Raw genomic sequence first — 144,179 nt, 5'->3', positions numbered from 1 at the left:
CAGTGCATGTGTTTGTGCCTGGGTCATTGCAGAAGTACATTGGTACTGAATGGATGATTAGAGTACTGCAAGGAGAGTGCAAGGTGAATTTATAAGTGCTTGGGTTTTATCGGCGTGATTGGATAAGTACCTGGAACTGGCTGGGTGAATGTAGGAGTGCATGGGTAGTGACAAGGAGATGGCTGAACTGCATGAGTAGTGCTCAGAGGATTGTAGCAGTGCATGTGTTAGCGCCTTTGTCATTACAGAAGAACGTGGTGCTGTCTGGGTGATTGGAGGAGTGCATGGGTAGTGACAAGGAGATGGTAGGACTTCATCAGAAGTGCTCAGGGGATTATAGCAGTGCATGTGTTAGTGCCTGGGCCATTGCAGAAGTACATGGGTACTGACTGGATGATTAGAGTACTGCAAGGAGAGTGCATGGTTTATATATAAGTGCTTGGGTTTTGGCGGAGTGATTGGATAAGTACCTGGAACTGTCTGGGTGATTGGAGGAGTGCATGGGTAGTGACAAGGAGATGGCTGGACTACATAAGTAGTGCTTAGGGGATTGTAGCAGTGCATGAGATAGTGCCTGTGTCATTACAGAAGTACGTGGGTATTGACTTGATGATTAGAGTACTGCAAGGAGAGTCCATGGTCAATTTATAAATGCTTGGGTTTTGGCGGTGTGACTGGATAAGTACATTGAACTGGCTGGGTGATTGGAGGAGTGCATTTGTAGTGACAAGGAGATGGCTGGACTGCATCAGTAGTGCTCAGGGGATTGTAGCAGTGCATGTGTTAGTGCGTGGGCCATTGCATAAGTACATGGGTACTGACTAGATGATTAGAGAACTGAAAGGAGAGTGCATGGTGAATTTATAAGTGCTTGGGTTTTGGCCGACTGATTGGATAAGTACATGGTGCTGGCTGTGTGATTGGAGGAGTGCATGGGTAGTGAAAAGGAGATGGCTGGACTGCATTAGTAGTGCTCAGGGGATTGTAGCAGTGCATGTGTTAGCACCTGGGTCATTGCATGATTACATGGGTACTGACTGAATGATTATAGTACTGCAAGGAGAGTGCATGGTGAATTTATAAGTGCTTGGGTTTTGCCAGACTGATTAGATAAGTACATGGTGCTGTCTGGGTGATTGGAGGAGTGCATGGGTAGTGACAAGGAGATGGCTGGACTGCATCAGTAGTGCTCAGAGGATTGTAGCAATGCATGTGTTAGTGCCTGGGCCACTGCATAAGTACATGGGTACTGACTGGATGAATAGAGTACTGCAAGGAGAGTGCATGGTGAATTTATAAGTGCTTGTGTTTTGGTGCAGTGATTAGACAAGGACATGGAACTGGCTGAGTGATTGGAGGAGTTCATGGATAGCGACAAGGCGATGGCTGGACTGCATCAGTAGTGCTCAGAGGATTGTAGCAATGCATGCGTTAGTGCCTGGGCCACTGCATAAGTACATGGCTACTGACTAGATGATTAGAATACTGCAAGGAGAGTGCATGGTGAATTTATAAGTGCTTGGGTTTTGGCGGACTGATTGGATAAGTACATGGTACTGGCTGGGTGATTGGAGGAGCGCATGGGTAGTGAAAAGGAGATGACTGGACTGCATTAGTAGTGCTCAGGGCATTGTAGCAGTGCATGTGTTAGTGTCTGGGCCATTGCATAAGTACATGGGTACTGACTAGATGATTAGAGTTCTGCAAGGAGAGTCCATGCTGAACTTATAAGTGCTTGGGTTTTGGCGGAGTGACTGGATAAGCATATGGAACTGGCTGGGTGATTGGAGGAGCGCATGGACGGTGACATGGAAATGGCAGGACTTCATCAGTAGTGGTCAGAGGATTGTAGCAGTGCATGTGTTAGTGCCTGGGCCATTGCATAAGTACATGGCGACTGACTAGAAGATTAGAGTGCTGCAAGGAGAGTGCATGGTGAGTTTATAAGTGCTTGGGTTTTGGCGGACTGATTGGATAAGTACATGGTGCTGGCTGAGTGATTGGAGGAGTGCATTGGTAGTGAGAAGGAGATGGCTGGACTGCATTAGTAGTGCTCAGGGGATTGTAGCAGTGCATGTGTTAGTGCCTGGGTCATTGCAGAAGTACATGGGTACTGACTGGATGATTAGAGTACTGCAAGGAGAGTGCATGGTGTATATATAAGTGCTTGGGTTTTGGCGGAGTGATTGGATAAGTACCTGGAACTGGCTGGGTGATTGAAGGAGTGCATGGGTAGTGACAAGGAGATGGCTGGACTGCATAAGTAGTGCTTAGGGGATTGTAGCAGTGCATGTGATAGTGCCTGTGTCATTACAGAAGTACGTGGGTACTGACTTGATGATTAGAGTACTACAAGGAGAGTCCATGGTCAATTTATAAATGCTTGGGTTTTGGTGAAGTGACTGGATAAGTACATTGAACGGCCTGGGTGATTGGAGGAGTGCATGGGTAGTGACAAGGAGATGGCTGGACTGCATCAGTAGTGCTCAGGGGATTGTAGAAGTGCATGTGTTAGTGCCTGGGTCATTGCATGAGTATATGGGTACTGACTGAATGAATAGAGTACTGCAAGCAGAGTGCACGGTGATTTTATAAGTGCTTGTGTTTTGGTGCAGTGACTAGATAAGGACATGGATCTGGCTGGGTAATTGAAGGAGTGCATTGGTAGTGACAAGGAGATGGTTGGACTGCATCAGTAGTGCTTAGGGGATTGTAGCATTGGATATGTTAGTGCCTGGGCCATTGCATAAGTACTTGGGTACTGACTGGATGACTGGAGTACTGCAAGGAGAGTGCATGGTGAATTTATAAGTGCTTGTGCTTGGCGCAGTAATTAGATAAGGACAAGTACTGGCTGGGTGATTGGAGGAGTGCATGGGTAGTGACAAGGAGATGGCTGGACTGCATCAGTAGTGCTCAGGGCATTGTAGCAGTGCATGTGTTAGTGCCTGGGCCATTGCATGAGTATATGGGTACTGACTGAATGAATAGAGTACTGCAAGCAGAGTGCACGGTGATTTTATAAGTGCTTGTGTTTTGGTGCAGTGATTAGATAAGGACATGGATCTGGCTGGGTAATTGGAGGAGTGCATTGGTAGTGACAAGGAGATGGCTGTACTGCATCAGTAGGGCTCAGGGGATTGTAGCAGTGCATGTGTTAGTGCCTGGGTCATTGCATGAGTATATGGGTAGTGACTGCATGATTAGAGCACTGCAAGGAGAGTGCATTGTGAATTTATAAGTGCTTGTGTTTTGGCGCAGTGATTAGATAAGGACATGAAACTGGCTAGATAATTGGAGGAGTGCATGGGTAGTGACAAGGAGATGGTTGGACTGCATCAGTAGTGCTCAGGGAATTATAGCAGTGCATGTGTTAGTGCCTGGGTCATTGCATGAGTACATGGGTAAACACTGGATAAAAAGAGTACTGCAAGGTGAGTGCATGGTGAATTTATAAGTGATTGTGTTTTGGTGCAGTGATTAGAAAAGGACATGGAACTGGCTGAGTGATTGGAGGAGTTCATGGATAGTGACAAGGTCATGGATGAACTGCATCAGTAGTGCTCAGGGGATTGTAGCAGTGCACGTGTTATTGCCTGAGCCATTGCATAAGTACATGGGTACTGACTAGATGATTAGAGAACTGCAAGGAGAATGCATGGTGAATTTATAAGTGCTTGGGTTTTGGCTTACTGATTTGATGAGTACATGGTACTGGCTGGGTGATTGGAGGAGTGCATGGGTAGTGAAAAGGAGATGGCTGGACTGCATTTGTACTGTTCAGGGCATTGTAGCAGTGCATGTGTCAGTGTCTGGCCCATTGCATAAGTACATGGGTACTGACTAGATGATTAGAGTACTGCGAGGAGAGTCCATGGTGAACTTATAGGTGCTTGGGTTTTGGCGGAGTGACTGGTTAAGCACATGGAACTGGCTGGGTGATTGGAGGAGTGCATTGATAGTGACAAGGAGATGGCTGGACTGCATTAGTAGTGCTCAGGGGATTGTAGCAGTGCATGTGTTAGTGCCTGGGTCATTGCATAAGTACATGGGTAGTGAATGTATGATGAAAGTACTGCAAGGAGAGTGCTTGATGAATTTATAAGTGCTTGTGTTTTGGCGCAGTGTTTAGATAAGGACATGGAAATGGCTGGGTGATTGGAGAAGTGCATGGGTAGTGAAAGGAGATGGCTGGACTGCATCATTAGTGCTCAGGGAATTGTAGCAGTGGATGTGTTTGTGTCTGGGTCATTGCAAGAGTCCATGGGTAGTGACTGGATGATTAGAGTACTGCAAGGAGAGCGCATGGTGAATGTATAAGTGCTTGTGTTTTTGCGCAGTGATTAGATAATTACATGGAACTGGCTGGGTGATTGGAGGAGTGCATGGGTAGTGACAAGGAGATGGCTGGACTGCATCAGTAGTGCTCAGGGAATTGTAGCAGTGCATGTGTTAGTGCCTGGGTCATTGCAGAAGTACATGGGTACTGATTGGATGATTAGAGTACTGCAAGGAGAGTGCATGGTGAATTTATAAGTGTTTTGGTTTTGGCAGAGTGTTTGGATAAGTACCTGGAAATGGCTGGGTGATTGGAGGAGTGCATGGGTAGTGACAAGGAGATGGCTGGACTGCATCAGTTGTGCTCAGGGGATTGTAGCAGTGCATGTGTTAGTGCCTGGGCCATTGCATAAGTACATGGGTACTGACTAGATGATTAGAGTACTGCAAGGAGAGTGCATGGTGAAATTATAAGTGCTTGCGTTTTGGCGGACTGACTGGATAAGTACATGGTGCTGGCTGTGTGATTGGAGGAGTGCATGGGTAATGAAAGGGAGACGGCTGGACTGCAGGAGTAGTGCTCAGGGGATTGCAGCAGTGCATCTGTTAGTGCCTGGGTCCTTGCATGAGTACATGGGTCGTGACTGTATGATTAGAGTACTGCAAGGAGAGTACTTGGTGAATTTAAAAGTGCTTGTGTTTTCCCGCAGTGATTAGATAAGGACATGGAACTGTCTGGGTGATTGGAGGATTGCATGGGTAGTGACAACGAGATGGCTGGACTGCATCAGTAGTGCTCAGGGCATTGCAACAGTGCATGTGTTAGTGCCTGGGTCATTGCATGAGTACATGGGTACTGACTGAATGATTAGAGTACTGCAAGGAGAGGGCATGGTACATTTATAAGTGCTTGGGTTTTGGCGGACTGATTAGATAAGTACATCGTGCTGGCTGGGTGATTGGAGGAGTGCATGGGTAATGACAAGGAGATGGCTGGACTGCATCAGTAGTGCACAGGGGATTGTAGTAGTGCAGGTGTTAGTGCCTGGGTCATTGCAAGAGTACATGGGTAGTGACTTTATGAATAGAGTACTGCAAGGAGATTGCATGTTAAATTGATAAGGGCTTGTGTTTTGACGCAGTGATTAGATAAGGACATGGAACTGGCTGGGTAATTGGAGGAGTGCATGGGTTGTGACAAGGAGATGGTTGGACTGCATCAGAAGTGCTCAGGGGATTGTAGCAGTGCATGTGTTAGTGCCTGGGTCATTGCATGAGTACATGGGTACTGACTGGATGAATACAGTACTGCAAGGAGAGTGCATGATGAATTTATAAGTGCTTGTGTTTTGGCGCAGTGATTAGATATGGAGATGGAACTGGCTTTGTGATTGGAGGGGTGCATGGGTAGTGAGAAGGAGATGGCTGGACTGCATCAGTACTGCTCAGGGGATTGAAGCAGTACATGTGTTAGTGCCTGGGTCATTGCATTAGTACATTGGTAGTGACTGGATGATTAGAGTATTGCAAGGAGAGTGCATGGTGAATTTAAAAGTGCTTCTCTTTTGGTGCAGTGATTAGATAAGGACATGGAACTGGCTGAGTGATTGGAGGAGTGCATGGTTAGTGACAAGGCGATGGCTGGACTGCACCAGTAGTGCTCAGGGGATTTTAGGAGTGCAGTGCCTGGGTCATTGCATGAGTACATGAGTTGTGACTGGATGATTAGACTACTGCAAATAGAGTGCATGCTGAATTTATAAGTGCTTGTGTTTTGGCGGAGTGATTAGATAAGGACATGGATCTGGCTGAGTGATTGGAGGAGTGCATGGGTAGTGAAAAGTTGATGGCTGGACTGCATCAGTGGTGCTCAGGGGATTGTAGCAGTGCATGTGTTAGTGCCTGGATCATTGCATGAGTACATGTGTAGTGACTGTATGATTAGAGTACTGCAAGGAGAGTGCTGGGTGAATTTATAAGTGCTTGTATTTTGGCGCATTGATTAGATAAGGACATGGAACTGGCTGGGTGATTGCAAGAGTCCATGGGTAGTGACAAGGAGATGGCTGGACTGCTTCAGTAGTGCTCAGGGGATTGTAGCAGTGCATGTGTTAGTGCCTGGGTCATTGCAAGAGTACATGGGTAGTGACTGGATGATTAGAGTACTGCAAGGAGAGTGCATGGTGAATTTATAAGAGTTTGGGTTTTTGCGCATTGATTAGATAATGACATGGAACTGGCTGGGTGATTGGAGTAGTGCATGGGTAGTGACAAGGAGATGGCTGGACTGCATCAGTAGTGCTCAGGGGATTGTAGCAGTGCATGTGTTAGTGCCTATGTCATTACAGAACTACGTGGGTACTGACTGGATGATTAGAGTACTGCAAGGTGAGTCCATGGTGAACTTATAAGTGCTTGGGTTTTGGCGTAGTGACTGGATAAGCACCTGGAACTGGCTTGGTGATTGGAGGAGCGCATGGCTAGTGACATTGAGATGGCTTTACTTCATCATTAGTGCTCAGGGTATTGTAGCAGTGCAGGTGTTAGTGCCTGGGTCATTGCAAGAGTACATGGGTAGTGACTTTATGAATAGAGTACTGCAAGGAGAGTGCATGTTAAATTGATAAGGGCTTGTGTTTTGACGCAGTGATTAGATAAGGACATGGAACTGGCTGGGTAATTGGAGGAGTGCATGGGTTGTGACAAGGAGATGGTTGGACTGCATCAGAAGTGCTCAGGGGATTGTAGCACTGCATGTGTTAGTGCTTGGGCCATTGCATAAGTACATGGGTAATGACTAGATGATTAGAGTACTGCAAGGAAAGTGCATGGTGAATTTATAAGTGCTTGGGTTTTGGCAGACTGATTGGATAAGTACATGGTGCTGGCTGTGTGATTGGAGGAGTACACGGGTAGTGAAAAGGAGATGGCTGGACTGCATTAGTAGTGCTCAGGGGATTGTAGCAGTGCATGTGTTAGTGCCTGGGTCATTGCATACGTACATGGGTACTGACCAGATGATTAGAGTACTGCAAAGGAGAGTGCATGGTGAATTCATAAGTGCTTCGGTTCTGGCAGACTGATTGGCTAAGTACATGGTGCTGGCTGAGTGATTGGAGAAGTGCATGGATAGTGAAAAGGAGATGGCTGGACTGCAAAATTAGTGCTCAGGGGATTGTAGCAGTGCATGTGTTAGTACCTGGGTCATTGCATGAGTACATGGGTAGTGACTGTATCATTAGAGTACTGCAAGGAGAGTGTATGGTGAATTTATAAGTGCTTCTCTTTTGGTGCAGTGATTAGATAAGGACATGGAACTGGCTGGGTGATTGGAGGAGTGCATGAGTAGTGACAAGGAGATGGTTAGACTGCATCAGTAGTGCTCAGCGGATTGTAGCACTGCATGTGTTAGTGCCTGGGTCATTGCATGAGTACATGGGTACTGACTGGATAAATAGAGTACTGCAAGGAGAGTGCATGGTGAATTTATAAGTGCTTCTCTTTTCGTGCAGTGATTAGATAAGGACATGGAACTGGCTGAGTGATTGGAGGAGTGCATGGGTAGTGACAAGGCGATGGCTGGACTGCATCAGTAGTGTTCCGGGGATTGTAGCAGTGCATGTGTTAGTGCCTAGGTCATTGCATGTGTACATGGGTTGTGACTGGATGATTAGAGTACTGCAAGTAGAGTGCATGGTGAATTTAAAAGTGATTGTGTTTTGGCGGAGTGATTAGATAAGGACATGGATCTGGCTGAGTGATTGGAGGATTGCATGGGTAGTGACAAGTTGATGGCTGGACTGCATAAGTAGTGCTCAGGGTATTGTAGCAGTGCATGTGTTAGTGCCTGGGTCATTGCATAAGTACATGGGTTGTGACTAGATGATTAGAGTACTGCAAGGAGAGAGCATGGTGAATTTATAAGTGCTTGGGTTTTGGTGGAGTGATTAGATAAGGACATGAAACTGGCTGGGTAATTGTAGAAGTGCGTGGTTAGTGACAAGGAGATGGTTGGACTGCATCAGTGGGGTCAGGGGAATGTAGCAGTGGATGTGTTAGTTCCTGCACCATTGCATAAGTACTTGGGTACTGACTGGATGAATACAGTACTGCAAGGAGAGTGCACGGTGAATTTATAAGTGCTAGTGTTTTGGCGCAGTGATTAGATAATTACACAGAACTGGCTGGGTGATTGGAGGAGTACATGGGTAGTGAGAAGGAGATGGATGGACTGCATCAGTAGTGCTCAGGGGATTTTAGCAGTACATGTGTTAGTGCCTGGGTCATTGCAGAAGTACGTGGGTAGTGACTGGATGATTAGAGAACTGCAAGGAGAGTGCATGGTGAATTTATAAGTGCTTGTGTTTTGGCGCAGTGATTAGAGAAGGACATGGAACTGGCTGGGTGATTGGAGTAGTGCCTGGGTAGTGACAAGGAGATGGCTGTACTGCATCAGTAGTGCTCAGGGGATTGTAGCAGTGCATGAGTTAGTGCCTGGGTCATTGCAGAAGTACGTGGGTTCTGACTGCATGATTAGAGTACTGCAAGGAGAGTGCTTGGTGAATTTATAAGTGCTTGTGTTTTGGCGCAGTTATCAGATAAGGACATGGAAATGGCTGGTTGACTGTAGGAGAGCGTTGGTAGTGACAATGGGATGGCAGGACTGCATCAGTAGTGCTCAGGGGATTGTAGCAGTGCATGTGTTAGTGCCTGGGTCATTGCATAATTACATAGATACTGACTGGATGATGAGAGTTCTGCAAGGAGAGAACATGGTGAATTTATAAGTGCTTGTGTTTTGGCAGAGTGATTAGATAAGGACATGGAACTGGTTGGGTAATTGGAGGAGTGCATGGGTAGTGACAAGGAGATAGTTGGACTTCATCAGTAGTGCTCAGGGGTTTGTAGCAGTGGATGTGTTAGCACCTGGGCCATTGCATAAGTACTTGTGTACTGACTGGATGATTAGAGTACTGCAAGGAGAGTGCATGGCGAATTTATAAGTGATTGTGTTTTGGCGCAGTGATTAGATAAGGACATGGAACTGGCTGGGTGATTGGAGGAGTGCATGGTTATTAGTGACAAGGAGATTCCTGGACTGCTCCAGTAGTGCTCAGGGGATTGTAGCAGTGCATGTGTTAGTGCCTGGGTCATTACAGAAGTACGTGGGTACTGACTGGATGACTAGAGTACTGCAAGTAGAGTCCATGGTGAATTTATAAGTGCTTGTGTTTTGGCGGGATGTATGACATTACAACGCGTGTCATTACAACGCGTGCAGTTACATCGCATGCGTTAAAACGCATGCGATGTTACAATGCTATGCCATTACAACGCAATTCTTTACCTCGACTTGCACTAGATGGCGTGCTAACATTAGAAAAGTGTAATTTACTATTCCAACTCCAGTCGACGTAATAGTAGGGAAGGTGTTGGGATGGTAAACTACACTATTTGTAATGTTAGCACGCCATATAGCGCAAGTCGATGTAAAGACTTGCGTTGTAATGGCATTGCGTTGTAACATCGCATGCGTTATAACGCATGCGATGTAAAAGCTGCGCGTGGTAAAAACCGCGTTGTAATGGCTGTTCCCCGTTTTGGCGCAGTGACTGGATAAGTACATGAAACTGGCTGGGTGATTGCAGGAGTGCATGGGTAGTGACAAGGAGATCGCTGGACTGCATCAGTAGTGCTCAGGGGATTGTAGCAATGGATGTGTTAGTGCCTGCACCATTGCATAAGTACATGGGTACTGACTGGATGAATAGAGTACTGCAAGGAGAGTGCATGGGGAATTTATAAGTGCTTGTGTTTTGGCGCAGTGATTAGATAATTACATGGAACTGGCTGGGTGATTGGAGGAGTGCATGGGTAGTGACAAGGAGATGGCTGTACTGCATCAGCAGTGCTCAGGGGATTGTAGCAGTGCATGTGTTAGGGCCTGTGTCATTGCATAAGTATATGGGTACTGACTGGATGATTAGAGTACTGCAAGGAGAGTGCATGGTGAATTTATAAGTGCATGGGTTTTGGCGGAGTGATTAGATAAGGACATGGAATGGGCTGGGTAATTGGAGGAGTGCATGGGTATTGACAAGGAGATGGTTGGACTTCATCAGTAGTGCTCAGTGGATTCTAGCAGTGCATGTGTTAGAGCATGGCTCATTGCAAGAGTAAATGGGTAGTGACTGGATTATTAAACTAGTGCAAGGAGAGTGCATGATCAATTTGTAAGTGCTTGTGTTTTTGCACAGTGATTAGATAAGGACATGGAACTGGCTGGGTGATTGTAGGAGTGCATGGGTAGTGACAAGGACATGGCTGGACTGCATCAGTAGTGTTCAGGGAAATTTAGCAGTGCATGTGTTAGTGCCTAGGTCATTACAGAAGTATGTCGGTACTGACTGGATGATTAGAGTACTGCAAGGAGAGTCCATGGTGAATTTACAAGTGCTTGTGTTTTGGCGCAGTGACTGGATAGGTACATGAAACTGGCTGGGTGATTGCAGGAGTGCATGGGTAGTGACAAGGAGATCGCTGGACTGCATCAGTAGTGCTCAGGGGATTGTAGCAGTACATGTGTTAGTGCATGGGTCATTGCATGAGTACATGGGTAGTGACTGGATGATTAGAGTACTGCAAGGAGAGTGCATGGTGAATTTATAAGTGCTTGTGTTTTGACGCAGTGAGTAGAGAAGGACATGGAACTGGCTGGGTGATTGGAGGAGCTGCTGTGTAGTGACAAGGAGTTGGCTGTACTGCATCAGTAGCTCTCAGGGGATTGTAGCAGTGCATGTGTTAGTGCCTGTGTCATTGCATAAGTACATGGGTACTGACTGGATGATTAGAGTACTGCAAGGAGAGTGCATGGTGAATTTATAAGTGCTTGTGTTTTGGTGCAGTGATTAAGAGAAGGACATGCACGTGGCTTGGTGATAGGAGGAGTGCATGGGTAGTGACAAGGAGATGGCTGGACTGCATCAGTAGTGCTCAGGGGATTGTAGCAGTGCATGTGTTAGTGCCTGGGTCATTGCATGAGTACATGGGTAGTGACTGGATGATTGGGGTACTGCAAGAAGAGTGCATGGTCAATTTACAAGATCTTGTGTTTTGGTGCAGAGATTAGATAAGGACATGGAACTGGCTGGGTGATGGGACAAGTACATAAGTAGTGACAAGGAGATGGCTGGACTGCATCAGTAATGCTCAGGGGATTAAAGCAGTGCATGTGTTAGTGCCTTGGTCATTGCATAAGTACATGGATAGTGACTGTATGATTAGAGTACTGCAAGGAGAGTGCTTGGTGAATTTATAAGTGCTTGTGTTTTGGCGAAATGATTAGATAAGGACATGGAACTGGCTGGGAGATTGGAGGAAGGAGTGCATGGGTAGTGACAAGGAGATGGATGGTCTGCATCAGTAGTGCTCATGGGATTGTAGCAGTGCATGTGTTAGTGTCTGGGTCATTGCATGAGTACATGGGTGCTGGCTGGATGATTAGAGTAGTGCAAGGAGAGTGCATGGTGAATTTATGAGTGCTTGTGTTTTGGCGTAATGTTTAGAGAAGAACATGTAACTGGCTGGGTGATTGGAGGAGTGCTTGGGTAGTGACAAGGTGATGGCTGGACTGCATCAGTAGTGCTCAGGGGATTGTAGCAGTGCATGTGTTAGTGCCTGGGTCATTACAGAAGTACGTTGGTACTGACTGGTTGATTAGAGTACTGCAAGGAGAGTACATGGTGAATTTATAAGTTCTTGGGTTTTGGCATAGTGACTGGATAAGTACATGGAACTGACTGGGTGATTGGAGGAGTGCATGGGTAGTGACAAAGAGATGGGTGGACTGCATCAGTAGTGCTCAGAGGATTGTAGCAGTGCATGTGTTAGTGACTGGGTCACTGCATAACTACATGGGTACTGACTGGATGATTAGAGTACGGCAAGGAGAGTGCATGGTGAGTTTAAAAGTGCTTGTGTTTTTGTGCCGTGATTAGATAAGGACATGGAACTGTCTGGGTGATTGGAGGAGTGCATGGGTAGGGACAAGGAGATGGCTGGACTGCATCAGTAGTGCTCATGGGATTGTAGCAGTGCATGTGTTAGTGCCTGGGTCATTGCATAAGTACATGGGTACTGACTGAATGACTAGAGTGCTGCAAGGAGAGTCCATGGTGAATTTATAAGTTCTTGGGTTTTGGGGAATGACTGGATAAGTACGTGGAACTGGCTGGGTGATTGGATGAGTGCATGGGTAGGAACAAGGAGATGGCTGGACTGCATCAGTAGTGCTCATGGGATTGTAGCAGTGCATGTGTTAGAGCCTGGGTCATTGCATAAGTACATGGGTACTGGCTGAATGACTAGAGTGCTGCAAGGAGAGTCCATGGTGAATTTATAAGTTCTTGGGTTTTGGCGGAGTGACTGGATAAGTACGTGGAACTGGCTGGGTGATTGGAGGAGTGCATGGGTAGGAACAAGGAGATGGCTGGACTGCAACAGTAGTGCTCAGGGGATTGTAGCAGTGCATGTGTTAGTGCCTGGGCCATTGCATGAGGACGTGGGTAGTGACAGGATGATTACAGTACTGCAAGCAGAGTGCTTGGTGAATTTATAAGTGCTTGTGTTGTGGCGCATTGATTAGATAAGTACATGGAACTGGCTGGGTGATTGGAGGCAAGTGTAGTGACATGGAGATGGCTGGACTGCATCAGTAGTGCTCAGGGAATTGTAGCAGTACATGTGTTAGTGCCTGGGTCATTGCATGAGTACATGGGTAGTGACTGGATGATTAGAGTACTGCAAGGAGAGTGCATGGTGAATTTATAAGTGCTTCTGTTTTGGCGCAGAGATTAGATAATGACATGGAACTGGCTGGGTGATTGGACGAGTGCATGGGTAGTGACAAGGAGATGGCTGGACTGCATCAGTAGTGCTCAGGGTACTGTAGCAGTACATGTGTTAGTGCCTGGGTCATTGCATCAGTACATGGGTTGTGACTGGATGATTAGAGTACTGCAAGGAGAGAGCATGGTGAATTTATAAGTGCTTAGGTTTTGGCGGAGTGATTAGATAAGGACATGGAACTGGCTGGGTAATTGGAGGAGTGCGTGGGTAGTGACAAAGAGATGGTTGGACTGCATCAGTAGTGCTCAGGGGATTGTAGCAGTGGATCTGTTAGTTGGTGCACCATTGCATAAGTACTTGGGTACTGACTGGATGAATAGAGTACTGCAAGGAGAGTGCATGGTGAATTTATAAGTGCTAGTGTTTTGGCGCAGTGATTAGATAGTTACACGGAACTGGCTGGGTGATTGGAGGACTACATGGGTAGTGACAAGGAGATGGATGGACTGCATCCGTAGTGCTCAGGGGATTTTAGCAGTACATATGTTAGTGCCTGGGTCATTGCATGAGTACATGGGTAGTGACTGGATGATTAGAGTACTGCAAGGAGGGTGCATGGTGAATTTATAAGTGCTTGTGTTTTGGCGCGGTGATTTGAGAAGGACATGGAACTGGCTGGGTGATTGGAGTAGTGCCTGGGTAGTGACAAGGAAATGGCTGTACTGCATCAGTAGTGCTTAGGGGATTGTAGTAGTGCATATGTTAGTGCCTGGGTCATTACAGAAGTATGTGGGTTCTGACTGCATGATTAGAGTATTGCAAGGAGAGTGCTTGGTGAATTTATAAGAGCTTGTGTTTTGGCGCCGTTATCAGATAAGGACATGGAAATGGCTGGTTGACTCTAGGAGTGCGTTGGTAGTGACAAGGGGATGGCAGGACTGCATCAGTAGTGCTCAGGGTATTTTAGCAGTGCATGTGTTAGTGCCTGGGTCATTGCATAATTACATAGATACTGACTGGATGATGAGAGTTCTGCAAGGAGAGAACATGGTGAATTTATAAGTGCTTGTGTTTTGGCAGAGTGATTAGATAAGGACATGGAACTGGTTGGGTAATTGGAGGAGTGCATGGGTAGTGACAAGGAGATAGTTGGACTTCATCAGTAGTGCTCAGGGGTTTGTAGCAGTGGATGTGTTAGCACCTGGGCCATTGCATAAGTACTTGTGTACTGACTGGATGATTAGAGTACTGCAAGGAGAGTGCATGGCGAATTTATAAGTGATTGTGTTTTGGCGCAGTGATTAGATAAGGACATGGAACTGGCTGGGTGATTGGAGGAGTGCATGGTTATTAGTGACAAGGAGATTCCTGGACTGCTCCAGTAGTGCTCAGGGGATTGTAGCAGTGCATGTGTTAGTGCCTGGGTCATTACAGAAGTACGTGGGTACTGACTGGATGACTAGAGTACTGCAAGTAGAGTCCATGGTGAATTTATAAGTGCTTGTGTTTTGGCGGGATGTATGACATTACAACGCGTGTCATTACAACGCGTGCAGTTACATCGCATGCGTTACAACGCATGCGATGTTACAATGCTATGCCATTACAACGCAATTCTTTACCTCGACTTGCACTAGATGGCGTGCTAACATTAGAAAAGTGTAATTTACTATTCCAACTCCAGTCGACGTAATAGTAGGGAAGGTGTTGGGATGGTAAACTACACTATTTGTAATGTTAGCACGCCATATAGCGCAAGTCGATGTAAAGACTTGCGTTGTAATGGCATTGCGTTGTAACATCGCATGCGTTATAACGAATGCGATGTAAAAGCTGCGCGTGGTAAAAACCGCGTTGTAATGGCTGTTCCCCGTTTTGGCGCAGTGACTGGATAAGTACATGGAACTGGCTGGGTGATTGCAGGAGTGCATGGGTAGTGACAAGGAGATCGCTGGACTGCATCAGTAGTGCTCAGGGGATTGTAGCAATGGATGTGTTAGTGCCTGCACCATTGCATAAGTACATGGGTACTGACTGGATGAATAGAGTACTGCAAGGAGAGTGCATGGGGAATTTATAAGTGCTTGTGTTTTGGCGCAGTGATTAGATAATTACATGGAACTGGCTGGGTGATTGGAGGAGTGCATGGGTAGTGACAAGGAGATGGCTGTACTGCATCAGCAGTGCTCAGGGGATTGTAGCAGTGCATGTGTTAGGGCCTGCGTCATTGCATAAGTATATGGGTACTGACTGGATGATTAGAGTACTGCAAGGAGAGTGCATGGTGAATTTATAAGTGCATGGGTTTTGGCGGAGTGATTAGATAAGGACATGGAACGGGCTGGGTAATTGGAGGAGTGCATGGGTATTGACAAGGAGATGGTTGGACTTCATCAGTAGTGCTCAGTGGATTCTAGCAGTGCATGTGTTAGAGCATGGCTCATTGCAAGAGTACATGGGTAGTGACTGGATTATTAAACTAGTGCAAGGAGAGTGCATGATCAATTTGTAAGTGCTTGTGTTTTTGCACAGTGATTAGATAAGGACATGGAACTGGCTGGGTGATTGTAGGAGTGCATGGGTAGTGACAAGGACATGGCTGGACTGCATCAGTAGTGTTCAGGGAAATTTAGCAGTGCATGTGTTAGTGCCTAGGTCATTACAGAAGTATGTCGGTACTGACTGGATGATTAGAGTACTGCAAGGAGAGTCCATGGTGAATTTACAAGTGCTTGTGTTTTGGCGCAGTGACTGGATAGGTACATGAAACTGGCTGGGTGATTGCAGGAGTGCATGGGTAGTGACAAGGAGATCGCTGGACTGCATCAGTAGTGCTCAGGGGATTGTAGCAGTACATGTGTTAGTGCATGGGTCATTGCATGAGTACATGGGTAGTGACTGGATGATTAGAGTACTGCAAGGAGAGTGCATGGTGAATTTATAAGTGCTTGTGTTTTGACGCAGTGATTAGAGAAGGACATGGAACTGGCTGGGTGATTGGAGGAGCTGCTGTGTAGTGACAAGGAGTTGGCTGTACTGCATCAGTAGTTCTCAGGGGATTGTAGCAGTGCATGTGTTAGTGCCTGTGTCATTGCATAAGTACATGGGTACTGACTGGATGATTAGAGTACTGCAAGGAGAGTGCATGGTGAATTTATAAGTGCTTGTGTTTTGGTGCAGTGATTAAGAGAAGGACATGCACGTGGCTTGGTGATAGGAGGAGTGCATGGGTAGTGACAAGGAGATTGCTGGACTGCATCAGTAGTGCTCAGGGGATTGTAGCAGTGCATGTGTTAGTGCCTGGGTCATTGCATGAGTACATGGGTAGTGACTGGATGATTGGGGTACTGCAAGAAGAGTGCATGGTCAATTTACAAGATCTTGTGTTTTGGTGCAGAGATTAGATAAGGACATGGAACTGGCTGGGTGATTGGACAAGTACATAAGTAGTGACAAGGAGATGGCTGGACTGCATCAGTAGTGCTCAGGGGATTAAAGCAGTGCATGTGTTAGTGCCGTGGTCATTGCATAAGTACATGGATAGTGACTGTATGATTAGAGTACTGCAAGGAGAGTGCTTGGTGAATTTATAAGTGCTTGTGTTTTGGCGAAATGATTAGATAAGGACATGGAACTGGCTGGGAGATTGGAGGAAGGAGTGCATGGGTAGTGACAAGGAGATGGATGGTCTGCATCAGTAGTGCTCATGGGATTGTAGCAGTGCATGTGTTAGTGTCTGGGTCATTGCATGAGTACATGGGTGCTGGCTGGATGATTAGAGTAGTGCAAGGAGAGTGCATGGTGAATTTATGAGTGCTTGTGTTTTGGCGTAGTGTTTAGAGAAGAACATGTAACTGGCTGGGTGATTGGAGGAGTGCTTGGGTAGTGACAAGGTGATGGCTGGACTGCATCAGTAGTGCTCAGGGGATTGTAGCAGTGCATGTGTTAGTGCCTGGGTCATTACAGAAGTACGTTGGTACTGACTGGTTGATTAGAGTACTATAAGGAGAGTACATGGTGAATTTATAAGTTCTTGGGTTTTGGCATAGTGACTGGATAAGTACATGGAACTGACTGGGTGATTGGAGGAGTGCATGGGTAGTGACAAAGAGATGGGTGGACTCTATCAGTAGTGCTCAGAGGATTGTAGCAGTGCATGTGTTAGTGACTGGGTCACTGCATAACTACATGGGTACTGACTGGATGATTAGAGTACGGCAAGGAGAGTGCATGGTGAGTTTAAAAGTGCTTGTGTTTTTGTGCCGTGATTAGATAAGGACATGGAACTGTCTGGGTGATTGGAGGAGTGCATGGGTAGGGACAAGGAGATAGCTGGACTGCATCAGTAGTGCTCATGGGATTGTAGCAGTGCATGTGTTAGTGCCTGGGTCATTGCATAAGTACATGGGTACTGACTGAATGACTAGAGTGCTGCAAGGAGAGTCCATGGTGAATTTATAAGTTCTTGGGTTTTGGGGAATGACTGGATAAGTACGTGGAACTGGCTGGGTGATTGGATGAGTGCATGGGTAGGAACAAGGAGATGGCTGGACTGCATCAGTAGTGCTCATGGGATTGTAGCAGTGCATGTGTTAGAGCCTGGGTCATTGCATAAGTACATGGGTACTGGCTGAATGACTAGAGTGCTGCAAGGAGAGTCCATGGTGAATTTATAAGTTCTTGGGTTTTGGCGGAGTGACTGGATAAGTACGTGGAACTGGCTGGGTGATTGGAGGAGTGCATGGGTAGGAACAAGGAGATGGCTGGACTGCAACAGTAGTGCTCAGGGGATTGTAGCAGTGCATGTGTTAGTGCCTGGGCCATTGCATGAGGACGTGGGTAGTGACAGGATGATTACAGTACTGCAAGCAGAGTGCTTGGTGAATTTATAAGTGCTTGTGTTGTGGCGCATTGATTAGATAAGTACATGGAACTGGCTGGGTGATTGGAGGCAAGTGTAGTGACATGGAAATGGCTGGACTGCATCAGTAGTGCTCAGGGAATTGTAGCAGTACATGTGTTAGTGCCTGGGTCATTGCATGAGTACATGGGTAGTGACTGGATGATTAGAGTACTGCAAGGAGAGTGCATGGTGAATTTATAAGTGCTTCTGTTTTGGTGCAGAGATTAGATAATGACATGGAACTGGCTGGGTGATTGGACGAGTGCATGGGTAGTGACAAGGAGATGGCTGGACTGCATCAGTAGTGCTCAGGGTATTGTAGCAGTGCATGTGTTAGTGTCTGGGTCATTGCATGAGTACATGGGTAGTGACTGTATGATTAGAGTACTGCAAGGTGAGTGCATGGTACATTTATAAGTGCTTGTTGTGAGAATTTGGCCTGATATATGCTGTCCACTAGTTCTAGTGGCACCTTGTATCAGTCCAAACAACCCCTTGTGGTGAATCATTAAAGACAACCTTATATGAAAGCTATCCTAGTTGTAGCTATGGAGAGCAGCCTTCAGGCTAAGTCTTGAAGGAATGTAAAGCAGCTTGTTTTACCAGCCTATAATCTCTTGAATGATCAAATGAAAGGATAACCACACCAGGTGTATATTTAAAATATATGCATTTAGGTTAAAACACACCCCTCTAGTCCCTTTATGAGACTGGAGTTCGAAGTACTTTAGTTACAAGTGACCAAGCATCAGTAAAATCACAAATACACGTTTGGGCCCTTGGGGCATACCAAACCATATACCAAAAAAGTGGTATAAGAACCACGACTAGGATAGGCACTAGGCCTTTTGCCTCTAGAATCACTGGGACCCCAAGGAACCACCCAAGGTAGTGACACAGGGGACCCACGGGAGCTGTATGCAGTGTGGAAACACAACCGCGGGTTCTTATTATCTTCTATGGGCAATGTCGCGGTTGGAAATTTAAAGATTAGGGACACTTCTAATCGAGTCTGGACCAAACCCTTTTGGACTTAAGAAGTTCTAGGGCTAGCACCCACAAGAGCACTGGAGTACTCGAGTTACCTCACCCAGGGAAGCTGGGTGCATAGGTGTCTTTTGGTGTTGGGTCGCTCTGTCGATTTCAATAGAAGCCTGCAAAGAACTGTTGCTGCCGTGAAGAGATCTGGATCTAGGATGTAAGGAACCTGAAAGCAGAGGGGTCAGAGTCTGGGTCACTAGCCACTGACCGAGGGCAGGATAGACCAATGCCCACAGATGTCAGGTGCTTCAGGTGAGTTGATGGGTGTCTTGACTCTTCAGCCACGAGGTCCAGGAGGTGTCGACGAAGTCCATGAGCTGGATTCAAGCTGTCCCACAAAGTTTGTCGAGTGCAGCGGTGTGGGCGACCAGAAAGGACCCAACAAGCCTTGGCAACGGCCAGTCACTGGAATTCAGAGAAAGGACTGCAGTGCAGACCAGCAAGGTCTGAGGACTCACCCAGCGAAGGTAAGTCAGGGCACATCTGGAGCAACCAGGTAAGCCCAATCAGAAAAGGAGTCGCCTTCGTGGGGACCTGCTAGCCAATGGGCTAGTGATCGTGCGGAAGCCTCAAGCGATCGCACTTGAAGCTGACCCAAGGGTCACTCGTGGAGTGGAGGCCAGCAATCTTCGGTGCAGGAGGTGCACTAGGCGGGGGTTACTCGGAGCCCAAAGCAAAACTTCGAGGAGGACCAGAAAGATAGTGTTGCTGCAAGCGTTCACGGTTTCCAGGGGTCACAGTTCCACATCACCCACGATAGCCACGTGCCTCAGCTTTGCTGTGGACCCAGAGTAGCCTCGGAGAAGTCTGGAAATCCACCTCTGGGGATGCAAAGTCTTCAGCGTCCGGCGGGAGCTTCAGAATTGCAGACCAGTCAGTTGCTTCTTTGGTGCCTGTCAAGCAGGGGAGTCATTCCTTGACCCCAAGGGAGATTTCTTCAGTCTTCTAGTCAGGATAGAACGTCGAAGGTCCAGGAGGTACGTTGCAGAGTTTCATCCAGGGTAATCTAAAGTCCTAGGGACTGGATTCCTATTCTTATACTAAGTTTAGGGGATGGACTAACTCTAAGGCCCCACCTATGGGTGGGCCAGGAAAGAGGGGTGGTTGCACCCATTTCCTTTGTCCAGTTTCTCACCAGAGCAGCGGCAGGTAGCCCCTGCAACTGGTTTGAACTGGAGTATGCACAGGGACACCAAGTGTGCCCCCAGTGCAGGACTTCAAAGCACCAGAGAGTGCTCCCTCCCAGCCCCAATACACATCAGCCTGTCTGGGGAGGTGGGGACACCTCCCCTCGACAGGAAACCTATTGTCCAGGCCTCCCCTGGTGGAGTTTCAGTCAGCAGCAGGAGGCCAGACCCGTGTCTGTGGCAGAGGCATCCATTTTGTGATGCCAGGGCTCAGGAAAGTCCTGCAGGGTTTAGCCTGTGTGAACATGTCTCTCCCTCTAGAAGGGTGGAATACTACCCCCGCCGCCAGGACTGGCGGGGGGGTAGTATTCCAAAGCGTTTGACACCAAACACAGTTTTTTTTGATGCAGTCATCCCAAAGTTTGCATTTACCGCAAGGTTATAATGCACTTAAGAGTATATGGTATGGCTGTATCGCAGAACAGCCATAAGGAAGTATTTCAGAAAGCTGCAGAGGGGCTCAGCTAATGCTTGTGCACCCTCTCACATAAAACCAAGCACTCTGCCTTCAGGATTGTTAAGGCCTGCCATAGGAGTGGTGTTAGAAGGCGACCTCAGAGGAGCCCGGAAAGGGGGTCCTGACTACCCTGAGACCCACCCTCAAAGTATCGTAGCCGGGCACTGGCGGGAGACTCCTCAGGAGGAGAAATCTCGGATCGAGGATCGTACTTCTGGCACCACACGACACAGAAACACCACACCGTGCGTCCTTAGGAATCAATCTTTATCAAACAGGTTAGCACTGCAAATATGTACAAGGAGAGCGCGGGCTCAATGAGTCTCGGAAGGGATAGGGGGTAGCGGGACAGTCTTTGGCACAAAGGCTCAAGGTAAGGATGTACCCGGCGCACAGCTCACAATCCTCGAGCTGGGGGGTAGGCTAGTTGTTGTGGGGTCCGGCGGGACCAGTGGAGTCTGTGGAAGCCGCGAGTCACTCAGCGGGCTCAGGTACCAGTTCGGAGGTTTTACGATCTTCAGGGGGCCGCGAGTCACTCAGCAGGCTCAAGTACAAGTTCGGAGGTCTTACGATCTTCAGGGAGCCGCGAGTCACTCAGCAGGGCTCAGGTGCAGTTCGGAGGTCTTACGATCTTCAGGGAGCCGCGAGTCACTCAGCAGGCTCAGGTACAGTTCGGAGGTCTTACGATCTTCAGGGAGCCGCGAGTCACTCAGCAGGGCTCAGGTGCAGTTCGGAGGTCTTACGATCTTCAGGGAGCCGCGAGTCACTCAGCAGGGCTCAGGTGCAGTTCGGAGGTCTTACGATCTTCAGGGAGCCGCGAGTCACTCAGCAGGGCTCAGGTAGTTCTAAGTTCCAGGAGCCGCGACCGCGTCAGCAGGCTCTCGTTGTTCCAGCGTCGAATCTGCCGGACAGTCCCAGAGCACCCCTTGTTATAGGTCGACCCCTCTTTGATGTCCGGAGTCTGTGCAGGCAGGGGTCTTGTCAACTGGGGGTCGCTTGTCGGGGTTTCCTGCCATTGTCTTTTGATCCTTTCAGAGCTGGGTCGGGAGGAGTCCCAGACACCCAGCAGGCGTGGAGCCAGCCTTCAGGGAGGCCGGAGGGCCGATCGAAACCCATCGTCCCAGGGGAGTTCAGAGGTGCGATAGAAACTGCTCCTCCCTCTCTCAACCCCTGGAAGCGTGATGTCCTCCAGCCGGAGTGGCGCCTCTAGGCCCGGGTCTCGCTGGGGCCGGGCGGCCATCTTGGTGCATGAAGTGGGCCCGCGGGCCCGGGGTGGCCGAAAGGAGAGAGGCCATGGACGAGGATGTCCGGGTCGAGTGCGTGTGTTCTTGGTGGAAAGGCTTGGTGAGGCCGGGGGATTGGGGCTGCCGGCACCAGGTTAGGTGGTGTGGGGACCAGTAAAGCCATGTTATGAGGCCGGGTCCAACAAGTGGCTTATAGATTTATATGTGTCTGTATAAGGTAGTGATATGGGTAGCCTATACCACAGTAAGGGGTGCAAGCACACCCTTACCCAGGCTGCAGTAGCAGACCTGTGGTGTCATTTTGGAGTGCTTCCCAGGTGTGGCATAATATATGCTGCAGCCCCTGGTAGACCTCAGAGGTACATATGCCCTAGGTACATAGTATACCATATACTAGGGGCTTATAAGGCACTCCATAATCCAATTAAATATGTACCAAATGTAGATGGAAACCATTTTAAAGAGGAAGCAGCTAGGCTGTGGTCCTGATTAGCAGGGCCACAGCCAGACTAAGGTCGAAAAACAGTGAAACACCAGCAAAAAGTGGGGGTACCCATGTGAAGCAGATCCTACTCTCCTACACAACCCCCCCAAACGCAGGGACACTAAACTAACCTTGACCAGTTGAGTCTTCATGTTCTAAGTGGAAATTCCTAGAAAGTCCATCTGCATTGGCATGGTTACTCCCAGGTCTATGTTCCACTGTAAAGTCCATCCCCTGTAGGGAAATGGACCACCTAAGCAGTTTGGGGGTTTCACCCTTCATTTGTTTTAGCCATAAGAGGGGCTTATGGTCTGTCTGAACAAGGAAGTGAGTACCAAACATGTATGGCCTCAACTTCTTCAGAGCCCAAACCACAGCAAAGGCCTCCCTCTCAATGGCTGACCAACGTTTCTCTCTAGGGGTCAGCCTTCTGCTTATGAAAGCTACTGGCTGATCCTTACCTTCTTCATCAATTGTGACAGTACAGCCCCAAACACCAATTCAGATGTATCAGTTTGAACATTGAACTTTTTGGAGTTGTCAGGACTCTGCAAAATGGGAGCACTACACATGGCCTGCTTCAGGTCATCAAATGCCTTTTGACAGCTAGCTGTCCACTGAACCTCTTTGGGCATCTTTTTAGAAGTTAAGTCATTCAAGGGTGTCACTATTGATCCATACCCTTTGACAAATTTCCTATAGTACCCAGTCAGGCCTAAGAAGGCTCTCACCTGAGTCTGGGTAGTTGGAGCATTCCGTCCATTATGGTCTGGATCTTGCTCTGCAATGGTCGAACCTGGCCTCCACCTACAAGGTGACCCAGGTACACAACCTGACTCTGCCCTATCTGGCACTTAGTAGCCTTCATAGTTAGGCCTGCTTTTTGCAGGGCCTCCCAAACATTCCTTAGGTGGACCAGGTGATCCTCCCAGGTGGAGCTAAAGACAGCAATATCATCTAGATATGCTGCACTAAAGGCTTCCAGGCCTGTGAGAACTGTATTCACCAACCTTTGGAAAGTGGCAGGTGCATTCTTCAAACCAAAGGGCGTTACCACAAATTGATAGTGCCCACTAGGGGTAGAAAATTCTGTCTTTGGCGTTGCATCATCAGCTAGTCTGATCTGCCAGTAGCCAGCTGTCAAATCAAATGTGCTAAGGTACTTGGCTGAGGCCAAAGTATCTATAAGCTCATCTGCCCTTGGTATTGGATGGGCATCAGTCCTAGTGACTGCATTGAGACCCCTGTAGTCCACACAAAACCTCATCTCTCTTTTCCCACCACTGGTGTGAGGTTTTGGCACAAGGACCACTGGACTAGCCCAAGGGCTATCTGAGGGTTCAATCACACCCAAATCCAAAATTTTCTGGACTTCTGTCTTGATACAGTCCCTGACATGGTCAGGTTGCCTATAAATCTTATTTTTAATAGGCAGACTGTCCCCAGTGTCCACTTCATGAGTGCACCAGGTAGTCTGACTGGGAGTCAGTGAGAACACGTGTCTGAACTGATTGAGAACCTGTCTGCAATCAGTTTGCTGCTGGGCAGTGAGGCTGCCTGCCAAGGCTACACCATCAACTGACCCATCATCAGGGTTCTGTGAGAGGAGGTCAGGGAATGGGTCACTCTCCTCCTCCTGTCCCTCATCAGTTGCCATGAGCAAGCCCATGTCTGCCCTGTCCACATATGGCATCAGTCTGTTGACATGGAGAACCCTAAGGGGACTCCTGGGAGTTCCTGGGTCTACTAAGTAAGTAACTTCTCCCTTCTGTTCAACAATAGTGTGGGGTCCACTCCAATTGTCCTGGAGAGCTGCAGGGGCCACAAGCTCCAACACCCACACTTTCTGTCCTGGCTGGTAAACAGTCAGTACAGCCTTTTGGTCATGCCAGGCTTTTTGCAGTTCCTGGCTAGCCTCAAGGTTTTTGTTTGCCTTTTTCATGTACTCAGCCATCCTGTAGCGGAGACCAAGTACATAGTCCACTATGTCTTGCTTTGGGGGCTTGAGAGGTAACTTCCATCCTTCCTTCACCAAACACAATGGACCCTTGACAGGGTGACCAAACAGAAGTTCAAATGGGCTGTAGCCAACCCCCTTCTGTGGCACCTCCCTGCATGCAAATAAAAGGCAGGGCAAGAGCAGGTCCCATTTTCGCCTAAGCTTCTCTGGGAGTCCTTTGATCATGCCCTTTAAGGTTTTGTTGAATCTCTCAACTAAACCATTGCATTGTGGGTGATAGGGTGTGGTGAATTTGTAATTCACTCCACACTCCTTCCACATAGCAGTTACGTAACTTGACATAAAGCTTGCAGCTCTGTCAGATACTACCTCCTTAGGAATGCCTACTCTTGAGAACACACTCAAGAGACCTCTGGCCACTACAGGTGCTGTAGTGGTCCTTAGGGGAATTGCTTCTGGATACCTGGTGGCATGATCCACTACCACCAGTATAAACCTGTGCCCAGATGCTGTTTGAGGATCCATGGGACCAACAATGTCAATCCCAAACCTCTCAAAGGGAACCCCCACCACAGGTAGTGGTATCAGGGGGGCCTTTGTAGTGCCACCTGCTTTGCCACTGGCTTGGTTGGTTACAAAGGAGCGACAAACCTCCTTTCTGTCTTCAGACATGTGTGGCCAGTGAAAGTGAGGAACAATTCTGTCCCAAGTCTTGTTCTGGCCTAGGTGTCCTGCTAGGGGAATATCATGGGCTAGTGTCAATAGGAAACCCCTAAACGTCAGAGGTATAACCAACCTCCTAGATGCCCCAGGCTTGGGGTCTCTATTCTCTGAGTAAATGAGTCCATCATCCCAATAAACTTTATGGGTGCCACTAGCATTCCCAGCAGCCTCATCAGCAGCTTGCTGTCTGAGGGTTTCAAGAGAGGGGCAGGTTTTCTGCTCCTGGCTCAGATCAGACCTAGAAGGGTCCCCTGTCCCCAAGAACTCAACCTGGTCAGGTTCAAGCTCCTCTGGGACAGTTCCTTCTTCAGGCTCAAGATCATCTCCCTGAGGAGACTGATCAGCATCCTGAGACAGGTGGGAAGGCTCTGCCTTAACCCTACTGCTCCTCCTCTTGTGAGGCACCTGGTACATTATTCCAGAATCCAGGGCTTGTCCAGCCCAAGCTGAAGTTTCCAGATCATTGCCAAGCAAGCACTGTACTGGTAGGTCTGCACTTACCACAACATTCTTAAGGCCAGTTACCCCTCCGCGGGAGAAGTTAACAACTGCCAGAGAGTGGTCTGTTCTGACATTGCTAGCATTGGTCACTTGGTACATTTCACCAAGTATAATCTGCCTAGGATCCACAAGATCTTTTGCCACCATTGTGACACTTGCTCCTGTGTCCCTGAATGCACATGCTTCTACTCCATTAATTAAAGGCTGCTGTCTATATTTGCCCAGGTTACTGGGGCTCACAAAGGGGAACATATCCATGCCCATATCACTGACAAGCACAGCCTGAGTTGGTACTCTGACTAGGCCAGAGTCCATCTCAGAACCCAGGGTCAACCCTACTACACCTTTATTCTGTGAATTCCCACCACCAATTGTAACTGCACTAGGGGGAGCAGATGCCTTAGGGGCATTGGTGGTGGTTGGAGTATTTTCTTTGGCCTTGGTGCAGTCACTAGTCCAGTGAGTTTTCTGTTTACAGATTTTGCACCAAGGTTTCTTTTGGCCTTTACCCTTTCCTGACTGTGAATCCTCACTTGAAGAAGATTTTTGGGGCCCTTGTGAAGACTTCTGGTCTTTACCCTTGTCCCCACCCTTATCAGAGTTTTTGGAATCTTGCTTCTTAGGGTCACCACCTTGGTTCTGTACCTTCTGCCTCACCCTGGTTCTGACCCATTTGTCTACCTTCTTTCCCAATTCTTGTGGAGAGGTCAGATCAGAGTCTACCAGGTACTGGTGCAACAGCTGATTTTGACAGTTGTTAAGAATCTGCTCTCTCATTATCAGATTGTACAATCCTTTGAAGTCACACACTTTACTGCCCAACACCCAACCTTCCAGAGCCTTAGCAGCACAGTCAACAAAGTCAACCCAGTCCTGATGTTGTGCCTTTTGGGTGTCTCTGAACTTTAACCTGTATTGCTCAGTGGTTAGGCCAAACCCATCTATTAGAGCACTTTTCAAGACTTTGTAGTCATCAGCATCCTCTTCTCTTACAGTGAGGAGCTTGTCTCTACCTTTGTTTGTAAAGGAGAGCCATAAGAGTGCTGCCCACTGACCTTGAGGGACCTTCTGTACTTTACAGGCCCTCTCCAAGGCAGTCATCCATTTGTGGATGTCATCCCCACTCTGGTAGGGAGGGACAATCTTACTTAGGTTTCTATGGTCATAAGACCTCTCCCTATCTTTAGGGAAATTGCTGCCACCAAGGGACTCTAGTCCCTCCTTTTTACTAGCTATGCAGAGCTCCAGGGCTTCCCTATCTAAGGCTATCTGCTGCTTTCTGAGGTTGAACTTGTCTTGCTCATGCTTCAGCAGTCTCTCCCTCCTCTCCTGGGAGGTATCCCTCCCTCTGTGAGAGGAAACAGAGGTTCCTATAGAGGAGTTAGACTGGATAGATCCCCTTGACAGAGATCTATCCCTTCTAGCCCTGTTGTCAGGTCTACCAGGAGGCATGAAGGAAGTGGCATTATTGTCATCCTCCTCATCCTCATCCTGGTGGTCTGTGTTCACCAGAGTCTGGTCATTCTCACCATTCTGGTCAGCATTAGAGTTAAGGGAGTTTCCACCCCTGGACCCACCCTCAGGTGCTGCCCCACCCACACTGTCTACATCATCAGACCCACTATGCCCTGTGATATCATCCAGTTTTAGTATCTTTGTGAGATGCTGTGTGGATGGACTTTTGCCTGTCTTCAGCTTCCTAATGGTGCATAAGGCCCTAAGCTGAGCAAAGTTGAGATCCTCATATTTATAGGGAAGGAGCTCACTGGTTCCTGGTAGGGACTCACTGGTTCCTGGCTGGTTAGACATTACTAATGTGGTGTGGTGTATTGCACTACCTACACTAGTGTGGCCTACTAAACTCTCTTGAGTTGTAGAAAGGGTGTGCTATCTCTTAACACACAGCTCTAAGTTCAGTAGAACTTACTGTAGCTAAACTTGATATTATATGTACCTCAGGTAACTTTAGTGGTTTTCAGTTGATCAATTCAATTGAGATTATCTGGTAAAACAATAGCAAGCTGAAATCCCACACGCTGCACACCAATGTGAGAAGGTGGCCTGATATATGCTGTCCACTAGTTCTAGTGGGCACCTTGTATCAGTTCAAACAACCCCTTATGGGTTAGGTTAAAGACAACCTTTATTGAATGCTATCCTAGTGGTAGCAATAGAGAGCAGCCTTCAGGCTAAGTCGTATAGGAATGTAAAGCAGCTTATTTACCAGTCTATAATCTCTTGAGTGATCAAATGAAAGGACAACCACACCAGGTATATATTTACAATATATGTTATTTAGGTTAACACACACCCCTCTAGTCTCTTTATGAGACTGGAGTTCGAAGTACTTAAGTTACAAGATAGCAATCATCAGTAAAAGCACAATTACACGTTTGGGCCCTAGGGGCGTACCAAACCATGTACCAAAAAAGTGGTATAAGAACCACAAATGGAATAGACACTAGGCCTATAACCTGTAGAATCGCTGGGACCCCAAGGAACCACCCTAGGTAGTGACACAGGGGACCCACGGGGACTGTATGCAGTGTGTAAACACAACCGCGGGTTCCCGTTATCTTTTATGGGCAATGTCGCGGTTGGAAATTTAAAGATTAGGGACACTTCTAATCAAGTCAGGACCAAACCTTTTTGGACTTAAGAAGTTCTACAGCTAGCACCCACGTGAGCACCGGAGTACTCGAGTTACCTCACCCATGGAAGCCGGGTGCATAGGTGTCTTTTGGTGTCAGGTCGCGTCGTCGATTTCAATGGAAGCCTGCAAAGAACTGCTGCTGCCGTGAAGAGGAGAAGTGTTCGAAGAGATCCAAGCCTGGATTTAGGATGTAAGGAACCTGAAAGCAGAGGGGACAGAGTCTGGGTCACTAGCCAGTGACCGAAGGCAGTATGGACCAAGGCCCACAGATGTCGGGTGCTTCAGGTGAGTTGATCGGTGTCTTGACTCTTCAGCCACGAGGTGTCAACAAAGTCCACAAGCCGGATTCGAGCTGTGCCATAAAGTCTGTCGAGTGCTGCAGTGTCGGTGACTAGAAAGGACCCAACAATCCTTGGCAACGGCAAGTCACTGGAATTCAGAGAAAGGACTGCAGTGCAGACCAGCAAGGTCTGGGGGACTCACCCAGCGTGGGTAAGTCGGGGCACATCTGGAGCAACCAGGTAAGCCCAATCAGAAAAGGAGTCGCCTTCATGGGGACCTGCTAGCCAACGGGCTAGTGATCGCGAAGGAGCCTCAAGCGGTTGCACTTGAAGCTCGTCCACGTATTACTCGTGGAGAGGAGGCCAACAATCTTTGGTGCAGGAGGTGCTCAAGGCTGGGGCTACACGGAGCCCAAATCACAACTTCGAGGAGGACCAGGAAGATAGTGTTGCTGCAAACGTTCACGGTTTCCAGGGGTCACGGTTCCACATCACCCACGATAGCCACGGGCCTCAGCTTTGCTGTGGACCCAGAGTAGCGTCAGGGAAGTCTGGAAATCCACATCTGGTGATGCAAAGCCTTTGACGTCTGGCGGGAGCTTCAGCGATGCAGACTGGTCAGTTGCTTCTTTGGTGCCTGCCAAGCAGGGGAGTCACTCCTTGACCCCAAGGGAGATTTCTTCAGTCTTCTAGTCAGGATAGAACATCGAAGGTCCAGGATGTACATTGCAGAGTTTCGTCCAGGGTAATCTAAAGTCTCAGGGACTGGATTCCTATACTTATAGTAAGTTTAGGGGATGGACTAACTCTAAGGCCCCACCTCTGGGTGGGCCAGGAAAGAGGGGTGGTTACACCCATTTCCTTTGTCCAGTGTCGCGCCAGAGCAAAGACAGGTAGGCCCTGCAACAGGTTTGAAATGGGCTATGCACAGGGATACCAAACGTGCCCCCAGTGCAGGACATTAAAGCACCAGAGAGTGCTCCCGCCCAGCCCCAATACACATCTGCCTGTCTGGGGAGGTGGTTACACCTCCCTTCGACAGGAAACCTATTGTCCAGGCCTCCCCAGCCGGAGTTTCGGTCAGCAGCAGGAGGCCAGACACGTGTCTGTGGCAGAGGCATCCATTTTGTGATGTCAGGGCTCATGAAAGTCCCACCGGGTTTAGACAGTGTGAATATGTCTCTCACTCTAGAAAGGTGGAATGCTACCCCCTCCGCCAGAACGGGTGGGGGGGTATTATTCCAAAGCGTTTGACACCAAACACGACATTTTTTGATGCAGCCATCCCAAAGTTAGCAATTACTGCCAGGTTATAATGCACTTAAGAGTATATGGTATGGCTGTATCACAGAACAGCCTTAAGGAAGTATTTCCGAAAGCTGCAGAGGGGCTCAGCTCATGCTTGGGCACCCTCTCACATAAAACCAAGCACTCTGCCTTCAGGATTGTTAAGGCCTGCCATAGGAGTAGCTTATGGGTTTATATGTGTCTGTATATGGTAGTGATATTGGTAGCCTATACCACTGTAAAGGGTGCAAGCACACCCTTACCCAGGCTGCAGTAGCAGACCTGTGGTGCCATTTTGGAGTGCTTCCCAGGGGTGACATAATATATGCTTCAGCCCCTGGTAGGCCTCTGAGGGACCTATGCCCTAGGTACATAGTAAACCATATACTAGGGGCTTATAAGGCACTCCAGAATCCAATTAGACATGTACCTAATGTACATGGAAACCATTTTAGAGAGGAAGCAGCCAGGCTGTGGTCCTTATTAGCAGGGCCACAGCCAGACTAAGGTCGAAAAACTGTGAAATACCAGCAAAAAGTGGGGGTACCCATGTGAAGTAGATCCTACTCTCCTACGCCAGGGCTCAGGAAAGTCCTATAGGGTTTGAACAGTGTGACCATGTCTCTCCCTCTAGAAGGGTGGAATACTAACCCCACTGCCATAACTGGCAGGGGGGTAGTATTCCAAGATGTTTGACAGCAAACACGACATGTTTTGATGCAGCCATTCCAAAGTTAGCATTTACCGCAAGGTTATAATGCACTTAAGAGTATATGGTATGGTTGTATCACAGAACAGCCATAAGGAAGTATTTCCGAAAGCTGCAGAGGGGCTCAGCTCATGCTTGGGCACCCTCTCACACTAAACCAAGCACTCTGCCTTCAGGATTGTCAAGGCCTGCCATAGGAGTGACTTTTAGGTTTATGTGTGTCTGTATATATCTGTGGATATAGATTTCTCATACCACTTGTGAGAAGTTGGCCTGGCATATGCTGTCCACTAGTTATAGTGGCCACCTTGCACCAGTCCAATTCGACTCTTATGGTGATAGGTTAAAGACAACCTTTAAATAAAGCTATCCTAGTGGTAGCTGTGGAGAGCAGACTGCAGGCTAAGTCTTGAAGGAGTGTTAAGCTTATTGTGTTACCAAAGATAACCTCTTGAATAACCATAAAAGAGTAGTCCAACAGGTATACATATAAAATATATGTAAAAACCACAGGGCTAGCGGAATCCCACTGAGACAGCACCGGATTTAAGAGTGACTCAATATAATAATAAGGTGAAAAAATTATTTATTCACCAGGAGTGTGCACTATTGGTTAGCACCCGCCAGCACAATGCCGTTCCAATACTTGGAATATACAAATGACAAAACACAGCACCAAATGCACCACTCAATTCATATAATACAAATAAGTCCAAGTCTTCAAAGTAGTACGTATTCCAAAGGGTTCTTCTTTATTGTTCAATTTAAAATGTGAATTTTTTGACAACAGCAAAAGCAGCCGACGCGTTTCGTCCAACTTTGGACTTCTTCAGGGCTGCAACAAATTTATGTACACAAAAACACGAAAAATAAGTGACATACATAAAGACAAAAGCACAAGTAGCACATACAGTACATCTATAAATATTAAAAAACATGTTGAACTGGAGCATATTAATATCAACTAGTAACAGGCTCATATGAGCACATCTTAATGCGGCTAAAAAGGCTACAACGGTAAACTACAATATTACAGTGAACAACTGTATACATTGAAACATCAAATCAATGTTGAAGTGAGACATAGGGGCACTCCTCAACATATGTCACATGTTTAGTATGACCCTAAAATATCATAAGGGGAACTAAGGACTGAAGAAAAAATAAAGGTGAAAAGACGAGAAAGACGGAGAGACGTCACCCAAGTGAGATAAGGAGAAAGCAGTCAAGTGAAGGGAAACCAGCTGGTGATGATAAGACCAAGAAATAGCAGCGAGACGAAGACAGCGTCTTTAGCAAGACAAATGCTCAATCTGTACCCACCTAAAATCGTAGGTTGAAAAATCAGCACATATGGTTCTGGTTGGCTCAAATAGAAAGTCTAACACAATCCAGTCGGATACGGTGTATCCTAGGTGTAAGAACACAGTCCCTAAAGGGGAAAGAAAGTCACATCAGAGGCCCTAAGGGGAAACAAGCAAATTCTCCAAAACAATTGTCGTCACATGGTCAGAGTGTAAACCTACTTACTGTATAGGAAAGGGAATGGATAATACTAATTAGAGTTTGGATGTTCAGAAACGATGTTCCTAAGCCATCAATGACAAGCCATAGTCGAATGGTGGGTGTAAACGTAAGTTCCTCCAATGATAAGAACGAATTTGTCTTATCGTGGGATACCTATGAAAGAAGGGGACATATTTGAGGCATGTTTCTCACGAAGGATGGGCGTTTTACAGATAAAATGTCGAGAAGCAGAGAGAGTCTAGCCAAATTCCTTAAAAGTAAAGAACGTGAACAAGGGTAAGAAAGTGTGTATCAATAACATCAATATCAGAAATGGCCATGAATTAAGCCTAACCTGCGCAAGGCAAGATAAAAAGTGCCAAGAATTCTGTAAATCCTACGTTTAACAAATAGGGAAATGGCCATGAATTAAGCCTAACCTGCGTAAGGCAAGATAAAAAGTGCCAAGAGTTCTGTAAATCCTACGTTTAACAAATAGGGAGTGTCCAAGAGGTGACGGTTATTTAAATAAATAAAGAATAACCTCAAAAACTATCCGTAGCACGCTATTACTATCATGCACCATGACCCTACATGCAGGCATGATAGAAAGCTTCTTACCCGATTCAGTATCCAAGAACGAAGTGAAAGGCAAGCGTCCGCCCCGTCCAGTGACAGCGACAAACACTAGTCAGGAAAGCTTGTTTAAATAGTGTAAGGTATCAGGCTGGAATAGAAAACACCTGTGAGCAATTCCCATGTGTCGGAAGTTCAACACAAGGGTCTGGCCTCAGCCGAAGGGGAAAAGTATCGAGCAGCCGGTCGCCATATTGGAACGATGAACAGAGCCTAAAAAACCGTTACCCGTATCGTAACGTAAACGGGAAAATCATAATCATAAGTATGCCGGAACACTCTCCATTACACCTAATGTAAGTTCCCAGAATAGTGTAGGGTCACCTGTAAGCAGTGCCGAAATAAGCAAAACTTAGATTCAATGAATATATATATTATTATAAAAACGAAGTGGCTCTCTAGACACGACCATAATAAGCCGTACATGCCTAAGTGTGAACCTGGTTATTATCTGAAACAACTAATCGTCTTAGAGAATGTTTAAAGCGTGCGTGTTTGTACGGAAAAACAACGGTCTCAACCAACGTATATCCTAAGTCCGCCGCCATCTTTAAATGGCCAAAATACAGATAGTATGTATTTTATTGCAAAAACGAACTGCTTTACAAGATACGACCATTATACGCCGTCCATACCCAAGTATGAAACGGGTTAACTTCTGAAACCACTAATCATCCTAGAGTATGTGTAAAGCGTTCGTGGTTGTATGGAGAAACCACGGTCTCCACCAACGTGTGTCCTGAGTCAGCCGCCATCTTGAAGTGGTCAGGATACAGATCGCTTCCAAAAGGTTGGTGCTGATGTACACAGCGGCTAGACGCTCCTAATCACAGGAGTAACCAACAGGCATTAACGATGTAAAAGAAACCCAGCCTAGTTAGAGGGGAAGCACCCCTAAACGTAAATCCATGAATATCACCAAACAAATAATTAATGCCTCTAAATGCGTCAAGTACGCTACCCTGAAGGGGTAACTTCCATGATTAACAAAAACCCAATAATTCATGCCTCAAATGCGTCGAATGCGCTACCCTAAGGGTCTGGCGGGCGCCCATATGTTCGCCAACGTAAGGGAAGAGAATATGCTGGAAATATCTTAGTAAACAGGCCTGACAATAAAGGCAGCCAAGTTAAGAAACACGGTCAGTCCCAGGTAGATCAGGTGCAAAATATTAGGGAGGCGAATAAAACCAGAAAGCCCGCCGGGGAAATGGTGAGGGGAAATCAAGATATGTCCCCAAAACCGGTCATGTACAGTGCAGTGCAACAATCATGTGTCATATGGCAAGGGGTGCTCAGAGGAACAATGTGGGACGGGACGGGAATACAATTTAGGAAACAGAGCATGGTTGAAGAATGGAATGTCAACACATAAGTATGCTAAGCATTGTGTCCAACATGGACATCAGTGACGTCATTAGAAAGCATATCTAATTTGAATACAGCTTAGAAAAACAGAGGTAATCTGGAGAGGGAAACGGTTGGGTGGTCTTGTAGATTTCAGAGAAAATAATGCATTTCGGATTCATTGTTGTGACCCATCTCTACGCATCGAAGTCTACAAATCCAACTTGCTTCATTTCTCCTCAGGTCCTGTTCCCTATTCCCACCCCTAGGGGAGATCCGTGTGTGATCAATGCCAAAAAACCACAGCTCATCCAGATTATGTTGCTGTTCCTGGCAGTGCAATGTTAGAGGGTATCTCAGATCCCCATTCTTGACTGCCCTCAGATGTTCCTGTATCCTGACTTTTAATTCTCTCTTCGTGCTACCTACATATATCTTATTGCATGGGCATCCCAGTATATATGTCACGAATTTAGTTCTGCACGTAATGATGTGTTTAATCGTATGCACTCTACCGGTATTAAATTCGAAGGTGCGGGTTCTGTTTTTACCTATTTTGCAGACGGAGCACTGGGTGCATGTGAAAAACCCACCCTGGCCATCCCTCATCCAATTAGGGGCTTTGGGTGACAGAACCAAGCTGGGGCAAAGCATATTTCTTAAATTTTTTCCCCGTCTGTAGGTAACCTTTGGGTGTTTGGTGATCTCATTCCTGAGGCCTGGGACCTCCTCAAGTAATCTCCAGTGTTTACGTAGGATGTTATAAATCCTGCTACTGTCCCTGTTGTAACCCGTTACTAAGGCAGTAGGTGAGCTTCTCCCTGTCATACTTGGTGTTTTCACTGCAAGTGTGCTTTCCCGCTTAATATTCTCTGCCTCTCGACATTTTATCTGTAAAACGCCCATCCTTCGTGAGAAACATGCCTCAAATATGTCCCCTTCTTTCATAGGTATCCCACGATAAGACAAATTCGTTCTTATCATTGGAGGAACTTACGTTTACACCCACCATTCGACTATGGCTTGTCATTGATGGCTTAGGAACATCGTTTCTGAACATCCAAACTCTAATTAGTATTATCCATTCCCTTTCCTATACAGTAAGTAGGTTTACACTCTGACCACGTGACGACAATTGTTTTGGAGAATTTGCTTGTTTCCCCTTAGGGCCTCTGATGTGACTTTCTTTCCCCTTTAGGGACTGTGTTCTTACACTTAGGATACACCGTATCCGACTGGATTGTGTTAGACTTTCTATTTGAGCCAACCAGAACCATATGTGCTGATTTTTCAACCTACGATTTTAGGTGGGTACAGATTGAGCATTTGTCTTGCTAAAGACGCTGTCTTCGTCTCGCTGCTATTTCTTGGTCTTATCATCACCAGCTGGTTTCCCTTCACTTGACTGCTTTCTCCTTATCTCACTTGGGTGACGTCTCTCCGTCTTTCTCGTCTTTTCACCTTTATTTTTTCTTCAGTCCTTAGTTCCCCTTATGATATTTTAGGGTCATACTAAACATGTGACAAATGTTGAGGAGTGCCCCTATGTCTCACTTCAACATTGATTTGATATTTCAATGTATACAGTTGTTCACTGTAATATTGTAGTTTACCGTTGTAGCCTTTTTAGCCGCATTAAGATGTGCTCATATGAGCCTGTTACTAGTTGATATTAATATGCTCCAGTTCAACATGTTTTTTAATATCTATAGATGTACTGTATGTGCTACTTGTACTTTTGTCTTTATGTATGTCACTTATTTTTCGTGTTTTTGTGTACATAAATTTGTTGCAGCCCTGAAGAAGTCCAAAGTTGGACGAAACGCGTCGGCTGCTTTTGCTGTTGTCAAAAAATTCATATTTTAAATTGAACAATAAAGAAGAACCCTTTGGAATACGTACTACTTTGAAGACTTGGACTTATTTGTATTATATGAATTGAGTGGTGCATTTGGTGCTATATAAAATATATGTATTTATTCTAGGAATAACCCCACTAGTCTCTTTATGAGGCTAGAGGTAAAGATACAATTCAAACAAGCATTGATAGTTACAATAAATAGCACTGGAATCACAGGGCCCCAGGAGGGGACCAAACCATATATCGAAAAAGTGGTATAAGAACCACGACAATTCTACAGACAATGCCTAGGGCATTTAGGGTCGCTGGCCCCTTGTGAAACCACCCAAGGTAGTGAGGAAGGGGACCCACGTAGACGCGTGCAGTGGCTAAAGCTACTGTCGGGATCTCTATTAAAACCTATGGAGAATGTTGCGGTTGAATTTTTCAAGATTAAAAACACTTCTAGCAGGAGTCCAAGTTCAATACTTTAGAGTTAAGCTTTTGAAGGACCCACACCCACGAGAGTACTGAGGTACCACTGTTGCCTGCCCCAGGGAAGCCGGGTGCATAGGTCGTTTTCGATGTCGGGTCGCGGGCTGATTTTCAATGGCAAAACGAGAAGAACTGCTGCTAGCAAGAAGCATCGTCGATGGCGTGAAGAATGAAAATGTAGATCTTGTAGAGAAGGACCTGAAAGCAGAGGGGACAGAGTCTGGGTCACGGCACAGTGACCAGGGGGCTCAGGAGAAGCAGCCCTTCAGTGTCGGGTGCTTCCAGGTGGAAGAGATATAGCTTGGATCGTCAGCCACGGGGTCCAGGAGGGGTCAAGGAAAGCCAGCTTCTGGAGGGCTACTGTCCCACAAAGATGAGGGTCGCTGTGGTGTTAGTGTCCGGATTGGATCCACTAAGCCTTGGCAACTGCAACCCACGCAAGAAACACAAAACTGCTACTGGTGCTGACCCACAAGGTCTGAGTGAGGTCTCCAGCAAGGAGACTGAAGAGCAGGCCTGGAGCAACCAGGGGAACTCTTGGAATTGAAGTTTGACCTCTGCTAGTGCCCACCAGTTGAGAGACAAGGGACTGCAGGAGGCAGAAATTTGGCATGCGTAAAGATGCACCCACGGGTCGCCGGAGTGGGCTAGGGTGTCGATCTTTGGCACAGATGATGCTGAGAGATTGACTCAATAATGGGCCAAACCATAACTTCCCCACTCATCGGAGTTGGGTGCTGTGCAAGAGGTGGCCGGTGTCCTGGGGTATTGGGGATCTCGGCACCCACGGGGTCCACAGTGCTGAGATTTGCTGCGCACACTCACTGGCCTCTGGAATGCTTGGAAACCCACCTCAAGGTAGGAAAGGGTCATCAATGTCCATAGGAGCAGCGAGGTTCCAACCGGGTCACTTGCAGTGTTTCAGGTGCCTGCTAAGCTGGGGGTGTAACTCCTTTACCCCAAGGGAGATTTCTTCCTTTAGCTGTGCGGCAGAAAGTTGAAGTTCAAGTCTGTGAAGTCCAAGAATAATCTGAGGATCTGGGGACCCTGTATTCCCCTTTATCCAAAGATTAGGGGAGTGTCCAGATCAGAGCCCACCAATGAGAGTTCAGGTGGGAAAGGGTGGCTACACCCTCTCCCCTTTGTGTGTTTTCCCACCTGGGCAGGGGACAGGATGCCCCTGAACCGGTTTGAGGCGGAGCACCTCCCTGCAACAAGATCCCTATTGTCCAGCTGCCGTGGCTGGAGTTCTGCCCAGCAACAGGCAGCCAGAGTCATGTGGGTGGCGGGTAGCCTCCATTTTGTACTACGTGTGCACTTTTAAATTATTGTCTAAATTCTGCCGCTTTTCCCATATCGCCCTTCTAGCAGGGGGGAATCATGCCCTCAGTCCCATGGCTGGATTGGGGGTATGATTCCTACATGTTTGACACCAAACACGATATGGTTCTGTGTAGCTATTCTCAAGTTATCACGCTATCGCGATTACTTATAATGCGGTTAAGAGTATATGGTATGGCTACCCTACAAACAACCCAGTAAGAGTTTTACGAGGGTTGCAGAGGGGCCCTACTCAGGTAGGGGTTCCCCCTCACACATATCTCAGCACCCTGCCTTGTAGGATTAGCAAGGCCTGCCTTAGGGGTCACCTATGAGGATATATGTGTTGTATTAAGTGGGATACAGGATACCTATATCCCTGTAAGGGGTGCAAACACCACCTTACCCAGACTACAGTAGTGGTCTGGTGGTGTCAGTTGGTATGGCTGTCCCAGGGGTGGCACAATAAGTGCTGCAGCCCCTGGTAGGCCTCTGAGGGGCCCATGCCCTGTGTACCTAGGGTACCATCTACAAGGGGCTGATAGGGTGTCCTCAGTATCCAATTGGAAGGTACCTAGGGTACTCACATCAGTTTAGAGAAGGAGCAGATAGGCTGGGGTCCTGGATAGCAGGGCCACAACCTGGCTAGTGTCATAAAACAGTCAAAACATCAGCAAAAAGTTGGGGGCAACTATGCAGTCGATGCCACTCTCCTACATAACCCCCCCCCAACGCAGGGACATTAAACTAACCTTGACCAGTTGAGTCTTCATGTTCTAAGTGGAAATATCTGGAGAGGCCATCTGCATTGGCATGGTTGCTCCCAGGTCTATGTTCCACTGTATAGTCCATCCCCTGTAGGGAAATGGACCACCTGAGTAGTTTGGGGTTTTCACCCTTCATCTGTTTTAGCCGTAGGAGGGGCTTATGGTCGGTTTGAACAATTAAGTGAATGCCAAACAAGTATGGCCTCAGCTTCTTCAAGGCCCAGACCTCAGCAAAGATCTCCCTCTCTATAGCTGACCAACGTTTCTCTCTGGGGGTCAACCTTCTGCTAATAAAAGCTACTGGTTGATCCTGGCCCTCTTCATTCAGTTGTGATAATACAGCACCTACCCCCACCTCAGAAGCATCAGTTTGAACTATGAATTATTTGGAGTAGTTGGGGCTTTGGAGCACTGGAGCAGAGCACATTGCCTGTTTTAGGTCATCAAAAGCTTTCTGACAGCTGACAGTCCACTGAACTTTCTTGGGCATCCTCTTAGAGGTTAAGTCGTTTAAGGGGGTCACAATGGATCCATATCCCTTGATAAATCTTCTGTAATAACCAGTCAGGCCTAAGAAAGCTCGGACCTGAGTCTGGGTGGTTGGAGCATCCCAGTCCATGATGGTCTGGATTTTGCTCTGTAGTGGTTGAACCTGGCCTCCACCTACAAGGTGGCCCAGGTACACAACCTAACTCTGCCCTATCTGGCACTTAGTAGCCTTGATAGTGAGTCCTGCCTTTTGCAGGGCTTCCAAAACTTTCCTCAAGTGGATCAGGTGATCTTCCCAGGTGGAGCTGAAGACAGCAATATCATCTAGATATGCTGCACTAAAGTCATCCAGGCCTGAGAGGACTTGGTTCACCAACCTTTGAAAAGTGGCAGGTGCATTCTTCAAACCAAAGGGCATCACAATAAATTGATAATGCCCACCAGGGGTAGAAAATGCAGTTTTGGCTTTTGCAGATTCAGCTAACCTTATCTGCCAGTAGCCAGCTGTCAGATCACATGTGCTCAGATATTTGGCTGAGGCCAATTTATCTATGAGCTCATCTGCTCTGGGAATGGGATGTGCATCAGTCCTAGTGACTGCATTGAGTCCTCTGTAGTCTACACAGAACCTCATCTCTCTCTTACCGTCTTTGGTGTGCGGTTTTGGTACAAGGACTACTGGGCTAGCCCAAGGGCTGTCTGAGGGCTCAATGACTCCCAATTCCAACATCTTTTGGACTTCTGTCCTTATGCAGTCCCTGACATGGTCAGGTTGCCTGTAGATCTTATTCTTCACAGGCAGACTGTCCCCAGTGTCCACTTCATGAGTGCACCAGGTGGTCTGACTTGGAGTCAGTGAAAACATATGCCTGAATGACTGGAGAACTTGTCTGCAGTCAGACCATTGCTGGGCAGTGAGGCTGCCTGCCAAGGCTACACCATCTACTGACCCATCATCAGGGTTGTGAGAGAGCAGGTCTGGGAGAGGGTCACTCTCCTCCTCCTGTCCCTCATCTGTTGCCATGAGCAAGCCCATGTCAGCCCTGTCCACATATGGTTTCAGTCTGTTTACATGAAGTACCCTGTGGGGACTTCTGGGAGTGCCAAGGTGCACCAAGTAGGTGACCTCCCTTCTTTTCCAAAATTGTATAGGGTCCACTCCATTTGTCTTGGAGGGCTGCTGGGGCCACTGGCTCCAACACCCATACCTTCTGTCCTGGCTGGTACACCACCAGTACAGCCTTTTGCTCATGCCAGGCTTTTTGCAATTCCTGACTTGTCTCAAGGTTTTTTGTCGCCTTCTTCATATACTCAGCCATCCGGGAGCAGAGACCAAGTAATTAGTCCACAATATCCTGTTTAGGGGGTGTGAGAGGTAATTCCCATCCCTCCTTCACTAGACAGAGTGGTCCTCTAACAGGGTGACCAAACAAAAGTTCAAAAGGGCTGTAACCAACCCCCTTCTGTGGCACCTCCCTGTATGCAAAGAGAAGGCAGGGCAGAAGAACATCCCATTTTCGCCTAAGCTTTTCTGGGAGCCCTTTGATCATACCCTTGAGGGTCTTGTTGAATCTCTCAACATTCCCATTGCATTGAGGATGATAAGGGGTGGTGAACCTGTAGTTGACACCACACTCCTTCCACATTGCTTTGAGGTAACTACTCATAAAGTTTGTACCTCGGTCAGATAAGACCTCCTTAGGAAAACCCACCCTGGAAAAGATTCCCAGGAGGGCCCTTGCCACCACAAGTGCTGTGATGGTTCTAAGGGGAATAGCTTCTGGGTATCTGGTGGCATGATCCACTACCACCAGAATAAACCTGTGCCCAGATGCTGTAGATGGGTCAAGGGGACCAACTATGTCAATCCCTACCCGTTCAAAGGGAACCCCCACCACAGGTAGTGGTATCAGGGGGGCCTTTGTGGATTTACCTGCCTTGCCACTGGCCTGGCAGGTAATGCAAAAGCTACAGAAACTCTTACAGTCCTCACTCATTTGAGGCCAATGAAAGTGAGGGACAATTCTGTCCCAAGTCTTATTTTGGCCTAGGTGTCCTGCCAAGGGAATATCATGGGCCAGTTTGAGTAGGAAACGCCTGAACTTCTGAGGTATGACCAACCTCCTGGCTGCACCAGGCTTGGGGTCTCAACCCTCATAGTACAGGAGTCCATCATCCAATATATCTTATGGGTTCCACTAGCATTCCCGGCAGCCTCAGCAGCAGCCTGCTGTCTGAGGGGTTCAAGAGTGGGGCAGCTCTGCTGCTCCAGGCTCAAGTCTGCCCTAGAAGGTCCCCCTGTCCCCAAGAACTCAACCTGATCAGGTTCAAGCTCATCTGGGACAGTTCCTCCTTTAGGTGTCAGATCCTCTTCTGCTATAAGAGTCTCTTCAGACTGATCCTGGGGGGAAGGCACTGCCTTATCCCTGCTACTCCTCCTCTTGGAAGGTCCTTGGTCCATTTTTCCAGGATCCAAGGCCTTTTCAGTTTGTGTCAGCTTTGCTTTTGACCTTGTCAGGGCAAACACTTCTGCTGGGATACCCAGTATCGCTGCATGGGTAGTTAGCTCCACCTCAGCCCATGCTGAGGTCTCCAAATCATTCCCTAGCAAACATTCTACTGGTAGGTCTGCACTCACCACAACCTTCTTTAGGCCAGTTACCCCTCCCCAAGAGAAGTTAACAACTGTCAGAGCATGGTTAGTACTGACATTGCTTGCATTGGTCACCTGGTAAGTTTCTCCAAGTATGATCTGGCTAGGGTCCACAAGGTCCTTAGTCACCATGGTGACACTAGCCCCTGTGTCCCTGTAAGCTAGAGACTCCCTTCCATTTATTCTAGGCTGTTGCTTGTATTTGCCCAGACCACTGGGACTCACAAATAGGGACAGGTCCCCATCACAAACTATTACAGCCTGAGTAGGCATTCTGACTAGGCCAGATTCCTCTCCAGATCCCAGGGCCAACCCTACTATCCTCTTGTTCTGTGTACCACCACCTATAGCTGGACTAGGGGGAACAGATGCCTTAGGGGCAGGTGTAGTGGTACTTGTGGAGTATTTGGCCTTGTTGCAGTCTGAAGTCCAATGGGTTTTCTGTTTACAGACTTTACACCATGGCTTCCTTGGCTGCTTAGCTTTGTTGGACTGGGAATTATCAGATGCAGATTTTTGGGGGCCTATTGAAGACTGCTGGTCTTTTCCCTTTTCCCCACCCTTCTCAGAGTTTTTGGCATCTTCCTTTTTAGTTGCACCCCCCAAGGGCTGGACCTTTTGCTTGATCCTGGTTCTGACCCATTTGTCTGCCTTCTTTCCCAATTCTTGGGAAGAGGTCAGATCTGAGTCCACCAGGTGCTGATGCAAGAGCTGATTCTGACAATTATTAAGGATCTGCTCCCTCATAATGAGATTGTACAATCCTTGGTAATCATTTACTTTGCTGCCAGTTAACCAACCTTCCAGAGCCTTAGTAGCACAATCTACAAAGTCTACCCAATCTTGATTCTGTGCTTTTTGGGTATCTCTGAACTTTAACCTGTATTGATCAGAGGTTAGGCCAAACCCATCTATTAAAGCATCTCTCAAGATATAATAATCATCTGCATCCTCTTCTCTGACAGAGAGGAGCTTGTCTCTTCCTTTGTCTACAAAGGAGAGCCATAAGATTGCTGCCCACTGCTCTACTGGGACCCTCTGAACTTTACAGGCCCTCTCAAGTGCAGTGATCCATTTATGGATGTCATCCCCTGTCTGATAGGGGGGCACAATCTTATGCAGGTTCCTATTGTGAGGAGCTTTCTCTCTAACTCTAGGGGTATTATTACTGCCACCAGGGGTCTCTAGACGCAATTTTCTTGAAGCTTTCTGAAGCTCCAGGGAATCCCTATCTAATGCTAACTGTTCTCTCCTGAGCTGAAGCTTTGCTTGCTCAAACTGGATCAGTCTGCATTTCCTCTCCTAGGAGGATTCTCTTCTCTGAGAAGAGGCAGAGGTCCTTTTGGATCTCTCAGAATGGTTAGACCCCTCTGAGGGGGATCTGTTCCTTCTGTTTGGATCCACCACTTTCCCATTAGGAATGGAGGGAGTGCCTCTTGGGCCATCACCTCCATGTTGTGAGTGGTCTGATTCATCCAGGTCAAGTTCAACTTCCTCTTCCTGGTCCTCATCAGAGTCCACCACTAGGGTGTCCTCTTCAGCAGGATGCCCAGCCAACCTGTCTACCCCCTCAGACACTAGAGTCTGCTTGAAGTCTGCAATGAGCAGGATTTCCCTGAGACGTTGAGTGTTGGCACCTTTGTTTGTCTTCAGTTGCCTAGTAGTGCACATCTCCCTGAGCTCTGCAAAAGAGAGGTTGTCATACTTGTTGACTGGGACCCTTGAGGGTCCTTCCAGGTCCTTATGGGCTCCTGAACCTAAAGACATTTCTAGTGTAGTGGTACTGGTGTATCTACCTACACTAGGTGTGGCCTACTGAACCCTTTCTTGAGTTGTAGTCAAGGTGTGCTAAGCCCTCTACACACAACTCCTAAGTTCAGTAGAACTTATTGTATTCTAAGCTTCAATTTATATGTACCTTTAGTACCAAGTGGCTTTCACTTTAGAAAGTCAATTTGTTATCTGGTAAAACAATGGCAAGCTTGAATCCCACCGCTGCACACCAATGTGAGAAGTTGGCCTGGCATATGCTGTCCTCTAGTTATAGGGGACACCTTGCACCAGTCCAATTCGACTCTCATGGTGATAGGTTAAAGACAACCTTTAAAGAAAACTATCCTAGTGGTAGCTGTGGAGAGCAGCCTTCAGGCTAAGTCTTGAAGGAGTGTTAAGCTTATTGTTTTACCAAAGATAACCTTTTGAATAACCAATTGAAAGAGTAGTTCACACAGGTATGTATATAAAATATATGTATTTATTCTAGGAATAACCCCACTAGTCTCTTTATTAGGCTAGAGGTAAAGATACAATTCAAACAAGCATTGATAGTTACAATAAATAGCACTGGAATCACAGGGCCCCAGGTGAGGTTCTGTAGCGATCCGAACCCGTGTATTCGGTATCGTAGTACTGACACGATTTTGGTACCAATGAACCGTAAATGATCCATTATATGCATGACAGTGTTTTCGCTGCGCAACTAGCATGAATTCACTGAGAAATAGGGCATTCTGTTGTTAAGTCATGGCATCCATTTTAGTTACGGCATCCATTTTGTTTCTTGCCCTCACATAGTCAATGAACGGGCGATGACCCCGGCAGAATCACCTTGTTAAGGACACGTAAGCTCGAGCCCCGAGAAAGGCTGACGCTGCATGACTAGGCAGAATCAAGCGGTCTCCCTTGCCTGAGGCCAGTCCTGCTATACTGGTTCTCGTGTCCATTGTCCTGACTGAAAGGCCGAAGACGGTAGCCATGCCCGTTTATGATCCATAAACACCTCTTATCCTACTTTTCAATCCTTTGCACCTGGCTCTGCTCCTCTCCTTCTGGGCTTTTACAATGGGGAGGTTACGATTTTTATGATGGGGAGGATCGGGCAAAGAATGGAAAACTGACAAGGGGACCTGATCGAATACCGAAAACCTATGATTAGCTATTGTTTGATATCTATTTACTGTTTGTTTGGGATACCGGGTTGGGCATGAGAAATATTCGTGTAATGTTGCCTAAAGACATTTTTTGTGTATTTAAGGAACAACCCACTTAATGCAATTTGAACAGTCTCGTAGATTCTGCCTCTGTGTGGTTCCTATGACTTCTGTGTCCCTGCAGTGAATAAATCTTGGTCTCTGACGCCACCATCGAGAAACCCGCGTCTCTGTTTATTTGTGCACCGAGACAGGAAGGAACTCAGGGGTCTTCGGGTGTTGTTTCCCTGACACCTCTGGACTCTTAAACTCAACGAACCTCAAATTGGCGCCCAACGTGGGGCGACGTCATCCGGTACCGGTCCAAAGCCTGAAAAGTTCGAGGAGTTTCGTGTGAAGATTCCGGAGGGAGGTACCCCGCTTCATCGATCCCTGCATGTCGTAAAAGTGGCCCGACGATCTCTTCCACGAGGGTTCCCGTTCCCAGACGGCTACAGAGGACCGCTGCCTTGACTGTCGCCCTGTCTTGGACCCGAGGTGCAGACCTTAGTACGGCGAGACGTAGACGGGTTCTCCTTGGTGACGTCTTCCACATTTCAGTTAAGTATTAAGTGGGTTACGCTCAGTTTGGTTGTTCTTTGTTGCTCTGGTTTAATTCGTAGATTATCATTGGTTGCTCTTGTTTAGATAATCTTTGTTTTGGTATTGGTTCATTTTGGTAGGCCTAAGTTCCCTGCGCATTTTGGTTGGAATTTGTCTTTGTTTGTCATGACTAACAGTAGTAATTGTTTCCTGTCCTGGTTACGTTGCAACGGGGATTCCCGGTTGGAGGATTCGTGTTCGGTTCCTCCGATTGGAACTCCTACATATGAGCTCTATTGTAAACACGGTGTAGGTCCTATTGCGTATAATGAAGTATGGGTCCGTTATACCAGAAAAGATGGTGTCCTTAGTTGGCCACCGCATGGTAGCTTTGAAGTTGAAATTCTAGACAATCTAGAAATGAAGTTGTTTAAAAGAAAAGCCTGGCCGGCAATGTTTGATTCTTTTCGCGTATGGCGTAAAGTAGCCAACCAGAGAGAAATTAGGAAGACGAAGAAAGAACAGAAAGAGAAAGGGTTGACTTTAATGGAGTCTGCTAGGCAGCTGCATGTCAACGAGACTGAGAAAGCAATGGAGATGACGAATAGAAAATATAATTTGGCAATTGATAAATGTTACCCTGTATTGCCATCTTGCCCTACTAAGCCGATAGAGGACCATGAAAAGGATCCTCTGTTGTCTTACCTGTTGAATTCACCTCCGCCGTATGCACAGGGTATTACAGTACCACAGTTACTACCTGTTGTACAGCCAGCTGCTGGTCAGCCTGGAATAGTTGCTCCACTTCCTTTGATTCCAGCTCCTGTCCTTCCTGTGGTTAATGTTCCTTCGGCACCCCCTCTTCCTGGGTCGCCTGTTCCGTCTTTGCCTGTTGTTTCGCAAACTGCTTTACCTACTACTCCCACCCTCACTATTTCATCTGCTCCAGCTGCCCTGTCCCCGAACCCTGTGGACATTCTGACTCCGCTTTCCGTTCGTCGGAAAATAACCGACTCTGTAACTAATATCTTAACTCCTCTCTACAGGTCTTTAATTGGGACCCCCGTTTCTGACTCTATACAGAGACGTAGCCAGCTTCCTGGTCCCCAGGAACGAGAAATGTTAGATTCGACAGCTCTTAGGTGGATGTCGAAAGCTGCGAAGTATGATGCACGAAGAGTGTTAGATACCTTTATGCAATGGAATGAACCAACTCAACGTTATGTTTTTGACGTGATGTGTTCTCTTGTGCGTGAGGAATGGGAAGATGATGACTTAGATTCCGTCCCCTCTGACCTGATAAATGTTCAGCAGAAATTTGCCGCAGGAATGGTGATAGGTTCAGAAGTAAGGGAAGCGATAGAACTGATCTTAGCTTATAGGGATGATTTCCCTCTTCGAGCGCCAAGGGACCCTGATGGTTCACCGATTACTAGGAAAAGACGAGGTCAATATCCGATGAGAGAAGTTCCACCAATATGGCGTGATGCAGTTCAAGCTGATAGGGCTAATGGTATTGCAGCTGCTCCGGCACATTTCCAGAGAGTGTGGATACACATCCCTTGGAAGCGGGCCGAAGTATTAGCAGGTAAACAAGCGCTGCCGGACCCGCGTAAAAACCCTGCTGGTTATTATAAAGAGTTAACACAGACAGTTCAGGCGTGTGTCATGAATTTGGCAGACATTGAAATGCTATTTGGCAATGTAGTGCCACAGCCTATATGGGCCAAGATTCGGCAAGAGAACCACCCAGTCGCCCTAGGAGGTGATTGGCCAGCTATTGTAGCAGCAGATGCGCAACAAGTTGGCGGTGCTAAACCTGAACCTCTGATTGCTGCCTTACCTGGCAGAATAATTAATCTGATGAAAACGCTGATGCCAGCGTTACGAGTTAATTGGGATAAACTATCGGCATGCAAGCAAAAGAAGGATGAGAGCGTCTCTGACTTCTTCACTAGATTTGAAGAGACCTTCGTAGACCACAGTGGGCAAGATATGAGTACTGAGGGAGGCCAGAGGCTGTTTGTCGACAAGTTCGTGTTTAATTTACTACCTGAGCTTAGTAACAAGTTAAAGGATTCTGAAAGTGCATGGGCAGTGTCGACGACAGCACAGATACTTGCAACTGCTCAGTATTACGAGAATAGAGAGAAAGAAGAGAAGGAAAAGTCAGAAAAGAAGACAAAAGATTTGAAGACTAAAGTACTATTGCAACAGGCGTATCCGCCTCGCTCGAATCAGTCAGATTCACAGCAGCGACCCCAGTTTCAGCAACAGCCACAATTCCAGCAAGGGACGTCCCAAAGATTTAATTATGGATTCCCTCGACAACAGTTAGCATGGAATCAGTGTGCCTATTGTAAAAAGGAGGGTCATTATAAGAATGAGTGTCCGGTACTGCACGCACAGACTAGTGGTGTCCCAGCTCAGAGAGGTAATGTTGGGTTTATGCAAGCTCCTAGAGGTAGAGGACGTGGTACAATGACACCACAGACCGATCGCCCATCAAATTATTATCAGCGAAATGTACAACCTGCGCAACTAGGTAGATCTCCACAGTATCATGTTGAAGATTACTATGCTCATAATGAAGAGATTCAGAGAAGCGAGTACTAGGACAGCCACAGGCAAAGAGAGGGAGTAGTATCAGTTCCAGTTGATCAGAGTGGACCTTATGTCGCAGTAGTTACATCAGGCGTGGTCGAACCGTTTCTGTTGGATACTGGTGCGGCAAAAAGTTCAATTATGCATGCGAAACTCCCTGGCGCACCTTTGTCTGGCTTAACGAACACTTCAGTAGGTTTCTCAGGCGCCCCTGTTCACAATCCTGTTTCTAGTCCTTTATCAATTTCTGTTGGGCCATGCGAACTAGAAGCACCCCTTATCCTAACAACCGGTTGTAATGAGAATCTGCTTGGTTTAGATCTGTTGAAACGCCTGCATGCGACACTGTACTGTTCTCCTTCAGGAGTACAGCTCACATTAGGCAAAAGAGTCATCTCTCCAATGTATATGTCGATGGATAAGCTCCCACCGGAGCTGCGTTCTCTCCCTGATACTCTTTGGGCGACTGGTCCTAATGATGTAGGCCTCTTGGAAATTCCCCCTCATGTGGTAAGCCTGAAAGCGAATGTTAGATTCCCACGAATCCCACAGTATCGGATTTCGAATGAAGGTGAACGTGCACTCTTGCTAATTGTGAAAGACTTAATACAGAAAGATGTGATAGAGGAAACTAGAGGAAATGTCTGCAATAGTCCTGTTCTGCCGATTTTAAAACGCACTGACCCGTCTAAACCTCCAATCTACAGATTTGTGATTGACCTCAGAGAGGTTAACAAAATAGTGATTTCACAGTTTCCTGTGGTACCAGATATCACTGCATTATTGACGTTGATTCCTGCCTCAGCCTCATGGTTTACAGTGATCGACTTGAAGAATGCCTTCTTCAGCATTCCGATAGCCGAGGAAAGTAGAGACATTTTTGGTTTCTCCTTAGGAGGTCGCAGTTTTAGATTCAAACGCGCTCTACAAGGTTATTGTGAGAGCCCCTCAATTTACAGCCAAGCATTGAAGAGTCAATTAGATGCTTTTGTACTTCCTCCTGGTGTTGCTCTGATCCAATATGTAGATGATCTTTTACTGGCTGCTGATGACAAGGAAACGTGCAAAATAGCTACAATTTCTTTATTACGTCATTTGTCAGACTTACATCACAAGGTTTCCCCTTCTAAACTGCAATATTGTTGCCAAGAAGTGACCTACTTAGGTCATCTTTTGTCAAAGGAGGGAAGAAGGTTGACCCCAGAGAGAATCAAAGCAATTTCGCAGATGACTGTACCAAGCACACAGAAGTGCGTGCGTTTTTGGGTATTACATCATACTGCAGGCAATGGATCCCAAATTTTTCTCTCATGGCAAAACCATTGGTGGCCCTGACTGGAAAAGGTGTTCCGAGCCCTTTGCCATGGTCTGATGAATGTCAACAGAGCTTCTCCAACTTACGTGATGCGCTGTGTTCAGCTCCTGTGTTGGGTACTCCTTACTACAGTAAGCCGTTTACTTTATATGTCCATGAAAGAGAAGGCTGTGCGTTGAGTGTATTAACGCAACAATTTGGTGACAAACAGGGGCCTTGTGCATATTTCTCATCCACATTAGACCCGGTAGCCAGAGCATTGCCAAGTTGTTTGAAGCTACAGCAGCAGCTGCAGTGTCTATTCGACAGTCTGCTGGACTAGTCATGAACAACATGTTAGTAGTCATGGTTCCACATGCTGTGGATACACTCATGAATCGAACAAAAACTCAGCACCTCACCAGTGCTAGACTATCAGGCTATGAGCTGACGCTTTTGGCAAGTCACATTCAGATCAAGTGATGCAACATATTGAATCCAGCAACGCTGTTGCCGACTACTCAAGAGTCGAGTGATTCAGAGCCTCATGATTGTTGTTTCAGAACTGAGGAAGAGACAAAAGGTAGGATTGACTTAAAAGATACTCCGTTACTAGATCCAGATGGCACTTTGTACGTCGATGGGTCGTGTTTCAAACTACAGAATGGTGATGTGACGGCTGCGTATGCAGTTACGACTTTGAGTACGATTGTGGAGACCGCAAGAGTGAGTCAGAATTCTGCTCAGGCTGCAGAATTAATTGCACTAACAAGAGCGTGTGTTTTAGCTGAGGGAAAGAGAGTGAATGTGTTTACTGATAGCCAATACGCCTTTGGCATAGCACATAGTTTTGGACGTCTGTGGAAAGAAAGAGGTTTTCTCACATCCCATGGGACTAAGATCCAACATGGACAGTTAGTCAGTGATCTATTGGAATCCCTGACCCTACCGAATGAAGTTGCGATTGTGAAGTGCAGTGCACATCGAAAGATTACAGATGATGTTGGCCGTGGGAATGCGTTCGCTGATGAGGTCGCCAAAGAGACGGCCAGGAACATGACGAGCTGAATGTACGTTGCAACGTCTGCAAGATGGATTTCTGAATCAGGAATGCGTGAGAATACGATTGAAAGTGTGAAGGCAATCCAGAATGAAGCAACTGAAAATGAGAAGAATGAATGGAAGGAGAAAACGAGTAAAATGGATTCAAGTGGATGTTGGGTTGATTTGTCTGAACAGCAGCGTTGGATGTTACCTGATGCATATGTGCTCGCAGTAGTCACGATGGCGCATGGAGCGGTGCACATCAGTTCGAAAGGGATCTGTAAAATGTTAGCTCCAGTATGGAAGAATGATGGAATTACAAAGTGTGCGGAAAGAGTGGTGAAAAACTGCATGATATGCCTGATGCATAATCCTGGCAAGGGAACCCCAACCCCAACTGGTCATTTTGCTCCCCCTTCTTGTCCCTTTGAAGTAATTCAGTTGGATTTTATCCACATGGACAGGTGTAACAATCTTAAATATGTCCTAGTGGTAGTCTGTGCCTTTTCAAGATGGATTGAGGCATATCCATTAAAGGATAACACTGCTATGTCCACTGCCAAAATCCTCCTCAAAGAGTACTTCCCCAGATATGGTATGCCACGGATTGTTTGGTCGGACAATGGAAGTGAGTTCGTAGGGAAAGTTATGAAGAGTGTGTGTGCAGGTCTGGGAATCGTCCAGAAATTCCACAGTGCGAATCACCCACAATCAGCAGGTTTGGTTGAAGGGTACAATGGTACCCTGAAGCTGAAACTTGCTAAAATTCAAGCTTCCACTGGTCTATCTTGGCCAGATGCCCTGCCTTTAGCTCTACTGTCCACCAGAGCGACTGTACACTCTCGAGTAGGGCTTAGCCCATATGAAATTGTGTTCGGTCGTCCTGCTAATGTTTGGGGAGTCCCTAGGCCAAAGGAATTCAAACAGATCGAATATCCAATGTTGATTGATTATCTTTATGACTTGACTGCTAAACTAAGCCTTATTCATCAACAGGTATTCAAATCCTTGCCTAAACTGCCAGAGAGTCCAGGCCACACGTTGAAACCAGGCGACCAAGTGGTGGTACGGAATTTTGAGCGAACCCGGAACCTCCAGCCAAGATTCGTGGGCCCGTTCCAAGTGCTCCTAACAACGAGAACTGCTGTACGCCTAGCTGGAAGGAAGAATTGGGTGCACGCTAGCCATACGAAGCGTGTCCCTCTCCCACTCCCCTATGACAACTGGGTTAGACAGGGATTTGGTGTATCCGAGACAGAACCTGTTCCTAGGCTCATCCCTTTCAGTGATGCAGAGTACATAACGGACCCACGAACTGAAACGCAGAACTCCGACACCTCAGCAGGAACCGCTCCTTTGAACTTTGGACAGAGTGTTGTACAAAGTGAACATTTGTCACCTGTGGAGTCGAACATTTCTGCACCTGTAGACCAGCTATTCCAAGATCAGACAAGACCCGGGAAGTACAGATATAATCTACGTTCTCATGCTATGAACTAATGACATTGCATAATTACCTTTCTGTTTGAAAACTGTTTTGATCTTATCGCATTCCATTCAGTCAGGAAGTTTGCTCTAAATTTTTATCTTTATTTTTGTTGTTCTCTCACCTTGCCATCTGGGTTGCTGTAGGGTCGTAACGTGAGCCTTGTTTTAATTTGCAGGGAACCAGACACAAGGTCGGTTTCTTCTGTTTACTTTGGGAACTCCCAGGGTGGACAGAGGCAATTTTTTAACAGGTACAAACCATCCGTTGCGAACGGTTGTAGAAGATGGAGCTTCCTGAACTGCGACGGGTTAACGTCATAAATGTGCACAAGACAAAACTTTATGACATAATGTATAGCAAATGTTTTCTAATGCAATATGCTCTGACACTTCTGATTGTTTTGATAACTTTGGTAGGCGGAATTATCTTTGGTATTCAGTTGATCTTCACACCTGTTACATCTACAGTATCTCCCCGTGTTCCCGTTTCTCCGACTGTTGCTTCTCTTCATTCTTTCCATCCTTTTCCTGCCCACGAGCAAGCTCGACGCTCTGAGTTTATAAATAACACTTTCATTCAGCTCTTGCACCAACATCAACTAGTGGTTAACACAACGAACTGCTGGGTGTGTGGCTTGATACCACATACCATGGACAAGGGCATCCCTTATCTGGTTCTGCCCTTTAGTTATAATGGATCATTCTGGGCATTTCAGACCATGTTCGCTTATGCCCTAGAGACCTATCCTCCACGACCTCCGCGTTCCACTAGGTATAACTCCGCTAATAGAGCCTTGGTAAAAGGAATCACTGACATGGTTAGAGACGTCAATAACACTCTGTTCATTCCCAAGGATGAATTGCGAGTTTACATGGGTTGGAATGTTACGGAATATGGCATTACTTTGGGTGAGAACAAACGTAAAAGCTCGACTCCGATCTGGGTCGTACCCCACCAAGGTCAGGTCTGCTTGCAAGGAAATGGGAGGAATCCGAAAGCTCGACTAGGGAAGAGTGACTGTATCGAAACATACGTTTTCCCGTCACAGTCTTCCCCTGCATTTTTAGCTGCTAAGGGCACCTATTTTGTTTGCAAAGACAGAGCATACACATGGCTGCCTGCTGACTTCTCAGGCTCATGTTATATCGCTCAACTGTTACCTCCGACATACACTGCTGCACCGGACTATCACAAAACTAGAGTTGTGAGAGGTGTTTTCAGTAAAGAAGATACTGCTGGCCAAGAAGCAGGAGACTTCTTCAAAGGTTTCCTTCCATTCTGGGGGCCTATGGCCAACAGTAGAAACTTACGTCAACTAACACGGGTAGTTGAATCCACTATCACCGAAACTGCGGGTGCCCTTAGTAACCTGACAGCTGAGCTTCAAGCGGATCGCCTCATGACGTTACAGAACCGTATGGTCCTTGACGTGTTACTTGCAGATCGAGGTGGGGTATGTAAGATGATCCAGTCGAGTTGCTGTGTTTTTATCCCAGATAATGCGCCAACGGTATATAAGGCCATCTCTAAGTTACACAAAATCTCTGACTCTATTCATGTAGAGGAAGGTGACTGGTCATTAATGGGATGGTTCTGGAGTCTGTTATCTGCGTGGGGATGGAAGGTTTTGATAGTCACTGGTGTTGCGTTGGTATTTTTATTTTCGTGCTGTCTCATTGTTCAGTGTGGTCCCGCCTTATGTAGCCTTTGTGTTTCGACATGCGTAAGAAGACCACCTGTTTTTAGAGATACACCACGGGATAGAGTAATGCTTCAGCAACATATCAGTGACCTGATGAACATAGAAATGGACTCTGACATAGAGTAAGTTATTGCCTATGTAAGGGTAAAAGGACGGTCTGAGGTTCTGTAGCGATCCGAACCCGTGTATTCGGTATCGTAGTACTGACACGATTTTGGTACCAATGAACCGTAAATGATCCATTATATGCATGACAGTGTTTTCGCTGCGCAACTAGCATGAATTCACTGAGAAATAGGGCATTCTGTTGTTAAGTCATGGCATCCATTTTAGTTACGGCATCCATTTTGTTTCTTGCCCTCACATAGTCAATGAACGGGCGATGACCCCGGCAGAATCACCTTGTTAAGGACACGTAAGCTCTAGCCCCGAGAAAGGCTGACGCTGCATGACTAGGCAGAATCAAGCTGCCTCCCTTGCCTGAGGCCAGTCCTGCTATACTGGTTCTCGTGTCCATTGTCCTGACTGAAAGGCCGAAGACGGTAGCCATGCCCGTTTATGATCCATAAACACCTCTTATCCTACTTTTCAATCCTTTGCACCTGGCTCTGCTCCTCTCCTTCTGGGCTTTTACAATGGGGAGGTTACGATTTTTATGATGGGGAGGATCGGGCAAAGAATGGAAAACTGACAAGGGGACCTGATCGAATACCGAAAACCTACGATTAGCTATTGTTTGATATCTATTTACTGTTTGTTTGGGATACCGGGTTGGGCATGAGAAATATTCGTGTAATGTTGCCTAAAGACATTTTTTGTATATTTAAGGAACAATCCACTTAATGCAATTTGAACAGTCTCGTAGATTCTGCCTCTGTGTGGTTCCTATGACTTCTGTGTCCCTGCAGTGAATAAATCTTGGTCTCTGACGCCACCATCGAGAAACCTGCGTCTCTGTTTATTTGTGCACCGAGACAGGAAGGAACTCAGGGGTCTTCGGGTGTTGTTTCCCTGACACCTCTGGACTCTTAAAAGTCCAGAACCTCACAGGGGGGGGACCAAACCAAATATCAAAAAAGTGGTATAAGAACCACGACAATTCTACAGACAATGCCTAGGGCATTTAGGGTCGCTGGTCCCTTGTGAAGCCACCCAAGGTAGTGAGGAAGGAGCTACTGTTGGGATCTCTATTAAAGCCTATGGAGAATGTCGCGGTTGAATTTTTCAAGATTAAAAACACTTCTAGCAGGAGTTCAAGTTCAATACTTTAGAGTTAAGCTTTTGAAGGACCCACACCCACGAGAGTACCGAGGTACCACTGTTACCTGCCCCAGGGAAGCCGGGTGCATAGGTCGTTTTCGATGTCGGGTCGCGGGCTGATTTTCAATGGCAAAACGTGAAGAACTGCTGCTAGCAAGAAGCATCGTCGATGTCGTGAAGAATGAAAATGTAGATCTTGTAGAGAAGTACCTGAAAGCAGAGGGGACAGAGTCTGGGTCACGGCACAGTGACCAGGGGGCTCAGGAGCAGGAGCCCTTCAATGTCGGGTGCTTCCAGGTGGAAGAGGTGTAGCTTGGATCGTCAGCCACGGGGTTCAGGAGGTGTCAAGGAAGGCCAGCTTCTGGAGGGCAACTGTCCCACAAAGGATGAGGGTCGCTGTGGTGTTAGTGTCCAGATTGGATCCACTAAGCCTTGGCAACCGCAACCCATGCAAGAAACACAAAACTGCTACTGGTGTAGACCCACAAGGTCTGAGCAAGGTCTTCAGCAAGGAGACTGAAGAACAGGCCTGGAGCAACCAGGGGAACTCTAGGAATTGAAGATTGACCTCCGCTAGGGCCCACCAGTTGAGAGACAAGGGACCGCGGGAGGCAGCAATTTGGCGTGCGTAAAGATGCACCCACGGGTCCCCGGAGCGGGCTAGGGTGTCGATCTTTGGCACAGATGATGCTGATAGGTTGGCTCAATAATGGGCCAAAGCACAACTTCCCCACTCGGAGTTAGGTGCTGTGCAAGAGGTGGCTGGTGTCCTGGGGTATTGGGGATCTCGGCACCCACGGGGTCCACGGTGCTGAGCTTTGCTGTGCACACTCACTGGCCTCTGGGATGCTTGGAAACCCACCTCAAGGTAGGAAAGGGTTGTCGATGTCCGTAGGAGCAGCGAGGGTCCAACCAGGTCACTTGCAGTGTTTCAGGTGCCTGCCAAGCAGGGGGGTAACTCCTTTATCCCAAGGGAGATTTCTTCCTTTAGCTGTGCGGCAGCAAGTCGAAGTTCAAGTCTGTGAAGTGCAAGAATAATCTGAGGCTCTGGGGACCCTGTATTCACCTTTATCCAAAGATTAGGGGAGTATCTAGATCAGAGCCCACCAATAAGAGTTCAGGCGGGAAAGGGTGGCTACACCCTCTCCCCTTTGTGTGGTTTCCCGCCTGGGCAGGGGACAGGATGCCCCTGAACCAGTTTGAAGCGGTTTATGCAGAAGTAGGTACTGGAGAAGCCTACGTGCAAGTCTGAAAGACATCCTATGGTGCACCCACCCAGTTACAATCCACATAGTCTGTCTGGGGAGGTGGGAGCACATCCCTGCAACAAGATCTCTATTGTCCATCTGCCGTGGCTGGAGTTCTGCCCAGCAACAGGCAGCCAGAGTTGTGTGGGTGGCGGGTAGCATCCATTTTCTACTATGTGTGCACTTTTAAATTGGTGTCTAAATTCTGCCGCTTTTCCCATATCGCCCCTCTAGCAGGGGGGAATCATGCCCTCAGTCCCATGGCTGGATTGGGGGTATTATTCCTACATGTTTGACACCAAACACGATATGGTTCTGTGCAGCCATTCTCAAGTTATCACGCTAGCGCGATTACTTATAATGCGGTTAAGAGTATATGGTATGGCTACCCTACAAACAACCCAGTAAGAGTTTTACGAGGGTTGCAGAGGGGCCCTACTCAGGTAGGTGTTCCCCCTCACACATATCTCAGCACCCTGCCTTGTAGGATTAGCAAGGCCTGCCTTAGGGGTGAACTATGAGGATATATGTGTTGTATTAAGTGGGATACAGGATACCTATATCCCTGTAAGGGGTGCAAGCACCACCTTACCCAGACTACAGTAGTGGTCTGGTGGTGTCAGTTGGTGTGGCTGTCCCAGGGGTGGCACAATAAGTGCTGAAGCCCCTGGTAGGCCTCTGAGGTGCCGATGCCCTGGGTACCTAGGGTACCATCTACAAGGGGCTGATAGGGTGTCCTCAGTATCCAATTGGAAGGTACCTAGAGTACTCACATCAGTTTAGAGAAGGAGCAGATAGGCTGGGGTCCTGGATAGCAGGGCCACAGCCTGACTAGTGTCATAAAACAGTCAAAACATCAGCAATAAGTTGGGGGCAACTATGCAGTCGATGCCACTCTCCTACACCACTGTAAGGGGTGCAAGCACACCCTTACCCAGGCTGCAGTAACAGAGCTGTGGTGCCATTTTGGAGTGCTTCCCAGGGGTGTCATAATATATGCTGCAGCCCCGGGTAGGCCTCTGAGGTACCTATGCCCTAGGTACATAATATACCATATACTAGGGGTTTATAAGGCAATCCAGAATCCAATTAGATATGTACGTAATGTACATGGAAACCATTTTAGAGAGGAAGCAGCTAGGCTGTAGTCCTGATTAGCAGGGCCACAGCCAGACTAAGGTCGAAAAACAGTGAAACACCAGCAAAAAGTGGGGGTACCCATGTGAAGCAGATCCTACTCTCCTACACATGGGAAGTGACAGGATGATTACAGTACTGCAAGGAGAGTGCATGGTGAATTTATAAGTGCTTGTGTATTGGCGCAGTGATTAGATAAGGACATGGAACTGGCTGGGTGAAAGGAAGAGTGCAAGGATAGTGACACGGAGATGGCTGGACTGCATCAGTAGTGCTCAGGGAATTGTAGTCATGCATGTGTTAGTGCCTGGGTCATTGCATAAGTACATTTGTACTTACAGGATGATTAGAGCACTGCAAGGCGAGTGCATGGTGAACTTATAAGTGCTTGTGTTTTGTCACAGAGATTAGATACGGAAATGGAACTGGCTGGGCGATTGGACGAGTGCATGGGTAGTGACAAAGAGAAGGCTGGACTGCATCCGCAGTGTTCAGGGGATTGTAGCAGTGCATGTGTTAGTGCCTGGGTCATTGCATAAGTACATGGGTACTGACAGGATGATTAGAGTACTGCAAGGAGAGTGCATAGTGAAGTTATAAGTACTTGGGTTTTAGTTTAGTGATGGGATAAGTACATGGAACTGGCTAAGTGATTGGAGGAGTGCATGGGTAGTGACAAGAAGATGGCTGGACTGCATCAGTAGTTATCAGGGGATTGTAGCAGTGCATGTGTTAGTGCCTGGGCCATTGCATGAGCACATCAGGAGTGACAGGATGAGTACTACACGGAGAGTGCATGGTGAATCTATAAGTGCTTGTGTTTTGGCGCAGTGATTAGATAAGGATATAGAACTGGCTGGGTGATTGGAGGAGTGCAAGGGTAGTGACAAGGAGGTGGCTGGACTACATCAGTAGTGCTCAGGGAATTGTATCAGTACATGTGTTAGTACCTGGGTCATTGCATGAGTACATGGGTAGTGACTGGATGATTAGAGTACAGCAAGGAGAGTGCATGCTGAATTTATAAGTGCTTGTCTTTTGGCGCAGATTAGATAAGGACATGTAACTGGCTGGGTGATTGGACGAGTTCATGGGAAGTGACAAGGAGATGGCTCGACTGCATCAGCAGTGCTCAGGCGTTTGTAGCAGTGCACGTGTTAGTGCCTGGGTCTTTGAATAGGTACATGAATAGTGACTGGATGATTAGAGTACTGCAAGGAGACTGCAGGGTGAATTTACAAGTGCATGTGTTTTGGCGCAGAAATTAGATAAGGACATGGAACTGGCTGGGTGATTGGACGAGTGCATGGGTAGTGACAAGGAGATGGCTGGACTGCATCAGCAGTGCTCAGGCGTTTGTAGCAGTGCACGTGTTAGTACCTGGGTCATTGTATAAGTACATGGGTAGTGACTGTATGATTAGAGTACTGCAAGGAGAGTGCTTGGTGAATTTATAAGTGCTTGTGTTTTGGCAAAATGATTAAATAAGGACATGGAACTGGCTGGGTGATTGGAGGAAGGAATGCATCGGTAGTGACAAGGAGATGGCTGGTATGCATCAGTAGTGCTCAGGGGATTGTACCAGGGCATGTGTTTGTGCCTGGGTCATGGCATGAGTATATGGGTAGTGACTGTTTGATTAGAGTACTGCAAGGAGTGTGCATGGTGAATTTCTAAGTGCTTGTGTTTTAGCGCAGTGGATATATAAGGACATGTAACTTGCTGGGTGATTCGAGGAGTGCATCGTTAGTGACAAGGAGATGACTGGACTGCATCAGTAGTGCTCAGGGGATTGTAGCAGTGCATGTGTTAGTGCCTGGGTCATTACAGAAGTATGTGGGTACTGACTGGATGATTAGAGTACTGCAAGGAGAGTGCACAGTGAATTTAAAAGTTCTTGTGTTTTGGCGCAGTGATTAGATAAGGACATGGAACTGGCTGGGTGATTGGAGGTGTGCATGGGTAGTGACAAGGAGATGGCTGGACTGCATCAGTAGTGCTCAGGGAATTGTAGCAGTACATGTGTTAGTGCCTGGATCATTGCATGAGTACATGGGAAGTGGCTGGATGATTAGAGTACTGCAAGGAGAGTGCATGGTGAATTTAAAAGTGCTTTTGTTTTGGCGCAGAAATTAGATAAGGACATGGAACTGGCTGGGTGATTGGACGAGTGCATGGGTAGTGACAAGGAGATGGCTGGAATGCATCAGTAGTGCTCAGGGGTTTGTAGCAGTGCATGTGTTAGTACCTGGGTCATTGCATAAGTATAAGTACATGGGTACTGACTGGATGATTAGAGTACTGCAAGGAGAATGCATAGTGAATTTATAAGTGCTTGGGTTTTGGTGTAGTGATTGGATAGGTACATGTGAACTGGCTGGGTGATTGGAGGAATGCATGGTAAGTGACAAGGAGATGGCTGCACTGCATCAATAGTGCTCATGGGATTGTAGCAGTACATGTGTTAGTGCCTGGGTCATTGCATGAGTACATGGGTAGTGACTGTATGATTAGAGTACTGCAAGGAGAGTGCATGGTGAATTTATAAGTGCTTCGGTTTGGGTGCACAGATTAGATAATGACATGTAACTGGCTGGGTGATTGGACGAGAGCATGGGTAGTAACAAAGAGATGGCTAGACTGCATCAGTAGTGCTCAGGAGATTGTAACAGTGCATGTTTTAGTGCCTGGGTCATTGCATGAGTACATGGGTAGAGACTGTATGATTAGAGTACTGCAAGGAGAGTGCATGGTGAATTTATAAGTGCTTGTGTTTTAGCGCAGTGATTAAATAAAGATTGCTGGACTGCATCATTAGTTCTCAGGGGATTGTAGCAGTGCATGTGTTAGTGCCTGGGTCATTGCATGAGTACGTGGGTTTTGACTGGATGATTAGAGTACTGTAAGGAGAGTGCATGGTAAATGTATAAGTGCTTATGTTTTAGCGCAGTGATTAGATAATGACATGGAACTGGCTGGGTGATTGGAGGAGTGCATGGGTAGTGACAAGGAGAAGGCTGGACTGCATCAGTAGTGATCATGGGTTTGTAGCAGTGCATGTGTTAGTGCCTGGGTCATTGCATGAGTACATGGGAAGTGATTTTATGATTAGACTACTGCAAGGAGAGTGCATGGTGAATTTATAAGTGCTTGTGTTTTGGCGCGGAGATTAGATAAGTACCTGGAACTGGCTGGGTGATTGGAGGAGTGCATGGCTAGTGACAAGGAGATGGCTGGATTGCATCAGTACTACTCAGGGCACTGCAGCAGTGCATGTGTTAGTGCCTGGGTCATTGCATAAGTACATGGGTACTGACTGGATGACTAGAGTGCTGCAAGGAGAATGCAAGGTGAATTTATAAGTGCTTGGGCTTTGGCGGACTGATTGGATAAGTACATGCTGCTCTCCGGGTGATTGGAGGAGTGCATGGGTGATGACACGTTGATGGCTGGACTGCATCAGTAGTGCTCAGGGGATTGTAGCAGTGCATGTATTCATGCCTGGGTCATTTCATGAGTATATGGGTACTGACTGGATTATTAGAGTACTGCAATTAGAGAGCATGGTGAATTTATAATTGCTTGGGTTTTGGCGTAGTGATCGGATAAGTACATGGTTCTGGCTGCGTGATTGCAGAAGTGCATGGGTAGTGACAAGGAGATGGCTTGACTGCATTTGTAGTGCTCAGGGAATTGTAGCAGTGAATGTGTTAGTGCCTGGGTCATTGCATGAGCATATGGGTAGTAACTGAATGATTAGAGTACTGCAAGGAGAGTGCATGGTGAATTTATAAGTGTTTTTCTTTTGGCGCAGTGATTAGATAAGGACATCGAACTGGCTGGGTGATTGGAGGAGTGCATGGGTAGTGACAAGGAGATGGCTGGACTGCATCAGTAGTGCTCAAGGGAATATAGCAGTGCATGTGTTAGTGCCTGGGTCATTGCATGAGTACATCAGTAGTGACTGGATGATTAGAGTACTGCAAGGATAGTGCATGGTGAATTTATAAGTGCTTGAGTGTTGGCGGACTGATTGGATAAGTACATGGTGCTCGCTGGGTGATTGGAGGAGTGCATGGGTTGTGAAATGGAGATGGCTGGACTGCATCAGTAGTATTCAGGGGATTGTACCAGTGCATGTATTAGTGCCTGGGCCATTGCATAAATACATAGGTACTGACAGGATGGTTAGAGTTCTGCAAGGAGAGTACATGGTGAATTTATAAGTGCTTCGGTTTTGGCTGAGTGATTGGATAAGTACATGGTGCTGGCTGGGTGATTGGAGGAATGCATGGGTAGTGCCAAGGAGATGCCTGGACTGCATCAGTAGTGCTCAGGGGATTGTAGCAGTGCATGTGTTAGTGCCTGGGCCATTGCATGAGTACATGGGTAATGACTGGCTGATGTGTAATCACTGCAAGGAGAGTGCATGGTGAATTCATACGCTCTTGTGTTTTGGCGCAGTGATTAGATAATGTAATGGAACTGACTGAGTGTTTGGAGGAGTGCATGGGTAGTGATAAGGAGATGGCTGGACTGCATCAGTAGTGATCGGGGGCTTGTAGCAGTGCATGTTTTAGTGCCTGGGTCATTGCATGTGTACATGGGTAGTGACTGGATTATTAGAGTACTGCATGGAGAGTGCATGGTGAATTTATAAGTGCTTGTGTTTTGGCGCAGTGATTATATAAGGACATGGAACTGGCTGGGTGATTGGAGTAGTGCATGGGTAGTGTCAAGGAGATGGCTGGATTGCATCAGTACTGCTCAGGGGACTGTAGCAGTGCATGTATTCGTGCCTGGGTCATTGCATAAGTACATGGGTACTGACTGGATGACTAGAGTACTGCAAGGAGAGTGCATGTTGAATTTATAAGTGCCTTGGTTTTGGCGGATTGATTGGTTATGTACATGGTGCTTGCTGGGTGATTGGAGGAGTGCATAGGTAGTACAAGGAGATGGCCTGACTGCATCAGTAGTGCTCATGGGATTGTAGCAGTGCATGTGTTAGTGTCTGGGTCATTGCATGAGGACATGGATACTGACTGGATGATTAGAGTACTGCAAAGAGAGTGCATGGTGAAATTATAAGTGCATGGGTGTTGGCGGTCTGATTGCATAAGTACATTCTGCTCGCTGGGTGATTCGAGGAGTGCATGGGTAGTGACAGGGTGATGGCTGTACAGTATCAGTAGTGCTCAGGGGATTGTAGCAGTGCATGTGTTAGTGATTGGGTCATTGCATGAGTATATGGGTAGTGACTGGATGATGAGAGTACTGCAAGGAGAGTACATGGTGAATTTATAAGTCCTTGGGTTTTGGCCGAGTGATTGGATAAGTACATGGTGCTCGCTGGGTGATTGGAGGAGTGCATGGGTAGTAAAAAGGAGATGGCTGGACTGCATTAGTAGTGCTCAGGTGATTGTAGCAGTTCATGTATTAGTGCCTGGGTCATTGCATGAGCACATGGGTAGTAACTAGATGATCAGAGTACTGCAAGGAGAGTGCATGGTGAATTTATAAGTGCTTGTGTTTTGCCGCAGTGATTAGATAAGGACATTGAACTGGCTGGGTGATAGGAGGAGTGCATGTGTATTGACAAGAAGATGGCTGGACTCCATCAGTAGTGCTCAGGGGATTGTAGCAGTGCATGTGTTAGTGCCTGGGTCATTGCATTAGTACATGGGTAGTGACTGTATGATCAGAGTACTGCAAGGAGAGTGCATGGTGAATTTATAAGTGCTTGTGTGTGGGCGCAGTGATTAGATGAGGACATGGAACTGGTTGGGTGATTGGAGGACTGAATGGATAGTGACAAGGAGATGGCTGTACTGCATCAGTAGTGCTCTGGGGATTTTAGCAGAGCATGTGTAAGCCTGGGTCATTGCATAAGTACATCGGTACTGACTGGATCATTAGAGTACTGCAAGGAGAGTGCATGGTGAATTTATAAGTGCTTCGGTTTTGGCGGAGTGATTAGATAAGGACCTGGATCTGGTAGGAAGATTGTAGGAGTTCATGGGCAGTGACAAGGAGGTGGCTGGACTGCATCAGTAGTGCTCAGGGGATTGTAGCAGTGCATGTGTTAGTGCCTGGGCATTGCATGAGCACATGGGTAGTTACTCGATGATTAGAGTACTGCAAGGAGGGTGCATGGTGAATTTATAAGTGCTTGGGTATTGGCAGACTGATTGGATAAGGACATGCTGCTTGCTGGGTGATTGGAGGAATGCATGGGTAGTGGCAAGGAGATGGCTGGACTGCATCAGTAGTGCTCAGGGGATTGTAGCAGTGCATGTGTTAGTGCCTGGGCCATTGCATGAGTTTGTGGGTAGTGACTGGATGATTACAGTACTGCAAAGAGAGTGCATGGTGAATTCATAAGTGCTTGTGTTTTGGCGCAGTGATTAGATAATCACATGGAACTGGCTGAGTGATCGGAGGAGTGCATGGGTAGTGATAAGGAGATGGCTTGACTGCATCAGTATTGATTGGGGGCTTGTAGCAGTGCATGTGTTTTTGCTGGATCATTGCATGTGTACATGGGTAGTGACTGGATGATTAGAGTACTGCAAGGAGAGTGCATGGTGAATTTAAAAGTGCTTGTATTTTGGCGTAGTGATTAGATAAGGACATAGAACTGGCTGGGTGATTGGAAGAGTGCAAGGGTAGCGACAAGGGCACGGCCGGACTGCATCAGTAGTGCTCAGTGGGATTGTAGCAGTGCATGTGTTATTTCCTGTGTCATTGCATGAGTACATGGGTAGTGATAGGATGTCTAGAGTACTGCAAGGTTAGTGCATGCTGAATTTATAAGTACTTGTGTTTTGGCGCAGTGATTAGATAAGGACATGGAACTGGCTGGGTGATTGGAGGAGTGCATGGGTAGTGACAAGGAGACGGCTGGACTGCATCAGTAGTGCTCAGGGGATTGTAGCAGTGCATGTGTTAGTGCATGGGTCATTGAATGAGTACATGGGTAGTGACTGGATTATTAGAGAACTGCAAGGAGAGTCCATGGTGAATTTATAAGTGCTTGTGTTTTGGTGCAGTGATTAGATAAGGACATGGAACTGGCTGGATGATTGGAGGAGCGCATGGGTAGTGACAAGAAGATGGCTGGACTGCATCAGTAGTGCTCAAGTGATTGTAGCAGTGCATGTGTTAGTGCCTGGGTCATTGCATCAGTACATGGGTACTGACTGGATGATTAGAGTACTGCAAGGAGAGTGCATGGTGAATTTTAGGTGGTTGGGTTTTGGCGGCGTGATCGGATAAGTACATGGTTCTGGCTGGGTGATTGGAGAAGTGCATGGGTGGTGACAAGGAGATGGCTTGACTGCATCAGTAGTGCTCAGGGGATTTTAGCAGTGCATGTGTTCGTGCCTGGGTCATTCCATAAGTACATGGGTACTGACTGGATGACTAGGGTTCTGCAAGAAGAGTACATGGTGAATTTATAAGTGCTTGAGCTTTGGCGGACTGATTGGATAAGTACATGCTGCTCGCTGGGTGATTGGTAGGCCTGGGCTAAAATTCCGTTCCTCTTGCGGAAATTGCGATAATTTAACATTTTCGCGTCCCGCGGAGCGCGCAAAAATGTCAAAATTTCCACAATCCGCATTTTACCGGAAAGTTTTTTTCTTGCTCGCACTGTAAAATAATACATTCTCGCGTGTGCACGATCGCCTTACCTGAATCCCCGCGTTCGCCGACAAGTTTTCCCGATCCGGTCGCGTTCTCCACGAGATGTTGGATTGTTGGTAGCCATTTGCGCTGTCTCGTGACAGTTCGCGCCCGCAGTAGCGTCATTCGTCGCGCGATCACGTCGTTCTTCTCGCCTTCATGCACTGCGAGACAAGTGAAAAGAAGATGGCCACGTCCGCGAGCAACCGCATGGGTAAGTTGGCGAGCCGCGACCATGCAGAAAATACCGCGAACGGGCGGGAAAAAAACTTCTGCATCTTCGCGATATTTCCGCGTGTTTGCGGAGATTTTTAACATTTTCGCGATAATTTGCTAAAGTGAATTTCGCAAATTCCGCCCACCCCTAGTGATTGGAGGAGTGCATGGGTAGTGACAGGGTCATGGCTGGACCTCATCAGTAGTGCTCAGGGGATTATAGCAGTGCATGTGTTAGTGCCTGGGTCATTGCATGAGGATATGGGTACTGACAGAATGATTAGAGTACTGCAAGGAGAGTACATGGTGATTTTATAAGTGCTTGGGATTTGACCGAGTGTTTGGATAAGTACATGGTGCTCGCTGGGTGATTGGAGGAGTGCATTGGTAGTGACGAGGAGATTGCTGGACTGCATTAGTAGTGCTCAGGGGATTGTAGCAATGCATGTGTTAGTGCCTGGGTCATTGCATGGCGATACCAAAGGGGATGATGGACGGAGCGTTTGAGCAAATCAAACACTCACCCCCAGTCAACTGATCTGGGTTTAATCCATCATCATTCTTTAGCTCACTCCACCACCCCAGTTCAGACATGGCCATATGCAAATCAGTCTGACCCTGTGCCTCATGGGAACAGTCCAGCCCGAACTGCCAAGCCATGTCTTCCCTGGACCGGAAACAAGCATCCTGGTACCAGTTTCGGGTTCACAACCCTCATCAGCCAGGCTATCTTGATTCCAGTGGCAAAGTGAGCAAGGGACCCACGTCTGGGCATACCCTGCCAACTTAGGGTGAACAAAGCGATACCAAAGGAGATGATGAACAGAGCGTTTGACAAATCAAACACTCACCCCCATTCAACTGATGTGGGTTTAATCCATCATCATTCTTTAGCTCACTCCACCACCCCAGTTCAGACATGGCCATATGCAAATCAGTCTTACCCTGTGCCTCATGGGAACAGTCCAGCCCGAACTGCCAAGCCATGTCTTCCCTGGACCGGAAACAAGCATCCTGGTACCAGTTTTGGGTTCACAACCCTCATCAGCCAGGCTATCTTGAATCCAGTGGCAAAGTGAGCAAGGGACCCAAGTCTGGGCATACCCTGCCAACTTAGGGCGAACAAAGCGATACCAAAGGGGATGATGGACGGAGCGTTGGAGAAAATCAAACACTCACCCCCAGTCAACTGATGTGGGTTTAATCTTTCATCATTCTTTAGCTCACTCCACCAGCCCAGTTCAGACATGGCCATATGCAAATCATTCTGACCCTGTGCCTCATGGGAACAGTCCAGCCCGAACTGCCAAGCCATGTCTTCCCTGGACCGGAAACAAGCATCCTGGGACCAGTTTCGGGTTCATAACCCTAATCAGCCAGACTATCGTGAATCCAGTGGCAAAGTGGGCAAGGGACCCACGTCTGGGCATACCCTGCCAATTTAGGGCGAACAAAGAGATACCAAAGGGGATGATGGATGGAGCGTTTGAGCAAATCAAACACTCACCCCCAGTCAACTGATCTGGGTGTAATCCATCATCATTCTTTAGCTCACTCCACCACCCCAGTTCAGACATGGCCGTATGTAAATCAGTCTGACCCTGTGCCTCATGTAAACAGTCCAGCCAGAACTGCCAAGCCATGTCATCCCTTTTTGAGCAAATCAAACACTCACCCCCAGTCAACTGATCTGGGTTTAATCCATCATCATTCTTTGGCTCACTCCATCACCCCAGTTCAAACATGGCCATATGCAAATCAGTCTGACCCTGTGCCTCATGGGAAGATTTAGGCCCAGATCTCTGTACTGGGGTGAATGTATGACATTGTTCTGCATTCTGTCCATCAACTGTTGTTTTTGCATTTGTCACCCCGAGTGGGACGGGTATGCTCAGACGTGAGTCCCGTGCTCTCCATGCCACTGGAATCAAGCTATCCTGGCTGAAGAGGGGTGAAACCCCGAAACCGGTCCTAGGATGCTTGGTTCCAGTCCAGGGAGGACCTGGCTTGGCAGTTCGGGCTGGACTGTTCTCATGAGGCACAGGATCAAGACTGATTTGCATATGGCTGGGTTGAAACTGGAATGGCATGGTGAGCAAAAAAACAATGGATTTAGGCCCAGATCTCTGTACTGGGGTGAATGTATGACATTGTTCTGCATTCTGTCCATCAACTGTTGTTTTTGCATTTGTCACCCCGAGTGGGACGGGTATGCTCAGACATGAGTCCCGTGCTCTCCATGCCACTGGAGTCAAGCTATCCTGGCTGAAGAGGGGTGAAACCCCGAAACCGGTACTAGGATGCTTGGTTCCAGTCCAGGGAGGACCTGGCTTGGCAGTTCGGGCTGGACTGTTCCCATGAGGCACAGGATGAAGACTGATTTGCATGTGGCTGGTTTCAAACTGGAATGGCATGGTGAGCAAAAAATTGATGGATCTAGGCCCAAATCTCTGTACTAGGGTGAATGTATGACATTGTTCTGCATTCTGTCCATCAACTGTTGTTTTTGCATGGGTCATTGCATGAGCACATGGGTAGTGACTGGATGATTAGAGTACTGCAAGGGGAGTGCATGGTGAATTTATAAGTGCTTGAGTTTTGGCACAGTGATTAGATAAGGACATGGAACTGGCTGGGTGATTGGAGGAGTGCATGGGTACTGACAAGGAGATGTCTGGACTGCATCAGTAGTGCTCAGGGGAAAGTAGCAGTGCATATGTTAGTGCCTGGGTCATTGCATGAGTACATGGGTAGTGACTGGATAATTAGAGTTCTGCAAGGAGAGTGCATGGTGAATTTATAAGTGCTTGGGTTTTGGCGGAGTGATTGGATAAGTACATTGTTCTGGCTGTGAAGAACCGGGTAATTAGAACCCAGCGGCGTCAGGGGCACGCCCAAAGTCTTCGGGTTCACCTGTCTTAGAATACAGAGACACAGGATACTTCTTGGTGGCGTCAGAGATCGAATTTATTGGCTGCAGCCAGTAACAGAAGTCCTAGAAGTCATCACGGTATGAGTTCTCAGGAGACTGCTCAAATTTACAAAGCAAGTCATCCCTTTTTATGCCAGAAACATCACATTACAGACAAACACCCATTATTTTACAAATTGTCAAATCACATGTAACCACACCAAAAGTATTGCATGACGGTAAAACCCACTTTTCAGTTGTCCGGCCCATGATCAATCATTGAACAATCCCAACATTCTTCTTTAGACAAGCCGGACAGACCCATGAGAAAGAGACCACAACCCATATCGTAAATGGACCATAAAAGAAGAAACAGAAACAGATAGAAGTAGGATGGGGCATGTTTGTGTGCAATAAAACTTTACGTGATCCCGTGCTCTGTCCCTTAATCAAGATCAGCTAGCTGGCGGGAACGGGTTTGGCAGGGTCGCCCTTAGGCAACGAGGTCAGTTCACTCAAGTCATGTAGGAGTCAGCACAAACTCGAGCTAAGGTGCGCCTGACCACAGTCATCGGCCTATGTGAGGGCAACCACAAAATGGCTACCATGCGCAAAATGGAACCCAGGGTTCGGAACGAAAACCCTAAATACGAAGTGAATCCACTGGTGTAATGTGACGAGAACACACGTACCAGCCGAACTCACTAGTTACGGATCGCTGTTACCAAAATCGTAACGGAACCATGATATTTACTACGCAGATTCAGATTTCACGGAACCTCAGACCCTCCTTTTGCCCTTACATAGGCAATCTCAGTCTGCATCTGAATTGATGTCGATATTCATCAAATCATCAAGGTGCTGTTGAAGCATCATCTTATCTCTCTGTACCTTTCTCAAGACAGGCTGTCTCCTAACACAGGTAGTAGCACAAAGGCCACATATGGCAGGACCACTCTGTACACAAAGACAACACAAGAAAAGAATCGCTAAAGCCACACCAATGATCGTCAGAATCCTCCATTCCCAAGCGGATAACAGTCCCCAAAACCATCCAGTTAACGACCAATCTCCTCCGTCCGTATGTATTGACTCGGAGATCTTATGTAGCCTGGAGATGGCCTCGTATACTGTCGGAGCATTGTCTGGAATGCAAACGCAGCAACTCGATTGGATCACTTTACATACTCCACCTCGATCTGCAAGTATGACATCTAAAACCATACGATTCTGCAATGTCATAAGGCGATCCGCTTGAAGCTCAGCTGTCAGATTACTAAGGGCACCGGCAGTTTCGTTTATGGTGGATTCAACCACTCTCGTCAATTGCCGCAAGCTCCTACTGTTAACCATAGGTCCCCAAAACGGTAGGAAACACTTAAAGAAGTCTCCTACTTCTTGTCCAGCGGTATCTTCCTGATCGAAGACACCCCTGACAACTCTCGTCTTGTGGTAATCTGCGGCAGCAGTATACGTAGGAGGCAACAAATATCCAACATAACACGTTCCCGAAAAATCAGGGGGCAACCATGTATATGCTCTGTTGTAGCAAACAAAATACGTACCCTTGGCTGCCAAAAACGGCGGGGAAGACTGAGACGTAAAAACATACGTCTGAGCACAAACACTCTTCCCTAACTGAGCTTTCGGGCTCCTGCCAATACCTTGCAGACAAAAATGACCTCGGTGGAGTACGATCCAAATCGGAGGTGACATCTTTCGTCTCTGCTTTTCACTCAGGCTAACACTGTATCCAGTCGCGTTCCAGCCAACATAAGCTAGTAACTCGTCCTTGGGAATAGTCCTATACGTATCGATATCCCTACTCATATTCGCAATTCCCTTCACCAAGGCTTTATTACTCGAGTTATTGTTGTAGGGATTCTGCTTATACACAGAACTATGCGTAGAACACCAGGAGAATTGTGGTGTACCAGAAACTCACCTCAGAACCCAGAACCCAGTATCCGGCTAGCATAAGCGTCCCATTCGTTATCCGAGGTTTAGCTCAGCAGTCCCAATGAAAAGACAACCCAGAACAAGCGACTCAGTGTACTCTCAGGAATGGTGGGAATCGGAAATACCTGTTTGTATATTATTCTCACATCAGTCCACAACAAGAATAATCAAAGACACGGTGAAAAATAAAAAGAGTTTATTTTATAGACCACGTGTCCTAAGATGCAGTACTTTGGCTAATACAAGCAGACAAATGATTATAATTAAAACCATCAGCATCGTTACAATACCATAGAATATAAAGGGAGTGATCATGTTATAAATGAAAGTGGATACTACCACCTTCCCTTTACTAAGAAGCTAATATTATTATTATGCTAATAAAAGGTCTCTTAGGCTTGAATAGGGGACCCCATACCTCAAAGATCAGCTTAGTGAAATCACATCACAGGAGCATCAGAAGTCTTCTCGCAGGAAGGCTCGTCTTCGGTCTGAATATTAAACATGATGTCTGCAATATTAAAAGCACCAGCTTTCAGGTATTCGCAGCTGCCTGTATGTTATGGCTAAATAGTGAGTCGATCAACCTAGAGTGGAAAACATGCATTGTCTAACGACCCAGACTGTTCTTGTTACACCATTTACAGACCAAGGTCGCTGCGCAGAGCTCGGGATGGTAACAACAGATTGCTCTTGTGTGAGGCAAAGCGCGAGCCAGCAGTTTGTTTAAACAATAACATGTAGATGCAGTGTCGTGCACAAAAGCAGCAAGATGGCATTCTAACATCTAACGTGGTTATGCTAACTTAACAATGCATGTACGTATTAAGGGATTCCTTACTACATGCCCCCTTGATCGAAGCACTAACCAGTAGGGAAGAAATGAGAGAACGCAGAGTTCAAATTCGACAGAGCAGAACAAGATCTAAATTATTGTCATCTGGACGTACAAACAAAACGACAAAAAAGAATGGAGAACGGAAAATCGCCTTAGTGACAGATTACAACACACATAGTCACCAAATATATAATATTCTTCGAAAACACTGGCATATCTTAAGATTAGACACAACAATAGAGAAACATGTGGCTAATAACCCGATGATCACTCACCGAAGAGGCACTACTCTTAGAGAACTTCTTTGCCCTAGCTATCTACCACCTAAAAAGAAAGAAACAACCTGGTTACCTGCAAAACCTGTTGGTTTTTACAGATGTTCTAATTGCAATATGTGCCAATTCGCTGCAAACAAAACAACCTACTTTCAATACAACACTACTACAAGACATGGTATAAAACAATTTATAAACTGCAATACAAACTTTGTGGTATACTGCATCATATGCTGCTGTGGACTAATATATGTGGGCAGCACTATCCGCCCTCTCAGGATTAGAATGCAGGAACATTTAAGAGCAATACGCAACAACTTGACGAGCTACCCACTAGCGGTCCATTTCAATTCCCATCACACCTTAGCAGATCTGAATAAAATCAGGTTTCATGGAATATCTCATACTACCCTTGGTACAAGGGGTGGTGACAGGACTCTCAATTTGAGAAAAACAGAGGCTCTGTGGATTATTAAATTACGAGCAGTCGAATTGGGCATCAATTTTGATAAAGAGATGCATGTTTTCTTAGCTTAAACTTCTACTGAGAGAGGCATCACTTACCAGTAGACATCCCAACTTTCTGAAACTACAAATCGTGGTTGAGGATGCCCAAACATGTGAAATGTGAAATGTATATGCTCTTCTCCCTCTTGACATACTGTATAAACCTGAAACATTAGCTGAACTGTGTCACTAATGTCAATGTCTTTCATATGACCTACTGTGTAACCGGAAACATTAGCTATATTGTGTTTACACACTATGTACCACACCACTCGTTGACCAGTAGAATGAACTGTGTCATTAAGGTCAATGTTTCTCATTGAATACATATATGTAATAATATGTTTATTTATATTGTGTTCACACACTTTGTACCACACTACTTCTTGGCCAGTAGAATGAACTGTGTCACTAATGTCAATGTCTTTCACTGAATACATATATGTAACAATATGTTTATTTATACGCCTCAGTGGAACTGGATGGGTAATATTTTTTCTTCTAATATTCCGTTCTCACCACATTCTCCATCTCTTCTCTTTGATATTCTTATTTCCATTACCATATGGCCTCCGCACACACTCTAATACTCGAATTGGACAGAAATGACTATAGTACGCTTTCGTGTTCGCCGCCATAATATCTTTACTAACTAGGTGATATCAAACATTTTTCCAAACCGAACTAGACTCTTAAATTAATTCTATGCGAAAAATTCTTTAAATAAGCTATATATGACTAAGAGTATGGATTCCTTTTCGCGATAATTATATACGTTTTCACAAATCAGACTACACTACACTTACTCTTTATTCGTCTATCATTAATAACGAACTACTATATGAAAAACTCGTAATACATTTATTCAATACCAAATATCCTTTTAATATATGTACCATCACGTATCTATACTCGTAATATGAAGGAACACAAAATGTTCAAAGATGGCCACCTCTTTTCCCCTTTTCTCACTTTCTTAGGGGCTCAACCAATTCAGAACCACATAGGTCATGTTGGCCAATCGTAGATCGTTTTGGTACGGTAAACCAACCGTTCACACAATCGAGTCTGACTGTTCCAAGATGGCCGCCGCTATTTCCATACCTTAATTTTGGATGGCTGATTACGGACCCTCTTCTCTTTTTGCTATAGGTACTATGTAACGCGCGTTTTTCGCGCCAAAACTCGGAATTTCCATTATAAAAAAACTACTCTATACTGACTCTGCGTCCATTTCCGATACGAGAGGACGGGAGTCGATTCTCGGACGAAAACCACCTTACTAGGAGGTAAGCGCGTCAAGAAACACTGTCCGTGTAGACAGGTGTCTATCAGTCGCAGTTCCCATTTTTGGAAGCCATTTGATAATTATTACTTGTTATTAGCAATTATTACTTTTCGTGACAAATGTCCGATTATTTCTCAATATATATCCCATATACAAATTTACACGAGAGGACATCAATATAAGTGAGCCATACCAAGTAGGTTCTAACATTGACTCTATTACTCCACTAACGGGAAATTAACACAATCTAGTTGGATTCCTTGTTTTCTATACCATAATGGATAATTGCTTGCGATTGTGATATTCCTTCCCTTTAGCGGCCCAAAAACATACCGTTTTATATTTCCCCTTTTTTCATATAGTATATAAATACATCGGATGAACATGGGGAAAAAAATTTTATTAATGGCCACACTGTTGCGTACTAGTATAACCCACATATCGTGGTAAAATTATGGTTGCGACACCACTTAGGAACAGGATTGCATGACTGATGTCAGCAATAATAAATATCCAATATTTAAAAAAATTTTTTAAAAATATGTTAGGTGAAGCCTACTGTGTTTTTAATTCAAAAAATTTTTTCATGCTTTTTAACATTATATTCTCGCCCTGCACTGTCTTCCGTAGGGCTTACCAGAGCCGGCTCATGCACTTCACCCAATTTGATGAAGTCAACAAATAATTTACGAAGTAAGGAGGCCTCCTATTTTTGGTCTTTTTAATTAATAATAAAAAGGTATCGGGGATGAATTTGTTTCTCCATTACTTGTTTTCCATTTTAGAAATCACTGCACAGATGACTACATGAAGATCGTCCCATTGATTCTATTTTACAAACTAGTTCCATATCACGGTACAGCATCCCTGACTTTTAGGTATTGTATATAATATTCTTAACCCTCTGACGAATAAGTGGGTATTCTGTACATACATGCTTATATTTTTTCTTATCATTATCAGATACCTTGGTGGATACCCGTTCTTCTTCAAATATAGCTATAAGACATCTAGAACCTATACTGAAATACGAATCACTTTTGTTCATGGTTACAAGAATTAGAATTGTGAATCTCTTACTTGTGGATGATCTTCTCTATAGTAATAGGTACAGTATTTCCGAACTTTTTAAATTTGACAATACCCCAGTTTTAACCTTCTGTTTGATAATATCAAACCATTATCACTGCTTTTCTGTTTCGTATTAGCATTAGAAATTACTGGGGAAGATCTGCTATTATCAACATACAACTGATACATTTATCAGGAGACCGTCTGGCGACAATAATCACTCTCTCAAACCTTCACAAGGTTCTAAAAATTCTTGGGTACTTACATTTCCTTAGTTTTTAATATTAAAAACCTATATTCTGTTCATAGTCACACTCAACTAGTGTGTGTCTGTTCATTGTCTATTTTCTAACTCCTGCTCTCTATCATACACTCCTACAGAACCACTTCGTATGTCGGAGTCTTCGCTTGAAATTATCCACACGTATTACTGCGTGCTAACAGTAGCATAACTATATGTTTGACATTTAAAGCGTCCAAAGACTCATTCCAAAGGTTAGTGCTCAGTTTCTACCTTGGGACACAACGCTTTACTCTCTTCACACCGGATGTGGTAGTGGGGGCAATCCATTTTCTAATTCAATTTCTTTACTGGTCAAATCACTACCCCCTTTTTTCCGTTCTCTTACCGTTTATATTCTTAACCAATTCACGTTTTCTTCCCTCTTTCTCTTCTCTCCCATTCCCTTCACTCAATAATATCCTCATACTTTGTCTATTTTTCACAATGGAAATGATAATAACGGACTGAACTAAATTGCTAATGTGCAAATCGACACACTGTTGGTACTTTGTGCAAACTAAGATCTTGACATTCTTCTTACAGCCCTGAGGAAGTCACTATACGTGACGAAACACGTGTCGGCTGTCATCCTTCTGTATCAAGACTCAGAAAATTGAAGTCTCCCTGTCATTCAATAACTAGGGAGTTCTGATTTTTTCACTCATGAATGTGTTTTTCCTTTTTGTGAAACTTATGTATTAAATTGTTTTCTGATATATACTTTTGTGAGGACCTATTCTGTTCCGTAGCCAGTTACTTTCATTATCACTGTGTCCTTCTCTCTTTTTGGCTAATAACCAACAAGAACAATATATGACTTTAGAGTGCCGGGATTGACTTATGTATAAAACAGAACAAGGTGTACTCAAATTGAAACCAAGTATCGGTGCAGAGAAAGTTCGAAAGAAAAAAGAAAAGCAAAAAACCTCAAAAAGGGAGAAAAAAAAATGAAAAATGCTGCTTTAGCTAGCAATCCAAAGTCACAGGTAATGTTTAAGACATGGTAGAAAAAATATAGTGGATGACAGTTCACTCAATCCATGAACGTCTATGCAGCATACGTAGCAACAGCTTCCAACAGAAAATCGTTGGCACGGCCACTAAAAGTTTCAGCCATCCAGTTAATCAAAGAAAAGGAACATACATGTTCTTCAATAAGCGGAGCCTCTAGCACCATCAGAGGGCAACCGACGTGTTCTTCCAGATAAGTCATATCCAAGAAGTCATAGGCAGCCCTTGCGATGTCCCAATTACCCAGGATTCCATGCGCCGCACCACAGGCCATAATCCGAACACCAGAACAGGCAAACTCGTGAGACACTAAGGGACTCATCAGTCGATCATAATCCGGGACCGGAGACACCGTGTTGGTTAAGCACAAATCCAGAGGCCATTCAAAGGGACAATCTAGGCAGTGAAAGACAGGTTGCACGCAGGTAAAGTAGGAATACCGGAAGGATAATCCATACGCCAGGCTCAAAGTCGCCAATGGCAGCGTACCATAATATTCAAGCATCCTGTCACGAAGAAGATGCAGATGGGGCAGGTTGTCGTGAGGCACAGAAAGTGCAGCCATTTCGTAGTATGAAAAGTAAAAGTAGCACACCTGCCACCAGCGCCAGAATCAGCGGGACACCGCCAAAGACGCTCGAAAAAATAGAATGAAAAAATGCCGGAATCACACCAAAAATAGTTTGGAAGGAGGTCACGAGGCCTGAGCCTACAAGTTTAAAAAAAATGAGCCAGGCCAGTTGTTGACGAGGCATTGACGATTGTTTGGATCAAAGCTCCAAAATGCAGGGGGAGGTCAGTATTCAAAAGCGCCTATACCTCAGTGCGCGTATTTGCCACGTGAAGGACAAATGTTTCTCGGGAGGAAGTCAATGGCACCTCTTTTTGGGACAATAGAGCTCTTATTCTGCTCATCTTATTGAACTCTGCTTTCAAGGTCGGAATTGAAGGCTAGATGGAAACATCCAGCCGCCCACGCGGGGGTGGAAATAGAACATTATTGCAGCAGACTACTCTCTGCGATACAGTTACTATATATGGGATTCCCACTAACATCCCGCAGCAAGCTTCATTATTCAAAATTAAATAACTACCGTTTGCAAGCAGCGTGAAAGATGGTGTAATCACTGGCACTGGGATTCCTTTGAGGACGCAGGCCAAATTTGGGGCGTGTACATTGCATGCACCGTGTAACTGAATGTACCTACATACTACAGAATGATCAGGTGTCGAGGTGCACTCCTCACCTTTCAGGTAAACCTCTTTACCGTCTCTTGTACATCTATACGTAAAAGGGAGAGACCAAACCTCATGTAGGAACGCGGTACCCAACTGTTCATATCTACCTAGAGCATAGTGTTTCATGCATGAGGTAAACTTAAAAAGCGCGAAAGGGAGCGTGATCAACCCAGGTACTAACCACACGGCTGAATTCAATTCCGCCACAGAGAAAGGTAACGGCTCCAATTTTTCAATGTGTAGCAATGAATATGTAGCATCTTTCATGGACATGAACTGCTGCTTTACAGTTAGGTTAAAGGGAAGGAATAATGATGTCGTATTCATATAGTCCCAGGGGACCTTTCCTGCCTTTAACGTTTGTAATGTCCATGCAAACTGCATAACAGAACGCCACTGGTTTTGTCCATGATACAATACAGACATATCATCATGTAAAATATCAACAATTGAAGAAACAATATTGTCTAATGTATAAATTCTGGAAGAAAGAGTGTTAATGCTGTTATCTATAACGGCCAAGACCTTTTCCATATTTGCTTGATCAATAGCCCTCAATCTTGAAGCCGCTTCAATTTGCGACAATTTCCATACTTCGTTGTAAATAGCATACACCCACCTCTTGGATCTGCCACCCACAGGACCTTTAACAAAATCATTCAAATCTATTTTGTCATGTAATTTTGATAAATGAACTTTGACAGATGCCAAGGTGGAATGGCGCAGCCAGGATTGACATAATTTCCCTACAGAGTAGGTATTAACTGTATGAGAGGACTCAAACCGAGGGTCTGCGCGTTGCTGCGTATACCCCGGTTTCAGACCTAGAAAACGACGTTGACAGGCATCTGAACTGCTTTGCCAAATTAACCATCCTTCTCGACTAAATTTCGAAATATTGAAAGATGCATTAGAGACTAATGACTGCAAAGCATGAAGGGACAGATCTGTTTGGTTATCCCAATTTGGGTAAGCGCCCAGATCTGGAACAGAGGGGAACTTTAGTTTTTTAGAAGTGGCCAATCCGAAACAGGTGGTCTGGACGATGGTTGAATTTAAAAACAACATATGATTTGGTATAAGGCAGGCCCGATGTAAAGCTTCAGTTCCCTGAACCTGCCACGGTTTGGAACCCCAAACCGATTTAAGATCAATAGTAGCCTTCCACAGATCATAACCTTTGATTGACAACTCATCCATGAAGGACTTAGAATATAGTAATTTGGTGTGTGTCAGTCTAACCTTCGAGGCAGACTCAGCCATCACTTAAAATAAAAGGATGCTGGGCTGGAAACACTGAAATCAGTAAAATAAGTGTATTTATCAACCAATGTAGGTGAACTGCCTAAAGATGGTGTAGGACAGTGTTCCCATTGGGTAAAATTTACAAAATTTCGAAACGTATTTGCTTTATGCAGGAAGTGATTGCCATAATGTTGAAAACAATACTGTTCTGCATAGTTAGCCGCATTTTCATATAAATCTTCTGCATCAAAAGCGGCATAATATTTCAACTCAGAAAACAGTGCTTCAATGGCATGAACATCCCAATCATCAGAACGAATGTTCTGCTTAACCACATCACCCATAGAAACACGAAAAACATTAGGTACATTGATGACCTCATTAGGACCATGAATTTGGAATTTAACAGCATCCCACGCAATTCCATCCAAAACGGGCCAGGCAGTAATATTCACAAAAGTCTGGTCCCTTTTCATGATGTGGGACGAGGATTGGGGGGCCAAAGTTCCATTGATAAGTCTAATTGTAGATCTCTCTTTGAGATAGTGGCCATTCACCAGACGGAAAAATACTATTACAAATCCAATGGACATAAACAAAAAAAATACTTATAAGCACCAGCCAAATGTATGTCCAAGGGGGAATCAAAAAATGTCTTTTGAACCAACTAACAAAAATAGCAATGTTCGAAGGGGAAGTGGAAGGCAATGAGTTAGTGTCAAAGGAGAAACGTGACTGGTTAACCGCCGTAGATTGTAAAACAGGCGATTGACCATTTGTAGGATAAGCATACTCAGTCTCTTCGGGCAGACCACCAGCCAGCGGTATTAACAAGGGATCGGTAACTGACTGCATCTCGATGGCAACATCAGACAAGGTGGTAGAAGCAGGAACCAACACTGAATCTCTTTGCATCGTCTGGCATGAAACTGCTGGAGTCATACTAAGCAGTATCGGCCACTCGCTGAAGTTTGACATTGTCAATAGAGATGTACCTGTTATCCTTGCGACCAGGAAGTGGAGGTAAAATGACTGTTCTTGTACCCTGCACTCCAAGCACTGGAACCGGTGCACGATAAGAGGGGCCGAACTCCTTCTTGTTCTCCACCTTCTCACGGACCAGGTCTCCAACTCAGGGTAGCCAGCCGACTACCGGAATCTGAAGCTCAGCATCAGATGTGGAGGGCAAGTGTTCCTTCGATAGAGTGTCTCTGGCTTCTTGTAGGGTCTGCAAAACAGCACAGTGATCATCTACGTCAAAGGGTGCGGCCGACGCCGCCATGTCTAGACCATCAAGGTCTGGGACAAACATTTTGATTCTGAAGAGCATCATGTATGGGGTCCGCCCACCCAGAGACCTTCTAGGGAGATTATTAAGTGCACGTTGGAAATTATACAAATGGGCTAGCCAATTCAGGCCTGTGCCTAAAACTCGTGCTGTCAAAGATTGCTTTAAGTCACGGTTCATTCGCTCCACCACACTATTACCCTCAGGTCGGTAGGGGGACGAAAATTTGACTTGGACCCCCAAATTTCTCATAGCCTCCTTGTAAGCCTTAGAGGCGAACGCAGGGCCCTGATCAGAATGGAAGGTACCACACGCAAAAGTTCCCACAAAGACACGCAAATCCCTGATGACAGTCCGTGAATCAGCACTCCTTTGTGGCCATACCCAAAGAAAACGTGTGCACGAATCCACTGCAACCAAGATATACTTGTACGCAGTATCAGAAGAAAAAGGACCGCAGTGATCTAGATAAACACAACCAAATGGTTTATTAGATATGTACAACTGTGTTTGTGGTGGGCGCGCAACAGTGGAAGGTTTAATCTGTTGGCAAATGTCACAATCAAGAACATAAGCGCGCGTTTGTTTGTATAAACCGAACCACCAGTAACGTTGTTGTAACAGAGATACAGTAGCGGACACGCCGGCGTGGGCAGATGCCAACCCCTCGTGCGCTGCTAGTATCAGAGATGGTCTGCAGTCCGCGTTGGGAATAATTCTGTCACCAACGTCGTTAATCCTCACTAACGGGACGTTATCAGGACTTAAGTGATAAAAATAACGAGAAGGAAAACCCTTCGGGTAATCACTTCCCTTCTCTGTAGCAGCAATAGCTGCCAAGATGTCATCATCAATCTTACTTTTAGATCTTGTAACTGCTGCCACTAAGTATGTAGCCACTGCTGTTTTTGCTGCCTCGTCAGCCAAGCTGTTACCGACAGCATCGACACCAAGTCGTTGGTGACCAAGAGTGTGAATAACATTCACGAGAGGGTGACGTTCTTTAAACTCTGCCACTCGAACCCAAAGCAATTGTATGCTTAATTGTGCTACCTTTGGTATCGCGATATTCGTTTTGAGACCAGAAGTGTAAATTGTCATTGTAGGACTGGACACAATAAAAGGAGTCACTTACTATAAGAGTAGTGACTCGGGGATCAGCAAACTCCAGTTCAAGCACCAGAGCCCGGAGCTCCGCCAGTTGCGCGGTACAATCACCCAACGACTGCGTATGCACGGCATCAGATTGGAATTCACCATTTACGAATGTACCCACGACAATTGCGCAAGCCGCAGAATAGGCATGCTTCGATCCAATCGCCGGCTGCGCCGAGCCGTCAGTGTATATGACACAATGGTATTCTTCGAGCGGGCGCAAAGACAGAGGAGCCGGATGAACGAATTCATACTGTAAGTACTCCTGAGTCTGTAAAGAGGCGTCAAAGATATAAGTGACATCTGGTGAAGTCAGAGTCGTGGCCCATTGTATCCACCGTGGATGCAAAGCTTTAGAATTTGGTACACTTGCTTTTGTCACTGCCTCTAGGGCAGGATACGGTGTTACAACCAGTATGTGTTTTCCTTGTGACAGTGCGCGTTCTTTAAGGATCGCCATCTGTACTGCCGTCAGAACTTTCTCGACAGTGGAAAAACGCAACTCAGCAGAGGTGTGCAAGTGTGATTTATACGCAATGGGGACTGTATCGCCCTCATTGAACGTCAAGTACGTGAAACCCACTGCGCCTGGTACTATTCTTATTACCAGGTTAGTGCGGTTATCACGCGTCAGTAAGTATTGTGAAGCAAGAAGATCAGCCTGTAAAGACTGTAGAATAGCAGAATGTTCTAGCTGCCAGCTAGACTTCGAAAAAGAAGGTTTTACCAAGGCGTAAAGCGGCTTGATACGCTGGGCATAATCAGGAATATACGTACGTCCGAAATTCAGAAAGCCCAGCAAAGATTGTAATTTTTTCAGTGTTGTAGGAGCACGCAGGCATGCGCACTTCTCCAGAAAGTGAGGAGCCAATCCCTTACCTTCATTGTTGAGCTCGTAGCCCAAAAACAACACTGTATATTCCGCGATGTGAGACTTCGCAAAATTAAATTTGTAGCCATATTCCGCAAAACTCGTAATGATATTGTCGACTCGAGACAGATGTGGCATCAGCTCATCATCCGTGAGGTAGATATCGTCAACATAGGAGTATGCGTCGGGGTCCATTCTTTCTAAGAGAGAGACCACGCGAGCGGCAAAGACGCCAGGGGTGTTTTTATAGCCCATGGCTAATCTTGTGAACTGTTTTTGTTTGCTGCCTGAAGTAAACGCCGTGCACTGGCTACTCAGTGTGGACAGGTTATGGCTAAAAAAGCCATTGGAGATGTCAAGTGTTGTTTCAAATCTCTTACGCACGAGACTATCGACAAGAGCCGAACTGTGAGTATTTTGTACCGCGCAGGACCGGCAATGCGAATTTAAGTGCCGGTAATCCAAAACGAAACGGTACGACCCGTCAGGCTTCGTCACTGTGAATAAAGGGTTATTCATAGGGGACACACAAGTTTCAATAACACCCTGATATTCCAATTGGTCAAGGATTGCAGCGACGTGCGGTCTAGCTTCACGATGCATAGGATATTGGGGCTGTGGCTGGGGCATAGACCGCAATGGAATCTCATGGCAGGGGGACAACCGGTCCCATCCCACCTGAGTACGATACAATGCCGGCGCTAGCGCCAGTGCCCACTCCTCAGCGTACACTTCAGCCCGGTCCTTAGGCACTGTGTGCGCAAAGGACGGGAGGATTACCTCTTCCCCTCTAGGAGCCTCTAAAATGAAAGCTGGGGGCCAATCTGCCTCCGCTAGGAGGATATCATAGGTGGTAGTCAGATTATCCCAAAAAATCCCTTGTATTGTACGTTGTATGTCACCCTCAATTAGTAAGACTATTTCATAGAGTCTGTCAGGGGGAGCCACACTGGTGTCAGCTGTCTCAACAGTAACCAATGTATCAGTTGCTGTCGCCGCCAGAAATGGACGCAGAGCTTGACGAACTATGGTCATTTCCGCTGCGCTGTCCAGTAGCGTCAGCGCCCATGTCCGGTTCCGAAGCCGTGTCCGCACTATCTGAGGCATACCTTGCCGTCAGAGCAGCCACTTTCTTCTTCTGAAACGGGGGTCTTTGTCTTGCGAATTCCTCTTGCTTGCCTTTACCTTCAGTCTGTCGGGGTTGGTCACGTGTTTGTGGAGCACCCCGACCTTTGCCACCGCCTCCGCCACCGGACTGTGAAGCCGATGTTTCCTGTGAAGAACGAGGAGAACGTTGTTCAGAAACCTGAAATCTATCAGGAGACTTAATAGTAGCACGATCACGCAGATCATAAGTGCGCTCACTACCTGACTGAACGGGAGAGGCAGGCCGAGACCCCTGTTTCTGCTGCTGCTTTCCCTGTTGTTTTGGCCGCCAACTCTGATTCGGAAAGTTTGGACAGTCATCCTTACCAGAGGCTTCTGCCTTACCCTGCTGCTTAATTTCGGGAGTTTTTACAACTGGTTTAACTCCTAAAGAGCTACGACCCACATCTTTGTATGCCGTCGAGATTATTTTCGCGAACTCCCGCGGCTTATCCTCTTCAGCAACTTTCTTCAGTTCATTACGAACTTGGAATTGCATAGCATCACCCTTAAGGTTACACATTACCATGGTAGCCACCAGGTCAAACTGTCCAAGGAGCCGCATGCCTAATTCTATCGCAGACTCCGCACCGTGGTTATCTTGAACACGTTTAATAACGGAGGGCAGTACCGACATAGACGGAGTGCCAAAGCACTGCGAGTACGTTGCTGCAAAGACCTTGCCCCAGTTTACACAATCATCAATGTCGGGGACCAAGTCTTTAGGCAAACTAATGGTAAGGATCCTGTGTTTCTCCACAGGAGATGTATTCGGGTAAACCGCTTCTATTTGGTCAAATTTTTCAGCAAGCCAAAAAGGGAAATCATCCCTATTTGGGGGGCGCTTGCCCATAACAGAATTAACCATAACAGGACTAATGACCACTGCGTGGTGGTCAGTAGGCTGCCCCGCAACAGCAGGTGCCCCCACCTGCACATTGCGTGACACGTACTGCACCAAAGCCCTATGTACCGTAATAAGGGCAGTGTGCAGTACACGCAAATCAGCCACCGGCACCGTTAGGTAACGGGGATGAGGCGTATATCCGGCTAGTACCGGCCAAGTGGCCCCTGCAATTGACAAAGGGCCCATTCTCGGCGGTATAACCGCATGGGGGAGGGCGCCATTAAACCAAATAAGATGCTGCCAAGCAGAAATTGGTATTTCTTGTGTCCTATACGGTGTATAGTTCGCTGGCACGGCAGTGGCAGTGTAAGTATGAAAAGAGTTATCGTCCTCACTCACCGCAGGAAGCGTCACCCAAGAGTAAAACAACTCATAAGGATGAGCCGCATCGGCTCCTACCACAAAGATTACGTTCATACCAGTGTCCGGCACCCCATACTGCGTAAAATGACGTCTCAGAGGTGCCCGACCGTGCGCCACTATATCGACCACCATAAGGACAAGCTACACTCGAAGTAATTAGTAGCACAAGGGTTCAATAACCTTTTTAATGATCAAGCTTGAAGAAACCTATATCAACAGAAATAGGTAGGTTTAAATCCGTCAGACTTGTTATCCGGAAACAAGAATGAGGGTGCTGTGGACTAATATAAGCACTACTAAGGCGTTTCAACTCATAGACCAAACGTTAGGTGCGCCATGTTGCAAGGATTCTGCTTATACACAGAACTATGCGTAGAACCCCAGGACCTCAGTGAATTGTGGTGTACCAGAAACTCACCTCAGAACCCAGAACCCAGTATCCGGCTAGCATAAGTGTCCCATTCGTTATCCGGGGTTTAGCTCGGCGGTCCCAATGAAAAGACAACCCAGAACAAGCGACTCAGTGTACTCTCAGGAATGGTGGGAATCGGAAATACCTGTTTGTATATTATTCTCACATCAGTCCACAACAAGAATAAACAAAGACACGGTGAAAAATAAAAAGAGTTTATTTTATAGACCACGTGTCCTAAGATGCAGTACTTTGGCTAATACAAGCAGACAAATGATTATAATTAAAACCATCAGCATCGTTACAATACCATAGAATATAAAGGGAGTGATCATGGTATAAATGACAGTGGATACTACCACCTTCCCTTTACTAAGAAGCTAATATTATTATTATGCTAATACAAGGTCTCTTAGGCTTGAATAGGGGACCCCATACCTCAAAGATCAGCTTAGTGAAATCACATCACAGGAGCATCAGAAGTCTTCTCGCAGGAAGGCTCGTCTTCGGTCTGAATATTAAACATGATGTCTGCAATATTAAAAGCACCAGCTTTCAGGTATTCGCAGCTGCCTGTATGTTATGGCTAAATAGTGAGTCGATCAACCTAGAGTGGAAAACATGCATTGTCTAACGACCCAGACTGTTCTTGTTACACCATGTACAGACCAAGGTCGCTGAGCAGAGCTCGGGATGGTAACAACAGATTGCTCTCGTGTGAGGCAAAGCGCGAGCCAGCAGTTTGTTTAAACAATAACATGTAGATGCAGTGTCGTGCGCAAAAGCAGCAAGATGGCATTCTAACATCTAACGTGGTTATGCTAACTTAACAATGTATGTACGTATTAAGGGATTCCTTACTACATTATCTCTTATGGAACGCAGGGGATAGACTTCGATAGCATTAATGAACATCGTCTGGAAGGCGTGTAACAAGAGGGAGAGAGAGGACTAGTTAGCTAGTCCGAGTCCCCGAGGGCTTATATGTGATTAAACAAAGAGGACTAGCTTAAGTTGACCAGAGTGTTACAGTACTCAAATTTAGTTCTGTCACGGGCACCTTGTTGGTGTATTCATGAAGCCCTCACCCACCAACCTAGTTGGTGGCATGCTTCATCATCGGGCCCACCCAGTGACACCTAGTATGTCCCGGGTGTGCTACGACGCCTGATTACAGCGGAGCTGGTATATTGCTGAGAGTGCCGTGAGGTTGGGTGAGTTGTGATTTAAAACGGCTTGGTGGTGGTCCCAGTACCCGAGGGTAAATTAAATTTTAATAACTGGGCCGTCACCAGCGGTTAAAAGTAAGGCTACAGGACGCGTAAGGGTGGCGAGTTACTGCCCCCTGCGTCCTTCAGATGGTCGACATGTTTCAGCCAGTGCCTTAGAGTGTTCTGGCTTTCCTCAGGACCGTTTTTTTTAAAAAGGTGTGGTGAAATAAAATAGACTTAGTGTTGTGGTACAGACTATGTGATACACTCACTAAGGCGTTTTTCTATATGTGAGAGGGGGATTCCCTTCTCATGCATATGCTTTGGGTTATTAGCCAAGGCTTCCTGGAGGGAAGCGGTAAGGGGATGACCAGTCTTTCTGGTCAGTGCCTGCCTTGTACCTGTTGTCCCGCCGCCTGCCTGCCTTGTACCTGTTGTCCCGCCGTCGTCCGGACAACAGGTACAAGGCAGGCACTGACCAGAAAGACTGGTCATCCCCTTACCGCTTCCCTCCAGGAAGCCTTGGCTAATAACCCAAAGCATATGCATGAGAAGGGAATCCCCCTCTCACATATAGAAAAACGCCTTAGTGAGTGTATCACATAGAATGTACCACAACACTAAGTCTGTTTTATTTCACCACACCTTTTTAAAAAAAACGGTCCTGAGGAAAGCCAGAACACTCTAAGGCACTGGCTGAAACATGTCGACCATCTGAAGGACGCAGGGGGCAGTAACTCGCCACCCTCACGCGTCCTGTAGCCTTACTTTTAACCGCTGGTGACGGCCCAGTTATTAAAATTTAATTTACCCTCGGGTACTGGGACCACCACCAAGCCGTTTTAAATCACAACTCACCCAACCTCACTGCACTCTCAGCAATATACCAGCTCCGCTGTAATCAGGCGTCGTAGCACACCCGGGACATACTAGGTGTCACTGGGTGGGCCCGATGATGAAGCATGCCACCTACTAGGTTGGTGGGTGAGGGCTTCATGAATACACCAACAAGGTGCCCGTGACAGAACTAAATTTGAGTACTGTAACACTCTGGTCAACTTAAGCTAGTCCTCTTTGTTTAATCACATCGTCTGGAAGGCCCATAAAGACCCATTCTGACTAAACGGCAGAACCAGATAGGGAATACCTCTATCCGTAGTATGTGGCATAAGACCACACACCCAACAATTAGTGATGTTTACTACCAACTGATGTTGATGTAGAAGCTGTACAAATGAGTTCTTTGCAAATTCTGACCTTCTAATCTGCTCGTGTACGGGTAAGATATGAAAAGAATGCAAAGAAGTAGTAATAGGAAGATACGTAGGTTGGGAAGTGGGTGCAGAAGTCAATTGGGTAGAAAAAACAATCCAACCCACCAAAGCTAGCGTCATGCTAAGAAACATCATAATACATGTAATCGGAAAACATTTGAGATGCATTATCCTGCATAGTTTCGTCTTAAAGTTCGTTTTCTCAACAGCTCTCTTGACCTCAAAAAATTCCATCCTCTCACCGTGCTGTTCGCGGCGGTTGGTTTTCTTCTGCTAAGGAGTGTGTCTGTCAGTCCAGGGAACACCCTAGGACCAACCAGAACCATCGACCTTGTGTCTAGACGGCTGCAATCCCAAGTCTTTACACCGCGACCTTACAGCTGAACCCGGATGGTGGTTCGAAAAAAAGGAAAAAAGATCAAAACAGTTCCTTGGCTGAAAGAGTGCTGTTCTCAAAATGAAAGGAATTTTTTGTTCTTTATTAGTCCATTGTCTCTAGACCGTAGGTTATAACGACTTTTACCAGGCTCTGTCTGACTTTCAAACAATAGTTCAGGTTCAGTGGTGTCCAATCTTAAAGGTGAAGGCACAGCTGCTTGCAAGACATCGTCATCTTCTTTCTCAGACCTTGTCCATACCAATTCAGCGTCGCTAAACGGTGTGAATTTCGGTAGTCTCTCAGTTTCGGTGTCTGCGATATCTCCGCGGATCCACTGGTCGTACGGCAGTGGTAAGGGTACCCTCTTACAGTGTACGCCGTGGATCCAATTTCTTTTTCTGAAGACTTTTACGGATGTCCTTGTAGACAACAACACCTGGTGAGGGCCCGTCCAACGGGGCTGATCGGTATTAGTCCTCTGAAAATTCTTTACCAGGATCCAATCCCCAGGATTGATAGTATGACCTGGGTCCACAGATGCTGGTGGCAAGCTATCATGAACCTGTTGATGCAAGACACGCAATCTAGCCGTCAGGTCATAGAAATAGTCCACCAATACAGGATAATCGATGTCACTAAATTTCGTTGGTCTCGGCACTCCCCACACATTTGCCGGTCGACCAAAAACAATTTCATACGGACTAAGTCCAATTCGGGAATGCACTGTAGTTCTAGTTGACAAAAGTGCCAATGGCAAGGCATCGGGCCATTGGAGACCAGAACTCACCTGAATCTTGGCTAAGTTCAGCTTCAGAGTGCCATTATAGCACTCCACTAAACCAGCTGATTGGGGATGATTCGCAGCGTGGAATTTCTGCTTTATGCCCAAACCCTCACATACTCTCTTCATGATCCTGCCCACAAACTCACTTCCGTTATCACTCCACACCATCCTTGGCAACCCGAACCTAGGGAAATATTCTTTGAGCAAGACTTTAGCTGTGGACAAGGCAGTATTATCTTTTAGGGGGTATGCCTCTACCCATCTAGAAAAGGCACAAACAACTACAAGGACGTATTTCAAATTGTTGCATCTTTCCATGTGGATAAAATCCAATTGCAAAACCTCGAATGGATACGTCGGAGGCGCGAAGTGACCAGCTGGAGTTGGAGTTCCCTTACCAGGATTAAACATCAGACACACCATACAATTTTTGACCACATTCTCCGCACACTTGGGAATTCCTCCATTCTCCCACACTGGAGCCAACAGCTTACAAATCCCTTTCACACTGATGTGAGACATCCCATGTGCCATCGTAATCACCGCAAGCACATACGCATCGGGTAACATCCATCTTTGGTGTTCCGACAACTCAACCCAACAACCAGTCGAATCCAATCTATCCGTAGTTTCTCTCCACACGTTTTTCTCACTCTCCGTAGCTTCGGCCTGAATCGATTTTACACTCTCAATCGTATCCTCACACATTCCAGCTGCACCAATCCATCTCGCAGGGCCTGCAACATACATTCGACCTATCACATCTTTCGCTGTTTCTTTCGCAACTTCGTACGCAAATGCGTTACCACGGCCAACATCATCCGTAACCTTTCGGTGAGCACTACACTTCACAATCGCAACTTGCTTTGGCAGAGTAAGTGACTCAAGAAGCTCATTCACCAACTGTCCTTGTTGGATTTTAGTCCCATGCGACGTAAGAAACCCTCTCTCCCTCCGCAAGCGTCCAAAACTGTGTGCTACACCAAACGCATACTGACTATCGGTATATACATTCACTCTCTTTCCTTCAGACAAGACACACGCTCTTGTTAATGCGCTCAATTCTGCTGCTTGTGCTGAATTATAGCTCACTCGTGCAGTTTCAACAATCGTACACAATGTCGTCACGGCATATGCCGCAGTCGTATCACCATTCGGGAGCTTGTAGCATGACCCATCAACCCATAGCGTACCATCTGGATTTGAAAGAGGAGTATCTTTTAGGTCAACTCTACCCTTCGTTTCGTCCTAAGAAAGCAATCATGCTGTTCTTGACCATTCTTACCCACAGAAATCGGCAACAATGTCGCTGGATTTAATACGTTACACCGTTTAATGTGCACGTGGCTGGCCAAAAGCATCAACTCATAACCCGACAACCTTGCACTAGTAAGATGCTGAGTCTTTGTTCTGTTCAATAAAGTATCCACTGCATGTGGAACCATCACCACCAACGTATTATCCATCACCTACCCAGCAGACTGTCGGATGGAAACAGCCGCTGCTGCTGTAGCTCTCAAGCAACTCGGCAACGCTCTAGCTACCGCATCCAAAGTCGACGAGAAATACGCATATGGACGCTGCTTCTCACCAAACTGCTGCGTCAAAACTGACAATGCACAACCCTCTCTCTCATGAACGTAGAGTGTAAAAGGCTTACTGTAGTCAGGGGTACCCAACACCGGAGCAGAACACAACGCGTCACGCAATTCAGCAAAACTTATATGACAATCGTCAGACCAGGGAAGAGGACTCGGTGTATCCTTACAAGTCAAAGCCAACAAAGGTTTTGCCAACTAGGAAAAATTCGGAATCCACTGTCTACAGTACGACGTGATACCCAAGAAAGCGCGTACCTCTCTCTGCGTACTAGGCACAGTCATTTGAGCAATCGCTTGGATTCGTTCTGGGGTCAAACTTCTTCCCTCCTTCGACAAGAGATGACCTAAGTAGGTCACCTCTTGGCGACAGTACTGTAACTTTGAAGGTGACACTTTATGATGCAAATCAGACAAATGTTGTAACAACGAAAGAGTAGTTCCTTTACAAGTTTCCTTATCATCAGCAGCCACTAACAGATCGTCAACATACTGAATAAGAGCAGCACCCGCGGGCAACACAAAAGTATCAAGCTGAGTTTTCAAAGCCTGACTATAGATGGACGGACTTTCGCAATAGCCTTGAGGAGCGCGTTTAAACCGGAAGCTTCGTCCTCCCAAAGAGAAGCCAAAAATATCTCTACTTTCTTCGGCTATTGGAATACTAAAGAAAGCGTTCTTCAAGTCTATGATGGAGAACCAGGCAGCTGAAGCTGGAATCAGAGTCAACAAAGCAGTAATGTCCGGAACAACAGGAAACTGGGGCACAACGATCTTATTAACCTCTCGAAGGTCAATCACAAACCGATACTCAGGCTGCTGAGAAGAATCAGTACGCTTCAAGACAGGCAGAACAGGACTGTTACACATGTTACCTCTCGTCTCTTCGATCACACCTTTCTCAATTAAATCATAGATGATCGCTAAAAGTGCTCTTTCACCATCACTCGAAATCCGATATTGGGGAATACGTGGCAATCTAACATTTGATTTGAGCGTCACAACATATGGTGGAATCCCCAAAAGACCCACATCATTAGGACCAGTAGCCCAAAGAGTATCAGGGAGACAACGCAATTCCAGTGGAAACTGATCTCTAGACAGATACATCGGAGAGGTCACTCGCTTACCCAATGTAAGGTGTACTCCCGAAGGAGAACAATACAATGTCGCGTGCAGTCTCTTTAACAAATCCAGACCCAACAAATTCTCACCACAACCTGTCGTTAGAATAAGGGGTGCTTCCAATTCACAAGGCCCAATAGAAAGAGACAAGGGACTAGAAACTGGATTACGAACCGGGGCGCCAGAAAATCCCACTGAAATATTCGTTAAGCCAGACAAAGGTGCGCCAGGGAGTTTAGAGTGCATGATAGAACTCTTCGCTGCACCAGTATCCAAAAGAGAAGGCTCTACCACACCCGATGTGACCACTGCAACATAAGGTCCATCCTGGTCTAATGGAACTGACAGTACTCCCTCTCTTAGTCCTTGGCTGTCCTAGCAATCATTATAGCACGTACCCTCACTCTCAACGTAGCAATCGTCAACATAATATTGCGGAGATCTGCCAGTCTGTACGTTGTGCTGATCAAAATAATTCATAGACGTCTGTGGGGGAAAAGAACGTTCGTTCTGAGGGAACGTACCACATCCTCTACCCCTAGACACCTGCTGGAAACTACCACGACCTCTTGGAGCCAACATACCGCTCGCACGCTGTCGTAAAACAGGGCACTCATTCTTATAATGACCTTCCTCTCTACAATATGCGCACTGATTCAGACCCAAAGGTGGTCTTGGAGGAAAATACTCAGGTTTCTGTGACAGCCTCTGAAACGATGGAGGTTGCTGAAACTGTAGACGTTGCTGTGATTCTTGCTGATTCGAGCGAGGCGGATACGCCTGCTGCAGAAGAACCTTCGTTTTTAAGTCTTTTGTCTTTTTCTCTAATCTATCTTTCTCATCCTTATCCCTATTCTCATAGTACTGTGCAGTCACCAATATCTGGGCCGACGAAGAGACAGCCCACGAACTCTCGGAATCTTTCAACTTATTACACAGTTCAGGAAGTAAATTAAAGACAAATTTATCTACAAACAGTCTTTGGCCACCTTCCGTACTCATATCTTGACCGCTATGATCTATAAAAGTCTCTTCAAACCTGGTGAAGAAATCAGACACACTTTCGTCCTTCTTCTGCTTACATGCCGTCAACTTGTCCCAATTCACTCACAACGCTGGCATCATCGTTTTCATCATAATAATAATTCTACCGGGTAAATCCGCAATTAGAGGCTCAGGTTTAGCTCATCCTACCTGTCTAGCATCTGCAGCCGCAATATTCACCCATGTATCACCTAATTCTACCGTATGATCCTCATGGCGAATCTTCGCCCACAACGGTTGAGGGACTACATTACCCAATAACATATCCACATCAGCTAGATTCATAATGCATGCGTCGACTGTCTGGGACAACTCCTTATAATACCCCGCGGGATTCTTACAGGGGTCGGGTAAGGTTTGCTTAAGAGCCAAAACCTCAGCTCTCTTCCAAGGGACATGTATCCAAACTCGTTGGAAATGAGCCAAAATAGGTGGATTAGTGTTTGCGTCTCCCTCTCTCCAAACTGGAGGAACCTCTCTCATTGGATATTGTTGTACCTTCTTTCTAACTGAGGCATCAGGCTCAAACAATGGCTGGGGAGGAAGTGCAGACCTATATGTAAGAAGTGTCACTACCGCATCCTCGAAACCAGCTCCCACTATCGTCCCTTTGGCGAACTCGCTCTGAATAACAAGCAATCCAACAGGAGCCAACTCCAATTCATCATCTTCCCACTGTTCCCGAAGCAAAGTACACATCATATCAAAAACATACCGCTGCGTCGGCTCTTTCCACTGTAGGAATGTATTCAGAACCACTCCCGGATCATACGTAGAAACATTCGTAACCCACCTACGAGCCAACGAATCCAACACTCCACGCTCCACAGAACCAGGGAGCTGACTACGTCTCTGTCATCAGAAACGGGGGTCGTGACTAGCGACCCAAATAGAGGAGTTAAGAAATTAGTAACAGTGTCAGCTACTCGCCGACGAACAGAAGGGGAAGCAGTCATAAGAACAGGAGAAAAGGTACCTTGCGATGGCAAAGAAAAAGATGCAGAAGTGGAGGAAGTCGAAGGGACAGGAGCAGGAGGCAAAGCAGTCTGAGTCAAGGCAGGCAAAGGTAAAGTAGGCAACCCAGGAAGAGGGGGTGCCGGAGGAACCTGAACCAACTGTGGAACAGGAAAAGGGGGTTGCGGAGGGACTAAAGGCTGACCAGCAACCTGTTGTACAACAAGCGGTAATATCGGTGCAGTAGCACCTTGCACGTAAGGGGGAGGTGACTTTAACAAATAAGACATTAATGGATCCTTTTCGGCATCCTTAACAGGATTCACAGGAGGGGGTCACAAAACTGGATAACATTTGTCAATAGCCATATGATGTTGCCTATTTGACACCTCAATCGCTTTATCTTCTTCATCTTCTTTAAACTGCCTAGCAGCTTGCATTATCGATACACCCTTTTCTCTCTTATCTCTTTTAGCTTGTTTTATCTCTCGTTGTCTGGCTTCTTGCGCCAAAGACGGAAGGAGTCGAACATTGCCGGCCGGGCTTTCTTCCTAAATAATTTCGCTTCCAAATTGTCTAAAATCTCTGTTTCAAAACTACCATGTTGGGGCCATCGTAAGACACCCTCTTTCCTAGTGTAGCGGACCCATACTTCGTTGAACGTAATGGGGCCCATGCCGTGTTTAGAGTAGAGCTCATAAGTCAGAGTTCCAACTGGAGGTATCGGACACGAGTCCTCCAATCGGAACTTCCTGTTATAACCACAACAAAGCCAAGTACCAAATTTGCTACGATTAGGCATCTTCGCTCACTAATCGAGCTTCAAACATCAAGGGGCTATCTCTACCAATACACTCGTAAATATACGAGACCCTCGGCTTTGGAAATTGCAATTTTCAAATCAAAACTAAGGACCAAACAAACTAAGAACCAAACTAAGAACCAAGCAAAACCAAGAGCCGATCAAACTAAGGACCAAGTAAAACTAAGAACCAAACAAATTAGTGGGAGCGACCCACTTATACTTAACCAAGTTGTCTGCTATGCCACCCAGAAGATCCGTCGATCGTCTCGCTTTACGAAGTTTCACAAAAAAGGAAGGGGGTGTCCAAGGCAGGGCGACAGTCAGGGCAGCGGTCCTTACGTAGTCGTCAGAAGGGGTAAACCTCGTGGAAAAGACCTTCGGTCCACGTTTTCGACATGCAGGGGTCGCTGAAGTGGGGGCCCTCCTCCAGAGTTTCCTCATGAAGTTCCTCTTGATCCTCGGGCTTGGACCGGTACCGCTTGATGTCGTCCCACGTCGGGCGCCAACTGAAGAACCGGGTATTTAGAACCCAGCGGCGTCAGGGGCACGCCCAAAGTCTTCGGGTTCACCTGTCTTAGAATACAGAGACACAGGATACTTCTTGGTGGCGTCAGAGATCGAATTTATTGGCTGCAGCCAGTAACAGAAGTCCTAGAAGTCATCACGGTATGAGTTCTCAGGAGACTGCTCAAATTTACAAAGCAAGTCATCCCTTTTTATGCCAGAAACATCACATTACAGACCAACACCCATTATTTTACAAAGTGTCCAATCGCATGTAACCACACCAAAAGTATCGCATGACGGTAAAACCCACTTTCCAGTTGTCCGGCTCATGATCAATCATTGAACAATCCCAACATTCTTCGTTAGACAAGCCGGACAGACCCATGATAAAGAGACCACAACCCATATCGTAAATGGACCATAAAAGAAGAAACAGAAACAGATAGAAGTAGGATGGGGCATGTTTGTGTGCAATAAAACTTTATGAGATCCCGTGCTCTGGCCCTTAATCAAGATCAGCTAGCGGGCGGGAACGGGTTTGGCAGGGTCGGCCTTAGGCAACGAGGTCAGTTAGGCTTTCTTCCTAAATAATTTCGCTTCCAAATTGTCTAAAATCTCTGTTTCAAAACTACCATGTTGGGGCCATCGTAAGACACCATCTTTCCTAGTGTAGCGGACCCATACTTCGTTGAACGTAATGGGGCCCATGCCGTGTTTAGAGTAGAGCTCATAAGTCAGAGTTCCAACTGGAGGTATCGGACACGAGTCATGTAGGAGTCAGCACAAACTCGAGCTAAGGTGCGTCTGACACCAGTCATCGGCCTATGTGAGGGCAAACACAAAATGGCTACCATGCGCAAAATGGAAGCCAGGGTTCGGAACGAAAAACCTAAATACGCAGTGAATCCACTGGTGTAATGTGACGAGAACACACGTACTAGCCGAACTCACTAGTTACGGTTCGCTGTTCCCAAAATCGTAACGGAACCATGATATTTACTACGCAGATTCAGATTTCATGGAACCTCAGTGTTTGGCGCAGTAATTAGATAAGGACATGAACTGGCTGGGTGATTGGAGGAGTGTATGGGTAGTGACAAGGAGATGGCTTGACTGTATCAGTAGTGCTCAGGGATTTGTAGCAGTGCATGCGTTAGTGCCTGGGTCATTGAATGAGTACACTTGTACTGACTGAATGATTACAGTACTGCAAGGAGAGTGCATGGTGAATTTATGAGTGCTTGGGTTTTGGCGGACTGATTGGATAAGTACATGGTGCTGGCTGTGTGATTGGAGGAGTGCATGGGGAGTGAAAAGGAGATGGCTGGACTGCATTTGTAGTGCTCAGGGGATTGTAGCAGTGCATGTGTTAGTGCCTGGTACATTGCACAAGTACATGGGAAGTGACTGTATGATTAGAGTACTGCAAGGACAGCGCATGTTAAATTTATAAGTGCTTGTGTTTTTGCGCAGTGATTAGATAAGGACATGGAACTGGCTGGGTAATTGGAGGAGTGCATGGGTAGTGACAAGGAGATGGTTGGACTACATCAGTAATGCTCAGGCCATTGTAGCAGTGGATGCGTTAGTGTCTGGGACATTGCATGAGTACTTGGGTACTGACTGGATGATTAGAGTACTGCAAAGAGAGTTCATGGTGAATTTATAAGTGCTTGTGTTTGGCGCAGTGCTTAGATAAGGACATGAACTGGCTGGGTTATTGGAGGAGTGCATGGGTAGAGACAAGGAGATGGCTGAACTGCAACAGTAGTGCTCAGGGGATTGTAGCAGTGCATGTGTTTGTTCCTGGGTCATTGCATGAGTACATGGGAAGTGAGTGTATGATTAGAGTACTGCAAGGACAGTGCATGTTAAATTTATAAGTGCTTGTATTTTTGCGGAGTGACTGGATAAGTACATGAAACTGGCTGGGTGATTGGAGGAATGCATGGGTAGGGAAAAGGAGATTGCTGGACTGCATTAGTAGTGCTCAGGGGATTGTAGCAGTGCATGTGTTAATGCCTGGGTCATTGCATGAGTACATGGGTAGTGACTGTATGATTAGAGTACAGCAAGGAGAGTGCTTGGTGAATTTATAAGTGCTTGTGTTTTGGTGCAGTGATTAGATAAGGACATGAACTGGCTAGGTGATTGGAGGAGTGCATGGGTAGTGACAAGGAGATGGCTGGACTGCATCAGTAGTGCTCAGGGGATTGTAGCAGTGCATGCGTTAGTGCCTGGGTGATTGAATGAGTACATGGGTATGACTGAATGATTAGAGTACTGCAAGGAGAGTGCATGGTAAATGTATAAGTGCTTGGGTTTTGTTGGACTGATTGGATAAGTACCTGGTGCTGGCTGGGTGATTGGAAAAGTGCATGGGTAATGACACAGAGTTGGCTGGACTGCATTTGTAGTGCTCAGGGGATTGTAGCAGTGCATATGTTAGTGCCTGGTACATTACATGAGTACTTGGGTACTGACTGGATGATTAGAGTACTGCAAAGAGAGTTCATGGTGAATTTATAAGTGCTTGTGTTTGGCGCAGTGCTTAGATAAGGACATGAACTGGCTGGGTGATTGGAGGAGTGCATGGGTAGTGACAAGAAGATGGCTGGACTGCATCAGCAGTCCTCTAGGGATTGTAGCAGTGCATGTGTTATTGCCTGGGTCATTGCATGAGTACATGGGTACTGACTGGATGAATAGAGTACTGCAAAGGGAGTGCATGGTGAATGTATAAGTGCTTGTGTTTTGGCGCAGTGATTAGATAAGCACATGGAACTGGCTGGGTAATTGGAGGAGTGCATAGGAAGTGGCAAGGAGAAGGTTGGACTGCATCAGTAGTGCTCAGGGGATTGTAGCAGTGGATGTGTTAGTGCCTGGGCCATTGAATAAGTACATTGGTACTGACTAGATGATTAGAGTACTGCAAGGAGAGTGCATGGTGAATTTATAAGTGCTTGGGTGTTGGCGGACTGATTGGATAAGTGTTTTGGCTAGTGACAAGGAGATGGCTGGACTGCTTCAGTAGTGCTCAGGGGATTGTAACAGTGCATTTGTTAGTGCCTGGCTCATTGCAAAAGTACATGGGTAGTGACTGGATGATTAAAGTACTGCAAGGAGAGTGCATGGTGAATTTTTAAGTGCTCGTGTTTGGCGCAGTAATTAGATAAGGACATGAACTGGCTGGGTGATTGGAGGAGTGTATGGGTAGTGACAAGGAGATGGCTTGACTGTATCAGTAGTGCTCAGGGATTTGTAGCAGTGCATGCGTTAGTGCCTGGGTCATTGAATGAGTACACTTGTACTGACTGAATGATTAGAGTACTGCAAGGAGAGTGCATGGTGAATTTATGAGTGCTTGGGTTTTGGCGGACTGATTGGATAAGTACATGGTGCTGGCTGGGTGATTGGAAGAGTGCATGGGTAATGACACAGAGTTGGCTGGACTGCATTTGTAGTGCTCAGGGGATTGTAGCAGTGCATGTGTTAGTACCTGGTACATTGCACGAGTACATGGGAAGTGACTGTATGATTAGAGTACTGCAAGGACAGCGCATGTTAAATTTATAAGTGCTTGTGTTTTTGCGCAGTGATTAGATAAGGACATGGAACTGGCTGGGTAATTGGAGGAGTGCATTGGTAGTGACAAGGAGATGGTTGGACTACATCAATAATGCTCAGGGCATTGTAGCAGTGGATGCGTTAGTGTCTGGGACATTGCATGAGTACTTGGGTACTGACTGGATGATTAGAGTACTGCAAAGAGAGTTCATGGTGAATTTATAAGTGCTTGTGTTTGGCGCAGTGCTTAGATAAGGACATGAACTGGCTGGGTGATTGGAGGAGTGCATGGGTAGTGACAAGGAGATGGCTGAACTGCAACAGTAGTGCTCAGGAGATTGTAGCAGTGCATGTGTTAGTTCCTGGGTCATTGCATGAGCACACGGCAAAGTGAGTGTATGATTAGAGTACTGCAAGGACAGTGCATGTTAAATTTATAAGTGCTTGTATTTTTGCGGAGTGACTGGATAAGTACATGGAACTGGCTGGGTGATTGGAGGAATGCATGGGTAGTGGCAAGGAGATGGCTGGACTGCATAAGTAGTACTCAGCGGATTATAACAGTGGATGTGTTACTGCCTGGGCCATTGCATAAGTACTTGGGTACTGACTGGATGATTAGAGTACTTCAAGGAGAGTGCATGGTAAACTTATAAGTGCTTGTTTTTTGGTGCAGTAATTAGATAAGTACATGAACTGGCTGGGTGATTGGAGGAGTGCATGGGTAATGACAAGGAGTTGGCTGGAGTGCATTAGTAGTGCTCAGGGGATTGTAGCAGTGCATGTGTTAGTGCCTGGGTCATTGCATGAGTACATGGGTACTGACTGAATGATTAGAGTACTGCAAGAAGAGCCCATGGTGAATTTATAAGTGCTTGGGTTTTGGCGGAGTGACTGGATAAGTACATGGAACTGGCTGGGTGATTGGAGAAATGCTTGGGTAGTGACCAGGAGATGATTGGACTGCATCAGTAGTGCTCAGGGGATTGTAGAAGTGGATGTGTTAGTGCCTGGGCCATTGCATAAGTACAAGGGTACTGACTGGATGATTAGAGTACTGCAAGGAGAGTGCTTGGTGAATTTATAAGTGCTTGGGTTTTGGCGGACTAATTGGATAAGTACATGGTGCTGGCTGGGTGATTGGAGGAGTGCATGGGTAGTGAAGAGGAGATGGCTGGACTGCATTATTAGTGCACAGGAGCTTGTAGCAGTGCATGTGTTAGTGCCTTGGTCATTGCATGAGTACATAGGTAGTGACTGTATCATTAGAGTACTGCAAGGAGAGTGCTTAGTGAATTTATAACTGCTTGTGTTTTGTCGCAGTGATTAGATAAGGACATGGAACTGGCTGGGTGATTGGAGGAGTGCATGGCTAGTGACAAGGAGATGGCTGGACTGCTTCAGTAGTGCTCAGGGGATTGTAACAGTGTATTTGTTAGTGCCTGGCTCATTGCAAAAGTACATGTGTAGTGACTGGATGATTAGAGTACTTCAAGGAGAGTGCATGGTGAATTTATAAGTGCTTGTGTTTGGCGCAGTAATTAGATAAGGACATGAACTGGCTGGGTGATTGGAGGAGTGTATGGGTAGTGACAAGGAGATGGCTTGACTGCATCAGTAGTGCTGAGGGATTTGTAGCACTGCATGCGTTAGTGCCTGGGTCATTGAATGAGTACATTTGTACTGACTGAATGATTGGAGTACTGCAAGGAGAGTGCATGGTGAATTTATGAGTGCTTGGGTTTTGGCGGACTGATTGGATAAGTACATGGTGCTGGCTGGGTGATTGGAGGAGTGCATGGGTAATGACAAGGAGTTGGCTGGACTGCATCAGTAGTGCTCAGGGGATTTTAGCAGTGCATGTGTTAGTGCCTGGTACATTGCACAAGTACATGGGAAGTGACTGTATGATAAGAGTACTGCAAGGACAGCGCATGTTAAACTTATAAGTGCTTGTGTTTTTGCGCAGTGATTAGATAAGGACATGGAACTGGCTGGGTAATTGGAGGAGTGCATGGGTAGTGACAAGGAGATGGTTGGACTACATCAGTACTTCTCAGGGGATTGTAGCAGTGGATGTGCTAGTGCCCGGGCCATTGTATAAGTACTTGGGTACTGACTGGATGATTAGAGTACTGCAAAGAGAGTGCATGGTGAATGTATACGTGCTTGTGTTTGGCACAGTGATTAAATAAAGACATGGAACTAGCTGGGTGATTGGAGGAGTGCATGGGTAGTGACAAGGAGATGGCTGGACTGCATCAGTAGTGCTCAGGGGACTGTAGCAGTGCATGTGTTAGTGCCTGGGTCATGGCAGAAGTACATCGGTACTGACTGGATGATTAGAGTACTGCAAGGTGAGTGCATGGTGAATTTATAAGTGCTTGGGTTTTGGCGGACTGATTGGATAAGTACGAGGTGCTGGCTGGGTGATTGGAGGAGTGCATGGGTAGTAAAAAGGAGATTGCTGGACTGCATTAGTAGTGCTCAGTGGATTGTAGCAGTGCATGTGTTAGTGCCTGGGTCCTCGCATGAGTGCATGGGTAGTGACTGGATGAGTAGAGTACTGCAAGGAGAGTGCATGGTGTATTTATAAGTGCTTGTGTTTTGGCGCAGTGATTAGATAAGGACATGAAATGGCTAGGTGATTGGAGGAGTGCATGGTTAGTGACAAGGAGATGGCTGGACTGCATCAGTAGGGCTCAGGGGATTGTAGCAGTGCATGTGTTAGTGCCTGGGTCATTGCATGAGTACATGGGTACTGACTGGATGAATAGAGTACTGCAAAGAGAGTGCATGGTGAATTTATAAGTGCTTGGGTTTTGGCGCAGTGATTAGATAAGCACATGGAACTGGCTGGGTAATTGGAGGAGTGCATGGGTAGTGACAAGGAGAAGGTTGGACTGCATCACTTGTGCTCAGTGGATTTTAGCAGTGGATGTGTTAGTGCCTGGGCCATTGCATAAGTACTTGGGTACTGACTGGATGATTAGAGTACTGCAAGGAGAGTGCATGGAGAATTTATAAGTGCTTGTGTTTGGCACAGTATTTAGATAAGGACTTGAACTGGCTGGGTGATTGGAGGAGTGTATGGGTAGTGACAAGGAGATGGCTGGACAGTATAAGTAGGGCTCAGGTTTTTGTAGCAGTGCATGCGTTAGTGCCTGGGTCATTGAATGAGTACATGGGTACTGACTGAATGACTAGAGTACTGCAAGCAGAGTGCATGGTGAATTTATAAGTGCTTGGGTTTTGGCGGACTGATTGGATAAGTACATGGTGCTGGCTGGGTGATTGGAGGAGTGAATGGGTAATGACAAGGAGTTGGCTGGACTGCATCAGTAGTGCTCAGGGGATTGTAGAAGTGCATGTGTTAGTGCCTGGTTCATTGCATGAGTACATGGGAAGTGAGTGTATGATTAGAGTACTGCAAGGACAGTGCATGTTAAATTTATAAGTGCTTGTGTTTTTGCGCAATGATTAGATAAGGACATGGAACTGGCTGGGTAATTGGAGGAGTGCATGGGTAGTGACAAGGAGATGGTTGGACTACATCAGTAATGCTCAGGGCATTGTAGCAGTGGATGCGTTAGTGTCTGGGCCATTGCATAAGTACTTGTGTACTGACTGGATGATTAGAGTACTGCAAAGAGAGTTCATGGTGAATTCATAAGTGCTTGTGTTTGGCGCAGTGATTAGATAAGGACATGAAATGGCTGGGTGATTGGAGGAGTGCATGGGTAGTGACAAGGAGATGGCTGGACTGCAACAGTAGTGCTCAGGGGGTTGTAGCAGTGCATGTGTTAGTGCCTGGGTCATTGCATGAGTACATGGGAAGTGAGTGTATAATTAGAGTACTGCAAGGACAGTGCATGTTAAATTTATAAGGGCTTGTGTTTATGCGGCATGACTGGATAAGTACATGAAACTGGCTGGGTGATTGGAGGAGTGCATGGGTAGTGACAAGGAGATGGCTGGACTGCATCAGTAGTGCGCAGGGGATTGTAGCAGTGCATGTGTTAGTGCCTGGGCCATTGTTTAAGTACATGGGTACTGACAGGATGATTAGAGTACTGCAAGAAGAGTGCATGGTGAATTTATAAGTGCTTGGGGTTTGGCAGAGTAATTGGATAAGTACATGGTGCTCGCTGGTGATTAGAGGAGTGAATGGGTAGTGACAAGGAGATGGCTGGACTACATCAGTATTACTCAGAGGATTTAACCAGTGCATGTGTTAGTGCCTGGGCCATTGCATAAGTACATGGGTACTGACTGGATGATTAGTGTACTGCAAGGAGAGTGCATGGTGAATTTATAAGTGCTTCGGTTTCGGCAGAGTGGTTGGATAAGTACATGGTGCTGGCTGGGTGATTGTAGGAGTGCATGGGTAGTGACAAGGAGATAGCTGGACTACATCAGTAGTGATCAGGGGCTTATAGCAATGCATGTGTTAGTGCCTGGGTCATTACATGAGTACATGGGTAGTGACTGGATGATTAGAGTACTGCAAGGAGAGTGCATGGTAAATTTATAAGTGCTTGTGTTTTGGCGCAGTGATTAGATGAGGACATGGAACTGGCTGGGTGATTGGAGGAGGGCATGGGTAATGACAAGGAGTTGGCTGGACTACATCAGTAGTGCTCAAGGGATTGTAGCAGTGCATGTGTTTGTTCCTGGGTCATTGCATGAGTACATGGGAAGTGAGTGTATGATTAGAGTACTGCAAGGACAGTGCATGTTAAATTTATAAGTGCTTGTATTTTTGCGGAGTGACTGGATAAGTACATGAAACTGGCTGGGTGATTGGAGGAATGCATGGGTAGGGAAAAGGAGATTGCTGGACTGCATTAGTAGTGCTCAGGGGATTGTAGCAGTGCATGTGTTAATGCCTGGGTCATTGCATGAGTACATGGGTAGTGACTGTATGATTAGAGTACAGCAAGGAGAGTGCTTGGTGAATTTATAAGTGCTTGTGTTTTGGTGCAGTGATTAGATAAGGACATGAACTGGCTAGGTGATTGGAGGAGTGCATGGGTAGTGACAAGGAGATGGCTGGACTGCATCAGTAGTGCTCAGGGGATTGTAGCAGTGCATGCGTTAGTGCCTGGGTGATTGAATGAGTACATGGGTATGACTGAATGATTAGAGTACTGCAAGGAGAGTGCATGGTAAATGTATAAGTGCTTGGGTTTTGTTGGACTGATTGGATAAGTACCTGGTGCTGGCTGGGTGATTGGAGGAGTGCATGGGTAATGACAAGGAGTTGGCTGGACTGCTCTAGGGATTGTAGCAGTGCATGTGTTATTGCCTGGGTCATTGCATGGGTACATGGGTACTGACTGGATGAATAGAGTACTGCAAAGGGAGTGCATGGTGAATGTATAAGTGCTTGTGTTTTGGCGCAGTGATTAGATAAGCACATGGAACTGGCTGGGTAATTGGAGGAGTGTATGGGTAGTGACAAGGAGATGGCTTGACTGTATCAGTAGTGCTCAGGGATTTGTAGCAGTGCATGCGTTAGTGCCTGGGTCATTGAATGAGTACACTTGTACTGACTGAATGATTAGAGTACTGCAAGGAGAGTGCATGGTGAATTTATGAGTGCTTGGGTTTTGGCGGACTGATTGGATAAGTGCATGGTGCTGGCTGGGTGATTGGAAGAGTGCATGGGTAATGACACAGAGTTGGCTGGACTGCATTTGTAGTGCTCAGGGGATTGTAGCAGTGCATGTGTTAGTGCCTGGTACATTGCACGAGTACATGGGAAGTGACTGTATGATTAGAGTACTGCAAGGACAGCGCATGTTAAATTTATAAGTGCTTGTGTTTTTGCGCAGTGATTAGATAAGGACATGGAACTGGCTGGGTAATTGGAGGAGTGCATTGGTAGTGACAAGGAGATGGTTGGACTACATCAATAATGCTCAGGGCATTGTAGCAGTGGATGCGTTAGTGTCTGGGACATTGCATGAGTACTTGGGTACTGACTGGATGATTAGAGTACTGCAAAGAGAGTTCATGGTGAATTTATAAGTGCTTGTGTTTGGCGCAGTGCTTAGATAAGGACATGAACTGGCTGGGTGATTGGAGGAGTGCATGGGTAGTGACAAGGAGATGGCTGAACTGCAACAGTAGTGCTCAGGAGATTGTAGCAGTGCATGTGTTAGTTCCTGGGTCATTGCATGAGCACACGGCGAAGTGAGTGTATGATTAGAGTACTGCAAGGACAGTGCATGTTAAATTTATAAGTGCTTGTATTTTTGCGGAGTGACTGGATAAGTACATGGAACTGGCTGGGTGATTGGAGGAATGCATGGGTAGTGGCAAGGAGATGGCTGGACTGCATAAGTAGTACTCAGGGGATTATAACAGTGGATGTGTTACTGCTTGGGCCATTGCATAAGTACTTGGGTACTGACTGGATGATTAGAGTACTGCAAGGAGAGTGCATGGTAAACTTATAAGTGCTTGTTTTTTGGTGCAGTAATTAGATAAGTACATGAACTGGCTGGGTGATTGGAGGAGTGCATGGGTAATGACAAGGAGTTGGCTGGAGTGCATTAGTAGTGCTCAGGGTATTGTAGCAGTGCGTGTGTTAGTGCCTGGGTCATTGCATGAGTACATGGGTACTGACTGAATGATTAGAGTACTGCAAGAAGAGCCCATGGTGAATTTATAAGTGCTTGGGTTTTGGCGGAGTGACTGGATAAGTACATGGAACTGGCTGGGTGATTGGAGAAATGCTTGGGTAGGGACCAGGAGATGATTGGACTGCATCAGTAGTGCTCAGGGGATTGTAGAAGTGGATGTGTTAGTGCCTGGGCCATTGTATAAGTACTTGGGTACTGACTGAATGATTAGAGTACTGCAAAGAGAGTGCATGGTGAATTTATACGTACTTGTGTTTGGTGAAGTAATTAGATAAGGACATGGAATTGGCTGGGTGATTGGAGGAGTGCATGGGTAGTGACAAGGAAATGGCTAGACTGCATAAGTAGTGCTCAGGGGATTGTAACAGTGCATATGTTAGTGCCTGGGCCATTGCATAAGTACAAGGGTACTGACTGGATGATTAAAGTACTGCAAGGAGAGTGCTTGGTGAATTTATAAGTGCTTGGGTTTTGGCGGACTAATTGGATAAGTACATGGTGCTGGCTGGGTGATTGGAGGAGTGCATGGGTAGTGAAGAGGAGATGGCTGGACTGCATTATTAGTGCACAGGGGATTGTAGCAGTGCATGTGTTAGTGCCTTGGTCATTGCATGAGTACATAGAAAGTGACTGTATCATTAGAGTACTGCAAGGAGAGTGCTTAGTGAATTTATAACTGCTTGTGTTTTGTCGCAGTGATTAGATAAGGACATGGAACTGGCTGGGTGATTGGAGGAGTGCATGGCTAGTGACAAGGAGATGGCTGTACTGCTTCAGTAGTGCTCAGGGGATTGTAACAGTGCATTTGTTAGTGCCTGGCTCATTGCAAAAGTACATGTGTAGTGACTGGATGATTAGAGTACTTCAAGGAGAGTGCATGGTGAATTTATAAGTGCTTGTGTTTGGCGCAGTAATTAGATAAGGACATGAACTGGCTGGGTGATTGGAGGAGTGTATGGGTAGTGACAAGGAGATGGCTTGACTGCATCAGTAGTGCTGAGGGATTTGTAGCACTGCATGCGTTAGTGCCTGGGTCATTGAATGAGTACATTTGTACTGACTGAATGATTGGAGTACTGCAAGGAGAGTGCATGGTGAATTTATGAGTGCTTGGGTTTTGGCGGACTGATTGGATAAGTACATGGTGCTGGCTGGGTGATTGGAGGAGTGCATGGGTAATGACAAGGAGTTGGCTGGACTGCATCAGTAGTGCTCAGGGGATTTTAGCAGTGCATGTGTTAGTGCCTGGTACATTGCACAAGTACATGGGAAGTGACTGTATGATAAGAGTACTGCAAGGAGAGTGCATGGTAAATTTATAAGTGCTTGTGTTTTGGCGCAGTGATTAGATGAGGACATGGAACTGGCGGGGTGATTGGAGGAGTGCATGGGTAATGACAAGGAGTTGGCTGGACTGCATCAGTAGTGCTCAGGGGATTTTAGCAGTGCATGTATTAGTGCATGGGACATTGCATGAGTACATGGGAAGTGACTGTATGATAAGAGTACTGCAAGGACAGCGCATGTTTTGGTGCAGTGATTTGATAAGGACATGAAATGGCTAGGTGATTGGAGGAGTGCATGGTTAGTGACAAGGAGATGGCTGGACTGCATCAGTAGGGCTCAGGGGATTGTAGCAGTGCATGTGTTAGTGACTGGGTCATTGCATGAGTACATGGGTACTGACTGGATGAATAGAGTACTGCAAAGGGAGTGCATGGTGAATTAATAAGTGCTTGGGTTTTGGCGCAGTGATTAGATAAGCACATGGAACTGGCTGGGTAATTGGAGGAGTGCATGGGTAGTGACAAGGAGAAGGTTGGACTGCATCAGTTGTGCTCAGTGGATTGTAGCAGTGGATGTGTTAGTGCCTGGGCCATTGCATAAGTACTTGGGTACTGACTGGATGATTAGAGTACTGCAAGGAGAGTGCATGGAGAATTTATAAGTGCTTGTGTTTGGCACAGTATTTAGATAAGGACTTGAACTGGCTGGGTGATTGGAGGAGTGTATGGGTAGTGACAAGGAGATGGCTGGACAGTATCAGTAGGGCTCAGGTTTTTTTAGCAGTGCATGCGTTAGTGCCTGGGTCATTGAATGAGTACATGGGTACTGACTGAATGACTAGAGTACTGCAAGCAGAGTGCATGGTGAATTTATAAGTGCTTGGGTTTTGGCGGACTGATTGGATAAGTACATGGTGCTGGCTGGGTGATGGGAAGAGTGAATGGGTAATGACAAGGAGTTGGCTGGACTGCATCAGTAGTGCTCAGGGGATTGTAGAAGTGCATGTGTTAGTGCCTGGTTCATTGCATGAGTACATGGGAAGTGAGTGTATGATTAGAGTACTGCAAGGACAGTGCATGTTAAATTTATAAGTGCTTGTGTTTTTGCGCAATGATTAGATAAGGACATGGAACTGGCTGGGTAATTGGAGGAGTGCATGGGTAGTGACAAGGAGATGGTTGGACTACATCAGTAATGCTCAGGGCATTGTAGCAGTGGATGCGTTAGTGTCTGGGCCATTGCATAAGTACTTGTGTACTGACTGGATGATTAGAGTACTGCAAAGAGAGTTCATGGTGAATTCATAAGTGCTTGTGTTTGGCGCAGTGATTAGATAAGGACATGAACTGGCTGGGTGATTGGAGGAGTGCATGGGTAGTGACAAGGAGATGGCTGGACTGCAACAGTAGTGCTCAGGGGATTGTAGCAGTGCATGTGTTAGTGCCTGGGTCATTGCATGAGTACATGGGAAGTGAGTGTATAATTAGAGTACTGCAAGGACGGTGCATGTTAAATTTATAAGGGCTTGTGTTTTTGCGGCGTGACTGGATAAGTACATGAAACTGGCTGGGTGATTGGAGGAGTGCATGGGTAGTGACAAGGAGATGGCTGGACAGTATCAGTAGGGCTCAGGTTTTTTTAGCAGTGCATGCGTTAGTGCCTGGGTCATTGAATGAGTACATGGGTACTGACTGAATGACTAGAGTACTGCAAGCAGAGTGCATGGTGAATTTATAAGTGCTTGGGTTTTGGCGGACTGATTGGATAAGTACATGGTGCTGGCTGGGTGATGGGAAGAGTGAATGGGTAATGACAAGGAGTTGGCTGGACTGCATCAGTAGTGCTCAGGGGATTGTAGAAGTGCATGTGTTAGTGCCTGGTTCATTGCATGAGTACATGGGAAGTGAGTGTATGATTAGAGTACTGCAAGGACAGTGCATGTTAAATTTATAAGTGCTTGTGTTTTTGCGCAATGATTAGATAAGGACATGGAACTGGCTGGGTAATTGGAGGAGTGCATGGGTAGTGACAAGGAGATGGTTGGACTACATCAGTAATGCTCAGGGCATTGTAGCAGTGGATGCGTTAGTGTCTGGGCCATTGCATAAGTACTTGTGTACTGACTGGATGATTAGAGTACTGCAAAGAGAGTTCATGGTGAATTCATAAGTGCTTGTGTTTGGCGCAGTGATTAGATAAGGACATGAACTGGCTGGGTGATTGGAGGAGTGCATGGGTAGTGACAAGGAGATGGCTGGACTGCAACAGTAGTGCTCAGGGGATTGTAGCAGTGCATGTGTTAGTGCCTGGGTCATTGCATGAGTACATGGGAAGTGAGTGTATAATTAGAGTACTGCAAGGACGGTGCATGTTAAATTTATAAGGGCTTGTGTTTTTGCGGCGTGACTGGATAAGTACATGAAACTGGCTGGGTGATTGGAGGAGTGCATGGGTAGTGACAAGGAGATGGCTGGACTACATCAGTATTACTCAGAGGATTTAACCAGTGCATGTGTTAATGCCTGGGCCATTGCATAAGTACATGGGTACTGACTGGATGATTAGTGTACTGCAAGGAGAGTGCATGGTGAATTTATAAGTGCTTCGGTTTCGGCAGAGTGGTTGGATAAGTACATGGTGGAGTACATAGGTAGTGACTGTATCATTAGAGTACTGCAAGGAGAGTGCTTAGTGAATTTATAACTGCTTGTGTTTTGGCGCACTGATTAGATAAGGACATGGAACTGGCTGGGTGATTGGAGGAGTGCATGGGTAGTGACAAGGAGATGGTTGGATTGCATCAGTACTGCTCAGGGGACTATAGCAGTGGATGTGTTAGTGCCTGGGTCATTGCATAAAAACATGGGTACATACTGGATGACTAGAGTACTGCAAGGAGAGTGCATGGTGAATTTATAAGTGCTTGGGATTTGACCGAGTGTTTGGATAAGTACATGGTACTCGCTGGGTGATTGGAGGAGTTCATTGGTAGTGACAGGGTCATCGCTGGACTGCATCAGTAGTGCTCAGGGGATTATAGCAGTGCATGTGTTAGTGCCTGAGTCATTGCATGAGGATATGGGTACTGACAGAATGATTAGAGTACTGCAAGGAGAGTACATGGTGAATTTATAAGTGCTTGGGATTTGACCGAGTGTTTGGATAAGTACATGGTACTCGCTGGGTGATTGGAGGAGTGCATTGGTAGTGACAAGGAGATGGCTGGACACATTAGTAGTGCTCAGGGGATTGTAGCAGTGCATGTGTTAGTGCCTGGGTCATTGCATGGCGATACCAAAGGGGATGATGGACGGAGCGTTTGAGCAAATCAAACACTCACCCCCAGTCAACTGATCTGGGTTTAATCCATCATCATTCTTTAGCTCACTCCGCCACCCCAGTTCAGACATGGCCATATGCAAATCAGTCTGACCCTGTCCCTCATGGGAACAGTCCAGCCCGAACTGCCAAGCCATGTCTTCCCTGGACCGAAAATAAGCATCCTGGGACCAAATTCGGGTTCATAACCCTCATCAGCCAGGCTATCTTGAATCCAGTGGCAAAGTGAGCAAGGGACCCACGTCTGGGCATACCCTGCCAACTTAGGGCGAACAAAGCGATACCACCACCCCAGTTCAGACATGGCGATATGCAAATCAGTCTGACCCTGTGCCTCATGGGAAGATTTAGGCCTAGATCTCTGTACTGGGGTGAATGTATGACATTGTTCTGCATTCTGTCCATCAACTGTTGTTTTTGCATTTGTCACCCCGAGTGGGACGGGTATGCTCAGACGTGAGTCCCGTGCTCTCCATGCCACTGGAATCAAGCTATCCTGGCTGAAGAGGGGTGAAAACCCGAAACCGGTCCTAGGTCGCTTGGTTCCAGTTCAGGGAGGACCTGGCTTGGCAGTTCAGGCTGGACTGTTATCATGAGGCACAGGATCAAGACTGATTTGCATATGGCTGGGTTCAAACTGGAATGGCATGGTGAGCAAACAAAACGATGGATTTAGGCCCAGATCTCTGTACTGGGGTGAATGTATGACATTGTTCTGCATTCTGTCCATCAACTTTTGATTTTGCATTTGTCACCCCGAGTGGGACGGGTATGCTCAGACGTGAGTCCCGTGCTCTCCATGCCACTGGAATCAAGCTATCCTGGCTGAAGAGGGGTGAAACCCCGAAACCGGTCATAGGATGCTTGGTTCCAGTCCAAGGAGGATCTGGCTTGGCAGTTCAGGCTGGACTGTTCCCATGAGTCACAGGATCAAGACTGATTTGCATATTCCTGGGTTGAAACTGGAATGGCACGGTGAGCAAACAAATGATGGATTTAGGCCCAGATCTCTGTACTGGGGTGAATGTATGACATTGTTCTGCATTCTGTCCATCAACAGTTGTTTTTGCTATGGGGCATTGCATGAGCACATGGGTAGTGACTGGATGATTAGAGTACTGCAAGGGGAGTGCATGGTGAATTTATAAGTGCTTGGGTTTTGGCGGAGTGATTGGATAAGTACATTGTTCTGGCTGGATGATTGGAGGAGTGCATGGGTAGTGACAAGGAGATGGCTGGACTGCATCAGTAGTGCTCAGGGGATTGTAGCTGTGCAAGTGTTAGTGCCTGGGTCATTGCATAAGTACATGTGTACTGACTGGATGACTAGAGTACACTAAGGAGAGTGCATGGTGAATTTATAAGTGTTTGGGTTTTGGCGGAGTGATTGGATATGTACATGGTGCTGGCTGGGTGATTGGAGGAGTGCATGGGTAGTGACAAGGAGATGGCTGGACTGCATCAGTAGTGCTCAGTCAATGTAGCAGTTCATTTGTTTGTGCCTGGGTCATTGCATGAGCACATGGGTAGTATCTGGATGATTAGAGTACTGCAAGGACGGTGCATGGTGAATTTATAAGTCCTTCTGTTTTGCCGCAGTGATTAGATAAGGACATCGAACTGGCTGGATGATAGGAGGAGTGCATGTGTAGTGACAAGAAGATGTCTAGACTCCATCAGTAGTGCTCAGGAGATTGTAGCAGTTCATGTGTTAGTGCCTGGGTCATTGCATGAGTACATGGGTAGTGACTGGATGATTAGAGTACTGCAAGGAGAGTGCATGGTGAATTTATCAGTGCTTGTGTTTTGGCTCAGTGATTAGATAAGGACATGGAACTGGTTAGGTGATTGGAGGACTGCATGGGTAGTGACAAGGAAATGGCTGGACTGCATCAGTAGTGCTCAGGGGATTGTAGCAGTGCATGTGTAAGCCTGGGTCATTGCATAACTACATGGATACTGACTGGATGATTAGAGTACTGCAAGGAGAGTGAGTGGTGAATTTATAAGTGCTTCGGTTTTGGCAGAGTTATTGGATAAGTACATGGAACTGGCTGGGTGATTGGAGGAGTGCATGGGTAGTGACAAGGAGATCGCTGGACTGCATCAGTAGTGCGCAGGGGATTGTAGCAGTGCATGTGTTAGTGCCTGGGCCATTGTATAAGTACATGGGTACTGACAGGATGATTAGAGTACTGCAAGAAGAGTGCATGGTGAATTTAAAAGTGCTTGGGGTTTGGCAGAGTGATTGGATAAGTAAATGGTGCTCGCTGGTGATTAGAGGAGTGAATGGGTAGTGACAAGGAGATGATTGGACTACATCAGTAATGCTCAGGGCATTGTAGCAGTGGATGCGTTAGTGTCTGGGCCATTGCATAAGTACTTGTGTACTGACTGGATGATTAGAGTACTGCAAAGAGAGTTCATGGTGAATTCATAAGTGCTTGTGTTTGGCGCAGTGATTAGATAAGGACATGAACTGGCTGGGTGATTGGAGGAGTGCATGGGTAGTGACAAGGAGATGGCTGGACTGCAACAGTAGTGCTCAGGGGATTGTAGCAGTGCATGTGTTAGTGCCTGGGTCATTGCATGAGTACATGGGAAGTGAGTGTATAATTAGAGTACTGCAAGGACAGTGCATGTTAAATTTATAAGGGCTTGTGTTTTTGCGGCGTGACTGGATAAGTACATGAAACTGGCTGGGTGATTGGAGGAGTGCATGGGTAGTGACAAGGAGATGGCTGGACTGCATCAGTAGTGCGCAGGGGATTGTAGCAGTGCATGTGTTAGTGCCTGGGCCATTGTTTAAGTACATGGGTACTGACAGGATGATTAGAGTACTGCAAGAAGAGTGCATGGTGAATTTATAAGTGCTTGGGGTTTGGCAGAGTAATTGGATAAGTACATGGTGCTCGCTGGTGATTAGAGGAGTGAATGGGTAGTGACAAGGAGATGGCTGGACTACATCAGTATTACTCAGAGGATTTAACCAGTGCATGTGTTAGTGCCTGGGCCATTGCATAAGTACATGGGTACTGACTGGATGATTAGTGTACTGCAAGGAGAGTGCATGGTGAATTTATAAGTGCTTCGGTTTCGGCAGAGTGGTTGGATAAGTACATGGTGCTGGCTGGGTGATTGGAAGAGTGCATGGGTAGTGACAAGGAGATAGCTGGACTGCATCAGTAGTGATCAGGGGCTTGTAGCAATGCATGTGTTAGTGCCTGGGTCATTACATGAGTACATGGGTAGTGACTGGATGATTAGAGTACTGCAAGGAGAGTGCATGGTGAATTTATAAGTGCTTGTGTTTTGGCGCAGTGATTAGTTAAGGACATGGAACTGGCTGGGTGATTGGAGGAGTGCATGGGTAGTGACAAGGAGATGGTTGGATTGCATCAGTACTGCTCAGGGGACTATAGCAGTGGATGTGTTAGTGCCTGGGTCATTGCATAAAAACATGGGTACATACTGGATGACTAGAGTACTGCAAGGAGAGTGCATGGTGAATTTATAAGTGCTTGGGATTTGACCGAGTGTTTGGATAAGTACATGGTACTCGCTGGGTGATTGGAGGAGTTCATTGGTAGTGACAGGGTCATCGCTGGACTGCATCAGTAGTGCTCAGGGGATTATAGCAGTGCATGTGTTAGTGCCTGAGTCATTGCATGAGGATATGGGTACTGACAGAATGATTAGAGTACTGCAAGGAGAGTACATGGTGAATTTAAAAGTGCTTGGGATTTGACCGAGTGTTTGGATAAGTACATGGTACTCGCTGGGTGATTGGAGGAGTGCATTGGTAGTGACAAGGAGATGGCTGGACTGCAACAGTAGTGCTCAGGGGATTGTAGCAGTGCATGTATTAGTGCCTGGGTCATTGCATAAGTACATGTGTACTGACTGGATGACTAGAGTACACTAAGGAGAGTGCATGGTGAATTTATAAGTGTTTGGGTTTTGGCGGAGTGATTGGATATGTACATGGTGCTGGCTGGGTGATTGGAGGAGTGCATGGGTAGTGACAAGGAGATGGCTGGACTGCATCAGTAGTGCTCAGTCAATGTAGCCGTTCATTTGTTAGTGCCTGGGTCATTGCATGAGCACATGGGTAGTATCTGGATGATTAGAGTACTGCAAGGACGGTGCATGGTGAATTTATAAGTCCTTCTGTTTTGCCGCAGTGATTAGATAAGGACATCGAACTGGCTGGATGATAGGAGGAGTGCATGTGTAGTGACAAGAAGATGTCTAGACTCCATCAGTAGTGCTCAGGAGATTGTAGCAGTTCATGTGTTAGTGCCTGGGTCATTGCATGAGTACATGGGTAGTGACTGGATGATTAGAGTACTGCAAGGAGAGTGCATGGTGAATTTATAAGTGCTTGTGTTTTGGCTCAGTGATTAGATAAGGACATGGAACTGGTTAGGTGATTGGAGGACTGCATGGGTAGTGACAAGGAAATGGCTGGACTGCATCAGTAGTGCTCAGGGGATTGTAGCAGTGCATGTGTAAGCCTGGGTCATTGCATAACTACATGGATACTGACTGGATGATTAGAGTACTGCAAGGAGAGTGAGTGGTGAATTTATAAGTGCTTCGGTTTTGGCAGAGTTATTGGATAAGTACATGGAACTGGCTGGGTGATTGGAGGAGTGCATGGGTAGTGACAAGGAGATCTCTGGACTGCATCAGTAGTGCGCAGGGGATTGTAGCAGTGCATGTGTTAGTGCCTGGGCCATTGTATAAGTACATGGGTACTGACAGGATGATTAGAGTACTGCAAGAAGAGTGCATGGTGAATTTAAAAGTGCTTGGGGTTTGGCAGAGTGATTGGATAAGTAAATGGTGCTCGCTGGTGATTAGAGGAGTGAATGGGTAGTGACAAGGAGATGGTTGGACTACATCAGTAATGCTCAGGGCATTGTAGCAGTGGATGCGTTAGTGTCTGGGCCATTGCATAAGTACTTGTGTACTGACTGGATGATTAGAGTACTGCAAAGAGAGTTCATGGTGAATTCATAAGTGCTTGTGTTTGGCGCAGTGATTAGATAAGGACATGAACTGGCTGGGTGATTGGAGGAGTGCATGGGTAGTGACAAGGAGATGGCTGGACTGCAACAGTAGTGCTCAGGGGATTGTAGCAGTGCATGTGTTAGTGCCTGGGTCATTGCATGAGTACATGGGAAGTGAGTGTATAATTAGAGTACTGCAAGGACAGTGCATGTTAAATTTATAAGGGCTTGTGTTTTTGCGGCGTGACTGGATAAGTACATGAAACTGGCTGGGTGATTGGAGGAGTGCATGGGTAGTGACAAGGAGATGGCTGGACTGCATCAGTAGTGCGCAGGGGATTGTAGCAGTGCATGTGTTAGTGCCTGGGCCATTGTTTAAGTACATGGGTACTAACAGGATGATTAGAGTACTGCAAGAAGAGTGCATGGTGAATTTATAAGTGCTTGGGGTTTGGCAGAGTAATTGGATAAGTACATGGTGCTCGCTGGTGATTAGAGGAGTGAATGGGTAGTGACAAGGAGATGGCTGGACTACATCAGTATTACTCAGAGGATTTAACCAGTGCATGTGTTAGTGCCTGGGCCATTGCATAAGTACATGGGTACTGACTAGATGATTAGTGTACTGCAAGGAGAGTGCATGGTGAATTTATAAGTGCTTCGGTTTCGGCAGAGTGGTTGGATAAGTACATGGTGCTGGCTGGGTGATTGGAAGAGTGCATGGGTAGTGACAAGGAGATAGCTGGACTGCATCAGTAGTGATCAGGGGCTTGTAGCAATGCATGTGTTAGTGCCTGGGTCATTACATGAGTACATGGGTAGTGACTGGATGATTAGAGTACTGCAAGGAGAGTGCATGGTGAATTTATAAGTGCTTGTGTTTTGGCGCAGTGATTAGATAAGGACATGGAACTGGCTGGGTGATTGGAGGAGTGCATGGGTAGTGACAAGGAGATGGTTGGATTGCATCAGTACTGCTCAGGGGACTATAGCAGTGGATGTGTTAGTGCCTGGGTCATTGCATAAAAACATGGGTACATACTGGATGACTAGAGTACTGCAAGGAGAGTGCATGGTGAATTTATAAGTGCTTGGGATTTGACCGAGTGATTGGATATGTACATGGTGCTGGCTGGGTGATTGGAGGAGTGCATGGGTAGTGACAAGGAGATGGCTGGACTGCATCAGTAGTGCTCAGTCAATGTAGCCGTTCATTTGTTAGTGCCTGGGTCATTGCATGAGCACATGGGTAGTATCTGGATGATTAGAGTACTGCAAGGACGGTGCATGGTGAATTTATAAGTCCTTCTGTTTTGCCGCAGTGATTAGATAAGGACATCGAACTGGCTGGATGATAGGAGGAGTGCATGTGTAGTGACAAGAAGATGTCTAGACTCCATCAGTAGTGCTCAGGAGATTGTAGCAGTTCATGTGTTAGTGCCTGGGTCATTGCATGAGTACATGGGTAGTGACTGGATGATTAGAGTACTGCAAGGAGAGTGCATGGTGAATTTATAAGTGCTTGTGTTTTGGCTCAGTGATTAGATAAGGACATGGAACTGGTTAGGTGATTGGAGGACTGCATGGGTAGTGACAAGGAAATGGCTGGACTGCATCAGTAGTGCTCAGGGGATTGTAGCAGTGCATGTGTAAGCCTGGGTCATTGCATAACTACATGGATACTGACTGGATGATTAGAGTACTGCAAGGAGAGTGAGTGGTGAATTTATAAGTGCTTCGGTTTTGGCAGAGTTATTGGATAAGTACATGGAACTGGCTGGGTGATTGGAGGAGTGCATGGGTAGTGACAAGGAGATCGCTGGACTGCATCAGTAGTGCGCAGGGGATTGTAGCAGTGCATGTGTTAGTGCCTGGGCCATTGTATAAGTACATGGGTACTGACAGGATGATTAGAGTACTGCAAGAAGAGTGCATGGTGAATTTAAAAGTGCTTGGGGTTTGGCAGAGTGATTGGATAAGTAAATGGTGCTCGCTGGTGATTAGAGGAGTGAACGGGTAGTGACAAGGAGATGGTTGGACTACATCAGTAATGCTCAGGGCATTGTAGCAGTGGATGCGTTAGTGTCTGGGCCATTGCATAAGTACTTGTGTACTGACTGGATGATTAGAGTACTGCAAAGAGAGTTCATGGTGAATTCATAAGTGCTTGTGTTTGGCGCAGTGATTAGATAAGGACATGAACTGGCTGGGTGATTGGAGGAGTGCATGGGTAGTGACAAGGAGATGGCTGGACTGCAACAGTAGTGCTCAGGGGATTGTAGCAGTGCATGTGTTAGTGCCTGGGTCATTGCATGAGTACATGGGAAGTGAGTGTATAATTAGAGTACTGCAAGGACAGTGCATGTTAAATTTATAAGGGCTTGTGTTTTTGCGGCGTGACTGGATAAGTACATGAAACTGGCTGGGTGATTGGAGGAGTGCATGGGTAGTGACAAGGAGATGGCTGGACTGCATCAGTAGTGCGCAGGGGATTGTAGCAGTGCATGTGTTAGTGCCTGGGCCATTGTTTAAGTACATGGGTACTGACAGGATGATTAGAGTACTGCAAGAAGAGTGCATGGTGAATTTATAAGTGCTTGGGGTTTGGCAGAGTAATTGGATAAGTACATGGTGCTCGCTGGTGATTAGAGGAGTGAATGGGTAGTGACAAGGAGATGGCTGGACTACATCAGTATTACTCAGAGGATTTAACCAGTGCATGTGTTAGTGCCTGGGCCATTGCATAAGTACATGGGTACTGACTGGATGATTAGTGTACTGCAAGGAGAGTGCATGGTGAATTTATAAGTGCTTCGGTTTCGGCAGAGTGGTTGGATAAGTACATGGTGCTGGCTGGGTGATTGGAAGAGTGCATGGGTAGTGACAAGGAGATAGCTGGACTGCATCAGTAGTGATCAGGGGCTTGTAGCAATGCATGTGTTAGTGCCTGGGTCATTACATGAGTACATGGGTAGTGACTGGATGATTAGAGTACTGCAAGGAGAGTGCATGGTGAATTTATAAGTGCTTGTGTTTTGGCGCAGTGATTAGATAAGGACATGGAACTGGCTGGGTGATTGGAGGAGTGCATGGGTAGTGACAAGGAGATGGTTGGATTGCATCAGTACTGCTCAGGGGACTATAGCAGTGGATGTGTTAGTGCCTGGGTCATTGCATAAAAACATGGGTACATACTGGATGACTAGAGTACTGCAAGGAGAGTGCATGGTGAATTTATAAGTGCTTGGGATTTGACCGAGTGTTTGGATAAGTACATGGTACTCGCTGGGTGATTGGAGGAGTTCATTGGTAGTGACAGGGTCATCGCTGGACTGCATCAGTAGTGCTCAGGGGATTATAGCAGTGCATGTGTTAGTGCCTGAGTCATTGCATGAGGATATGGGTACTGACAGAATGATTAGAGTACTGCAAGGAGAGTACATGGTGAATTTATAAGTGCTTGGGATTTGACCGAGTGTTTGGATAAGTACATGGTACTCGCTGGGTGATTGGAGGAGTGCATTGGTAGTGACAAGGAGATGGCTGGACACATTAGTAGTGCTCAGGGGATTGTAGCAGTGCATGTGTTAGTGCCTGGGTCATTGCATGGCGATACCAAAGGGGATGATGGACGGAGCGTTTGAGCAAATCAAACACTCACCCCCAGTCAACTGATCTGGGTTTAATCCATCATCATTCTTTATCTCACTCCCCCACCCCAGTTCAGATATGGCCATATGCAAATCAGTCTGACCCTGTCCCTCATGGGAACAGTCCAGCCCGAACTGCCAAGCCATGTCTTCCCTGGACCGAAAATAAGCATCCTGGACCAAATTCGGGTTCATAACCCTCATCAGCCAGCCTATTTTGAATCCAGTGGCAAAGTGAGCAAGGGACCCATGTCTGGGCATACCCTGCCAACTTAGGGCGAACAAAGCGATACCACCACCCCAGTTCAGACATGGCCATATGCAAATCAGTCTGACCCTGTGCCTCATGGGAAGATTTAGGCCTAGATCTCTGTACTGGGGTGAATGTATGACATTGTTCTGCATTCTGTCCATCAACTGTTGTTTTTGCATTTGTCACCCCGAGTGGGACGGGTATGCTCAGACGTGAGTCCCGTGCTCTCCATGCCACTGGAATCAAGCTATCCTGGCTGAAGAGGGGTGAAAACCCGAAACCGGTCCTAGGTCGCTTGGTTCCAGTTCAGGGAGGACCTGGCTTGGCAGTTCGGGCTGGACTGTTATCATGAGGCACAGGATCAAGACTGATTTGCATATGGCTGGGTTCAAACTGGAATGGCATGGTGAGCAAACAAAACGATGGATTTAGGCCCAGATCTCTGTACTGGGGTGAATGTATGACATTGTTCTGCATTCTGTCCATCAACTTTTGATTTTGCATTTGTCACCCCGAGTGGGACGGGTATGCTCAGACGTGAGTCCCGTGCTCTCCATGCCACTGGAATCAAGCTATCCTGGCTGAAGAGGGGTGAAACCCCGAAACCGGTCATAGGATGCTTGGTTCCAGTCCAAGGAGGATCTGGCTTGGCAGTTCAGGCTGGACTGTTCCCATGAGTCACAGGATCAAGACTGATTTGCATATTCCTGGGTTGAAACTGGAATGGCACGGTGAGCAAACAAATGATGGATTTAGGCCCAGATCTCTGTACTGGGGTGAATGTATGACATTGTTCTGCATTCTGTCCATCAACAGTTGTTTTTGCTATGGGGCATTGCATGAGCACATGGGTAGTGACTGGATGATTAGAGTACTGCAAGGGGAGTGCATGGTGAATTTATAAGTGCTTGGGTTTTGGCGGAGTGATTGGATAAGTACATTGTTCTGGCTGGATGATTGGAGGAGTGCATGGGTAGTGACAAGGAGATGGCTGGACTGCATCAGTAGTGCTCAGGGGATTGTAGCTGTGCAAGTGTTAGTGCCTGGGTCATTGCATAAGTACATGTGTACTGACTGGATGACTAGAGTACACTAAGGAGAGTGCATGGTGAATTTATAAGTGTTTGGGTTTCGGCGGAGTGATTGGATATGTACATGGTGCTGGCTGGGTGATTGGAGGAGTGCATGGGTAGTGACAAGGAGATGGCTGGACTGCATCAGTAGTGCTCAGTCAATGTAGCAGTTCATTTGTTAGTGCCTGGGTCATTGCATGAGCACATGGGTAGTATCTGGATGATTAGAGTACTGCAAGGACGGTGCATGGTGAATTTATAAGTCCTTCTGTTTTGCCGCAGTGATTAGATAAGGACATCAAACTGGCTGGATGATAGGAGGAGTGCATGTGTAGTGACAAGAAGATGTCTAGACTCCATCAGTAGTGCTCAGGAGATTGTAGCAGTTCATGTGTTAGTGCCTGGGTCATTGCATGAGTACATGGGTAGTGACTGGATGATTAGAGTACTGCAAGGAGAGTGCATGGTAAATTTATAAGTGCTTGGGGTTTGGCAGAGTGATTGGATAAGTAAATGGTGCTCGCTGGTGATTAGAGGAGTGAATGGGTAGTGACAAGGAGATGGCTGGACTGCATCAGTAGTACTCAGAGGATTTAACCAGTGAATGTGTTAGTGCCTGGGCCATTGCATAGGTACATTGGTACTGACTGGATGATTAGTGTACTGCAAGGAGAGTGCATGGTGAATTTATAAGCCCTTCGGTTTCGGCGGAGTGATTGGATAAGTACATGGTGCTGGCTGGGTGATTGGAGGAGTGCATGGGTAGTGACAAGGAGATGGCTGGACTGCATCAGTAGTGATCAGGGGCTTGTAGCAATGCATGTGTTAGTGCCTGGGTCATTATATGAGTACATGGGTAGTGACTGGATGATTAGAGTACTGCAAGGAGAGTGCATGGTGAATTTATAAGTGCTTGTGTTTTGGCTCATTGATTAGATAAGGACATGGAACTGGTTAGGTGATTGGAGGACTGCATGGGTAGTGACAAGGAAATGGCTGGACTGCATCAGTACTGCTCAGGGGATTGTAGCAGTGCATGTGTAAGCCTAGGTCATTGCATAACTACATGGATACTGACTGGATGATTAGAGTACTGCAAGGAGAGTGAGTGGTGAATTTATAAGTGATTCGGTTTTGGCAGAGTTATTGGATAAGTACATGGAACTGGCTGGGTGATTGGAGGAGTGCATGGGTAGTGACAAGGAGATGGCTGAACTGCATCAGTAGTGCGCAGGGGATTGTAGCAGTGCATGTGTTAGTGCCTGGGCCATTGTATAAGTACATGGGTACTGACAGGATGATTAGAGTACTGCAAGAAGAGTGCATGGTGAATTTATAAGTGCTTGGGGTTTGGCAGAGTGATTGGATAAGTACATGGTGCTCGCTGGTGATTAGAGGAGTGAATGGGTAGTGACAAGGAGATGGCTGGACTGCATCAGTAGTACTCAGAGGATTTAACCAGTGAATGTGTTAGTGCCTGGGCCATTGCACAGGTACATTGGTACTGACTGGATGATTAGTGTACTGCAAGGAGAGTGCATGGTGAATTTATAAGCGCTTCGGTTTCGGCGGAGTGAATGGATAGGTACATGGTGCTGGCTGGGTGATTGGAGGAGTGCATGGGTAGTGACAAGGAGATGGCTGGACTGCATCAGTAGTGATCAGGGGCTTGTAGCAATGCATGTGTTAGAGCCTGGGTCATTACATGAGTACATGGGTAGTGACTGGATGATTAGAGTACTGCAAGGAGAGTGCATAGTGAATTTATAAGTGCTTGTGTTTTGGCGCAGTGATTAGATAAGGACATGGAACTGGCTGGGTGATTGGAGGAGTGCATGGGTAGTGACAAGGAGATGGTTGTATTGCATCAGTACTGCTCAGGGGACTGTAGCAGTGGATTTGTTAGAGCCTGGGTAATTGCATAAGAACATGGGTACATACTGGATGACTAGAGTACTGCAAGGAGAGTGCATGGGTAATTTATAAGTGCTTGGGTTTTGGCGAAGTGATTGGATAAGTACATGGTGCTGGCTGGGTGATTGGAGGAGTGCATTCGTAGTACAAGGCGATGGCTGGACTGCATTAGTAATGCTCAGGGGATAGTAGCATTGAATGTGTTAGTGCATGGATCATTGCATGAGTACATGGGTAGTGACTGCATATTTAGAGTACTGCAAGGAGAGTGCATGGTGAATTGATAAATGCTTGGGTTTTGGCGGAGTGATTGGATAAGTACATGGATCTGGCTGGGTGATTGGAGGATTGCATGGGTAGAGACAAGAAGATGGCTGGACTGCATCAGTAGTGCTCAGGGAATTGTAGCAGTGCATGTGTTAGTTCCTGGGCCATTGCATAAGTACATGGGTACTGATTGGATGATGAGAGTACTGCAAGGAGAGTGCATGGTGAATTTATAAGTGCTTTGGTTTTGGCTGAGTAATTGGATAAGTACATGGTTGTGGCTGGGTGATTGGAGGAGTGCATGGGTAGTGACAAGGAGATGGTTGGACTGCATCAGTACTGCCCAGGGGATTGTAGCAGTGCATATGTTAGTGCCTGGGTCATTGCATAAGTACATGGGTAGTTACTGGATGATTAGAGTACTGTAAGGAGAGTGCATGGTGAATTTATAAGTGCTTGGGTATTGCGGAGTGATTGGATAAGTACATGGTGCTCGATGGGTGATTGGAGGAGTGCATGGGTAATGACAAGGAGATGGCTGGACTGCATCAGTAGTCCTCAGGGGATTTTAGCAGTGCATGTGTTAGTGCCTGGGTAATTGCATAAGTACATGGGTAGTGTCTTAATGATTACAGTACTGCAAGGAGAGTGCATGGTGAATTTATAAGTGCTTGTGTTTTGGTGTAGTGTTTAGATAAGGACATGGTGCTGGCTGGTTGATTGGAGGAGTGCATGGGTAGTGACAAGGAGATGGCTGGACTGAATCAGAAGTGCTCAGGGGATTGTAGCAGTGAATGTGTTAGTGACTGGGCCATTGCATAAGTACATGGGTACTGACTGGATGATTAAAGTACTGCAGGGAGAGTTCATGGTGAATTTATAAGTGCTTGGGTTTTGGCAGAGTGATTGGATAAGTACATGGTGCCCTCTGGGTAATTGGAGGAGTTCAAGGGTAGTGACAGGGCGATGGCTGGACTGCATCAGTAGTGCTCAGGGTATTGTAGCAGTGCATGTGTTAGTGCCTGGGTAATTGCATAAGTACATGGGTACTGACTGGATGATTAGAGTACTGCAAGAAGAGTGCATGGTGAATTTATAAGTCCTTGGGCTTTGGCACAGTGATTAGATAAGGACATGGAACTGGCTGGGTGATTGGAGGAGTGCAAGGTTAGTGGCAAGGAGATGGCTTGACTGCATCAGTAATGCTCAGGGTATTATAGCAGTGCATGTGTTAGTTCCTGGGTCGTCATTGCATGAGTACATGGGCTGTGATAGGATGTCTAGAGTACTGCAAGGTTAATGCATGAAGAATTTATAAGTGCTTGTGTTTTGGTGCATTTATTAGATAAGGACATGGAACTGGCTGGGTGATTGGAGGAGTGCATGGGTAGTGACATGGAGATGGCTGGACTGCATCAGTAGTGCCCAGGGCATTGTAGCAGTGCTCGTATTAGTGCCTGGGTCATTGCATGGGTAGTGACTGGATTATTGGAGTACTGCAAGGAGAGTGCATGGTGAATTTATAAGTGCTTGTGTTTTGGTGCACTGATTAGATAAGGAGATTGCACTGGCTGGGTGATTGGAGGAGTGCATGGGTAGTGACAAGAAGATGGCTGGACTGTATCAGCAGTGCTCAAGGGATTGTACCAGTGCATCTGTTACTGCCTGGGTCATTGCATGAGCTCATGGGTAGTGACTGGACGGTTAGTGTATTGCAAGGAGAGTGCATGGTGAATTTATAAGTGCTTGGGTTTTGGCGGCGTGATTGGATAAGTACATGGAACTGGCTGGGTGATTGGAAGAGTGCATGGGTAGGGACAAGGAGATGGCTGGACTGCATCAGTAGTGTTCAAGGAAATGTAGCAGTGCCTTGGTCATTGCATGAGCACATGGGTAGTAACTTGATGATTAGAGTACTGTAAGGAGAGCGCATGGTGAATTTATAAGTGCTTGAATTTGTAGGAGAGTGGGATCTGCTTCACATGGGTACCCCCACTTTTTGCTGGTGTTTCACAGTTTTTCACCCTTAGTCTGGCTGTGCCCCTGCTAATCAGGACCACAGTCTAGCTGCTATCTCTCTAAAATTGTTTCTATGTACATTAGGTACATATCTAATTGGATTCTGGAGTGCCTTATAATCCCCTATTTTATGGTATACTATGTACCTAGGGCATAGGTACCTCAGAGGCCTACCAGGGGCTGAAGCATGTATTATGCCACCCCTGGGAAATACTCCAAAATGGCACCACAGGTCTGCTACTGCAGCCTGGGTAAGGGTGTGCTTGCACCCCTTACGGTGGTATAGGCTACCTATATCACTACCATTGCACACACATATAAAAACTACAAGTCACTCCTATGGCAGGCCTTAACAATCCTGAAGGAAGAGTGCTTGGTTTTTATGTGAGAGGGTGCCCTGCATGAGCAGAGCCCCTTTGCGGCATTTGGAGTACCTCCTCTGATGCTGTTTGTGGTGCAGCCTGACCATATACTCTTAAGTGCACTATAACCTCGCTGTACATGCTAACTTTGGGATGGCTGCATGGAAATATGTTGTGTTTGGTGTCAAACGCTTTGGAATACTACCCCCCCCCGCGCGTTCTGGTGGTGGGGTTAGCATTCCACCATTCTAGAGGGAGAGACATGTTCACACTGGTCTAACCCGGTAGGACTTTCTACAGCCCTGGCATTACAAAATGGATGCCTCTGCCACAGACACGGGTCTGGCCTTCTGCTGCTGACCTAAAGGGAGTTGTAACCACCTCCCCAGACAGACAGATGTGTATTGGGGCAGGGCGGGAGCACTCTCTGGTGCTTTGAAGTCCTGCACTGGGGGCACATTTTGTGTCCCAGTGCATAGTCCAGTTCAAACCAGTTGCAGGGGCTACCTGTCCCTGCTCTCGTGTGAAACTGGACAAAGGAAATTGGTGTAACCACCCCTCTTTCCAAACCCTCCCATAGGTGGGTCCCTAGAGTATGTCCAACCCCCAAACTTAGTATAAGTATGGGAACCCAGTCCTTGCGACTTTAGATTACCCTGGACGAAACTCTACAATATATATCTGGGACCTTCGACTTTCTATTTCAACTAGAAGATGGAAGAAATCTCCCTTGGGGTCAAGGAGTGACTCCCCTGATAGGCAGTCACCAAAGAAGCAACTGTCTGGTCTGCAATTCCGAAGCTCCCGTTAGAGACCGAAGTCTCTGCATCACCAGAGGTGAATTTCTTGACTTCTCCGAGGCTTCCCTGAGTCCACAGCAAAGCTGAGGCCTGTGCCTATCGTGGGTGATGAGGAACCATGACCCCTGGGCACCGCATAATATTGCTGGTACATCAAATTCCTGTTCATCCTTGAAGTTCTGCTTTGGGCTCCTAGTAGCCCCAGCCTTGAGCACAGACTGCACCAAAGATCTCTGGCCTCTACTCCACGAGAGACCCTTGGGCTAGGTTCCAGTGCGACCGCTTGAGGCTCCTTTGCAATTGCTAGCCTGTTGGCTAGTGGGTCCCCACAAAGGCAACTCCTCTTCTGTTTGGGCTTTCCAGGTTGCTCCTGATGTGCCCTGACTTACCCTTGCTGTGTGAGTACCTCAGACCTTTCTGGTCTGCACCGACGTCCTTCTTCTCTTTCCATGAGACTTGCCGTTGCCAAGGCTTGTTGGTTCTAATCTGGTTGCCGACACCGTAGCACTCGACACACTTCATGGGACAGCTTGAATCCGGCTCGTGGACTTTTTGACACCTCCTGGACCTCGTGGCTGAAGAGTCAAGACACCCATCAACTCACCTGAAGCACCCGACATCTGTGGGCATTGGTCCATCCTGTCCTCGGTCACTGGCTAGTGACCCAGACTCTGTTCCCTCTGCTTTCAGGTTCCTTCCATCCTAGATCGAGGCTTGTATCTCTTCGAACACTCCTCTTCACGGAAGCAGCAGTTCTTCGCCAGCTTCCATTGTAATCGACGACGCGATCCGACACCAAAAGACACCTATGCACCCGGCTTCCCTGGTGAGGTAGCTCGAGTACTCCGGTGCTCCCGTGGGTGCTAGTGCTAGAACTTCTTAAGCCCAAAATAGTTTGGTCCTGCCTCGATTCTAAGTGTCCCTAATCTTTACATTTCCAACCGCAACATTGCTCATAGAAGCTAAAGGGAACCCATGGTTGTGTTTACACACTGCACACAGTCCCCGTGGGTCCCCTGTGTCACTATCTTGGGTGGTTCCTTGGGGTCCCAGTGATTCTACAGGCTCTAGGCCTTGTGTCTAGTTCAGTCGTGGTTCTTATACCACTTTATAGGTATATGGTTTGGTACGCCCCTAGGGCCCAAACGTGTATTTGTGCTATTACTGTTGATTGCTAACTTGTAAATTAAGTACTTCGAACTCCAGTCTCATAAAGAGACTAGAGCAGTGTGTTTAATCTTAAATACATATATTTTAAATATATACCCGGTGTGGTTGTCCTTTCATTTGATCATTCAAGAGATTATAGACTGGTAAAACAAGCTGCTTTACATTCCTTCAAGACTTAGCCTGAAGGCTGCTCTCCATAGCTACCACTAGGATAGCTTTCAATAAAGGTTGTCTTTAACCAAATCACTAGTGGACAGCATATATCAGAACAACTTCTCACATTTGTGTGCAGCGGTGGGATTCCAACTTGCTATTGTTTTACCAGATAATCTCAAGTGAATTGATCAACTGAAAACCACTAAAGGTACCTTAGGTACATATAATATCAAGTTTAGCTACAGTACGTTCTACTGTACTTAAAGTTGTGTGGAAAGGGATAGCACACCCTTTCTACAACTCAAGAGAGTTTAGTAGGCCACACTAGTGTAGGTATTGCAACACATCGCACCACATTAGTAATGTCTCGTCAGCCAGGAACCAGTGGGTCCCTGCCAGGAGCCAGTGAGCTCCTCCCCTATAATTTATAGGCTATAAATATGAGGATCTCTCCTTTGCACAGCTTAGGGCCTTATGTTCCATTAGGAAGCTGAAGACAGGCAAAAGCCCAACCACCCAGCATCTCATAAAGATACTTAAGCTGGATGATATTCCAGGGCCTAGTGGGCCTGATGGGGTAGGCAGTGTGGGTGGGGCAGTCGGTGAGGGTGGGCCTAGGGGTAGCAATTCCCCTGACCCAACCTCTAATGCTGACCAGACTGATGACAATGATCAGAATCTGGTGAAGCCAGCTCTCGTGGATGAGGATGAGGAGGATGACAACAATGCTCCTTCCTTTATTCCTCCAGGAAGAGTTGAAAGTAGGGCTAGAAGGGATAGATCTCTGTCAGGGGGATCTGTCCAGTCTAACTCCTCTATAGGGACCTCTGTCTCTTCTCACAGAGAGAGGGAAACCTCCCAGGAGAGGAGAGAGTGACTTCTGAAGTATGAGCAAGGCAAGTTCAACCCCAGAAAGCAGCGGATGGCCTTAGATAGGGAAGCCCTAGAGCTCTACAGAGCTACTAAAAAGGAGGGACTAGAGACCCCTTGGTGGCAGCAATTTCCCTAGAGATAGGGAGAGGTCTTATGGGCATAGAAACCTAAGTAAGATTGTCCCTCCCTACCAGAGTGGGGATGATATCCACAAATGTATAACTGCCTTGGAGAGGGCCGGTAAAGTACAAAAGGTCCCTCAAGTTCAGTGGGCAGCAATCTTATGGCTCTCCTGTGCAGACAAAGGTAGAGATAAGCTCCTCACTGTAAGAGAAGAGGATGCTGATGATTACCAGGTCTTGAAAAGTGCACTGATAGATGGGTTTGGCCTAACCACTGAACACTACAGATTAAAGTTCAGAGACACCCAAAAAGCACAAAATCAAGACTGGGTTGACTTTGTTGACTGTGCTGCTAAGGCTCTGGAAGGTTGGTTACTGGGCAGTAAAGTGTGTGACTTCATAAGATTGTACAATCTGATAATGAGGGAGCAGATTCTTAATAACTGTCAAAATCAGCAGTTGCACCAGTACCTGGTAGACTCTGATCTGACCTCTCCCCAAGAATTGGGAAAGAAGGCAGACAAATGGGTCAGAACCAGGGTGAGGCAGAAGGTACAGAACCAAGGTGGTGACCCAAAGAAGCAGGATTCTAAGAACTCTGACAAGGGTGGGGACAAGGGTAAAGACCAGAAGTCTTCTCAAGGGCCCCAAAAATATTCTTCTAATGAGGAGTCACAGTCAAGTAAGGGTAAAGGCGAAACGAAACCTTGGTGCAAAATCTGTAAACAGAAAACTCACTGGACCAGTGACTTCACCAAGTCCAAAGAATCTACTCCAGCCACCATTGCCCCTAAGGCAACTGTTCCCCCAGTACAACTACAATAGGTGGTGGCAATGTTCATAATAAGGGTGTAGTAGGGTTGACCCTGGGTTCTGAGCTGGATTCTGGCCTAGTCAGAGTTCCAACTCAGGCTGTGCTTGTCTGTGATGGGGGCATGGATATGTCCCCCTGTGTGAGTCCCAGTAATCTGGCCAAATACAGACAATAGCCTTTGATAAATGGAGTAGAAGCTTGGGCATTCAGGGACACAGGAGCAAGTGTCACACTGGTAACAAAAGATCTTGTGGATCCTGGGCAGATTATACTTGGTGAAATGTACCAAGTGACCAAAGCTAGCAATGTTAGAACAGACCATTCTCTGGCAGTTGTTAACTTCTCCTAGGGAGGGGTAACTGGCCTTAAGAAGGTTGTGGTAAGTGCAGACCTACCAGTACAGTGCTTGCTTGCCAATGATCTAGAGACTTCAGCGTGGGCTGAATGGGAGCTCAGGACACATGCAGAAATGTTATGGATCCCTGCTCATGTCTTTGCTATGACTAGGTCACAGGCCAAAATGTCTAACGCTGGACAGGCCCTGGATTCTGGAATAATGGACCAGGTGCCTCACAAGAGGAGAAGCAGTAGGGTTAAGGCAGAGCCTTCCCCCCTGCCTCAGAATACTAATCAGTCTCCTCAGGGAGATGATTTTGAGCCTGAAGAAGGAACTGTCCCAGAGGAGCTTGAACCTGACCAGATTGAGTTCTTCGGGACAGGGGGCCCTTCCAGGTTTGATCTGAGCCAGGAACAGAAAACCTGCCCCTATCTCGAACCCCTCAGACAGCAAGCTGCTGATGAGGCTGCTGGGAATGCTAGTGGCATCCATAAGGTTTATTGGGATGATGGACTCCTATACTCAGAGAGTAGAGACCCCAAGCCTGGTGCATCCAGGTGGTTGGTTACACCTCTGAAGTTTAGGGGTTTCCTATTGACACTAGCCCATGATATTCCCCTAGCAGGACACCTGGGCCAGAACAAGACTTGGGACAGAAATGCCCCTCACTTTCACTGGCCCCACATGTCTGAAGACAACAAGGAGTGTTTTCGCTCCTGTGTAACCTGCCAAGCCAGTGGCAAAGCAGGTGGCACTACAAAGGCCCCCCTGATACCACTTCCTATGGTGGGGGTGCCCTTTGAAAGGGTAGGGATTGACATTGTTGGTCCCATGGATCCCCAAACAGCATCTGGGCACAGATTTATACTGGTGGTGGTGGATCATGACACCAGTTGCCCAGAGGCAATTCCCCTTAGGACCACTACCGCACCTGTGGTGGCAAGAGCTCTCTTGAGAGTGTTCTCAAGAGTAGGCTTTCCTAAGGAGGTAGTGTCTGACAGGGATGCAAACTTCATGTATAGTTACTTCACTGCTATATGGAAGGAGTGTGGAGTGAACTACAAATTCACCACACCCTATCACCCACAATGCAATGGTTTAGTTGAGAGATTCAACAAAACCTTAAAGGGCATGATTAAAGGACTCCCAGAGAAGCTTAGGCGAAAATGGGACATACTCTTGCCCTGCCTTTTATTTGCATACAGGGAGGTGCCTCAAAAGGGGGTTGGTTACAGCCCATTTGAACTTTTGTTTGGTCACCCTGTCAGGGGTCCATTGTGTTTGGTGAAGGAAGGATGGGAATTACCTCTCAAGCCCCCAAAGGAATACATAGTGGACTATGTACTTGGTCTCCGCTCCAGGATGGCTGAATACATGAAGAAGGCAAACAAAAACCTTGAGGCTAGCCAGGAACTGCAAAAAGCCTGGCATGACCAAAAGGCTGTACTGACTGTTTACCAGTCTGGACAGAAGGTGTGGGTGTTGGAGCCTGTGGCCCCAGCAGCCCTCCAGGACAAATCGAGTGGCCCCCATACAATTGTTGAACAGAAAGGGAAGGTTACCTACTTGGTAGACCTTGGAACCCCTAGGAGTCCCCATAGGGTACTTCATGTCAACAGAATTAAACCATAAGTTGACAGGGCAGACATGGGCTTGCTCATGGCTACTGATGAAGGACAGGAGGAAGAGAGTGACCCACTCCATGACCTGCTTTCCCAAAACCCTGATGATGGGTCAGTTGATGGTGTAACCTTGGCAGGCAGCCTCACTGCCCAGCAACAAACTGACTGCAGAAAACTTCTCAGCCAGTTTAGACATATGTTTTCTCTGACTCCAAGTCAGACCACCTGGTGCACTCATGAAGTGGACACTGGGGACAGTCTACCTGTGAAGAATAAGATCTACAGGCAACCTGACCATGTCAGGGACTGTATAAGGACTTAAGTCCAAAAGATGTTGGATTTGGGTGTGATTGAAACCTCAGTTAGCACATGGGCTAGTCCAGTAGTCCTGGTACCTAAACCTCACACCACAGATGGCAAGAGAGAAATTAGGTTTTGTGTAGACTACAGGGGTCTCAATGCAGTCACTAGGACTGATGCCTATCCCATCCCCAGGGCAGATGAGCTAATAGATACTTTGGCCTCAGCCAAGTTTCTTAGAACATTTGACCTGACAGCTGGCTACTGGCAGATCAGACTAGCTGATGATGCAAAGCCAAAGACAGCATTATCTACCCCTAGTGGGCACTATCAGTTTGTGGTAATACCCTTTGGTTTGAAGGATGTACCTGCCACTTTCCAAAGGTTGGTGAATCAAGTCCTAACAGGCCTGGAAGACTTTAGTGCAGCATATCTAGATGATATTGCTGTCTTTAGCTCCACCTGGGAGGATCACCTGGTCCACCTGAGGAATGTTTTAGAGGCCCTGCAAAAATCAGGCCTAACTATCAAGGCTACTAAGTACCAGATAGGGCAGAGTCAGGTTGTGTACCTGGGCCACCTTGTAGGTGGAGGCCAGGATCAACCATTGCAGATCAAAATCCAGACCATAATGGAATGGGTTGCCCCAACTACCCAGACTCAGGTGAGAGCCTTCTTAGGCCTGACTGAGTACTATAGGAGATTTATCAAGGGGAATGGATCAATAGTGACACCCCTGAATGACTTAACTTCTAAAAGATGGCCAAAAAGGTCCAGTGGACAGCTAGCTGTCAAAAGGCATTTGATGACCTGAAGCAGGCAATGTCCACTGCTCCCATTCTGCAGAGTCCTGACTACTCCAAGAAGTTCATTGTCCAAACAGATGCATCTGAATTGGGGGTAGGGGCTGTACTGTCACAAATGAATGATGAAGGTCAGGATCAGCCAGTAGCTTTCATAAGCAGAAGGCTGACCCCTAGAGAGAAACGTTGGTCAGTCATTGAGAGGGAGGCCTTTGCTGTGGTTTGGGCTCTGAAGAAGTGGAGGCCATACTTGTTTGGTACTCACTTCCTTGTTCAGACAGACCATAAGCCCCTCTTATGGATAAAACAAATGAAGGGTGAAAACCCCAAACTTCTTAGGTGGTCCATTTCCCTACAGGGGATGGACTTCACAGTGGAACATAGACCTGGGAGTAACCATGCCAATGCAGATGGACTCTGTAGGCATTTCCACTTAGAACATGAAGACTCAACTGCTCAAGGTTAGTTTAATGTCCCTGCGTTTGGGGGGGGGGGGGGGGGTTGTGTAGGAGAGTAGGATCTGCTTCACATGGGTACCCACACTTTTTGCTGGTGTTTCACTGTTTTTCGACCTTAGTCTGGCTGTGGCCCTGCTAATCAGGACCACAGCCTAGCTGCTTCCTCTCTAAAATGGTTTCCATGTACATTAGGTACATATCTATTTGGATTCTGGAGTGCCTTATTAGCCCATAGTATATGGTATACTATGTACCTAGGGCATAGGTACCTCAGAGGCCTACCAGGGGCTGAAGCATGTATTATGCCACCCCTGGGAAGCACTCCAAAAAGGCACCACAGGTCTGCTACTGCAACCTGGGTATGGGTGTGCTTGCAGCCCTTACAGTGGTATAGGCTACCTATATCACTACCATTGCACACACATATAAAACCTATAAGTCACTCCTATGGCAGGCCTTAACAATCCTGAAGGCAGAGTGCTTGGCTTTTATGTGAGAGGGTGCCCCTGCATGAGCAGAACCCCTCTGCAGCGTTCGGAGTACCTCCTCTGATGCTGTTTGTGGTGCAGCCTGACCATATACTCTTAAGTGCATTATAACCTCGCGGTAAATGCTAACTTTGGGATGGCTGCATGAAAACATGTCGTGTTTGGTGTCAAACGCTTTGGAATACTACCCCCCTGCCAGTAGGGGTAGCATTCCACCCTTCTAGAGGGAGAGACATGTTCACACTGGTCTAACCCGGTAGGACTTTCTTGAGCCCTGGCATCACAAAATGGATGCCTCTGCCACAGACACGGGTCTGGCCTCCTGCTGCTGACTGAAACTCCGGCAGGGGAGGCCTGGACAATAGGTTTCCTGTCGAAGGGAGGTGTAACCACCTCCCCAGACAGGCAGATGTTTATTGGGGCTGGACGGGAGCACTCTCTGGTGTTTTGTAGTCCTGCACTGGGGGCACATTAGGTGTCCCTGTGCATAATTCAGTTCAAACCAGTTGCAGGGGCTACCTGCCCCTGCTCTGGCGCGAAACTGGACAAAGGAAATGGGTGTAACCACCCCTCTTTCCAAACCCTCCCATAGGTGGGTCCCTAAAGTATGTGCAACTCCCAAACTTAGTATAAGTATGGGAACCCAGTCCTTGCGACTTTAGATTACCCTGGACAAAACTCTGCAATATATATCCTGGACCTTCGACTTTCTATTTCGACTAGAAGACGGAAGAAATCTTCCTTGGAGTCAAGGAGTGACTCCCCTGCTTGGCAGGCACCAAAGAAGAAACTAATCGGTCTGCAATTCCGAAGCTCCCATTGGACGCGGAAGTCTCTGCATCACCAGAGGAGGATTTTCTGACTTCCTCGAGGCTACCATGAGTCCACAGCGAAGCTGAGGCCCGTGGCTATTGTGGGTGATGAGGACCCCTAGACACCATGTACTATTGCTGGTACATCGACTTCTTGTGAATTCCAGAAGTTCTGCTTTGGGCATGAAGTAGCCCCAGCCTTGAGCACAGACTGCACTGAAGATCTCTGGCCTCCACTCCACGAGTGACCCATGGGCCAGGTTCCAGTGCGACCGCTCGAGGCTCCTTCGCGATCGCTAGCCCATTGGCTAGTGGGTCCCCACGAAGGCAACTCCTCTTCTGTTTGGGCTTTCCTGGTTGCTACAGATGTGCCCAGACTTACCCTCACTGGGTGAGTCCCTCAGACCTTGCTGGTCTGCACCGATGTAGGAGAGTGGCATCGACTGCATAGTTGCCCCCAACTTTTTGCTGATGTTTTGACTGTTTTTATGACTTTAGTCAGGCTGTGGCCCTGCTATCCAGGACCCCAGCCTATCTGTATCCTCTGTTAAACATTGTGCGTACCCTAGGTACCATCCAATTGGATGCTGAGGGTGCCCTGCCAGTCCCTTGTAGATGGTACCATAGGTACCCAGGGCATGGGTCCCTCAGTAGGCCTACCAGGGCTGCAGCACTTATTGTGCCACCCTGGGACAGCCACCAAAACTGATACCACCAGACCACTACTGTAGTCTGGGTAAGGTGGTGCTAGCACCCCTTACAGGGATGTAGGTACCCTATATCCCACACCATTACAACACATATACTCTCATAGGTCACCCCTATGGCAGGCCCTGGTAATCCTACAGGGCTGGGTGCTGAGGTATGTGTGAGGGGGACCCCTACGTGAGTAGGGCCTCTCTGCAACCTTTGTAAAACCATTACTGGGTTGTTTGTAGTGTAGCCATACCATATACTCTTAACCGCATTATAAGTGAATTGCGTCATCGCAATAACTTGAGAATGGCTACACAGAACCATATCGTGTTTGGTGTCAAACATGAAGGAATCATACCCCCAGTCCAGCCATGGGCATGAGGGTACGATTCCCCCTTGCTAGAAGGGCGATATGGGAAAAGCGGTAGAATTGAGACACCAATTTAAAAGTGCACATGTACCACAAAATGGCTACTGTCCGCCACCTACACGACTCTGGCTGGCTGTTGCTGGGGAATACCCCAGCCTCGCCATCTGGACAATAGGGCTCCTGTTGCAGGGAGGTGTCAGCACCTCCCCAGACAGGATATGTGGATTGGAACAGGATGGGTGCACCAAATGTCCTTTCAGAGTTGCACGTAGGCAGCTGCAGAGCCCCAATTCTGCATACACCGCCTGGAACCGGTTCAGGGGCAACCTGCCCCTCGCCCAGGCGGGAAACACACAAAGGGGAGTGGGTGTAGCCACCCTTTCCCGCCTCTACTCTGATTGGTAGGCTCTAGTTGGGACCATTCCCTAATCTTGGGGATATATGTGAATAACTTGGCCCCAGAGCCTCAGATTAATCCAGAACTTCACAGAACTGACCTTCGACGAGCTGCTGCCCAGCTCACTGAAGAAATCTCCCTTGGGATAAAGGAGTTATCCCCCTGCTTGGCAGGCACCTGAAAGACTGCAAGATACCCGGTTGGAACTTCGCTGCTCTCATGAACTTCGACGTCTTCCAGCAACCTTGAGGTGGGTCTCTAGAGCATCACAGAGTCCTGTGAGCGTGCCCAGCAAGTCTGAGCACCGTGGACCACGTGGGTGCCGAGATCCCTGCATACCCCAAGACCCTGGCCACCTCTTGCATAGCACACGACCCCGACCAGTGGGGAAGTTGTGCTTTGGCCCATTTCTGAGCCAAACTTCAAGCAGCATCTGTGCCAAATCTCTGCTCCCTAGTCCGCTCCGGTGGCCCGTGGGAGCCCTTTTACGCACTCCATTCTGCTGCCTTCTGCGGTCCCTTGTCTCTCGACTTGTGGGCCCTGGCGGAGGACAATCTTCACATCCAAGAGTTCCCCTGGTTGCTCCAGGCCTGCTCTGCGCTCCCTCCAAAGGAGAGCACCCTCAGACCTCGTGGGTCTGCACCAGCAGCTGCTTTGTTCATCTCACGTGGGTTGCGGTTGCCAAGGCTTAGTGGATTCAATCGGGACACTAACACTGCAGCGACCCTCATACGACGTAGGACAGTTGCTCTCCAGAAGCTGGCCTTCCTTGAAGCCTCCTGGAGCCCGTGACTGCAGAGCCAAGCTGCATCTTCCTCATCTGAAGCACCCGACATCGAAGGGCTCCTTGCTGTGAGCCCCCCTGGTCACTGTGCCGTGACCCAGACTCTGTCCCCTCTGCTTTCAGGTTCTTCTCTACATTTTCTACATCTTAGATCTTCACGACTTCATCGACGCTTTCAGCTAGCAGCAGTTTGGACTACTTTTCCATTGAAAATCAGCCCGCGACCCGACACCAGAATCGACCTATGCACCCGGCTTCCCTGGGGCAGGTAAGAGTGGTACTTCGGTACTCCCGTGGTGGTGGGCTCTCCAAAGCCTTAAGTCTCAAGCCTTAACTTTGTACTACTGCTAGAAGTGTCTTTAAACTTTAAATATTCAACCGCGACATTCTCCATAGGCTAACATTGCGATCCCGATAGCAACTTCTTGTGCTGCACGCGTCTTCCGTGGGTCCCCTTCCTCTTGACTGTGGGTGGATTCTGAAGGGGAAAGCGATCCAGAATGCCCTAGGCATTGCCTGTAGAATTGTCGTGGTTCTTATACCACTATTTTAGTATATGGTTTGGTCCCCCCCTGGGGCCCATTGATTTCTGTGCTATTTATTGTGTTTATAAATGCTTGTTTGAAGTGTAACTTTGCCACTAGCCACATAAAGTGACTGTGGGATTCTGCCTAGAATAAATACATATATTTTATATATATACCTGTGTGGGCTACTCTTTCATTTGGTTATTCAAGAGGTTATTATGGTAAAACAATAAGCTTAACACTCCTTCAAGACTTAGCCTGAAGGCTGCTCTCCACAGCTACCACTAGGATAGCTTTCTTTAAAGGTTGTCTTAAACCTATCATCAATAAGAGTCGAATTGGACTGGTGCAAGGTGTCCCTATAACTAGGAACAGCATATGCCAGGCCAACTTCTCACAACCGGCATCCTTCTTCTCTTTCCACGAGACTTGCAGTTGCCAAGCCTTCTTAGGTCCAATCTGGTTGCTGACACCACAGCACTCAAAACACTTTGTGGGCAGCTCGAATCTGGCTCATGGACTTCATCGATGCCTCCTGGACCTCGTGGCTGAAGAGTCAAGACACCCGTCAACTCACCTGAAGCACCCAACATCTGTGGGCGTTGGTCAATCCTGCCCTCGGTCACTGGCTAGTGACCCAGGCTCTGTCCCCTCTGCTTCCAGGTTCCATCCATCCTAGATCCAGGCTTGGATCTCCTCGGACACTTCTCCTCTTCACGGCAGCAGCACTTCTTCGCCAGCTTCCATTGTAATCGACGACGCGACCCGACCCGACACCAAAAGACACCTATGCACACGGCTTCCCTTGGTGAGGTAACACGAGTACTCCAGTGCTCCCGTGGGTGCTAGCCCTAGAACTGCTCAAGTCCAAAAGGGTTTGGTCCTGACTTGATTCTAAGTGTCCCTAATCCTTAAATTTCCAAACGCGACATTTTCCATAGAAGATAACGGGAACCCGCGGTTGTGTTTACACACTGCACATGGCCCCGTAGGTCCCCTGTGTCACTACTTTGGGTGGTTCCTTGGGGTACCAGCCATTCTACAGGCTCTATGCCTTGTGTCTAGTTCAGTCGTGGTTCTTATACCACCTTATTGGTATATGGTTTGGTACGCCCCTAGGGCCCAAACGTGTATTTGTGCTATTACTGTTGATTGTTAACTTGTGAATTAAGTACTTCGATCTCCAGTCTCATAAAGAGACTAGAGGGGTGTGTTTTAAACTAAATACATATATTTTAAATATATACCTGGTGTGGTTGTCCTTTCATTTGATCATTCAAGAGATTATAGACTGGTAAAACAAGCTGCTTTACATTCCTTCAAGACTTAGCCTGAAGGCTGCTCTCCATAGCTACCACTAGGATAGCTTTCAAAAAAGGTTGTCTTTAACCAATTCACCATAAGGGGTTGTTTGGACTGATACCAGGTGCCCACTAGAACTAGTGGACAGCATATATCAGGTCACCTTCTCACAATGAGTACATGGGTAGTGTCTGGATGATTAGAGTACTGCTAGGAGAGTGCATGGTGAATTTATAAGTGCTTGTGTTTTGGCGCAGTGATTAGATAAGGACATGGAACTGGCTGGGTGATTGGAGGAGTGCATGGGTAGTGACAAGGAAATGGCTGGATTCCATCATTACTGCTCAGGGGACTGTAGCTTTGCATGTGTTAGTGCATGGGTCATTGCATAAGTATATGGGTACTGACTGGATGACTAGAGTACTGCACGGAGAGTGCATGGTGAATTTATATGTGCTTGGGTTTTGGTAGAGTGATTGGATAAGTATTTGGTGCTCGCTGGGTGATTGGAGGAATGCATGCGCAGTGACAGGGCGATGGCTTGACTACATCAATAGTGCTCAGGGGATTGTAGCAGTGCATGTGTTAGTGCCTGGGTCATTGCATGAGTACATGGGTACTGACTGGATGATTAGAGTACTGCAAGAAGAGTACATGGTGAATATATAAGTTCTTGGGTTTTGGTGCAGTGATTAGATAAGGACATGGAACTGGCTGGGTGATTGTAGGAGTCCATGGGTAGTGACAAGGAGATGGCTGGACTGCATCAGTAGTTCTCAGGGGATTGTTACAGTGCATGTGTTAGTGCCTGGGTCATTGCATGAGTACATGGGTAGTGCCTGGATTATTAAAGTACTGCAAGGAGAGTGCATGGAGAATGTATAAGTGCTTGTGTTTTGGCGCAGTCATTAGATAAGGACACAGAAATGGCTGGGTGATTGGAGGAGTGCATGGGTATTGACAAGAAGATGGCTGGACTGCCTCAGTAGTGCTCAAGGGATTGTAGCAGTGCAAGTGTTAGTGCCTGGGTCATTGCATGAGTACATGGGTAGTGACTGGATGATTAGAGTACAGCAAGGAGAGTGCATGGTGAATTTATCAGTGCTTGCATTTTGGCGGAGTGATTTGATTAGTAGATGGAAGTGGCTGGGTGATTGGAGGAGTGCATGGGTAGTGACAAGGAGATGGCTGGACTGCATCAGTAGTACTCAAGGAATTGTAGCAGTGCATATGTTAGTGCCTGGGCTATTGCATAAGTACATGGGTACTGAATGGATGATTAGAGTACTGCAAGGAGAGTGCTTGGTGAATTCATAATTGTGTGGGCTTTGGCGGACTGATCCGATAAGTACATGCTGCTCGCTGGGTGATTGGAGGAGTGCATGGCGAGGGGCAGTGTGATGGCTGGACTGCAGGATTGTAGCAGTGCATGTGTTAGAGCCTGGGCCATTGCATAAGTACATGGGTGCTGACTGGATGATTAGAAAACTGCAAGAAGAGTGCATGGTGAATGTATAAGTGCTTGGGTTTTGGCAGAGTGATTGGATAAGTACATGGAACTGGCTGGGTGATTGGAGGAGTGCATGGGTAGTGACAAGGAGATCGCTGGACAGCATCAGTAGTGTTCAGGGGATTGTAGCAGTGCATTTGTTAGTGCCTGGGTCATTGCATGAGTACATGGGCAGTGACTGGATGATTAGAGTACTGCAAGGAGAGTGCATGGTGAATTGTGGAAGGGTGGGGGAGGGCTGGGCGGGTTGAGGGTAGAGGGGATAAGGGGGAGGGGAAGGGTGGAGAAAGCATATAAAAATGGTAACTGTAATTGTAGAAATAGAAATAGAAATGGAAATCATAAGATTAATGTTAAGTTTGGTCACATAGCAGAATCTGATTGGAAAACAGATATAACACAATATGGCTAGGCTAAAACTGTGTTCCTGGAATGTAGCGGGGCTTAATGATAGGGGGAAAAGGGATCAAATGTGTGGGATAATTACCCAAAATACATTCAACATAATATGTCTTCAAGAGACCCATGTCCCATGGGAAGAAAGAGATGTATTGAGGGTCCCGGAGTTTAATTTATTGGTATGTACAAGCCATTCTACAAGAACAAGAGGCGTTGCTATTTTAACAAAATCCTTTTTGGGGCAGGCCATACGCAAAGCAGCTGATCCTATGGGTAGGTGGGTGATTGCGGAGCTTAAAATTGGAATTACAATATGCTCTATGTATGCTTCCAATCAGGATGATCCCTCTATCTTTATTGATCTCAAAATGGAGCTTGCATCCTGGCCTCAGGCACTGATATTCTGTGGGGACTTTAACATCTCTCTGACCCAAAATGGGTTAGTACATAATCAAGGTCAATATAAATATGTTGGTTCTAAACCGAAGGTATACAGAGCTATTTCACATCTTAGGGAAAGCCTAGGCCTGGTTGATATATGGGATCTGAAGCAACATCAGGATCCAGGGTATACGCATTTCTCACACCCGCATAATAAATATGTTCGTATCGACTATATCTGGGTGGCAAGTAATTGTGCCAATAGGACACAAATCAGTAAACTGCCTCAAATTATCTCGGACCACAATCCCTTAGTACTCACATTAAGTATTAACAACATGTCTAGATCTCGCTCAAGCTGGTCCTTTGATAGGAAATTGCTGGTTAATAAAGAGTACATAGAGTATATTAAGGTATGGGCGCAAGGACAAACTATCGACTGTAATCGGTATAGCGCTTCGAGAGATATGGTTTGGGACTGCTTCAAGGCGTCAATTCGTGGGGAGACAATAAGTTATGTGGCCAGACAAAGGAAGTAACTTGCTAGGATAAATGATTTACAGCTTCAAGAACTAGCCAGAATAAAGGAGAAGCATACTACTCTAATAATGCAGGGCGGGGACGGGGGCCAACTTTTAGAGAAATGATGATTCTCAAAACTGAGATAAATAATAGGCTTTCTCAGAGGGCGGCTGAGATGTATCAATCCCATCGTAATAATATCTATGAAGCAGGGGAGAAGGTTGGTAAGCAGTTGGCTCTCCGCGCCCGCCAAAAACAATCTCTTAATCTAATTACTAGCATTGAGTTAGACGGCCAAGAATATTCAACACCTGAGACTATCCTAGAAGTTAGATCCTGTGGCAATTAAAGAAGCACTTGCTAGATGGGCAACCGAGCTGAAAGATAGTCTAGGAATGGATATGGCTACTAGGCAAGATCTAGAAAGGGATATAACCCAGATGGAGGTGCAAATGGCCCTCGCAGAGCTAGCCTCGGGTAAAGCCGCAGGCCCTGATAAAATACCACTGGAGCTTTATACAATTTTGGGCAATGTCATAACACCTCTACTTCTCGATTTATTTATAGGGATTCAAGTGAGTGGCACCCCTCCTAGGTCATGGACGGAAACTAATATAGTGATTTTCCCCAAAAAAGATAAGCCCCCTAACCTACCCTCATCGTACCGCCCAATTTCTCTTATAAACTCTGATTTGAAGCTATACTCTAAGATCTTAGCTAACCGGCTCAGGGGGGTCGTCGAGTATCTGGTCTCCCCGTGGCAACATGGCTTCATTCCGGGCAAGGGCACTACGGACCATACCCGTCGGGTTATTGCATTGTTTGATGCCATGAGTGTCGCGGGGGGCAGGATGTCGATGGTCCTCCTGGATGCCGAGAAGGCTTTTGACAGAGTTTCGTGGGAATTCTTGTGGGCGGTTCTAGATCAAAATAAAATGGGCCCCCGTTTTGTGAAGTCCATTAACCCCTTCAGTGCCCCGCCCTTTCCCCCTCCTGTGCCGGGCCTTTCATTAGCGGGCGGGGTCCATGACGAGATAGTCTCGTCATGGGCACAGCGCAACCGTGCTCCATGACGAGACTATATCGTCATGGGCATAGAAGAGGTTAAGGCTATGTATTATACACCTAAGGCTAGGGTACTGGTAATGGGTCAGGAGTCTAAGCTTCTTGATATATTTCGTGGGACTAGGCAGGGGTGCCCATTCTCTCCGACTCTCTTTGCCCTATATATAAATCCCCTCATTCTAAAACTGTTAGACACAGAGGTAATTAAACCTATTACAGTAGGCACCTTCGACACTAAAATATTAGCATACGCCGATGACGTGGCGGTAGTAACATCTCACCCCACGGAGGCAATTATGGAAATTGAATAGATTACCCAAGTCTTTGGCCAGTTTTCGGGGTATTCCCTAAATAGGGATAAAACGATGGTTTTATGTACTCAGAATACTCAATTTGAAGACCCAAGAAAGGTGGAAAGTGCTGTATACTTAGGAGTTCGTATATCTCCTAAGATAGATGAAATTATTCAAATAAATTATGATCCTCTCCTCCAAAAGGTTAAGAATGATTTAAAAATGATAGATGGCCTGCATCTTTCAATTATTGGAAGAGGTAATTATTGGAAGAGGTAATTTTCTTAAAATGAATATTTTACCCAAGGTCCTATATTTGTTTCATGCGATCCCGTTATTGGTGGACGATAAAACTATCAAGGCCCTGGAATCCCAGATGAGTGAATTCATATGGGGGTATGGGAAGATAAGGAGATCCATCCAATACCTCTCTCTACCAGTCATAAGAGGGGGCTTGGCAATCCCTAATTTAGGATTTTACCTGTGGGCTACTTTGCTCCAGCAGATGATGTCATTATTTTTTATCAAAACATCTGAAATAGTGATAGGGGATAACTATATACCCTCAATATATGAATTGGTCATTGGAGATAAGGCTAATGGCCTCCTTGTAAAGCAACTAGAACCCTCATATTTTAAGAAAGTTAAGTTTAAGATTATATCGAGCGCCTGGGGAATTTGGAGGAAAACTGTGAGGCATCTTAATATTCCTAAATATAAGAAGTATATTTCGCTATGGCATTCTACATTGCTACCAGCACAATTATATGATGATATTTCTAGAAGATGGGAATATTTAGGAGTTTTAACGGTAGGAGATTTCTTACTGCCTGGCTACGGTAATAGATTCCAACAACTCCAAAGCAAATTTTCGATTCCTAATACTAGTGTATTTAAATTTATTCAAATTAATACGATTCTTAATGTAAAAAGTGCTGATATTCCATTGGACAATATTCCCCTATTTGATTGTATGGGCAAATTTACAACTAGGATCAGTACCATATATGATATTTTAATTGAAAGTCAACGAGATGATACAGAGTCTATTGAAGCGAGTTGGTCAAGGAAACTGAATAATTCTAATGTGGATATCGATATGTCATTAACCATTTTAATGAAGCTGTTTGTGTCTTCTAATCTGAAAGCTCAGCTGTATAAGACTATATACGATCTCTACTTTACACCTGCTAAACTCTACTCTTGGGGGAAAAGAGCTACATCAGAATGCCCGAGATGTGGAAAAACCGCGGCACATTTACTCCATATGTTATATGAGTGTGATAAACTTTAAGTTCTGAGAGGTATGATAGCAGGTTTTTGGCGGGAAGTGTTTGGGCACTTAGTAGCTGAATCTCCTACCCTTTACATCTTGGGATATGATAATACACTGAGGCACACCAAGGAGGAGGAAACATGCCTCTTTTTGGGGACGGCTGTATACAGGATAATTTTAACAGCTCGTTGGAAGGATGTAGATCCCCCCAATTTTCAGGTTTGGCTTGCCTGGTTGTTAGGTATGTACAAACAAGAGAAGGCGATCTTTGCTTGTAAAGGGAAGAAGGCGAGAGATCAAGGTATTAAGATCTGGGAATCAATTGAGAATTGGAGCAATAATAATAGAGCTTTCTAATCGAATTATGCTTAAAGTACCTATGTCCTTTATTTTTTAAACTGTGTCAGATCGATTATTTTTTCTAAACACTTTGATATGCTGTATACAATCTGCACTGCTTTTTATATGTGACCATTGTTTACAATTTGAATGAAATAAAAAAAACAATAAAAAAAAAAAGGATAAGTACATGGTGGTGGTTGGGTGATTGGAGGAGAGCATGGGGAGTGACAAAGAGATGGCTGGTCTGCATCAGTAGTACTCAGGGGATTGTAGCAGTGCATGTGTTAGTGCCTGGGCCATTGCATAAGTACATGGGTACTGACTGGATGATTAGAGTACTACAAGGAGAGTGCATGGTGAATTTATAAGTGCTTATGTTTTGGCGCAGTGATTAGATAAGGACATGGAACTGGTGGGTGATTGGATGAGTGCATGGGTAGTGACAAGGAGATGGCTGGACCGCATCAGTAGTGATCAGGGGCTTGTAGCAGTGCATGTGTTAGTGCCTGGGTCATTGCATGAGTACATTGGTAGTGACTGGATGATTAGAGTACTGCAAGAAGAGTACATGGTGAATATATAAGTTCTTGGGTTTTGGTGCAGTGATTAGATAAGGACATGGAACTGGCTGGGTGATTGTAGGAGTCCATGGGTAGTGACAAGGAGATGGCTGGACTGCATCAGTAGTTCTCAGGGGATTGTTACAGTGCATGTGTTAGTGCCTGGGTCATTGCATGAGTACATGGGTAGTGCCTGGATTATTAAAGTACTGCAAGGAGAGTGCATGGAGAATGTATAAGTGCTTGTGTTTTGGCGCAGTCATTAGATAAGGACACAGAAATGGCTGGGTGATTGGAGGAGTGCATGGGTATTGACAAGAAGATGACTGGACTGCCTCAGTAGTGCTCAAGGGATTGTAGCAGTGCAAGTGTTAGTGCCTGGGTCATTGCATGAGTACATGGGTAGTGACTGGATGATTAGAGTACAGCAAGGAGAGTGCATGGTGAATTTATCAGTGCTTGCATTTTGGCGGAGTGATTTGATAAGTAGATGGAAGTGGCTGGGTGATTGGAGGAGTGCATGGGTAGTGACAAGGAGATGGCTGGACTGCATCAGTAGTACTCAAGGAATTGTAGCAGTGCATATGTTAGTGCCTGGGCTATTGCATAAGTACATGGGTACTGAATGGATGATTAGAGTACTGCAAGGAGAGTGCTTGGTGAATTCATAATTGTGTGGGCTTTGGCGGACTGATCCGATAAGTACATGCTGCTCGCTGGGTGATTGGAGGAGTGCATGGCGAGGGGCAGTGTGATGGCTGGACTGCATCTGTAGTAGAGGATTGTAGCAGTGCATGTGTTAGAGCCTGGGCCATTGCATAAGTACATGGGTGCTGACTGGATGATTAGAAAACTGCAAGAAGAGTGCATGGTGAATGTATAAGTGCTTGGGTTTTGGCAGAGTGATTGGATAAGTACATGGAACTGGCTGGGTGATTGGAGGAGTGCATGGGTAGTGACAAGGAGATCGCTGGACAGCATCAGTAGTGTTCAGGGGATTGTAGCAGTGCATTTGTTGGTGCCTGGGTCATTGCATGAGTACATGGGCAGTGACTGGATGATTAGAGTACTGCAAGGAGAGTGCATGGTGAATTGTGGAAGGGTGGGGGAGGGCTGGGCGGGTTGAGGGTAGAGGGGATAAGGGGGAGGGGAAGGGTGGAGAAAGCATATAAAAATGGTAACTGTAATTGTAGAAATAGAAATAGAAATGGAAATCATAAGATTAATGTTAAGTTTGGTCACATAGCAGAATCTGATTGGAAAACAGATATAACACAATATGGCTAGGCTAAAACTGTGTTCCTGGAATGTAGCGGGGCTTAATGATAGGGGGAAAAGGGATCAAATGTGTGGGATAATTACCCAAAATACATTCAACATAATATGTCTTCAAGAGACCCATGTCCCATGGGAAGAAAGAGATGTATTGAGGGTCCCGGAGTTTAATTTATTGGTATGTACAAGCCATTCTACAAGAACAAGAGGCGTTGCTATTTTAACAAAATCCTTTTTGGGGCAGGCCATACGCAAAGCAGCTGATCCTATGGGTAGGTGGGTGATTGCGGAGCTTAAAATTGGAATTACAATATGCTCTATGTATGCTTCCAATCAGGATGATCCCTCTATCTTTATTGATCTCAAAATGGAGCTTGCATCCTGGCCTCAGGCACTGATATTCTGTGGGGACTTTAACATCTCTCTGACCCAAAATGGGTTAGTACATAATCAAGGTCAATATAAATATGTTGGTTCTAAACCGAAGGTATACAGAGCTATTTCACATCTTAGGGAAAGCCTAGGCCTGGTTGATATATGGGATCTGAAGCAACATCAGGATCCAGGGTATACGCATTTCTCACACCCGCATAATAAATATGTTCGTATCGACTATATCTGGGTGGCAAGTAATTGTGCCAATAGGACACAAATCAGTAAACTGCCTCAAATTATCTCGGACCACAATCCCTTAGTACTCACATTAAGTATTAACAACATGTCTAGATCTCGCTCAAGCTGGTCCTTTGATAGGAAATTGCTGGTTAATAAAGAGTACATAGAGTATATTAAGGTATGGGCGCAAGGACAAACTATCGACTGTAATCGGTATAGCGCTTCGAGAGATATGGTTTGGGACTGCTTCAAGGCGTCAATTCGTGGGGAGACAATAAGTTATGTGGCCAGACAAAGGAAGTAACTTGCTAGGATAAATGATTTACAGCTTCAAGAACTAGCCAGAATAAAGGAGAAGCATACTACTCTAATAATGCAGGGCGGGGACGGGGGCCAACTTTTAGAGAAATGATGATTCTCAAAACTGAGATAAATAATAGGCTTTCTCAGAGGGCGGCTGAGATG

This window comes from Triturus cristatus, chromosome 1_1, assembly GCF_964204655.1.
Source record: "Triturus cristatus chromosome 1_1, aTriCri1.1, whole genome shotgun sequence".
NCBI lineage: Eukaryota > Metazoa > Chordata > Amphibia > Caudata > Salamandridae > Triturus > Triturus cristatus.
The sequence above is the reverse complement of the archived record's forward strand: the minus strand, read 5'-3'. Positions refer to the sequence as shown.